This window comes from Mastigoproctus giganteus, chromosome 4 (assembly GCF_048544385.1).
Source record: "Mastigoproctus giganteus isolate SK-2022 chromosome 4, ASM4854438v1, whole genome shotgun sequence".
Taxonomy (NCBI): domain Eukaryota; kingdom Metazoa; phylum Arthropoda; class Arachnida; order Uropygi; family Thelyphonidae; genus Mastigoproctus; species Mastigoproctus giganteus.
This window is the reverse complement of record NC_143578.1, coordinates 188,785,918-188,918,651: the sequence shown is the minus strand read 5'-3', so window position 1 is coordinate 188,918,651 and position 132,734 is coordinate 188,785,918. Positions and strand designations below refer to the sequence as shown.

At 36.9% G+C, this 132,734-nt stretch overlaps 1 protein-coding gene across 1 annotated transcript; it reads left to right on the top strand.

Annotated features, from left to right (window-relative positions):
* Window positions 1–11,472: 11,472 nt before the first annotated feature.
* Window positions 11,473–101,359, top strand: Sec20 (vesicle transport protein Sec20). Its single transcript, XM_090372432.1, has 6 exons — window positions 11,473–11,747; window positions 30,369–30,461; window positions 41,226–41,317; window positions 54,142–54,246; window positions 90,611–90,732; window positions 101,172–101,359. The coding sequence occupies exons 1-6, from the start codon at window positions 11,646–11,648 to the stop codon at window positions 101,357–101,359; spliced, it is 702 nt and encodes a 233-aa protein (XP_090228558.1). The 5' UTR covers window positions 11,473–11,645.
* Window positions 101,360–132,734: the final 31,375 nt, after the last annotated feature.

Here is a 132,734-nt window from a genome sequence, read left to right as displayed (position 1 = left end):
TTATTATTATTATTATTATTGTTGTTGTTGCTCTTATATTATTTCTCCCTGATTGGGTGGTTCCACTCCGTGACGGGTTCTGCTACCAAGTACACAGGGTGGTTGTAATGTCTGGTGTTACTGTCGGTCGAGGAAATCTCTGACTATCCTACAGGTGTTCAGGATTGCGACTTTCTGGAGTTCCTTGTAGGTGTTAGATCTCTATAATCCCAGCAATAGATCTCTGGGAGATCTATTGCTGCTAGGCTGCTATGTAGAGTTTTTGGTACCATACTGGTGGTTGTCACGATGGTTCGGATGGTTGATACTTCATGCATATGCCACATCTCCTTGATCTCATGTCTCAGGTTCGTGTACTTCCTAATTTTTTCCTCATGAGTTTTATGGACATTGCTAGTATTCGGCACCGCTATGTCAATCAGGTAGGTAGCCTTTTCCATCTTATCCACAAGGGTTATGTCCAGTCTGTTGTGTGGGATGGTCTTCTTCGTTATTATGGCGCGATCCCAGTATAGCTTGTGGGTTTGGGTCTCTAGTACTGCCTGGGCAGTACTAGACATTCTGACATTCTGGGATCCTTTGCGATGTATTTTCTATGGTTTCTGGTGTTCATTACCTGGTCTTGGATGACCAGCATGAATCCTTCGGTCTTGGGGAACAGCGTCCCGCTTGTGAGCCATGCATTGATAGCAATGGTATCGATGTGATCTTGATGGAGGTCATTGTAGTGTCTGCCATGGAGTGTCATTTTTGCCCCTCTTTCTAACTTAGTTTCTTGTACCGTCTGGACGGGAGGGGGTTCCTCGCTTAGGTTGAGTGGGGTATACCATTTATCTATCTTCATTATGGCCTGGTGGAGTGGTGCTGTGTGGTTCTCGAAGTAATCCTTCAGGTTAACTATCGCTGTTTTCTGTTGTTCTATGAGGTCTCAGGCCCCTTCCTCCCTCTTTCCGAGGTATTGTTAGTCTCTCCACTGCTGACTTTGGGTAGTGTTGGCGACTTTTCGTCGTCATTGTCCTTGTCTTTCGCATGATATCTTCTAGCTCGGTATTAGTCCAATCTATGACCCCGAATGTGTATGTACTGGAGCTGCATAGCTGTTTATGGTTTTAACTGTGTTCCCCCTGTTCAATTTTGATTTCAGCAGGCTCTGAGTCTCTGATGATATTTTTCGGTCAGGCACTTCTTGATTTCCTTGTGCCCTAACAGCTCAGCCTGCATCATCCCTAGGTATTTGTAGGTCTCTCCTTCTGTCATAGCTTCGATCTCTTTACCAGTCAGCATTTATTATTATTATTATTATATTTAGACTAAGGCGCATTTAGGGCTAGAGCCTCAAGCTGCGAACAAATTTAGACTATGTATATAAAGTGCTTAGCATCATAATACACAGCCATTTCTGAATAAACAGAAAATTTTTAAGGTGGCATCGTTTTAGGTTATATCTCATATTGTGAATACCTTCACAACGAGTTGCCATGATATTGCACTACTTCGAATAAGTAACGCTTCACCTAAGGAGAAGACTAGTGTTACTTATTCTCAGATAGGTACCACCACCCAGACAGCACTGTTTCAGGGCTTTTTGGCCCTTCGTCAGTGAGTGGGTAGGTACCCAAGTGATGCAATGATGGCAAAAACAGTTATGAAGTATAACTCCACAATATGAGAGATGCCTGATGGTGTATGATGTATTTAGACTAAGGCGCATTTAGGGCTAGAGCCTCAAGCTGCGAACAAATTTAGACAATGTATATAAAGTGCTTAGCACCATAACACACAGCCATTTCTGAATAAACAGAAAATTTTTAAGCTGGCATCGTTTTAGGTTATATCTCACATTGTGAATACCTTCACAACGAGTTGCCATGATATTGCACTACTTCGAATAAGTAACGCTTCACCTAAGGAGAAGACTAGTGTTACTTATTCTCAGATAGGTACCACCACCCAGACAGCACTGTTTCAGGGCTATTTGGCCCTTCGTCAGTGAGTGGGTAGGTACCTATCTGAGAATAAGTAACACTAGTCTTCTCCTTAGGTGAAGCGTTACTTATTCGAAGTAGTGCAATATCATGGCAACTCGTTGTGAAGGTATTCACAATATGAGATATAACCTAAAACGATGCCACCTTAAAAATTTTCTGTTTATTCAGAAATGGCTGTGTATTATGATGCTAAGCACTTTATATACATAGTCTAAATTTGTTCGCAGCTTGAGGCTCTAGCCCTAAATGCGCCTTAGTCTAAATACATCATACACCATCAGGCATCTCTCATATTGTGGAGTTATACTTCATAACTGTTTTTGCCATCATTGCATCACTTGGGTACCTACCCACTCACTGACGAAGGGCCAAATAGCCCTGAAACAGTGCTGCTAGGGGAAGCTTGATGATGTCCGGAGTTTCCAAGAATAGGTAACAACAGCCTTCTCCACTGGGGAAGCGTTGCCTATTCGAGGAGTTTATGAGTTTTTGAGTGGTGTGAGTTGAAGGAGTTACTGTCCCTTTCATTCTTCTACACTGTTTCTTTTCCTCTTCCACTCCTACTATAACTTTCCCTCTACCTTTTTTGCTTTTCTAAGTCTAATAGGGACAAGTGGATATTCGAGTAGATATTCACATACATACATAAATAGCCCTGAAACAGTGCTGCTAGGGGGAGCTTGATGATGTCCGGAGTTTCCGAGAATAGGTAACAACAGCCTTCTCCACTGGGGAAGCTTTGCCTATTCGAGGAGTTTATGAGTTTTTGAGTGGTGTGAGTTGAAGGAGTTACTGTCCCTTTCATTCTTCTACACTGTTTCTTTTCCTCTTCCACTCCTACTATAACTTTCCCTCTACCTTTTTTGCTTTTCTAAGTCTAATAGGGACAAGTGGATATTCGAGTAGATATTCACATACATACATCAATACCCTGAAACAGTGCTGTCTGGGTGGTGGTACCTATCTGAGAATAAGTAACACTAGTCTTCTCCTTAGGTGAAGCGTTACTTATTCGAAGTAGTGCAATATCATGGCAACTCGTTGTGAAGGTATTCACAATATGAGATATAACCTAAAACGATGCCACCTTAAAAATTTTCTGTTTATTCAGAAATGGCTGTGTATTATGATGCTAAGCACTTTATATACATAGTCTATTATTATTATAATATTCAGGTTTATTATTATTATTATAAATTATTATTGTTATTATATTGTAAACACTATTATGGCGCCTCCGTAGCCAGGTGGGCAGGAGCAGTAGTGCATAGCACACGCTTTTTGATTAGACTGGGGTTTGAGCGCGTACCCACCAAATACGGAGGATGCGGCAGGTCAGGGAATGACTACCGCATATTCCCAGCCCAGATAATGGGTGAGGGTTGGCGTCAGGAAGGGCATCCGGCGGTAAAAATTGCATGATAAAACAATAAAAACGCTGACCCCATATAATAATGGGAAAAAGGCGAGGACAAAAAAATGTAAACATTATTCAATTGTATATATTATTATTATATTGTAAACAAATTCTCTTGATAAAAATAAACAGTGTTGTATTGTGTATTATAGGTTTTTATAAATTTATAATAATTAAGTAATAATTATTATAAATTATTATTATAATAAAACAATAATTATAAATTATTATTGTTGTTGCTCTTATATTATTTCTCCTTGATTGGGTGGTTCCACTCCGTGACGGGTACTGCTACCAAGTACACAGGATGGTTGTAATGTCTGGTGTTACTGTCGGTCGAGGAAATCTCTTACTATCCTACAGGTGTTCAGAATTGCGACTTTCTGGAGTTCCTTGTAGGGTTCTCTGGGAGACCTATTGTTGCTATGCTGGTATGTACAGTCTTTGGTACCATAGCGGTGGTTGACAACGTGATTGGGATGGTTGATATTTCCTGCACATGCCACATCTCCTTGATCTCATGTCTCAGGTTCGTGTACTCCCCATTTTTTTCCTCATGGGTTTTCTGGACATTGTTAGGAATCGGCACCGCTTTGTCAATCAGGTAGGTAGCCTTTTACATTAGCATTAGCATTAGCATTAGTAGAGGCATTTGATGCAAGAAAGCAAGCTTATGCAGCATCAGCCAAAAAAAAAAAAAAAAAAAAGTAACATAAATAAATAAAAATAACCACTTCCACTTCACCCCTCTGTTCGTTCGAAATACCTGTCCAACTGAGCCTTAAACTTATTTAAGCTATCAACTTCCACGACAAGGGATGGAAGTCTGTTCCACCCACCAACCACCCGCTGGCTAAAGACAAATTTCCGCACATCTATCCTACATCTGTCTTTCCTCAATTTGAATTTATGCCCTCTCAGGTGATTTTTCTGAGCTAGAGGAAGAATCCCATCAGCATTGAGCATGCTCAAACCATTCAAGGCTTTGTACACCTCTATCAGATCACCCCGCTGGTGCCTAGTTTCCAGACACTGTAATTTGCAAAACTTAAGCCTTTCTTCGTAAGAGAACCCCTTTGTCCCATTCACCAATCTAGTTGCCCTTCTCTGTACTCGTTCCAGCAGCTCTACATCCTTCCTGAAATGAGGCCTCCAGGCCTGTATACAGTACTCTAGGTGTGGCCTGACCATTGCCTTATACAAGGGAATAATCACCTCCTTATCCCTGCTAGAAAAATTCCTATATATCATTGACAATACACCATGAGCTACTCTTGCAGCTCGTCTGCACTGCTCAGAGAACTTCATATCTGCCTGCACAACCACCCCCAGGTCCCTTTCATTCTCTACCACTGTCAGTGTAGTACCACAGAGTTGATACGTTGCTCTGGGGTTGCTGTTTCCCATATGTAGTACTTTACATTTGTCAATGTTAAACTTCATTTGCCACCTCGAAGCCCATCTGCTCAACCTTTCCAAATCCTGTTGCAGCAGCATAGTGTCAGTAGTGTCCTTGACAACCCTGCCAACATTCGTATCGTCTGCAAACTTGGACATTAAGCCTGATATACCATGATCAATATCATTTATAAATACAGAAAACAATAAAGGCCCCAATACTGAACCCTGAGGGACTCCACTAATAACATTAGTCCACGATGAGCAGTGTCCATTGATTACCACTCTCTGTCTTCTCCCCCTCAACCACCCCTTTATCCATAGCAGCAACTTGCCTCCAATGCCACACTGCTCCAATTTGTGCAGCAGTCTTCCATGTGCAACAGTATCAAAAGCCTTTCTAAGATCCAAGTATATAATATCAAAGTTATTCCCTGCATCCAGTTCTTTTGTGACTGCATCATAGTATCCAATCAAATTGGTCAGGCAAGACTTCCCCTTAACAAAACCATGCTGTGTCCTAGCTATAACTGAAGTCTTGTCTAGATGATCCTGCAGTGCTTCTTTCACCAGTGCCTCCATTAATTTTCCGGGAACAGAAGTTAAACTCACAGGTCTATAATTACTTGTGTCAGCCTTTGATCCCCCTTTGTGAATTGGGGTCACATTTGCACATCTCCAGTCAATGGGTACCTCCCCTGAGTCCAAGGAAGCTCTCATAATTATGGCTTAGGGTTTGCTTACCTCCTTTGCTGCCTCCTTTAATGTAACTGGATAGATCCCATCCACCCCAGGTGCCTTTCTTGTGTTTATCTTCAACAATTTCTCCTCCACTTTGCTCTCAGTTATTACAAGATTCTCTAGCTTACTGCTAGAGTTGAATACACCTCTGGCATTCCCCTCGCTGAATAACTCCTCATGTGTGAATGTCGATGCAAAATATTCATTTAGTTTGTTAGCTACCCGAGCAGGGTCATCAACAGTTGACCCATCGATCTCAAGTGGACCAATCTGATTCATCCCCTTCCTTCTAGAGTTTACATAAGTAAAGAACTCTTTGCTGTTTTTCTTCGCATCCCTTGCCAAGGATCTCTCGTAATCTGCCTTCGCCTGCTTAACCTCCTTTGTAATTTGGTTACAGATCAACTTGTATCTATCATAGGCGTCCGTGTCACGTGTTAATTTGTATGTATCCCATGCATTTTTCTTCTCTGCCATATGCCTCATTAGTTCATCTGACAACCATTTAGGCCTAAACCTTGAACAATATTTCTTAGTTGGTATGTAAAGCCTAGTAGCTTCCACGATAAGTTCTTTGAATGCTTCCCATTTTGAATTTGCTGTTGGCAATATCATCAGTTGATCCCACTGTATAGAATTTAAATACTGTCTTAGTCCATTGTAGTCGCCTTTACGAAAGCAATACCCCTCGCCTTTACCCCTAATGGTAGTTACCTCTTTGAGTAACTCCCACTTCAACACACTGTGATCACTGCCACCAAGTGGTTCATTTATCTGCAGATTCTTAATGCATGAAGAATCACTACTGATAATCAAATCATCTTGTCCACACGGGTTATGTCCGGTCTGTTGTGCGGGATGGTCTTATCCGTTATTATGGTGCGATCCCAGTACAGCTTGTGGGTTCGGGTCTCTAGTACTGCCTGAGGTTCGTAGTTGTAGTATGGTACAGTTTCTTTAGTCAACTGGTATTTCATCGCTAGCTTCTGATGTATTATTCTGGCTACCTGGTCGTGTCTATGAGTGTACTCAGTCTTGGTGACCTTGCACCCTGCAGTGATGTTTTGGATCGTTTTTGAGGCCAGGTGGCATCATCGACATGTGTCATCTATTCCGGGCTCCTTTCCGATGTATTTTCTATAGTTTCTGGTGTTGATTACCTGGTCTTGGATGGCGAGCATGAATCCTTCAGTCTCGGAGAAGAGCATCCCGCTCGTGAGCCATGCATTGGAAGAAATTTTATTTTTTGTGATCTTGATGGAGATCATTGTAGTGTCTACCATGGAGTGTTTCATCTACCCATCTTCATAGCTTCGTTTGTACTTCCTGGCTGTGAGAGAACTTCTCGCTTAGGTTGAGTGGGGTATACCGCTTATCTATCTTCCTTATGACTTGGTGGAGCGCTGCTGTGTGTTTCTGGAAGTAATCCTTCAGGTTAACTATCACTGTCTTCTGTTGTTCAATGAGGTCTATCGGCCTCTTCCTCCTTCTTCCCGGGCAATTGTAAGTCTTTCCACAGCAGATTTCGCGTATTGTTGGCGGCTGTTGGTTATCATTGTCCTTGTCTTTCTCATGATATCCTCCAGCTCTGTGTTAGTCCAATCTATGATCCCGAAGGAGTATGTTAGCACTGAGACCTCATAGGTGTTTATGGTTTTAACTGTGTTCCCTCCGTTCAGCTTTGCTTTCAGCAGGCTTCTGGGTCTCTGATAGTATTTTTCGGTCAGCCAGGCCTTAATTTCTTTGTGCTGTAATTGCTAAGCCTGCATCATCCCCAAGTTAGTTGGTCTCAGCCGTAGATAACAAGGTTTTCCGCCAGAAACTGGGGTTTTTCGTCCAGCAAAACAGACAAATCGACCAAAGAACACACGTAATTAACAGGCGTAAGATACACAGCACGGAAGATGAATTTCATTATTCGGGTGGCCTAAAAATAATATAGTTAATTTTTTGGAAACAGATGTGGCTCAAGAACTTTAAAGAATATAATATTGGTGAAAAGAAAATTTAAGGAGTTGAAGTTTTAACTGTAAATAAAAGTAGTTACACAAATGAATAACTGGGTTGTACAGTTTACACCGGAATTTTGGAACGTTGTGTGTAATTAGAATAGGTTATTTCCCAGATGGTCAGCCTGTAAATTAAAAAAAAAATTACTGTAACACAGTGTTATCAATGTTTAGCTTTTGACCACGTCGCAAAATATAGTAAAGGAGAGGTGGCTCGTGGGCACTGTGGGCACTGTCCTCTAGGGCTATATTGAGAGTGCGTGCTTGATCCGATGGGGGTCCCTCGCAGAGTGCAAGGTACAGGGGGAATCCTTCGACTTGGTTCATCAACTGATCAACTTGGTTTCATCAACTGATCAACTTGGTTTCATCAACTGATGATATTGGTAGCATCATCAGTTCACCCGACCGTATAGAATTTAAATACTGTCTCAGACCACCGTAGTCACCTTTATGAAAGCAAAAACCCTTCCCTTTACCTCTCCCAAAGGGATAACTACCCTGATGGTAGTTACCTCTTTGAGTAAATCCCGCTTCAGCACACTATGATCACTGCCACCTAGTGGTTCCTTTTATCTGCAGATTCTTAATGCATGAAGAATCACTACTGATAATCAGATCAAGAGTATTACTCTCTCTCTATTGCCTCCCCGAACATGCTGATGTAGAAAACAATCATCCAATAAGTACACAAAAGCCTTGCTAGTGTGTGTGACCAACCCACAAATTCCAGTCATTATTTGGAAAATTTAAATCCCCCATTATACGACACTGAATTACTGGCCCAGTATATTTCTCTGTACAGTTGTTTATTATACACTTTAGAGTAATTAGGCCTATAACACACTCCTACTATCAATTTTGCTTTCCCATTGTTTATGTCACACGAAACTGACTCGACACTGCATTCTCCAGCCATGTCGACGGGCTGTAAATCCTTAGATTTTATGTCTTTCTTAACTAATAGCATAACCCCTCCTCCCTCTCCTGTCTATCCTTCTTGTACACATTGGTACTCCTCAAATTCCATTTTTGCATTCCTTATTAGCATTAATAGAGGCATATGATGCACAAAAGCAAGCTTATGCAGCATCAGCAAAAAAAAAAAAAAAAAAGACGCTCCTATTTCACGTCTCCGTTCGTTGCAAATACCTGTCCAGCTCAGTCTTAAATTTATTTAGGCTATCAACTTCCACAACATAGGATGGAAGTCTGTTTCACCCAACCAACTACCCGCTGGCTAAAGGCAAATTCCCGCACATCTATCCTACATCTGTCTTTCCTCAATTTGAATTTATGCTCTCTCTCAGGTGATTACTCTGATCAAGAGGAAGAATCCCATCAGCATTGAGCATACTCAAACCAATCAAGGCTTTATACACCTCATGTGTGACACTTATATCTGTGTGACACCACGTCTCTGATATCCCATCAATATCTGGCTTTGATGTTTTGACCAACAGCTCAAATTCACCAAATTTATTCACCGAAATCCTGGCATTGGTGTACCCGCAAGTATACATACACCTGTTCCTATTCTTAGCTTCCCTAACACAGTCCATGTATTTACTTGTTCCGCAATGACTCCCAGCAGTGTCTGAAATCCATTGTACCTCGTTTTCCAGGCTGCTGCTCATTCCAATCGAAGCAGTGCAAGAACTGTCCGTGTATCCCCCAAGCTAACAGTTTTCCGATCCACCTAACACTGCCTCGATAGCATCAGCAAATATTCTTGCACTCTTTCTATTTAAGTGTATTCCATCCCTGTAGAAGCAGTTTCTCCTGTTAACAAGTACAGACCAGGCTGAAAAAAATTCTATCCCTTGAGCCTCGCACAATTTTTCCAGGGCCGAATTGATCGGCAAGGCTCTCCTCATATACTTACTCCTATCGTGTTTGGGCAGAATTGCAGACACTTTCCAATTAAATCCTAACTCGCGGCTTTTCTGTCAACATTCACCTGTACTTGTTAAGTGATTCTGCCAGTCTCCTACTTTTAATATCATTAGTGCCAACGTGTACAACAATATCACCTTTTGTGCCCTTAAATGATGATATCTGCTCTACAACGTCATTAACCTTTGCCCCTGGCAGACATACCCTGGCCCTGTTCCACCTATCACAGGATAGTTAATGCGTATATTTAGAAAACCACAGGAACCGCCTGACAAACACACTATTTCCACTATGCTTTAATTTGGAATTGGTGCACCACAACAACAAAATCAGAAGCAGAAGCATAACTGCATTCATCAAGATTGAGTTGGAATTAGCATTAGCAATAGTAGTGGCATTTGATGCAAGAAAGCAAGCTTATGCAGCATCAGCCAAAAAAAAAAAAAATAAATAAATAAATAAAAAATAAATAAATAAATAAATAAGAAATAACCACTTCCACTTCACCCCTGTGTTCGTTCGAAATACCTGTCCAGCTGAGCCTTAAACTTATTTAGGCTATCAACTTCCATGACAAGGGATGGAAGTCTATTCCACCAACCAACCACCCGCTGGCTAAAGGCAAATTTTCTCACGTCTATCTTACATCCGTCTTTGCTCAATTTGAATTTATGTCCTCTCAGGTGATTATTCTGAGCAAGAGGAAGAATCCCATCAGCATTGAGCATGCTCAAACCTTTCAAGGCTTTATACACCTCTATCAGATCACCTCGCTGGTGCCTAGTCTCCAGACACTGTAATTTGCACAACTTAAGCCTTTCTTCGTAAGAGCACCCCTTTGTTCCATTCACTCATCTTGTTGCCCTTCTCTGTACTCGTTCCAGCACCTCTACACCCTTCTTGAAATGAGGCCTGCAGACCTGTATACAGTACTCTAGGTGTGGCCTGACCATTGCCTTATACAAGGGAATGATCACCTCCTTGTCCCTGCTAGAAAAATTCCTATATATCATCGACAATACACCATGAGCTACTCTTTCAGCGCGTCTGCACTGCTCAGAGAACTTCATATCTGCCTGTACAACCACCCCTAGGTCCCTTTCATTCTCTACCACTGTCAATGTAGTACCACAGAGTTGATACGTTGCTCTGATGCTGCAGTTTCCCATGTGTAGTACTTTACATTTGTCAATCTTAAACTTCATTTGCCACCTCTCAGCCCATCTGCTCAACCTTTCCAGATCCTGTTGCAGCAGCATAGTGTCAGTAGTGTCCTTGACAACCCTGCCTACCTTTGTATCGTCTGCAAACTTCGACATTAAGCTTGATATACCATCATCAATATCATTTATGAATACAGAAAACAATAATGGACCCAACACTGAGCCCTGAGGGACTCCACTAATAACATTAATCCACGACGAGCAGTGTCCATTGATTATCACTCTCTGTCTTCTCCGCCTCAGACACCCCTTTATCCGCAGCAGCAATTTGCCTCCAATGTCACACTGCTCCAATTTGTGCCGCAGTCTTCCATGTGCAACAGTATCAAAAGCCTTTCTAAGATCCAAGTATATAATATCAAAGTTATTCCCTGCATCCAGTTCCTTTGTGACTGCATCATAGTATCCAATCAAATTGGTCAGGCAAGACTTCCCCTTAACAAAACCATGCTGTGTCCGAGCTTTAACTGAAGTCTTGTCTAAATGATCCTGCAGTGCTTCTTTAACTAGTGCCTCCATTAATTTTCCTGGAACAGAAGTTAAACTCACAGGTCTATAATTACTTGTGTCAGCCTTTGATCCTCCTTTGTGAATTGGGGTCACATTTGCACAACTCCAATCTGTGGGTACCTCTCCCCTGTGTCCAAGGAAGCTCTCATAATTATGGCTAAGGGTTTGCTTACTTCCTCTGCTGCCTCCTTTAATATTAATTTGGGAAAAAATAATTCACAAACCTATTTCCTGTTTACGTCACTAGTCGTGTTGTTAAGCGGGTTGTTTGGGTAGGGTTGATGGATGTTGGTGACATCTGTATAACTTGTCATCTTGAAGTTTCCAAATTTGAATGAGATAATTGGAAAAGATTTGGGATATTAATAGTACAGAGTTTGTTATATGCATTTGTTGGTGACGTATGTGCAGTGTAGTGTACAAATATATGTAACTTTAGATCATTTGAAGTATATGATTTAAAATGAATGCTAGCCCTAGAAGAACGATAAGCACCCGAACTGCACATAAAATACTCCAACAAGAAATTGTTAAATATGATTTGCATGTGAAAGCTTATATACAGGTGAGAGAAATAATTCAAATTTTATTCCTACTGAATTTCAAGTGCTTTTAGTGACGGTTCCCTGTTGTGAAAGTCGTCGTTTAGCTTTCAGCACCGCCATCAATTCCTGAATTCAGTCATGAATAAACATTTATATTCAGCTTTATTTCCCATTAAATGTAATATAGGCACGTAAGTTGCATTGTTTATAATGCTCTTCACGCCTGGGTTTAACTAATTAACGGACTTGAATAAGTGGGTGATTTAACCCATAACGGTATTATAATTTTAATCCTTGCATTCTGAATAATGTCATGCCATTTTTATTCACTGTTTCTATAAATTAAGGGTAAGCCCACATGAAGATCGAAGAAAATAATGATAGATGAATTGAGAGGAGATAGATTAAATGGAAAGAGAGTAGGGCCCAGGATAGGGGGGTAAGAAGTAGTTGAGCGAGAGTCCTGCGACTATCCACTGTATCGAACCCGCACCATAGTAACGAAGCGAACCCGGCCGTGTCGTTTGTACCAGCAAATGGTGAAGAAAAAAAAATAATAATAAATAAAAAGTAATAATAAAATAAATAAACAATGACGTATTAATAAAAATCTGTGTTAAATTTTCTGTGCGTTGATAATAATGCAGTAGTTAGCTTAAAATTAAAATAAATCTACCAATAATAATATTTTGTTCTGTACTAATACAAAAAAAAAAAAAAACATTGGAAAAATTATATAATATAATTATTTTATTTATTTATTTTACAGATTTTTGGTACATTGCTGTGCAAAAAGAGCCCATCAACAGGTTTTGGGTTCAATTTTATTTGTTTTTCTTGAGTTTTAGAAATTCAGTAAAGTAAACATATCAACCAGAATAATATTGTATAATTTACTCAGTTTGCTCAAAATTGGGGGACTTAAACCTCTCCCCATCCCAATTTCCAGCCCTGATTTCAAATTTTAAATAGTCATTTTTTTCTTAATTACAAATTTTGCTATTTTTTTAAATTGTTTACTGTATTATTTTGTATCTTTGTACAGCATGTTCAAGAGGCAACCAGAGAGGGTAATACTCTTGATCTGGTTATCAGCAGTGATCATTCATGTATTAAGAATTTGCAGATAAAGGAACTACTAGGTGGCAGTGATTACAGTGTACTGATGTGGGATTGACTTAAAGGTATAATTACCATCAGAGGTAAAGGAAAGGGTTTTTGCTTCTGTAAAGGTGACTACAGTGGTCTCAGACGGTTTTTAAATTCTGTACAGTGGGATCAACTGACGACATTACCAACAGTAAATTCTAAGTGGGAAGCATTCAAGGAATTAATCGTGGAAGCTCTTGACTTTTCATATCTATTAAGAAATTGTTCAAGGTTTAGACCTAAACAGTTGTCAAATGAACTAATGAGACTCGTGAAAGAGAAGAAAAATGCATGAGATGCAGATAAATTATCAGCTGACCAAAAAGACTATGGCAGATATAATATAAGCTAGTCTGTAATCAAGTCACAAAGGAGATTAGGCAGCAAGGATTTCTTTACATAAACTCTAAAAGGAAGGGGAGACATCAGATTGATCCACTTGATATCAGTGGTTAGACTGTTGATGATCCCACTCAGATACCAAACAAATTGAATGAGTATTTTGCATCTACATTTACACATGGGGAATTATTAAGGAAGGAAAATGCCAGAAGTTTATCAAATTTTAATAGGGTGCTTAATGATTTTGTAATAACTGAGAGCAAAGTGGAGGAGAAATTGTTGAAGTTAAACATAAGAAAGGCACCTGGGGTGGATGGGATCTATGCAGTTATATTAAAGGAGGCGGGAAAAGCAAGTAAACAAACCCTTAGCTATAATTATGAGATTATCCTTGGACTTAGGCGAATTCCCCGCAGACTGCAGATGTGCAAACGTATTCCTAATTCACAAAGGGAGATTGAAGGGTGACACAAGTAATTACAGTACAGTTAGTTTAACTTTTGTTCCAGGTAAAATAATGGAGTCACTGGTTAAAGATGCATTGCAGGATCATCTAGACAAGACTGCAGCAATAATTCTGGCACAGCATGGGTTTGTTAAAGGGAAAGTCTTGTCTGACAAATTTGATTGAATACAATGATGTGGTCACAAAGGAACTGAATGCAAAGAATAATTTTGATATCATATACTTGAATTTTATCTTCTGTTCCTGGAAAATTAATGGAGGCACTGGTTAAAGAAGCACTGCAGGATCATCTAGACAAGACTTCAGTTATAGCTGAGACACAGCATGGTTTTGTTAAGGGGAAGTCTTGCCCGTCCAATTTGATTGGATACTATGATACAGTCACAAAAGAACTGGATGCAGGGAATAACTTTGATATTATATACTTGGATCTTAGAAAGGCTTTTGATACTGTTGCACATGGAAGACTGCTGCACAAATTGGAGCAGTGTGGCATTGGAGGCAAATTGCTGCTATGGATAAAGGGGTGGTTGAGGGGGAAAACACAGAGAGTGGTAATCAATGGACACTGCTCATCGTGGACTAATGTTATTAGTGGAGTCCCTCAGGGTTCACAATTGTGTCCATTATTCTTTTCTGTATTTATAAATGATATTGATGATTATATATCAAGCTTAATGTCCAAGTTTGCAGACGATACGAAGGTTGGCAGGGTTGTCAAGGACACTACTGACGCTATGCTGCTGCAACAGGATCTGGAAAGGTTGAGCAGATGGGCCGAGAGGTGGCAAATGGAGTTTAACATTGACAAATGTAAAGTACTACATATGGGAAACAGCAACCCCAGAGCAACGTATCAACTCTGTAGTACTACACTGACAGTGGTAGAGAATGAAAGGGACCTGGGGTTGGTTGTGCAGGCAGATATGAAGTTTTCTGAGCAGTGCAGACTGGCTGCAAGAGTAGCTCATGGTGTATTGTCGATGATATATAGGAATTTTTCTAGCAGGGATAAGGAGGTGATTATTCCCTTGTATAAGGCAATGGTCAGACGACACCTAGAGTACTGTATACAGGTCTGGTGGCCTCATTTCAAGAAGGATGTAGAGATGCTGGAACGAGTACAGAGAAGGGCAACAAGATGAGTGAATGGAACAAAGGGGTGCTCTTACGAAGAAAGGCTTAAGTTTTGCAAATGACAGTGTCTGGAGACTAGGCATCGGCGAGGTGATCTGATAGAGGTGTATAAAGCCTTGAATGGTTTGAGCATGCTCAATGCTGATGGCATTGTTCCTTTTGTTCAGAATAATCACCTGAGAGGGCATAAATTCAAATTGAGAAAAGACAGATGTAGGATAGACGTGAGGAAATAGAGTGAAATAGAGTGAAATTGCCTTTAGCCAGCGGGTGGTTGGTTGGTGGAATAGACTTCCATCCCTTGTCGTGGAAGTTGATAGCCTAAATAAGTTTAAAGCTCAGCTGGACAGGTACTTCGAATGAACAGAGGGGTGAATTGGAAGTGGTTATTTTTTATTTTTTTTATTTATTTTTTTTTTTTTTTGGCTGATGCTGCATAAGCTTGCTTTCTTGCATCAAATGCCTCTACTAATGCGAATGCTCTCAAACATGTTGCTGTCAAAAACAATCATCCATAAATCTACAAAAGTCTTGCTAATGTGCGAGTGACTAATCCACAAGTTCCAGCCAATATCTGGAAGTTAAAATCCCCCATTATAAGATATACTGATTTACTGGCCCACTCTATTTCTCTGCACAATTGCTCATTATACTCATCAGATTTATTAAGCCTATAACACACTCTCATTTTCTCTTTTCTAGTGCTTATGTCACACCACACTGACTCAGCATTGCCTCGTCCACCAATGTCAATTGGATGCACTTCCTTAGATTTTGTGTTTCTTAACTAACAGCATAACCCTCCTCATTTCCTGTCCTGTCTATCCTTTCTATACACATTGTACTCCACAAATTCGAGTTCTGTACTGCTTATATCCGTGTGAAACCATGTCTCCGAGATCCCAACAATATCTGCTTTTGATGTCTTGACCAGCACTTCAAATTCATCAAATTTATTTACTATACTCCAATGTCAGATTAACTAATGAGACTCATGGCAGATAAGAAAAATGCATAGGATGCATATGAATTATCAAGTAACAATAAAAACTAGCCTGTAATAAAATATAAAGCTTGTCTGTAATCAAGTCACAAAGGTGATTAGGCAAGTGAAGGCAGATTAAGAGAAATCTTTCGCAAACGATGCTAAGAAATCCAGCAAGGACTTCTTTACTTATATGAACTGTAGAAGGAAGGGGAATGAGTCAGATTGGTCTACTTGATATCAGTGGTTCGACTGTTGATGATCCTGCTCAGATAGCTGACAAACTTAATGAGTATTCTGCATCTACATTCACACATGAGGAATTTAGGGAAGTGAAGGACAGAAACTTATTAAACTCTAACAGGGACCTTAATAATTTTGTAATAACTTGAGAGCAAAGCAGAGAAGAAATTGTTGAAGTTAAACAGATCAAAGGTACCTGGTATGTGATCTATCCAGTTATAGTAAAAGAGGTGTCAAAGGAGGTAAGTAAACCATTAACCATAATTATGAGAGCATCCTTTTAGTCAGGAGAAGTTCCCACAGACTGGAGATGTGAAAATGTATCCCCAATTCACCAAGGTGGATCAAAAGGTGACATAATTAATTACAGACCTGTTAGTTTAACTTCAGTTCTGGGGAAAATAATGAAGTCGCTGTTTAAAGTAGCATTGCAGGATATCATCTAGACAAGACTGCAGTAATAATTCAGAAGCAGCATGAGTTTGTTAAGGGAAAGTCTTGTCTGACTAATTTGATTGGATACTATGATGTGGTTACAAAGGAATTGGATGCAAAAAAAATAATTTTGATATCAGGAAAGCTTTTGATACTGTTGTGCATAGAAGACTACTGTACAAATTGGAGCAGTATGGTATTTAGGGCAAATTGCTATAATGAATAAAAGAGTGGTTTAGTTGGGGGATGACAGAGAGTGATAATCAATGGATGCTGCCCTTAGCATTAGTTGAGGCCTATAATGCAAGAAAGCAAGCTTACACAGCATCAGCTAAAAAAAAAAAAAGCCTTCCCATTTTACCCATCCGTCCACTCCAAATGTTTGTCTAGTTCAGCCTTAAATTTAATTAAGCTATCAACTTCCATAACAACAGATGGAAGTCTGTACCAGCAATCAACTACCTGCTGGCTAAAAGCAAACTTCTGCACATCTATTCTACAACTGTCTTTCCTCAATTTGAATCTATGCCCCCTCAGGTTCTTAATCTGAGCAAGTGGAAGTATCCCATCAGAATTGAGCCTTCTCAAACCATTCAAGGCCTTATACACCTTGATCAGATCACCTTGCAGGTGCCTAGTCTCCAGATGCTGCAACTTGCAGAACTTAAGCCTTTCTTCATAAGTGCACACCCACTTTGTTCCTCTCATCAATCTTGTTGCCCTTCTCTATATTGGTTCTAGCAACTCTACATCCTTCCTAAAATGAGGCCTCCAGACCTATATACAGTACTCAAGGTGTGGCCTGACCACTGCCTTGTATAACGGGATATACCTCCTTGTCTCTGCTAGGAAAATTCCTATATATCAGGGGCGGCCAACTTAATTTATGATGCGATCTACTTTTTTTCTTCAAAACGTGCCGCAATCTACCATCTCAAGAATTTCATTGCGCATGCTTAAAAAAGTTAATCAACACATATTGAAAATTGTTGCTTATAAATTTTAAAATTAAATACAATTCAAAATTCTTATTTTAAATTCATACATATTTAAAATTTTAATTTATGCAAAGTTTGTGTCTTCGTGTCATCTGCCAAGCTTTCAAAATTGGGGATATGCCAACCGTAAAGAATCTTCTGTATTCTTCGTGTTTGTTTTTTTCAAATACAAAAAGGCCGATTCACATAGACATGTGGAACCAAAAGAGCAATTTAAAAGTTCACTGCATTTTTTTACATTTCGGTACTTCTGTCGGCAAACATGTTTCCAAATGTTGTTTTCTGATGATCTGGCTTTTAGGAAGATATCGTTTCGCAATGTAACAATTTCATTTTCAAGTAATATTTTCTCTGTTTGAAAAATCTCAGCTATTTTTTCCGCAATTTGTTTCGTATCTAAGTGGACATTAAATGGATAAGAAATATATTGAACCATGTCTTCAATTGTTTTAAAATCACTGAATCTGGTTTAAAAATCATCCACAACTTTCTCAATTTCAGAAACATTTCTCACTATTAAATTCAAAAACAGGACATTTTTGCAAATGATCTTTTGCATAATTGCAAAATGATCGGATTTTTTTTTTTTTTTTTTCTTTGAGCCCTTAGCCATTGCCAAAAATTGATATTTACATGCAGAAATACTATTAATCAGCGTGTTGAAGTGCCTTTCTAAATTTCCTTTTTTGGGTATAGCCACGGAAGCATTGCAATTCAAACATTTTTCTTTTATTATCACAAAAAAGTATTCTAGTTCCCACTGTTGATGAAAATGATACGTTTCGCTCTTTTTCGTAGTATTAATTTTAAATCAAAGGTTATTAAATTAATGTATAAGTACTGTCCAGTTATTAATATTAAGTAAGCCAAATAACAATTCGACACATACACTATACTCTCCACAATGTAACTGCGTGCATTTTCACTTTCAAAGCCTAGGGCTACGCAGCAACAAGAGTAGTCATGTGGTTCAGCGGATTTGTAATAAACGTATATAGTGGGGTGCCTAATAATAATAATATTTAGATTTTGACTAATCTGTTTTTATATATATTTAAAATTCGTCGTGATCGACCGAAATTAAAGCCGCGATCGACTTGTTGGCCATCCCTGCTATATATCATTGACAAAACTCCATGACCTCCATGACAAAACTCTGGCAGCCCATCTGCACCGCTCAGAGAACTTCATATCTTTTTCATTCTCCACCTCCTTCCCCAGAAGCCTGAGGTGGCCTAGGTGTTAGATGTCTGTAATTTAGCTCCAGCTTTATAGTAATTTTTAAGTGTTTTTAAATTATATATTTGTAAAATTTATGTACCACTATGTTCCTTATTAATTAGCTACAGCCTGGATGGATTTTATGAAATCTTCATAAAGATAAGTACTATTTATTTACATGTATGTTTTGATAATGTGTAACGTTTCTCTCTGAGCCTTTGTTTAGCGTAGCTCCAAACAATAACGCTGATTTATATTTGACTTGGAGTGCTTTCTTTGTCATATGACTGATTTGTGACCTTGGCATTGTTCCTGCTTTGGGTAAAGTCATGTAGCCCTCTAGCAATTTCATAATTAGTCACACCCACGTCCCAACTCGTTTTGTCACTTCTGACGTACCGCTACACTGTATGAGTTTTGTCTCGCTGCTCAAGCTGAATATCTTCAATTGGGCTCCTCAGAAGCACACGTGACCAACAGGGATAGCCCAAAACAGTGCAGATTTTTCAGATTGACGCCTAATAGTGCTTCGGACTTATGACGGATGTCATTCCTCAGCTTTTGACCTGCTTTATCTAGTGGAATATCTAACATCTCTATAATCTGACCAGACCCAATTATCCGCATCCAGCATGAGTGATGTAGAATTTGAGGTCATTGCTGTTAGCCCAAGAAACCTATAGGAAAAAATAAATCCAAAGAAGAAAAAATTAGTCAAGAAACACTTGTTATGATGAACCAAAGGCGAAAAATGAAGAGCAAGGTAAACACTGACAGTGAGAAAATTGAGTATACTGAGTTATGCAAAGCCATTAGAAAGAGACTCAGAGAGGACATAAGAAGATTTAACACAAGAAAAGTAGAACAAGCATTAAGGGAAAACAAAGGATTTAAATCAGCAGCCATGAGCAGTAATACAGAAAGACAAATGATACTGAAACTGAAGAATAGCGATGGTGTACTTATAAACAGCAGAGAAGGCATAATTCAAATAGCAGAAGACTACTATAGAGAATTATACAAGGAGCGAGGGAATGATGCCAGCATTGGGGAAGATGGATTGCAAATTAGCAACACATACAACATACCCGATATTCTTCCTGATGAGGTAGAACATGCATTGAAGAAAATGAAGAATCAGAAAGCCCCGGGGGAAGATGAAGTTACTGTAGAGTTGTTAAAATTGGGAGGAAGAGACATAACACAAAAACTGGCAAGGCTCTTCACAAAGTGCATTAGAAAAGGTGTGATGCCTAAGCAGTGGAATAATGCAATCATAGTTTTGCTGCATAAGAAAGGAGATAAATCAGAAATTGGAAATTATGGACCAATTAGCTTGTTATCCCACATCTACAAGTTGTTCACAAGGGTCATTACTAACAGATTAGAAAGAATACTTGATGAGAATCAACCGAAAGAGCAAGCTGGCTTTAGGACAGGATTCTCAACTATGGATCACCTACACATAATATCACAGCTAATGGAGAAAGCAAATGAATATAAAACACCATTATGCCTGGCATTTGTGGATTATGAAAAGGCATTTGACTCCATACAGCATAAGGCAATGTTTCGGGCACTGGAAAGACAAGGCATAGATACCCCACATATTATGATTTTGAAGAAAACATATGAGAGTGCCATCTCCTTTATTAGACTAGACAAAGACAGTAGGAAATTTAAAATCGAGAAAGGAGTTCGACAAGGAGACACAATATCTCCGAAGCTGTTTACTGCTGCCCTTGAGGAAGCTTTCAGAAGATTAGACTGGTCGCAGAAAGGAGTCATTGTGAATGGAGAGTACCTAAACCATTTACGATTTGCAGATGACATTGTGGTCATAAGCCATGATCCCAAAGAATTAGAGGAAAATCTTAATCAGTTATGCACAGTTAGTAACTATTTTGGACTAAAGATGAATAAGGGTAAAACAAAAGTAATGATGAACAAGTATGCCACAGAAAGGGAAATAATGATTGAAGGAGCAGTAATTGAAAAGGTGGAGTCATATACTTATCTGGGACAAGTTATTAGCTGTAATAATGATAAATGGCTGGAAGTCCAAAGAAGAATAAATTTTGTATGGATAGCACTCAGGAAATATAGTCACATACTGAAGAGCAATATCCCAGTTTGTCTGAAATGTAAAATAATGAATCAATGTATACTCCCCACCATGGAAGTGAAACTTGGGCACTCAACAAAAGAATGGAAGAGAAGCTGCAAACTACACAGCGAAGAATGGAACGAATTATATTGGGAATCAGACTGTTTGATAAGAAGAGAAACACATGGATTAGGCAGCAAACTTAAGTAAAGGATATTCTTATCAAAACTAAAGAACTAAAATGGTCTTGGGCAGGACACATAGCTCGAAGACATGATGACAGATGGACTAAGAAAATAACAGAATGGTACCCAAGAGGAGCTAAAAGAAAACTTGGAAGGCAAAGGCGGAGATGGATAGATGAAATTGATGAGTTTGTGGGTAGTAAATGGATGGCCAGTGCTCAAAACAGAAGGAACTGAAAAGTTGCTGGAGAGGCCTTCATCCTGCAGTGGATTGAAAATGGCTGATGATGATGATGACAGCACGGAAACAACAGATCCACCAATTACTTTGGAGGAACTTAACTTAGCAGCAGCAAGAATTAGGACATGTAAGTCACCTGGTCTGGACAAACTCGAGCCAGAAATTGTTAAGAAACTAATTGAATATATCCCACACTCTATCTTGGACCTCTTCAACCACTGTCTCCAAGTAGGATATTTCCCAAGTAGGAAAGTAACAAGTGTACGCTTTATCCTAAAACATCCAAACGAGTTGCCAGATAGACCAGACTCCTACCTTAGCAAACCTTTTGAGCATCTCCTACATAGCAGAATAACAACTCATTATGTCAATGCCAATCTCCAGTCACAAAACCAGTATGGCTTCAGGAAGGGATGGTCAGCTGTGGACACCCTGGATAACATCGTCACAACCGCCAAAAGCTCTACTAAGAAATATTTCCTTGCAATCTCAGTTGATTTCGCTGGGGCGTTTGACTCACTCTGGTGGCCAAGCGTTCTGGGTAGACTTCGAGCCACAAACCTGCCCCAAAACCTATATCTTTGCATCCACAGCTATCTCTCGAACTGTAGCATAACTGCCAGAGCACCATACAACCAGATCACTCGACCAATCTACAGGGGTCAGTGCTGGGGCCCCTCTTCTGGAACACCATTCCAGATGAATTCCTCTCTACCAACCTAGCAAACGTCAATACTCAGTCATATGCAGATGACTTGGTCCTTACCCTGGAAGCCGATAACAGAGCACATCTGGAAGATATAGGAAACAGAGCACTTGCTACCCTACAGAACTGGGTTAATGAGCACAACCTCCAGATCTCACCGGACAAAACCTGCTCCATACTTCTTAAAGGAACGCTGGATATCCGGAGACCTCCACAAATAAAAATACAGGGCAGAACTGTCAAGCTTGCCACCGAAATGAAGTATCTAGGCATAATCCTGAACAAGAACCTTTACCCCTCAACTAATGTATCAACGTAAAAAGATCTGTAATTACACCTCACTAATAAACAGAGTATCTTCGCGTGACTGGGGATTGAAGAAACAAACTCTTTCCATATACTACAGAGCCATTTTCATACCAATAATCACATACGCAGCAGTAATCTGGTACACGAAGGCCATAACAGCAGTCAATTACAGAAAGCTTGAAACAATACAACGAGCAATACTACTGACCATCACCAGGGCAGTGTGCACTGTCAGCACCCACACCATTCAGGTGCTGGCCGGTGTGCTACCCCTGGACCTTGAGGTCGTCAGATGTGGGTTGCTATATCACCTCTCCAAGGGCAAAGCAGTATCAGTCATGGTTACACAACAGACCCAGCTAACACAGCTAAAGCAGAGAAAAAATGCCTAGCCCACTACCTACAACAAATCTGGCATTCCAAGTGGACCAACTCCTCTAAAGAAGAGATTACGAGAAAGTTCATTCCCGACACTTCTAGGGTTGATCTGGAAATGCCGAAATGGTTCTCCCCCGGCCTCCATGCCACGTTCTTCTTAACTGGGCATGGGCCCATCAAAGGGAAATTACAAGCACTAGGCATTACTGATGACCCCCCCCCCCCCCCGAGCTACTTAATCTATGACTGCGAGCTCTATGAGGACTTAAGATGTACTCTCTTCACCAAAATCCACTATCTTCCAAAAGACCAGGAACAGCACGTCCTTGATAACGCCAAAGACTACATTGCCTTCACGCACTTTGCTCAAGAATTGTTCACCTGACGTAGGCCGCTTCCATGGATACAAACTTGAAAACTGTACAGTACCACCCACAACTCATGATGCAGCTTTGAATCACTGACAGGATCCTTGATTGAGAGAGAAGTTCCATTAACGCACAGCAGAAGATAAGGAAACTGACAAACTCAAACCCCATCAAGTGCCATTTGGTGATTCGAACTAGGTGCCTAACCTAGTTCGAATAAATCCCCTTCCTAGGCTGGGGGGGGGATACGGGTTTCTGTCTCCTCCCCTCCCCTGCCTCCCCCTTCTTCTCCTGGTGGGGCCTGGGCCTGCCCCACTGACTTTTTTGGGGTCGCCTTCTCTATTGTCCCCATACCTCTGTCTTTCCCCCCCAGTCTTCAGCCTCCCCTCCCCACTCTGCCTAAACTGTCAGCATAGATCCCCACACAATGTCAAAATTCAAAAACGTCCAAAATTAAACTGCATTAATATAAACCTCTTTCGGCCGTACTTTTCCAGTGTTTTTGACACCCCCCTTTTTTATTTTATTTATTTATTTTTTTTTTAAATTTTTTATTTATTTATTATTATTATTTTTTTTTATTATTATTTTTTTAGGTCCTATCCACTGAAATCTCAGGAAATTAGGTGGCAGGACCTGCCAGAGTGAAAATTTAAAATTACTGGGTACCTAGTCTGCCTCCACGAGGCATACGTGGACAATATTGGGCCCCAGCAGGGATCTAGCGGCTAAATGGCCAGAAGAACAACGATACACAACACTACACTTACAAAATCCATACACTTTTAAATCTGTGGCCTTTACAGTGAACTGTTACTGTTGGGTTACTGCTATACATATGCAGTTTTTGCATTTGTCAATGTTAAACTTCAGTTGCCACTTCTCAGCCCATCTGCCTAACTGTTCTATATCCTGTTGCAGTAGCATACTGTCTTTACTGTCATTAACAACCCTGCCAACCTTTGTATCATCTACAAACTTGGACATTAAGCCTGATAGACCTTCATCGATATCATTGTTAAATACACAAAACAACAGTGGGCCCAACACCGAACCCTGGATGACTCTGCTAATAACATTAGTCCACATAGAGCAGTGTCCATTTATTACAACTCAACCATCCCTTTATCTATTGCAGTAACTTGCCCTTAATGCCATACCGCTCCAATTTGTATAGCAGTCTTCCATGTGCAACAGTGTCAAAAGCTTTCCTGAAATCAAACTATATGATATCAAAATTATTTTTTACATCCATGTCTTTTGTGACCACATCGTAGCATCCAATCAAATTGGTCAGACAAGACTGCCCCTTAACAAACCCATGCTGTGTCTGAGCTATTACTGCTGTCTTGTCTAAGTGATCTTGTATCACATCCTTAACCAGTAACTCCATTATTTTCCCCTGAACAGAAGTTAAACTAACAGATGTATAATTATTTGTGTCATCCTTTGTGAATTGACTCTAAGGATGCTCTCATAATTATATCTCAAAATTAATGCTGCCTCCTTCATTATAACTGGATAGATTCCATCTGCCCCGGTACCTTTTTTATGTTTAACTTCAACAATTTCTCCTCCACTTTGCTCTCGGTTATTATAAAATCACTTATCTCCCTGTTAGAGTTTGATAAACTTCTAGCATTTCCCTCCCTGGATAAGTTATCATGTGTGAATGTAGATGCAAAATGCTAATTTAGTTTGTTAGCTACCTCAACAGGATCATCAATAGTTGAACCATCGATATCATGTGGACCAATCTGATTCATCCCCATCCTTCTAGAGTTTACATAAGTAAAGAACTCTTTGCTGTTTTTCTTTGCATCCTTTGCCAAAGATTTCTCATAATCTGCCTTCATCTGCCTAACCTCCTTTGTGACTTGATTATAGACTAGTTAATATCTGCTGATCTGCTGTAAGCTTCTGTGTTGCCTGATAATTTATATGTAGCCCATGCATTTTTTCTTTTCTGCCATGCGCCTCATTAATTCATCCAACATCCATTTAGGACTAAACCTTGAACAGTATTTCTCAGTTGGTATAAAAACCTAGAAGCCTCCAAGATTAAGTCCCTGAAGGTTTCCCATTTAGAATTCACTGTTGGTAACATCATCAGTTGATCCCACTGTATAGAAATTAAAAACTGTCTGAGACCACTGTAGTCACCTTTATGAAAGCAAAAACCCTTCCCTTTACCCTTGATGGTAGTGATATCTTTAAGTGGATAAAAGGGTAAAAGGATATAATGGATAAAAGTGTGGTTTAGTGGGAGACGACAGAGTGATAATCAGTGGACGCTGCCCATAGCATTAGTTGAGCCATATGATGTAAGAAAGCAAGCCTATACAGCATCAACCAAAAAAAAAAAAAAAAAACTTTGCATTTTTCCCATTGGGGATACAAATGTATCCCCAATTCACCAAGGGGGATCAAAAGGTGACACGAGCAATTACAGACCTGTTAGTTTAACTTCTATTCTTGGGAAAATAATGAAGTTGCTGTTTAAAGTAGCATTGCAGGATATCATCTAGAGAAGACTGCAGTAATAATTCAGACACAGCATGAGTTTGTTAAGGGAGTCTTGATTGGATACTACTGACTAATTTGATTGGATACTATGATGTGGTTACAAAGGAACTGAATGCAAAAAAATAATTTTGATATCGGGAAAGCTATTGATATTGATGTCCATAGGAGACTACTGTACAAATTAGAGCAGTATGGTATTTAGGGCAAGTTGCTACAATGGATAAAAGGGTGGGTTAGTGGGAGACAACAGAGTGATAATCAATGGACGCTTCTCTTCATGGACTAATGTTATTAGTGGAGTCCCCCAGGGTTCAGTGTTGGGCACACTGTTGTTTTGTATATTTATCAGTGATATTGATGATAGTATATCAGGCTTAATATCCAAGTATGCAGATGATACTGAGGTTGGCAGGGTTGTTAATGAGTATGCTGCTGCAATAGGATACTGAAAAGTTGAGTATTAGTATTAGCATTAGTAGAGGCATATGAAGCAAGAAAGCAAGCTTATGCAGCATCAGCCAAAAAAAAAAAAAAAAAACACTTCCACTTCACCCCTCCGTTCGTTCGAAATACCTGTCCAGCTGAGCCTTAAATTTATTTAGGCTATCAACTTCCACAAGGGATGGAAGTCTGTTCCACCAACCAACCCGCTGGCTAAATAGGCAAATTTCCGCACATCTATCCTACATCTGTCTTTCTTCAATCTGAATTTATGCCCTCTCAGGTGATTATTCTGAGCAAGAGGAAGAATCCCATCGGCATTGAGCATGCTCAAACCATTCAAGGCTTTATACACCTCTATCAGATCACCTCACCAGTGCCTAGTCTCCAGACACTGTAATTTGCAGAACTTAAGCCTTTGTTCCATTCACTAATCTTGTTGCCCTTCTCTGTACTTGTTCCAGCAGCTCTACATCCTTCTTGAAATGAGGCCTCCAGACCTGTATACTGTACTCAAGGTGTGGCCTGACAATTGCCTTATACAAGGGAATAATCACCTCCTTATCCCTGCTGGAAAAATTCCTGTATATCATTGACAAGACACCATGAGATTCTCTTGCAGCCCGTCTGAACTGCTCAGAGAACTTCATATCTGCCTGCACAATTACCCCCAGGTCCTTTTCATTCTCTACTACTGTCAGTGTAGTACCACAGAGTTGATACGCTGCCCTGGGTTTGCTGTTTCCCATATGTAGTATTTTACATTTGTCAATGTTAAACTTCATTTGCCACCTCTCAGCCCATCTGCTTAACTTTTCCAGATCCTGTTGCAGCAGCATAGTGTCAGTAGTGTCCTGAGAAGTGGCAACTGAAGTTTAGCATTGACAAATGCAAAGTACTGCATGCGGGTAGAAGTAACCCCAGAGAAACGTACCAACTGTTTGGTACTACACTTAAGGTGGTAGAAAATGAAAAAGACCTGGGAGTAATTGTGCAGTCAGATATGAAATATTCTGAGTAATCCAGACAGGCTGCCAGAGCAGGTCATCATGTTTTGTCGATATACTGGAATTTTGTTAGTAGGGAAAAAGAGGTGATTATCCCTTTGCATAAAGCAATGGTCAGGCCATGCCTTGAGTGCTGTGTACAGGTCTAGAGACCTCATTTTAGGAAGGATGTAGATTTGAAATTTTCTGAGTAATGCAGACAGGCTGCCTGAGTAGTTCATTATGTTTCTTAAATGATATATAGGAATTTTCTGAAACATGGACACCGAAACAAAGAGACATTAATAGAATACAAGCTGCAGAAATGAAATTTTTAAGATATGTTAAAGGATGTACAAAATTAGATAAAATTCCAAATGTAAATATTAGAAAGGAATTAAAGATTTTCTCAATTAATGGAAAAATTATAGAATGTAGACAAATATGAAAAGAACATGTAGAAAGAATGGAAGATAATAGATTCCCTAAATTAGCTTATACATATAGAGCAAAAGGAAAAAGAAACAGAGGAAGACCAAAGAAAAGATGGGCAGACCTCTTCAAGATCGGAACAGGCGGATCGCCTTATCCACGAAGGAAGGTAAGATAAAGAATACAGGAATTTTACTAGTAGGGAAAAGGGGGTGATTATCCCTTTGCATAAAGCAATGGTCAGGCCATGCCTTGAGTACTGCAAACAGGTCTGGTGGCCTCATTTTAGCATTTTAGGAAGGATGTAGAGTTGCTTAGGCATGTACAGAGAAGGGCAACAAGATTGGTGTGTGGAATGCAGGGAACCTCTTACCAAGAAAGGTTTAAGTTCTGCAAATTTCAGTGGCTGGAGACTAGGCACCTGCAAGGTGATCTGATTGAGGTGTGTAAGGCCTTGAATGGGTTGAGCATGCTGAAGCTTATGAACCTGAGGGGGCATAAATTCAAATTGAGGAAAGACAGTTGTAGAATAGACGAGTTGAAATTTCCCTTTAGTCAGCGGGTAGTTAATTACTGGAACAAACTTCCTTCAGTTGTTGTGGAAGTTGATAGCTTAAAGAAATTCAAGGAGGAACTGGACAAACTTTTAGAGGGAATGGATGTGTGAATTTTTTTTTTTTTTTTGCTGATGGTATATAAGCTCATATACTTGCTTTCTTGTATCACATGGCTCTACTACTGCTATTATGGCCTTAGTTGGCAATGCCCTATAAAACAGCAAATAACCAATCTATGGATACTTCTATAGGCAATATTTTCTGTATTGGCATCTTTAATTCTCCCACTCCTTCCAAACCAATATGAATACATACGAAAAGTCATCAACATGCATTCGCTATTCAGCTCCAAACTCATAACCAACTTCCCCTTTTATCCCTTTTATATCTGTTCTCTGGAACAACCCTCCTTCAAGTATTTCTCAAAAATTACACTACCAAAATGTACATGTAATGTTAACAAGTTTCATTATGTTTTCAGCCTTCAACCTGTGAATGGTACTAATTATTATAGGTCCTCTTGTGTTTGTGGCTTTGATGTGATAAAAAAAAAAGGTTATTACGTCTTTGCTAATCTAATAATAAAAATAGCAATAAATTACTTAAAGAAGCCATTGCTATTTTTAATATTAGATTAGTGTACGGTATGTTATGCTATATATTATATAGAGTGGTCAGATGATGCAAGGAAACATAGGCGCCTCCGTAGCCAGGTGGGAAGGAGCAGTAGTGCGTAGCAACCGCTTCTTGATTAGACCGGGGTTCGAGCCCATCACCACCAAATACGGAGGATGCGAAAAGGTCAGGGAATGACCACCGCATATCCCGGAGCAATATGGCCTTAGTTGCTAATGCTCCTAAAAAAACCAAATAACAAATAACAATAGGCAAGGAAACATGCTTAACAGTATCAAAAAAAAAAAAAAACCCTACCCACAGCATTTGTCCATTCTCTGATAATTTTTATTAGCCTTATATTTGTTCAAACTATTCACTTTTGTGATGCCAAATAGAAGTTCGTTCCAATGATTTCTAGTGAAAGAAAATTTTTGCATGCACTTTTCAAGTTTAAATTTATCTCTCCCTTTATGAACATTATCTGAGAAAGAGTGAAAATGCCATTAGTCATCAAATGAAGATGTTGCAGAGATATTAAAGACATGGTGTTACTCGGATATAAGGGATATAGAATTTGATATGTGGAGTACAATGTATACAGAAAGGACATTGTGTATATTGGCAAGTGACACTGCCCACCTTCCCCACAAATTGCATAGTATGCATTGTGATGCTAGATGTGTAGTGTAGTGTTGGGTTGTGTTGTGCTGTTCCTCTGGCATTTAACAGTAATGTGGAGGGACCCCTGGTGAACCCCATATTATTGTCCACTTCCAAGAGTAGGCAGTGAACAATAACAAAATGGTAAATGGTAGGCAGTAGACAAAATGGTAAAAGAATTAAAAGACCTTGGAGTTGTCTTTGACTCAAAATAAAATTTTTTTTCCCATCTGGCTTATTTGGAGAAGAAAGTGAGAAATTATGCAGGCAAGATTGCCAGGATCAGTCGAGCAGACGGAGCTCAAAAGAAAGACTCTGGCAATCATATACTGGGCAGTGTTCCTACCTGTTATAATCTGTGGAGTCATTGCATGGTTCACTTGCTTGGCCATAATAAGAAACAGTTATAAGTTAGAATCAATACAGAGGAATATACTTCTCACTGTCACCAGAGCATGTTGTACTGTAAGCACACCTGCACTGCAGGTGCCGGCTGGTGCTCTCCCACTTTACTTGAAAGTAGCCAAAACATAGACATTAAACTGAACATGGCTTAATTTTTTTTTTTTTTCCCTTGTATTAGGTGGTTCCAGCCAAACTGTGGGAACCCTGCTGTGTTTATCCATAATTATTCAAAACAGCCAGTTAAAAAAGATAGTTTCTGATCAGGAATGTATTACCCAGAGCATGGAGTCCAAATAAGATCTAAGCAGCTCCTCAGGGAACTGCCATTAGGTATACTCACTGTCACACAACAAAATTCATACAACACTGTCATTATACTGTGGCATGCTATAAACAGAGTTATGAACAGTATGGCCCACAGCACTGAACCCTTGGGGACCCCACTAATAAAATTAAGTCACTGAACATAAATAACCATTAACTGCTCTGTCTCCTGCCACTCAGCCGTTATTACATCCATAGCAGTAACTGTTCTAATTTGTGCAGCATGTCGCTAGTTAAACGTATGTTGATTGTTTTTTGAAAATTTTCTGTATTTTATAAGTGTTATGCTGTCTGGAATATGAAAGTCATTATATTGAAGTGATCCCGAAGTTCTTTGATTTACAAATTTTTTTAAAATTTATTTATTTTATTATTTTTTTTTTATTGAGCATTGTATATTATATTGTGTCACATCCTTTTAGGATATTAGGGAATGTTCAGGTCCTGCTGAAGTGCTGAGTACTCTGAATTTGCATGTGGGAGAAAATATGAAGGCTCTGAAAATGTCTATTGATGTAAGTAAATTATTTAATGCATATAATTTTAATATCTAACGCAAGGACTTTGTTCTTTAATGATGCCAAAACACTTATTCAGGTTATTCTAATATTATTCATATGGCCAATTGACTGATTATCAGTAAATTTGTGATCATCCTGTATACCTTAACTGAACTCACTAGTGTGCAAGAGACAGCTGTCTATTGGTGTTTCCCCTTAACAAGTCCTGTCTCTGTGCTTTAGGTTGACTACTTGTCAGGTTGGCTGGTGGCCTCTGTATTGAACATGTTTGTTAAATGTTGTCTTATTATATAATTGAACACACTTGCATAGAACAAGTCAGTTAATGTACACAGTGCATTACATTTCAGGTGCTTTTTTTTTTTTTCTTAAATTAATTTAATTCTTTTATTTTCTGTGATTTATAGAAGTGAAAAGTAAATATAGTTATCCCCTTACCAATTAAATACAAAGATTATAATTATACAACACTTAATAGAAGCCTATAGGTTTATGTTCCCTAAACTTAGCCATTTAGTTTAATTACGACTTTACAATATTTATTACTCTCCTCCTGTATTATTCTTTTTTTTTTTTTTTTAATCTCTTTTCGCTCTGTATACATGTATGTCTTCACATGTGATACGTTCACAAGTCTTGCATAACTATATAGCAGAGTTTCAATTTGCCAGGATCGGATTAACCTGGACACTTAGACTCCAAAGTAAAAAAAATATATATATATCCACCGGAAATCATGAAATTCAAGTAATAAATAGAATAGGTATAAACAGATGTTTTGCAAGTTGTAAATAAGCGGCAAGAAGCGAGCATTATAAGTCTTGTTTGAGAGATGAATGTACCTATTATCCCACAACCTTTGCTGTGTTCACACCGGTGCCCTCAAAAAAAACAATAGAAAGAGAATAATTATGTCTGTTATAGTGCGTTGTGTGGATTGTTGTGTTCTGTTGCACTGCAAAAAGACAAATTTTGTCTCTGGTCAGGAGTGCAGATTTTTTTTTATATAGTAAATATTTTTTTGTTTATAAATCCCAAACACGATGGGTAAAAACAAAAGAGTTGTGCTCTCAAGTGAACAAAAGCTTGAAATTATTCTAATGTTTGAAAATGATGCATCCATTAAATCTTTAATGAACCATTATAATGTTGGTGACCAGAGGCGGACTAGGTCAAAAATTCTTACCAGGGAAAACTTGTAGCTGCCTCATACTAGTGTTCATGGCCAAAATCACACCTGCCTCCATCAGTCTCTGGCCCACTGGGGTTTCCCCAGTAAATCTTACGGCCAGTCCGTCTCTGTTAGTGACCAAATCATACGCAACATCATAAAAAATAAAGGGAAGCTATTAGATTTTGTGAGGGCACATCAGATGCTGTTAAAGGCATGGCTGTCAGGAAAACAATGAAACAGTCTACATACGAGGACCCCAACAAGGCAATGGCATTGTGGTTTAGTCAACAAAGAGCAGAAGACATTCCAGTCTCTGGGACAGTTTGTGCAGCCAAGGCAAAATATTTTTTTTGACAAATTAAAATTACAGGGTGATTTTAATGCATCTTCTGGGTGCTTGACGTGGTTTAAACAGAGGCATGGCATTCGTCAAATTGCCATTCAAAGTGAAAAACTAAGTAGTGACACACTGGCCGGCCAATGGTTTTAAGAAATATTTTAAGTGCCATTTGTCAAAAAGTTGCAAAGGGGGGGGGGAAGCAATCTTCTATACTTGCATATTTTTTAGTGAATTGATTTTTACTTAATCTCTCCTATATTTTGTAAAATTCAAATATAAATTTTATATTAAAAATAAAGCATTTTAAACATATCAATAGACTTTTTAAGTTAAAACAAAACTTGTGAAAATTACTGTGCACTCCCTTTGGCGGCTGACACATGCATACATCATTACCTATAGGTATGTTTTTATACCTATGCAAGCATTGTATTGGACATGCAAGTAGTGCGTGTTAAGTTTTTTTTCGTTTATCTATCGCCATATTTTTTAGGTACATTGCTGAACATTTTTTGGTATTTTTGGTTAACCGGGATTAACCCTGATAACCCTGATTAACCGAGAAATTGATTATCCGGGATTTTATTTTTACCATCTGTCCCGGAAAATTGAGAGTCTACTGTACACACAAAGCACGCAAGGACCATCTAAAGCTAACAGTACTGCATTAAAATTAACATTTAATGCATGAATTTTGTTTTTACATACAAATCTTGCAACTTGTAATGAAAAAAGTTAATATATTAAAATTTCTGAATTTATGTTGTTCTTATTTTAATTAAATTTGGTATCGCTCAACACATTTTTAAAATGCTCAAATATAAAATTTCTTGAAAATCTGTCTACTGAGTCCCTCTATTACATGTAGACAAACAGACAGACATGATGAAGACAGTAGGTGCATATGAATATACAGTAAACCCTCACTAATCTGGTTACAGTTAATCCAGATCGAAATATCAAAATTCTGTTCACAGTTGAGTACTTTGAAAGACACATGGGATTTAGGAAGGTGGATTAGTAACTTTCACAGCTTGCTGATTGACTGCGCAGAGAAAGATGGAACATACATTACATTGTCTTGCGTGTTGTTCAATATCGTTGTTGACTCTGAGTCGGACGGATGCTATTGCTTATATCGCTTCATTTGCATATTTCTTTATACATATATATGTACATAAGTTAACATATTTTATATAATTATGGGTTCTAAAGAATTAAAAAGTGAAATAAAAAGAAAACACTTTACTTTAACTGTCATTAACTTGAAAATGGTGTTCCTGGGAAAAAAAAAATTGCTGAAAGAATTTGGTAACCCTTGAAGTATTGTTTTTCTGTCGCATTTACGCCTTTGAGATGTGGAAGAACCGCTTCTTTTCCAGTCATAAAAAAAAAAAAAAAAAAAAAAAAGACATACAGTAAACCCTCGCTAATCCGGTTACAATTAAGCTGGTCAACAGGCTGTGTCAGATAGTAAAAAACAAAAAAAAATCTATAAAAACATTTCTTTTAAAATTCAATGTGGGTAGTGATAAAAGCAGTGTATTAAATAGAGAAACATTAAAAAGGCCGAAAGAAGTGTTGCTGGAAGAAGCTGTATTTTAAGTGCTATTCAAAGCAAAGATCACATTGTGTTGGTGTGAGATGTGAGACAATTAAAAAGTCAAAAAACTATTGTCTTTTTATAGTTTTTAAATAAAGGCTCTACAGTGATTTTGTTTTATTTATTTATAATCAGCACTACTTATATCATTAAATTTTTCATTTATTTGTGTTCTAAGTTTTTTTTTTTTTTTTCCCCCTTTAGGGCTATCTATTGCTTCACTAATCTGGATTCTCGCTTAATCCAGATGACCTCTTCTCCCAATTATCCCGGATTAGTGAGGGTTTACTGTATATGTGAACATGCTTTAGTAAACTTCAAAAGCATATACAAGTTATTTTGTGACTTATTAGCCAAACTTGCAGGAGAGTGTGTTCTACAGGTCATTTGAAGCAAAAATTGCCTTATAAACTACAGGTCAATTCAATTGACATTCATTAAGTATCAAGTAACCTGGTACTTGATTATTTTTTTGTCCAATTGGTAAGTAACCTGGCTTTGCTGTAATTGTGCAGTACTTTGCTTAAAAGCTATCCAAAATGCTGCAAAGATTAACAAATATAAAGTTTAATCCTTTCTTGGTAAGAGCAATCTTTTGTTCCTCTCACCAATCTCGTTGCCCTTCTCTGTACTCGTTTCAGCAGCTCTACATCCGTTCCTAAAATGAGGCCTCCATACCTGTATGCAGTAGTCAAGGTGTGGCCTGATCATCGCCTTATACAAGGGGATAATCATCTCCTTATCCCTGCTAGAAAAATTTTTGTATATCATTGACAAGACCCCATGAGCTCCTCTTGCAGCCTGTCTGCACTGCTCAGTAAACTCCATATCTGGCTGCAAAGTAACCCCCCTAGGTCTTCTTCATTCTCCACTACCTTCAGTGTAGCACCACACAGTTGGTATGATACTCTAAGGTTACTGCTATCAATATGCAGTACTTTGCATGTCAATGTTAAACTTCAGTTGGCACCTCTCAGCCCATCTGCCCAACTTTTCTAGATCCACTTGCAGTAGCTTACTGTCATTACTACCATTGACAACCCTGCCAACCTTTGTATTGCATGCTTAGACATTAGACCTGATATACCTTCATCAATATAATTGATAAATATACAAAACAATGGGTCCAATACCGAACCGTGGGGGACTCCACTAATAACATTCAGTCCATGAAGAGCAGTGTCCATTGATTACCACTCTGTCTTCTCCCACTCAACCTTCCCTCTATCCTTAGCTGCAAATTGCCTTTAATGCCATACTGCTCCAGTTTGCACAGCATTCTTTTTATGTGCAACAGTATCAAAAGCTTTCCTGAAATCCAAGTATATGATATCAAAACTATTTTTAGCTTCCAGTTCCTTTGTGATCACATCGTAGTGTCTGATCAAATTGGTCAGACAAGACTTCACCTTAACAAACCTATGCTGTGTCTGAGCTATAACTGCAGTCTTGTCTAGATGATCCTGCGATGCTCTTTAACCAATGACTCCATTATTTTTCCCGGAACAGGAGTTAAACTAACAGGTCTGTAATTACTCGTGTCACCCTTTGATCCCCCTTTGTGAATTGGGGGGGGGGACATTCGCGGATCTCCACCATTTTGTTGATGCTACTGCAGTGCCTCTGGTGGGGAGCAGACATAGCTACTAACTGTTTCAAAAAAAAAAAATATATATACAGTGGAACTTCTCTATTACGAACTTCTATTTAACGAATTTCTCTATATTACGAATTTTTTCGCAAAACATTGCACCTTTAAACGAAATTACATGTAAAATTAACCCCATATAACGAAGTGTTACTCTCTCTATAACGAATTTTTAAAAAAATTAGTAAAAGCATTTTTGAACATTTTTAAGCATTTACTGCTAAACAGCCGCTCAAATATACTGCATCCTTCCTTCAGAAATTGCACATTAGCATCTGGAATTAAATAATCATCCTTTTAGTGAACACTTGTGGCCCGTAGGAGAGTCTTTGTTTCATTTTTGTTACAGTTATTAAACCAAATGGGTTTTCTTAAAAGTGATCGTAAACTTTACAATAAATAGGGTAGATTTGTAAATTGATGTTGGCTCAGGGGAAAACGAAATTCGCTGCGGTAAACCTTTAGCATGCTACGGTGGCAATACATAGAATGCTACCATAATCGGTTTTTAGTAACGCCTACTGAGTGTCATTCGCTTCTCACCTCAACTGTACCACGTGACCTTCATGTCAATCATTATATGATATGTCCGTTCTTGTCTAATTGGACTCCCAGTAGATGGTTTCATGAATTTTTTTTTTTTTTTTATTTCGTTCGTCATCAATCACATAGGCTATATGCTCTTGTTTTTTTTTTTTTTTTTTTGTTTTTTTTCTGAAAAGTAACATACAGCATACATTAATCATAAAATTTCTTTCGTGTATTATGAATGAAAGCAGAATAAAAGAAATTCACAAAGTCGTATATTTCTTCAAAGTGAGTGATACTGTTGACTTGGAAAGCGAACGTCATTGAGTAGGCGGTACCTGTACTAACAATTCACTATATGGCCAGAGCAGCGAAGTTTGCAGTGTATGTATCTTCAAGAGCTGCAGTCCAGTAATTTTTACAATTGTGAAAACAATGTCGAAGAGAAAGTGTTTAAGTATTAATGATAAAGCAAAGATTATGATATTGACCAGAGTTTTAAGAAAAAATATGTTGCGGAGAAATATGGCATATCTGCAAGCAGTTTATCTACGATTTTAAAAAAATCAAGAATCAATTTTAAATGCAATTGAAGGGGGAGCAGACAAGAAGCGAATTAAGATGTGTATATACGAAGATGTTGATAAAGCTGTTCTAAAATGGGTGCAAATGATACGTGAAAAGAATATCCCAATATCGGGCCTAATAATTAAGCAACAAGCTCTGAAATTTGCACAGTCCCTTGGACATACAGAATTTAATGAGAGCACTGGGTGGCTAGATAAATTTAAGAAGCACCACAGAATTGTGGAAAAGGTTATTTGTGGAGAAAGTGTTAATGTAAGCGAAGAAGATTGCAACAGTTGGAGGAACAATACCTTAAAGAAGATTTTGGAAGAATATGAGCTGAAGGATGTTTTTAATTCTGACAAAATGGGTTTATTCTTTAAATGCTTACCGAATAGAACACTTGCTTTTAAGAATGATAAATGCTTTGGCGGAAAACAAAGCAAAGAAAGAATCACTGTGCTAGTTGGAGCAAATATGACAGGAAGTGAAAAATTAAGACTTTTAGTCATCAGAATATCAAAAAACCCAAGATGTTTTAGAGGCACAACATCTTTGGAAGTTGACTACACCTTTTAATAAAAAAGCATGGCTGACAAGTGATATTTTTGAAGAATGGATATTAAAACTAGACAAGCATATAACAAAAGAAAAAAGGAAAATCGTGTTGATAACTGACAACTGTCCGGCACATTCCGCCAGTATTTCTGCCAAACTTAAAAGTGCGAAGTTGTTTTTAGCACCAAACGTAACGTCAAAACTCCAGCCAATGGACCAAGGCATTATTAAAAATTTTAAATTTCATTATCAAAAGAGAATAATAATGAAGATTGTCAGTGCGTTATCAGAAAATAGAAACTTGGAGGTTACAATTAACCTTAGAGATTGCATCTCTGAACTGGCAAAAGTTTGGACAAACGATGTCACTGAATACACTATTCAAAATTGTTTTTTGAAAGCGGGATTTGCATTGAATACAGAAGTCGAACAACGACTGGACGAACAAGATGAATTGCCCCTTTCACAACTAACTGAAAAACTTTTGGGCATTATTAGGATCATCTGGAAACATCGAAAATGAAATAACACTGGATAGTTATATTTATGTAGATCACAGCAGAACATCCAAATGAAGATGAAATACTGCCGAACAGTGTTAGATGCGACCACGATCACGAAGAAATTAACGATGACGCTGAAGACGCATCAGAACAACCCGTAGAAAAGCCAACTCGCGAAGAAATGACTAACGCTTTTAAAACGGTTCGTATGGGTCTACAGTTTTGGGAAAATGTTCCTGATAATGTACTGTGGAAATGAAAATTACAGATTTTTTTTAATGTGTGATACTTACCGGCGAAAATTGTGTAAACGTAATTTAAATAAGTATGTTTTTGAAATAAAATACATTAAAAATAAATGTAGATTCGTTTTCATTTTCTAATTAGATAACAATTTCTAATAAAAAAGATATTCTCTGTATAACGAAATTTCTCTATAACGAATTTTTTCACTGGATTTATCGAATTCGTTATAGGGAAGTTCGACTGTGTGTGTGTGTGTGTGTGTGTGTGTGTGTGTGTGTGTGTGTGTGTGTGTGTGTGTTTTTTTTTTGCATATCTTCAGTACGAGCCCCCCCCCCCCCCCCCCCCCCCCCCCGAATCCAGAAATGTGCTCATAATAATGGCTAAGGGTTTGCTTGCTTCCTTTGCTGCCTCCTTTAATTTCCCCCACTATTTTCCAAACTCACAGAACATACTTTTCTTCCTTGTTTGGCGCCTCCGTAGCCAGGTGGGAAGGAGCAGCAGTGGGTAGCACACGCTTCTTGATTAGACCGGGGTTCGAGCCCGTCACCACCAAATACAGAGGATGTGGAAAGGTCGGGAATGACCACCGCATATCCCCGAGCAATATGGCCTTAGTTGCTAATGCTCCAAATAACAAAAAAACAAAAAAAAAAAAAAAAATCTTCCTTGTTTATTCCTTCTACTTCTGTTTTCTGAAACAACCTTTCTTCCATGTATTTTATTTATAAGATAATCATTTTTTATTTTGGTGAAAATTTCTGAATATCCAGTGTGACCTTCAGATTTCATTTCTTCTGTAAATTCAGAAGATAGTGGCATTTTTGGTTTACCAAGTACTGTAGTTATAAATGTATATACAAGGCCAGCTGCTTTCCTGTGTTTTTGATTAGGGTGGTGAGTTTACCATTGCCTTAATTGAAATGATTTGGAATGTGATGTATAAAAGTGGTAATCTATTTTAATTTTTGTTACTGATGTTTTTAAGTTTAATGACAAAATAAGAGCTCACTCATTTATCCAAAATGTATTTAGAATGTAATTTTGTCAGCTCCATAAAATATTATTTTACATCACATAAAAATGTGCATGGTTATATTTAGTGATAACAATGAAAAAAGCACAAAGTGTACTGGCATCAAGATTTTGTGTAAAATACAGTTGAGGTATTTTAAATTATTCTTTAGTAAAATAATTTAATTTTATTATTTTCTAATAATATTTCTAATCTTCATGTTCTTCATAAGTATTTATTATTAATAGTATTTATTTATTTGCTGTGGAAGTGGTTTCTAATACAGTGAAACTTCCCTTTAACGGACAGCCATGGGAAACGAGAATGTGTCCGTTAGAGTGAAGTGTCTGCTAACAAGAAGTCTGAGGGAGAAAAAAAAAAGAAAGTAAGAAAAATCGTTAAACGTTTAATGTAAAATTAAATTAAATTATATACAAATTTTGCACAATATTTTTGTGCAAAATCTGTATATAATTTAATATTATGACTTTATCTTAAGAAAAATACATACAGTAATCACTTATTTTCTTCTGCACCTTCTTCCGGCTGATAATTTTGTTTTCAACATTTGTTTGGAGTGAAGAAACCATCAAAAGTCCTTCAGTATCTTCTTCAGCGGCGAAAAACATTTTTAAACAATTGATTTGTATGAGCGCTTCTTCTATTTTCATCGGTGGTTCGTCGTTAATATGTTCTTCGACAGAATGACCTCCTTCCATTTCTTCATCCTCATGAGGAACTTCTTGAAAAAAATCTATGATGATGTCGTTGATATCTAGAGCACCATCTTGTGTAGTGAGGTTTGAGTCTATATCTTTGTAGCCATGGTCACTTGTAGCAGAAGTATCGTACATTATCAATAGACGTTGAAGTTCTTGTTCTTCTTGGTGCTCCACATTGCTGTTCACAACTTCAATTTTTGCGTTTGAGAAGCCAGACTTTACAAAACAGTTCACGACAGTTTGTTTGCTAATTGCGTTTACTGAAGAGGAAATCCATTGAATCGCATATAGGATGCTCATTTTCTTTGCAAGGTCACTCGCACATGTTACATCGTTCATGTTTGCAATGAGATGTCTTAAAACACGTTTTCTGTAGTGAAGTTTAAAATTTTTTATTATTCCTTGATCCAAGGGCTGACACTCTGCAGATGTGTTTGGTGGCAGAAAAATGATTTGAATGTTGGACAATTCAATGTGCGGGTGAGATGCAGCATTATCCATGAAAAGAATAATTTTTCTCTTTTGACGAATCATGTTTTGGTTAAAGTGACTTATCCATTCGCTCATGATATCTCGTGTCATCCATGCTTTTTTATTAGACTTCCAGTCAACATCCAAAAGATTCAACTTTATGCCCTTGAAACAACGAGGATTTTGTGGGTGCGCGACAAATTTGAAGTCCAACAGTTTTCGGGAATGATTTTTGAACCTGATCATTTACGTGTTGCCAAAATTGTTTGAGCAGTTCATTTTTTTTCTTTAGGATGTCGCTTACCTGCGTCTTCCCGATTTTGAATTTTACAGCGAAATTGCGAACACTATTTTTTTGCCGATCATACGCATTAATGAGTTCGACTATCTTTTAAAGTTAAATGTTTACGAGAAGACATTGTGCACTTCACACGACACTGAACAAAACTGAAAACTGAAACTGAAAAGACGAAAGGCCGACCATATTCCCCACCTCCCTGCACACACCGAATTCATCAGAAGTTTTACACGTACCGTTAAAATTCTTGAAAACGGGTTTAGAACCGTGACGTAAACCTTGATAAAATTCAGAGAATCGGAAATAGAAAATAAACACACGATTGAGGCAATACGTGGAAGAAACGTTCCTAGAAAAAGGGCCGTGAGCTTGCCCGCTGTCCGTTATGGGGAGATCAAATTAAGTGCTAATCTAAACGAAACAGTGCAGATTGCCTGTCCGTGTCCGTTACAGAGAATGTCCGCTAGACAGAAGCTGCAAACACGTTAAAACCAATGGAGGTGAGTTGGGGAATTTGAAAATGTCCGTTGTAGAGAGATGTCCGTTAACGAGAGGTGTCCGTTAGGAGAAGTTTCACTGTATATGACTACTAACAGTTCATGTATTGCATCTGCTTTTCTGAAACTACAGTAGGTGCATGTTAAGTATTACAACCAAAATGCAATGGTTGTAATACTTAAGCAATGGGAGGTATCAACCCTGCATGTAAAGTACCCATTTGTTGGGAAGTTAATGAAGAACATCCCTCTTTTATTACATTCTACGTGGGAATTAAGTATAGCAATGAAGAAATTTCTCCCTAACTGGTCTAGCATCACAAGCTAGTGCAGTTGCTTGTAGCTGAGGGCTGTGCAGAGTAAGTGTGATCTTGGAATGGGTTGTGATCACATTTAGCACATAATTGCTAATTATTACAGTTACTAGCCTGAAATGGATTTTTCTTTTTGGGTCTTAAAATGTGGTAACCCTGCTTCCCAGGGGTCCACAGGCTGCAATTTCAGAAATTTAGATTTATGTAATATTTGTAACATTTTAAAGGAACTAACTTACATAATTAAATTTCAGCAGATTTTTTTTTTTTTTTTTAGGAACTTGAAAGTATGGCTCATGAACAAGATAGTGAAAAGGGTAAACATGACCTTTTGAAGGAAGTGGAAACATATAGGAAACAGTTAACAAAGTAAGTTAAATTGTGGAATGGATAATTCATATCTGCCAACTTTTCTGTCAGAAAATTTTTAGTTTTTAACACATTCACTGCCGATCACGCACCAGCGCGTGATGTCGCAGCCATATTGAAGAGCTGATCATGCTCAGGCGCGGGATGTGGCATCATTACCCAGTAGCTAATCACGTGCAGGCACGGGATTCATTAGACTTTTGTATGAAGTTGTCAACTTCAGTTGGCATTGTGTTTCTGCTGTGTATATTTGTTTCGGCGTCAAGTAAAGGGTGTAAACTATATGTAGTTGTATGTGGTGTTTAACATTTTGTTACATGACGTGCAGAAAAGCCTTGTAATATGAGTTGTGCAGATGACAGTTTAGCAGGCCAGTCGTGCCCAAAAAGAAGAAAAGTGCAATATAAAAAATCCCTTACAGATGAAGAAATTGCAAAAATGTTGGAGGATTTATCTGACATATATCCCAGTGACATCAGTTACGATGATGACGAAGATTTTATCCCTCCAAAGGACGCTTCGGATTCGGAAAGTGTAGATGAAGAAGATATTGTGGAAGAGGCTACACTTCCACTGCAGGATTCCGGTAAGTTGGAAAACGGCATGTGGGAAAATGACATAACATCAGATTTCACAAAATCTGAGTGTTTGCTCAACCTGAACTGGAACATGTGCTCAAACCACAGGAAGAAAGAAAAGGTGGAAAGATATTGAGGAAGCAATGCAAATGTTGCTATTCCGAAGAGAAATGTAAGGAAACAATCTATATCTGCTGTGTTTGTGAAGGATCACCCGGCTGTTGCTTAGATTGTGCGAACATTATACATAAGTAACATTCTTACACATAGTATTTGTAATCTGTATTGGTTCGGTATGAAATAAAACATATTTCTTAATGTTACCATGTGTTTTGTTTTATTATTTACATACTATATTATTATGTTTTTGTGTCATGCGCCAGCGTGTGATGCAGCATTTAAAGCCAAATTTGACCTGCAGTGCCTATCACGTGCTGGCGGCATGAATCTCAAAATCTTTTGGAAACTGCTTATACGACACTTATATTGATATGGTATACCTAACAATCCCTTATTACCAATTTTCAAGCTTTTTCGTTATGTAAACACAGTCGGCTTCTGGCGACAGTCTCCTCCTTCTGTGCCGCGCTATTGATGATAGCATGCTGACCCATGACCGGCAGCGAACGTGTTATAAGCAAGTTTACTTTTATCCAATTTTTTTTTTTTTTTTTTATGCTTTAGTATTAGTTTTGATGTTAATATTGGCAATATGAAGCAAAGAAGCAAAGCTTATTCAGCAGTTGTGGGGGAGAGCTATTTCATTTTCCCATTCCTTCCAGTAATTTGCCCCAAACATTCTTGAATTTAGACTATTCAACAACAACATTAGAAAGTTTATTCTAACATTCAATTGTACTCAGGCTTCTACATATTATTCTGCAGCCATCTTTTATTTATTTCATTTTATTTTTTTCATTTAAATTTATGCCTTGTGTATGTTATCTGAGAAAGAGTAAATATTATAATTTTATTAATCAGTTTAAAGCCTTATATTAGATCTCTGCCCTCCCTAAAATGAAGCGCCCCAACCTGTTTGTAATATTCCAGATGGCATCATCATCATCATCAGCCATTTTCAATCCGCTGCAGGATGAAGGCCTCTCCAGCAACTTTCCAGTTCCTTCTGTTTTGTGCAATGGCCATCCATTTACTACCCACAAACTCGTGAATTTCATCTGTCCATCTCCGTTGTTATCTTCCAGGTTTTATTCTAGCTCCTCTTGGGTACCATTCCATTATTCTCTTAGTCCATCTGCCATCATGTCTTCGAGCTATGTGTCCTGCCCCAGACCATTTTAGTTCTTTAGTTTTGATAAGAATGTCCTTTACTTGAGTTTTGCTGCCTAATCCATATGTTTCTCTTCTTATCTAACAGTCTGATTCCCAATATAATCTGTTCCATTCTTCGCTGTGTTGTTCTCAGCTTCTCTTCCATTCTTTTGGTGAGTGCCCAAGTTTCACTTTCATAAGTCATGGTGGGAAGTATACATCGGTTCATTATTTTACGTTTCAGACAAATCGGGATATTGCTCCTCAGTATATGAATATATTTTCTGAATGCTATCCATCCAAAATTTATTCTTCTCTTGACTTCCAGCCAAGGAGTCTCCATAGCCAGGTGGGAAGGAGCAGCAGTGCGTAGTACACGCTTCTTGATTAGACCAGGGTCCGAGCCCGTCACCACCAAATATGGAGGATGCGGAAAGGTCAGAGAATGATCACCGCATATCCTGGAGCAATATGGCCTTAGTTGCTAATGCTCCTAAAAACCAAATAACAACAATAACTTCCAGCCATGATAAATGGCTGGAAGTTAAGAGAAGAATAAATTACTACTCCTGCAATCATTATATCACTTTCTATGGCATACTTGTTCATCATTACATTTGTTTTAGCCATATTCATCTTTAGTCCAAAATTCTTACTAACTCTGCATAATTGATTAAGATTTTCCTCTAATTCTTTGGGATTGTGGCTTATGACCACAATTTCATCTGCAAATTGTAAATGGTTTAGGTACTCTCTATTCACATTGACTCCGTTTTGTGACTAGTCTAATCTTCTGAAAGCTTCCTCAAGGGCAGCAGTAAATAACTTCGGAGATATTGTCTCCTTGTCGAACCCCTTTCTCAATTTTAAATTTGCTACTGTCTTTGTCTAGTCTTATAAAGGAGGTAGCATTCTCATATATTTTTTTCAAAATCATAATATATGGAGCATCTATGCCTTTGTACAATGGAATAATCACCACTTTGTCCACGGTCCCAGGTGCCAAGCAACTTCTCTGCAGTTTGTATAGTGCTATTTCTGCAATTGAATAGGCTCTAGTTTATTTCTCTTGTCTACCTCTCTTCAGATAATTCCAAGTAGTTCTTTACTTAATTCCCAAATAAGAACTCAGGAAGAAAATTCACCTTTCTTTTTATTAGTACAGTAAACCCCCGCTATTCGCGGGGGTTACGTTCCTGAGAAATGCCGCGAATACTGAGTTATGAATCCCATAGTAATAAAGGGGTTCCGTTCCAAAGTATATAAGAAAAACTAGTCTAAAATTTTGTCTATATGTGTATTATATGTACCTTCATAATATGACTATGTACATAGACAGTACATAGTGAAATGCAAGCATATGGCATCGAAATGAAAATAAGAAACAATTTAATATTAAATGTAATATTTATTAGAAATTTCAAACAAATCTTTCAAACCAGAGTCTTTGCTAGCTAAAAAAACCTATCCCGCCAGTGCTATCACCAGTTTCGCTAAAGCGTTGATAAGGAGTTTTGCGTTTTCACGAATGATGAGTGAATTTAACGGAATTTTATTTTGAGTTCGGTCTTCTATCCACAGATTTAAATTTTTTCCATTTTTTTCTAATTTAACATCACGAGTTACAGAACAAATTTTTGAAGCAATTAGCGCGTTTTCATCCGCCGTAGTGTTAACTACGGCGGAAAAAATCCGCCGTAGTTAACACTACGGCGGATTTTTTCTTCCGATTTTTTGATTGATCGTACCGTTGACTCATTGATTTTATAATGTTTTGCCACAGAGGAGACACTTTCACCATTAGAAATTTTATCTAATAACTCAATTTTATTCGCTAATGTCATCACCTTCTTTGATATTTTCACATTTCTCTTGTTATTCGTAGTCATGTTTTTGTAGGGGTTAGAAAGAACTTGTCCACAATAAAGTCGACACCATAAAGAACTTGTCCACAATAATATTGATGGGTCAACTGTTGATGATCCTGCTCAGGTAGCTAACAAACTAAATGAATATTTTGCATTGACATTCACACATGAGGAGTTATTCAGCAAGGGGAATGCCAGAGGTGTATTCAACTCTAACAGTAATCTACAGAATCTTGAAATAACTGGGAGTAAAGTGGAGGAGAAACTGTTGAAGATAAACACAAGAAAGGCACCCGGGGTGGATGGGATCTATCCAGTTATATTAAAGGAGGCAGCAAAGGAAGTAAGCAAACCCTTAGCCATAATTATGAGAGCTTCCTTGGACTCAGGGGAGGTACCCATAGACTGGAAATGTGCAAATGTGACCCCAATTCACAAAGGAGGATCAACGGCTGACACAAGTAATTATAGACCTGTGAGCTTAACTTCTGTTCCAGGAAAATTAATGGAGGCACTGGTTAAAGAAGCACTGCAGGATCATTTAGACAAGACTTCAGTTATAGCTCAGACACAGCATGGTTTTGTTAAGGGGAAGTCTTGCCTGACCAACTTGATTGGATACTATGATGCAGTCACAAAAGAACTGGATGCAGGGAATAACTTTGATATTATATACTTGGATCTTAGAAAGGCTTTTGATACTGTTGCACATGGAAGACTGCTACACAAATTGGAGCAGTGTGACATTGGAGGCAAATTGCTGCTATGGATAAAGGGGTGGTTGAGGGGGAGAAGACAGAGAGTGGTAATCAATGGACACTGCTCATTGTGGACTAATGTTATTAGTGGAGTCCCTCAGGGCTCAGTGTTGGGTCCATTATTGTTTTCTGTATTTATAAATGATATTGATGATGGTATATCAAGCTTAATGTCCAAGTTTGCAGACGATACAAAGGTTGGCAGGGTTGTCAAGGACACTACTGACACTATGCTGCTGCAACAGGATCTGGAAAGGTTGAGCAGATGGGCTGAGAGGTGGCAAATGAAGTTTAACATTAATAAATGTAAAGTACTACACATGGGAAACAGCAACCCCAGAGCAACGTATCAACTCTGTGGTACTACACTGACAGTAGTAGAGAATGAAAGGGACTTGGGGGTGGTTGTGCAGGCAGATATGAAGTTCTCTGAGCAGTGCAGACGGGCTGCAAGAGTAGCTCATGGAGTATTGTCAATGATATACAGGAATTTTTCCAGCAGGGAGAAGGGGGTGATTATTCCATTGTATAAGGCAATGGTCAGGCCACACCTAGAGTACTGTATACAGGTCTGGAGGCCTCATTTCAAGAAGGATGTAGAGGTGCTGGAACGAGTACAGAGAAGGGCAACAAGATGAGTGAATGGAACAAAGGGGTGCTCTTACGAAGAAAGGCTTAAGTTTTGCAAATTACAGTGTCTGGAGACTAGGCACCAGCGAGGTGAACTGATAGAGGTGTATAAAGCCTTGAAAGGTTTGAGCATGCTCAATGCTGATGGGATTCTTCCTCTAGCTCAGAAAAATCACCTGAGAGGGCATAAATTCAAATTGAGGAAAGACAGATGTAGGATAGACGTGTGGAAATTTGCCTTTAGCCAGCGGGTGGTTGGTTGGTGGAACAGACTTCCATCCCTTGTGGTGGAGGTTGATAGCCTAAATAAGTTTAAGGCTCAGCTGGACAGGTATTTTGAACGAACAGAGGGGTGAAGTGGAAGTGGGGGGTTTTTTTTTTTTTTTTTTTTGGCTGATGCTGCATAAGCTTGCTTTCTTGCATCAAATGCCTCTACTAATGCTAAAAAGTCACTTTCTTCCGTTAACACACTCGAAAAAGTCTGTTTTACACTGCAAAACGGTAGATTTATCACTTTTGTAAGCATATCAATTTATAAATTGATAAATTTATTCAATTTATAAGCATATAAATTAAAAGCAAACGACGAAATTTTTCCATAACAAGCGCATAACACATATTGAACAAGGATTAGCGAGAAACATCCACGCTCGCGATTTTGTCACCCCCCACCCCACTGAGTGCTGTTTTGACCTGGAAAGATCATTTTAGCCACGCCCATGTTTTTTTATGGCGGAAAATATTCACGGCGCTTTAAAATTCACATTTTTTAGGTTTCATTTTATATTAAATCGGCGATCGCGAATACGCGAAACCGCGAATAGCAGGGGTTTACTGTATATATTTTTAGCAGTACTAATCCTAGTAATTTTAAGGATTAGTAATGGATTAGTAATCCATTGCTAATCCTTAAATATATTTTTAACATTACTAAACCTTTAAACTGCTTTGCCACCTAGCAGCATTGCTTCTGTCTCTTTGTGGTGTGGCTGGTAACCTGGAAGGTAAAGAAAACCCCCAAAGACTAAAATGAACTAAAATAGGCTCTTTCGCTGCTCAAGCTCATCAGCTCAAATCATGATTGTGGAACTTATCTGAAAAGAATGAGAAAAAACATAGAGTAAGAAGAATACCCAGCCTTTCTCATTATATGCTCACTGTTAAATCAGCCAGTAAGCTGATTTGACATTTCTCAATTTCTCATTAGGAAATGCATAGAAGATGCCACTAGTCCATCCAAGATGAGTGGACCAACAGCATATTTCAGATTGCAATCTAGAAATCTTGTAGGATTAACAAAACAAAGACACTCAGTGTCATTACTTAGATTTTCAACTTTTGGTGTAATTCTCATCAATGTCAAAGCAGAATGGACTTAATGAATGTGACTGAAGAAGAAGAAGAAGAAGAAATAGTAGCAGAATTAAACGACCAGAATGTCATACAAGCAAAGAGAATGATGGTGAATTAGTTCCCACACATACAACATCATACTTACCTTTAATACAATAAATCTCTGGACTAATGTTAAAGCAGGTTACCTGAACTGTTTTGTGTATATATATATATATATATATGTATATATATATCCATTCATCCCTAATCCTATAAGGTGCTACAAGTGCCAATAGTTGGGCCACTCACAAACCATCTATCAAAGAGTTTCAATATGCCAGAAATGTGGGTTGAAAAGGTCATACAAACTGACTGTGATGCACAATCTCCTAGGTTCAAATTGTAAAGGGGATCATCCAGATTATTTTAATGATTGTAAACTATGGAAAAAAGGAAAAAAGATACAAAAATATAGAGGTGAATGCAAAGTAATATATCAAGATGCAAGAAAGCAAATCCCCCAGAACAAGCCAAGAAGTACTTATGCAGCAACCACAAAAAAGTATCAATTAGTTGCAATTCAAACACATATCAGTCCTGATAAATGTTTCACTAGTCTCTGTTGATTGCACCATAGCAGATCAATAAGCTTCCCATGCTTGATCAAACAAGCGATACTTCAGTTATAAGTTTGTCAATCACCACTTTGTCTACTCATGGGAGTACTAAACAGAAAAGATCAGGTCCTGGGAGAAAGAAACAAAGTCATACAACAGATATGGATGTCAATGAAAATGGCAACCAAGATGAACCAGTCTTAAATGTTCATGCTGAAATAAAAATGGATACCAGACACTCAATCTTTCCCAAAAAAGATAAATCAAAACTGACTAGCATAAGTCAGTTTTTGAATTCCAAATAACAGACACACCTCCTTTAACTCCAAAGCCAAGTAATGCAATCAGTGGAATTATACAAGCATATATAGCAACACCAATGATACACAACTTGATTAACTGTTACAGTCCTGTAGGAGTTTGTTTGCAAGAAATAAATTTAACTCCTCAACTATCCTACTCTATTAAACATTATACTCTGTATCATAAAAAGATAGATGTACTACAACTGCTGCACATGGTGGTGATAGTGTCTCCATCTCAAGAGTCCATAATCTATACTTTTGCAGATTTCTTTAGAAGCTGTTGCTGTCTACATCGCAATTGGAATCATGCTGACCTTAGTTTCCATATATGGTATCTATCACTAAACTGTTCACATAACTTAACACGTTCTCTGCCGGTCATGAGTCAGCATGCTATCGTCAATAGCACGGCATAGGAGGAGGAGACTGTCGCCAGAAGCCGACTGTGTTTCCCTAACAAAAAAGCTTGAAAATTGGTAATAAGGGATTGTTAGGTATACCATATCAATATTCAAGTGTCGTATAAGCAGTTTCCAAAAGATTTTGAGATTCATGCACCAGCGTGTGATAGGCACTGGAGTTCAAATTGGGCTTTAAATGCCGCATCACGTACTGGCGCGTGACACAAAAACATAATAATATAATATGTAAATAATAAAACAAAAAAAACATGGTAACATTAAGAAATATGTTTTATTTCATACCAAACCAATACAGATTACAAATACTATGTGTAAGAATGTTACTTATGTATAATGTTCGCACAATCTAAGCAATAGCCGGGTGATCCTTCACAAACACTGCAGATATAGATTGTATCCTTACGTTTCCCTTCGGAATAGCAATGTTTGCATTGCTTCTTCAATATCTTTCCACCTTTTCTTTCTTTCCGCGGTTTGAGCACATGTTCCAGTTCAGGTGCATCATGCACAGTATGAGGGAGATCAGATGGCTGTTTCAATAAAGATCTGATCACTGATAAATGGAAGTCATAAAGTTGCATCTTGTTATATGAATATTTATTATAGATATGTTGTGCATTGATCATTATTAGTTGCAAAATATGCATAAATATTTTTGAAGGCCACCTAATGGTTTTCCTTTTGCAAGGATAATAGGCAAGCATTTGATCTTGCTTGTCAGTGCCTGACATAAACCTATTATACTCAATTATAGGCAATGGTTTTGATTTCAGTTTGCCTCGTTTGTTCTGCATTTCCACCATATCATTTTGGTATTCTGTAGATATGTAACTGACATCTCTTCTGTCCTTCCACTTAGCAATCTTAACACCACGGGCATACCTTGATAAAGTTTCCCCTTTCTTCAGCTTTTTTTCTTGAACCTCTTTCGGAAATGTTTTCCTGATACTTCTGATTGTCCCAGTACAATGGGTTTGTCTGTCAGCGAGACACTTAGCGAGTTCATAGCTATTGTAATAATTGTCCATAAATATGCTATGCCCAACATCTAACATCCCATCAAGTAAGTTCATGACGACTTTTTGTGCATGTCCTTTTCCACCAGAATCATCCAACATATCGGTATATACTTGAAATTTGATAACCAAGCCAGTAGGCGTTGTGATCATATATAACTTGATGCCGTACTTATGGCGTTTGTTTTGAATGTACTGTCGAAAAACAAGCCTTCCACGCCACAATATCATAGACTCATCTAAGCTAATCTCACGTCCTGGATAATATATTTCCGACATTCGTGCATTGAACAGATTCACCATTTTTCGAATTTTATATAGGCGATCCCGTGGATATACCTCTTTCTTTTCTGGATTTTTTGCAAAATGCAAGGCCTGCAGTAATAATAAGAAACGATTCCTGCTCATGTTATCTGCTAACACATGTAATCTGAACAGCATATCTGTTTTCCAATAATCTTGTGTGTGGTTCAGTCGAATGGTTCCCATATGTAAAATCAATCCAAAAAATACCAGCATTTCATCTCTTGTGGTGTCCTTCCATGCATTTATTCGAGAATGTTCTTTATTTTCTCGGGGAAGAAGTATTTCACGAGAATAACCATTTGTTTGTGTAATTATTTCATCCAAGATATTATCGGTCAATAAATGACGAAAGTAATCTATAAGGTTTATCACCTGACGCGGGTTGCAGCAAAGACTCGGATTTTGTGAAACGAAACTGTTTCATCGATGTTACATCATTTTCCCACATGACATTTTCCAACCCACCGGAATTTTGCTGTGGAAGTGTAGCCTCTTCCACAATATCTTCTTCATCTACACTTTCCAAATCCGAAGCGTCCTTTGGAGGGATAAAATCTTAGTCATCGATGTAACTGACGTCACTGGGATATACGTCAGATAACTCCTCGAACATTTTGGCAATTTCTTCATCTGTCAGGGATTTTTTATATTGCACTTTTCTTTTTGGGCGCGATGGGCCTGCTAAACTATCATCTTGCACAACTCATATTACAAGGCTTTTCTGCATGTCACGTAACAAAATGTTCAACACCACATAGAACTACATGGTGGGAAGGAGCAGCAGTGCGTAGCACGCGCTTCTTGATTAGACCGGGGTTCGAGCACGTCACCACCAAATACGGAGGATGCGGAAAGGTCAGGGAATGACCACCGCATATCCCGGAGCAATATGGCCTTAGTTGCTAATGCTCCTAAAACCAAATAACAAACAAACAATAGAACTACATACAGTTTACACTCTTTACTTGACGCCGAAACAAATATACACAGCAGAAACACAATGCCAACTGAAGTTGACAACTTTATACAAAAGTATAACGAATCCCGCGCGTGATTGGCTACTGGGTAATGATGCCACATCCCGCACCTGCGCATGATCGGCTCTTCAATACTGCTGCGACATCACGCGTTGGTGCGTGGTCAGCAGTGAATGTGTTAATAGAACTCAATGATCTAGTTATGACAACTACCTTCTGCTTGTTAGGGGATTTCGGTGGGCACCATTCATTATGGGGATCTCTTCAAATGGATAAATTAGGGTAACTGATAGAATCACTAGTAGATAAACACAATCTGACTTTACTAAATTAACCTCTGTACAGAATCAGCTTCAGCAATTAACCTATCAGTCTGAATTCACACCTCTATTTCTAAGCACCAAGTTGATCAGTATTAGAAAATCCTCTTAACAGTGACTGTTATCCAAAAATCTGTAAAGTGCAAATAACAGCTACATTACAACCAGTAACTCAAAGTGGAAATATTCCAAGGCACATTGGCTAAATACAATTTAAATTTACTTGGATGATGCAATTATTCAATATCACCTCATAAAAAAGAACAAAGTCTTAATTTATTTCAGATATCCTACCATTACCTACCCAATACATAGACATCAGTTAAATTTGGAGGAAGATCAGAGAATAATAATATTATTATATTTAGCCATATGTTGCGAGAGAGAGAGAGAGAGAGAGAGAGAGAGAGAGAGAGAGAGAGAGAGAGAGAAAGAGAGAGAGAGAGAGAGAGAGAGAGAGAGAGAGAGAGAGAGAGAGAGAGAGAGAGAGAGAGAGACTAAGAGTCAGAAGTAGAAGAGAAGAATGATGATATCCAGCTCAGAACCCTGGGTGTGCCATATCCTCCCTGAAGAGTTAGTGGATGTCCTTGCAGCAGCATTGCTAAATTATATGCAACATCACAATATAGTACTTCCTTATAGCAGGCTAAAGTAAAGCAGAAAAAATAAAATGAATTTTAAAATCAATAATTCCGTTACAGCCAACCATTCACAATACCTGAACTACAACTAGCATAAAAAAGATCAACCAGCAGCACTGTAGGTCAAGATGGAATATCTTTTTCTTTTTTTTTTTTTTATGTAAACCCCAAGCATGAGAGGTATTAGAACCTATAGTACTTAGTACCATGCTTGGGTTGGAGGTTGAGAAGACGAAAGAAGACATTTGTTGATATTAGACTTGAACTTCTGTAGACTGTAATTTTCAGGAAATATGTATAAAGGAAGGTTGTTCCAGAAAATGGCAGTTGAATGAATAAACAAGGAAGATGAAAAGTTGGTTCTGTGATTTTGAAGTTGGAATTATAGAAGCCAATTCAGAAGAACAGTGCCTGTGGAAATATCTGTAGAAGAGGCATGCAGCAGAAACAGTACTTCTATGAGACAGCGAGTGGAGAGACTCTGTTGGAGATGAGTCATTAATTAACCTAACTGCCCTCTTCTGAAGGGAATCTAAAAGCCTGAGAGAGGTTTTGGGGGCACCGCCCCAGATGTGGAAACAATACGCCATGGTAGGGCGGATTTGCGATTTATACATAGTGAGCAGCTGTTTGGGAAAGTAACACTGAGAGCGAAATAGAAAAAACCAAGTTTTTTAGATTCAGAGGAAGCAATATTTGTAATGTGCTTGTGCCAAGAGAGATTAGAAGTCAGGGTAATTCCCAAAAGAGATATATCATTTTGCCTAGAAATCGGAGTGTTCCCAAAGATAAGCATAGGAGCAGAAGAATCCTTTTTGCGAGATAAAAGACCAGACTGAGTTTTAGAAGGGTTGAAATCAACTAAGTTGTCTTTGCCCCACTGGAGAATTACCTAAAGATCCGCATTTAATGAAATGGTAGCAGATTTTTGAGAAGTTGAAGCTGATTGAACAGGGCAAGGTTTCTCAAAATGGAAGGTGGAATGCAATGTGCTATCATCGGCAAAACTATGGATAGGATTTCCAGTCAATGGAAGAAGGTCATTAATATACAAGAGGAAAAGAGTGGGGGAAAGAACTGAACCTTGGGGGACACCGGCATTAGTGGAGAAGTCAGAAGACAGAGAGACATCTACCATCACCCTCAGTGAGCGATCAGAGAGAAAACTGGATTAGCCAGGCAAGATTTCCCCTTAACAAATCCATCCTGTGTCTGAAGTATAATTGCAATCTTGTCTAGATGATTCTGCATTACTTCTTTAACCAGTGACTCTATTATCTTCCCTGGAACAGTAGTTAAACAAACGGGTCTGTAATTACTTGTCATCCTTTGATTCCGCTTTGTGAACTGGGGATACATTTGCACTCTCCAGTCCAGGAAGACTTCCCCTGAGTCCGTGGATGCTCTCCTAATTATGACTAAAGGTTTGCTTATTTCCTTTGCTGCGTTATTTAATAAAATGAGGTAGCTGACAAACAATGAGTATTTTGCATCTACATTCACACATGAGGAAGACCGGTGGAGAAAGTCCCCCCCCCCCCATCAACTAAACGTTTAGATCTTAATGCCGTTCAGATTCTTAATTTAATTGTACCATAATATCAGAAAGTAATATTGAACTGATTTTAAAATTTAACTTATTTTTATTAAAAACTATAGTTGAAAAAATTCAGAAGTTTATAAATATGAAATATAGAGTATTTTAGAGGATAACTGTTCAAAAATGTTTTCTTCTAGTTAACTGTTATTCCAAAATAGTAATTCTCCTTTTCTCAATAGTAATCAAATTGCTTTGAGGAAGGCAAATCTGTCATGTCAAATGGCAATAGATAAACACAATAAAGAACAGTTATTTGAAAATTCTACATCCAAAGTACGTCAAAGGTAAGTAAACATTATCAGAAATTGGTTATAATTTCTATGAAATTTCATATTACAGCATTCCCTTCTCATCCCCTCCACCTCCTTAATTGCATGCATGTTTTTTGTAGATTATCTGTTAACAGTGTGTAAAAATTTTAAATTTCTTTTATTTTTTCTTATTAGTCACAGTACAATACACCATCTACTTTTGCATTCACTTATTTTTCTAAATCTGTTGAATAAAATAACATAATATATTTATTTACATACTACAAATCTATTGAACAGGGACAAAGAAAATCCCAACTATCAATGTAGATAAAGAGAAATGATATAAGACTAGTAATAGTGCAAATGCAGTGAAAACATGTATTAAAATACTTTATTCATAGTTACAAACATGTTTAAATCCTTTCTACTGTCCAGTATGAGTAATGTTTTGAGTTAGTATTATAATGGCTAAATGATTCAAGAAAGTGTGCTTTATCTGCATCTGGGAGGAAAAAATTCTATTGCTCATACCATCCCTCTTGACAATAAAGTGGCTATCCAATTCTGCTTTGAACTTTACTAAGCTTGCTACATCAGCCATTGTAGCAATTCTTTCCAGTGATCTGTGACACACTGCATGAACATAAACTTGAGATACAGCCTTCTGTTATTTCCCAAAATTTGCATTTGTATTCTGGTTCTTTCTTCTTCTTCTTCTTCTTGTGAAAATGTTCCTTGTTCATTTTACTTATTCCTTTCAGGGCCTTCTATGTAGCTATCAGCTCTCCCCCCCCCCCATGTGTTCTGTTGCTAAGCTCAATCTGGTTGGCTTTCTGAAAGCTCTGCATCTTAAAGTGTGGCCTCTTGACCTGCAGTCTAACCATCTTATACAAAAAAAGAGAGAATTACATCCTTTCCCCAACTTTTGACCTTCAAAAGTTGGGGAAAGGATGTAATTCTACATTATCATAGACAGAAATGTGCATTTCTAGCCATTTGTTTACAATGCATGGAAAATTTCATATTTGATGGAATCATAACCCCTGTCTTTTGTTTTCATGAACCACTTAGCTCCAGTCCCCTAGCCTATAAGTAACTCCTGGAATTCTGTTTTCAGTTTATGATTGGTGTTGTAGTGAGGTTCAACATTCCTTACATTTTGAGGGTACATCTTTAGAATAGACTCCAACTTGGTAATGGTTTCACCTCCAATTAAGTGCTTGGCCCATGGTCATTCCAAGTCTTGCATCATTGCATGGCTTCCATTTTTATTTTCCTTGGTTAGATGACTATTTTATTCCTTATTCTAATACTTGCTCAGATCCTTGGCCTGCAAAAAACTTGTGGCTAGGCCTGCACCACAACTGAAGAATAATAGTAAGTTGAGGTGCCCAGAGAGTGCAGTGCAGTGCAGAAAGCAAGAGTCGAACAAATTAAATGAAAGCCAGAAGAGTGTGTGTGTGTGTGTGTGTGTGTGTGTGTGTGTGTGTGTGTGTGTGTGTGTGTGTGTGTGTGTGTTATTTGGTTTTTAGGAGCATTAGCAACTAAGGCCATTTTGCTCCGGGGATATGCGGTGGTCATTCCCTGACCTTTCCGCATCCTCTGTATTTGGTGGTCACGGACTCGAACCCCGGTGTGTGTGAGAGAGAAAAAGAACACAAACCATAAATGTTAGTTAAGTTCACACTAACCCTAGTTTTAATCTTTTATATTCCTTATTATTAAGCATCAGTATTTAAATTACATTACACACCATTGCATCCTCCCCCCCTGGTGTGTGAGAAAGAGATGAATGAGTGAGTGAAAAAAAAAAAAAAATATATATATATATACAGTAAATCCCCGCCATTCGCGGTTTCGCGTATTCCCAGTCGCTGATTTAACATAAAATGAAACCTAAAAAAATGTGAATTTTAAAGTGCCATGAACATTTTCAGCCATAAAAAAACATGGATGTGGCAAAATTATCTTTACTGGTCAAAGCAGCGCTCAGTGAGTGGGGGGGAGAGGGGTGACAAAATCGCGAGTATGGATGTTTCTCGCTAATCCTTGTTCGGTATGTGTTATGCACTTGTCATGGAAGGTTTTGTCGTTTGCTTTTAATTTATATGCTTATAAATTGAATAAATTTATCAATTTATAAATTGATATGCTTACAAAAGTGATAAATTTAATTTTGCAGTGTAAAACAGACTTTTTTGAATGTGTTAATGGAAGAAAGTGACTTTATTGTGGACGAGTTCTTTCTAACCCGTACAAAAATATGGCTACGAATAACAAGGGAATTGTGAAAAAATCAAAGAAGGTGATGACATTAGCAAATAAAATTGAGTTATTATAGATAAAATTTCTAATGGTGAAAATGTCTCCTCAGCGGAAAAACATTATAAAATCAATGAGTCAGCGGTACGATCAATCAAGAAATCAGAAGCAAAAATCCGCCGTAGTGTCCGTGAAAACGTGCTAATTGCTTCAAAAATTTGCTCAGTAACTCGTGATGTTAAATTAGAAAATATGGAAAAGGCTTTAAATCTGTGGATAGAAGACCGAACTCAAAATAAAATTCCGTTAAGTTCACTCATCATTCGTGAAAAGGCAAAACTCCTTTATCAACACTTTAGCGAAATTGGTGATAGCACTGGCAGGATAAGTTTTTTAGCTAGCAAAGGCGCTGGTTTGAAATTTCTAATAAATATTACATTTAATATTAAATTGTTTCTTATTTTCATTTCGATGCCATATGCTTGCATTTCACTATGTACTGTCTATGTACATAATCATATTATGAAAGGCGCCTCCGTAGCCAGGTGGGAAAGAGCAGCAGCGCGTAGCACACGCTTCTTGATTAGACCGGGGTTCGAGCCCGTCACCACCAAATACGGAGGATGCGGAAAGGTCAGGGAATGACCACCGCATATCCCGGAGCAATATGGCCTTAGTTGCTAATGCTCCTAAAAACCAAATAACAAACAACAAACAAACATATTATGAAGGTACATATAATATATACATAGACAAAATTTTAGACTAGTTTTTCTAATATATTTCATACTTTGGAACGGAACCCCTTTAATTACTATGGGAGCCATAACTCAGTATTCGCGGCATTTTTCAGGAACGTAACTCCCGCGAATAGCGGGGTTTTTTTTGTTTTGGTTTTTAGGAGCATTAGCAACTAAGGCCATATTGCTCTGGGAATATGCGGTGGTCATTCCCTTGACCTTTCCGCATCCTCTGTATTTGGTGGTGACGGGCTCGAACCCCGGTCTAATCAAGAAGCATGTGCTATGCACTGCTGCTCCTTCCCACCTGGCTACGGAGGCGCCGCGAATAGCGGGGGTTTACTGTGTGTGTGTGTATATATATATAAACTAACAGGGGAAAAAAAAAATTATTATAAACTATAAAAAAAAGTATAAAAATAGAATTCAAGTAGAATGAGAATGCAGATTATGAATGAAATAAATGTGTCTTCCCCCCACCTGGTGGGTTCTGCACTGCCAGCTAACATATCCTACAGCCAGAGCGGATGAGCAGTTTGATCTTCCTACTGGATTCAACAAGACATGAACCTGACAACTATCACCGATGAAGACATACTGCGGCTTTGCTGCCAACATGCCATTTGACAAACTGAACTGGGTACTCTAACCCGGTTCCCTTTAAAACCATCCCCAGGCAGGGGAGGGAGGAGACAGGTCTCTGTCTCCTCTCCTCCCTGCCTCCTCCATACTTCCCCTGGTGGGGCTCGTCCCGACTGACCTCTTTGGGGATGCCTACCTATCATCCCCATCCTTCTACTTGCTTCCCCCCAATATCCAGTCCCCCCCTCTAATTAAACTGACTGAGTACGCCCCTAACAATGCCGCCGAATTCTAATCGGTGTCAAAAAATTCAGCCGGTTTCTTTTAAACCTCTCGGCCTTTCCAAATTCTAGTGTTCATCCCCCACCCCCTTTTTTTTTTTTTTTAGGCCTTGCCACTGAAATCCTTGGAAAATAGGTGGCGGGGACCTGCCAGAGTACTTAAATAATCTACTGGGTGTCTGACTTGTCTCCTCGTGGCAAAGTGTGGGCAACAGTGGGTCCCAATAGGGGCCCAACGGCTAAATGGTCAGAGAAACAACAGAACATAACACTACACAACAAACCACTCCCCCACACACTTTTTAAATCTCTGGCCTCCCCAGAGTTCTGTGTCACTTACAAAGAATACAATGCGGAGATGGGGGGAAACCCCCGGTGCCCTCAGACAACTGACACACTTTACTTGCTCAGATCATTCCATTGAAACTGTTCTCCAACTTCATTTTCTGCTTACACTAAAGCTACCATCATGTAAACTACCAAATTGAGTGCAGTATTTATGCTGCAGAATTAGGAGCAGTACACATTGTACTGAACTGCCTTTTCTGACATCTGATATTTTATCAGATGTCAGAAAAGAATGACAGATACTGATTGCTACAAGCTTGTAGCAATTCTACAAGTACTATTAGGAAAAATCTTGTGTGTGTGTGTGTGTGTGTGTGTGTGTGTGTGTGTGTGTGTGTGTGTGTGTGTGTGTGTGTGTGTGTGTGTGTGTGTGTGTGTGTGTTCATCTAAATCTCTAACAAATACATCAGATAGTAATTAACCTCCCAAAAAAAAAAAAAAAAAAAAAAATTAAAAAAAAGGAAAGAAGGTAGATTTACCATTTTATTGAATTTCAGAATATGCAAGAATAAATGGAAATGAAGAAGACCAAGAAGGAAAAACCAAAAAAAAAAATCCCAAACACTAATTCCATACTCCAATAATTCAAAGAGGCTGCCAAACTTACAGGGAACCAAGCAAGAACAAATTACATCATAAACAAAAAAAAAATTGGAACGTAGCTTTCAGGCTTAATAAAAATTGAGTAGAGAAGAGATCCTGGCTAGCGAAGAATAGGCTATATGTGTCATACATTCTTTGCTTCTTCAAGCAGAACAACCCAAAAGGTGTTTAATTTGTGACACAGGTCAAACAGGTACATACAGACTTTGCATAGCGACCAACTATCTGGATTTATAACCAAGATTCAGTTTTTATTTGACCTCTTCTCCTGTTCACCATTCTAACAGTTTTTCAGTCCTTTTTTGCAAAAAGAATAAAATAAAAAATAAAATATTAACTGTGGCTTTGATATTAATTCAGTTTTATATTTTTTTAAATTTGTGCCTTATTTCATTCTTCATCTCTAATCATTATTCATCTAAATTCCATATCATAAAATACATGGAATGCATGAAACAATGTTACATAATTTTAATAATATTTGTTTTTTCAAGTCTTTCAAAACCCAGAAGATATACGCTATTCACCTAAAAAAAAAAAAAAAACATTATACTGCATATACACTCCACTACAGCCCTGGTTACAAGTACATATCAAACAGCAAATAAATATCCCAAAATATATGGTCTCTCTCTCTCTTACACACACACACACACACACACACACATTTAGTCTTCACGTGTGTGCCTGTGGTAGCAGTATATGAATTCCCTCCAATCCCATATGCAGTTCTTGAGGAAGTAGACAGAAATGAAAATATAACAGTGGCATATAGATACGATATCGTGTACTAGCAAATTTTTTTTTTGTTTGACCTTTCAATTTTGTTGAAACAATGTTTGAGTGTAGATATTTATCAGCAATCTTTTTGAATTAGACAAGGTATTCACAAGTTGTAGGACCTAATTCAGACTCTGAATATCATTGTAGATGTAGAGGGTGGTCCTCTATAAGTAAGGAAAGATTAGCATTAGCAGAGGCATATGATGCAAGAAAGCAAGCTTATACAGTATCAGCCAGAAAAAAAAAAAAAAAAAAACTTCCCATTTCACCCATCCATTCGCTCCAAACGTTTGTCCACTTCTTCCTTGAATTTATTAAGCTATCAACTTCCACAGCGACAGATGAGAGGTTGTTCCAGCAATCAAGTACTCACTGGCTAAAGGCAAATTTCTGCACATCTGTTCTACAACTGTCTTTCCTCAATTTGAGTTCATGCCCTCTCAGATTTGTAATTTGAGCAAAAGGAAGCATCCCATCAGCATTGAGCCTGCTCCAACCACTCAAGGCCTCATACACCTCAATCAGATCACCTCGCAGGTGCCTAGTCTCCAGATGCTGCAATTTGCAGAACTTACGCCTTTCTTGGTAATTGCACCCCTTTGTTCCCTTCACCAGTTTTGTTGCTCTTCTGTGTACTTGTTCTAACAACTCTACATCCTTCCTAAAATGAGGCCTCCTGACCTGTACGCGGTACTCAAGGTGTGGTGTGTGATCATTGCCTTATACAAGGGAATAATCACTTCCTTATCCCTTCTAGCAAAATTCCTGTATATCATTGATGAGACCCTATGAGCTATTCTTGCAGCCTGTCTGCACTGCTCATAAAACTTCATATCTGAATTACCACAATTACCCCAGGTCTTTTTCATTCTCCACTACCCTGAGTGTAGTACTACACAGTTGGTACATTTCTCTGGTGTTCCTGCTACCCATATGCAATACTTTGCATTTGTCAATGTTAAACTTCAGTTGCCACTTCTCAGCCCATTTTCCCAACTTTTCTAGATTCTGTTGCAGTTGCATACTGTCATTAACAACCCTGCCAACCTTTGTATCATCTGCAAACTACAACATTAAGCCTGATATACCTTCATTAATATCATTGATAAATATACAAAACATTAATGGGCCCAACACTGAACCCCTGGGAGGCTCCACTGCTCTTCTGGCATTGCTCTTCATGGACATTAGTCCACAAAGAGCAGTGTCCATTGATTACCACTCTACCACCTTTTTATCTGTTGTAGCAACTTGCCCTTAATGCCATACTGCTCCAATTTGTACAGTAGTCTGTACAAATTGGAGCAGCATCTCCAATTTGTACCCCACTTTACGATATTAATTATTCCATTCCAGAGGCACCATCATATCGGGAAAATATAATGTGAACCCACTAACACATTGTTTTTTGGTAATTCATTCCACAACCTCAGAAGTTGCAAATTTTCGCTATATAACCCTCTAAAAGGTCGTTTTTATAGTGTAAATTGCATTAGTTACCAATTCAAATAATTAAAATGCACTACACTTTCATCGTTATCATACGTTCTCAACCATCCTTTTATCCGTTGTAGCAACTTGCCCTTAATGCCATACTGCTCCAATTTGTACAGTAGTCTTCCATTCATAAATACTGCATTTCAAACTACGTGCGTAGCTATGCAATGCAGTGTACCCCACTTTACGATATTAATTATTCCATTCCAGAGGCACCATCGTATCGGGAAAATATCGTAATGTGAACCCAATAACATTGTTTTTTGGTAATTCGTTCCACGACCTCGGAAGTTGAAATTTTCGCTATATAACTCTCTAAAAGGTCATTTTTATAGTGAAATTTGCATTATTTACCAATTCAAATAATTAAAATGCTCTACACTTTCATCGTTATCGTATGTTCTGTTATAAGAACCAATTTTGAACGTCTTTGTGATATTTGTCTAAAGCATATTTCTGGAGGTCACAACCATAAAACAATAAAAGCAATTTGCACTTTCCTGTTTACTGGGCTTTTTCTGTTACTGCAAGCAATTATAAACTCTTTGTTATTGCATTTGCAAAAATACCGATAGCTGAATTGTGTGGTTTTTTTTACGTTATTATGGCGAAATGTGTTTCCCCTTTACTGAAATCTTCAATTAGATAAAAAACATAAATAAATTTTCAGAATCTTCTTTTCATTCCTTTTTTTTTTAAGCTTCATAAACTTGTTACTCCATGCAAATCGTGTTATTTGCAATTTGTGCATTCCGTTAAAAAATTCTTATGCATGCTATTGAAATTTATAAAGAAAAGAGAAGATTATCTTGGAAACAAACACCTCTTGAAACATTTCTGAAGAAGACAACTCCTTGTGCTGTTAACAAACCAACAAGTGCCGAGCCAATAACGAGTGATCAATGAGTATGCATTTAGTCGATGATGATGAGATGAAGAATAAACTTTCTTAACATTTGCAAGTCATAAATAATTTCTTTATTATTAATAATGATCGTTATTAAGCCTTGACTAAAGCATATATTTTCTTTCTTTATTATTATAATTTGCTTGATTTTACAGGCTACATTTTCATTTCTTTGGATAAATCAACCATTGTTTAAACATAAACTAATTAGCTAACTAATTTCATTGTTGAAAACGAAACCTCATTTTTTAACATTATGTCTATGGGAAATAAATTCCCGCTTTACAAGCGTGCATGGCGCCTCCGTAGCCAGGTGGGCAGGAGCAGCAGTGCGTAGCACACGCTTCTTGATTAGACTGTTGTTCAAGCCAGTGACCACCAAATACGGAGGATGCGGAAAGTCAGGGAATGACCACCGCATATCCCCGGAGCAATATGGCCTTAGTTGCTAATGCTCCTAAAAACCAAATTACAAACAAACAAGCGTGTGTGCTAGGAACAAATTAACTTGCAAAGTTGGGAACTACCTGCAATTGCAATCTTTTGGGCATAGAGTGACACACAGCAAGGCATATTTCCTTAAAAAAAAGTTCTAACTAATGATTTTTGAAGTTCCTACATACTGTGTTCTTCAAGAATCCCCAAAAAAAAGTAATCACAGGGTGTTAAATGCTGGAAGCATGACGGATATTCTACAGAACTCCTACTGTCTCCATCAGTCTAGGAACTATTTGCCTAAGAATTCGTGGACAGTTTTTGCATAGTGAGTTGTTGCTGCATTCTCCATTAATGGAATAATTTTGTATTTTGGCAGTCTCAGGTGGCTTTCTTCTCTAGTGATTCCCTCAAAGAAAAAATGTCTAAGAACACCTCCTGTCCAGCCTAGACGGTCAAGCCAGCAGTTTAAATGCTTCTTAAAAATAAGGGAGACTTTTTAAAAGTAATAAAAACAGTTATGGTGATTAAAATTCCATTTAGTTTAAATGTGGCTTCATGAGTCCACAAAACATTTTAATGCTATCTGGGTTTGTAATGCTCATGGCCAAAATCTTTTTGGCAAATTCCATCTTCTATCTAGGTCACCGTCATTCAAACTTTGGAGAAACATAAGATGATAAACCTTGTATTTAAGTTCCTTATTATTCTATTTAACTTTTTTAAGTTCTAAACTTTGCATTCTTTAATTTTTTGAGACTTTTTATTGTGCCCTTAATTACAAGTACACAGTATGCTTTATGGTCTTTTGGGTGTTTTATGTCCAAAAAAACTTAAATGCTTCATTTTATAGTTTCAGTCCTCTCCTTCATTGTAAGGCTCATTGTACTTTTCCTATGTTCAAATTAGTATTAGTATTAATAGTGGCAAATGATGTAAGAAAGCAAGGCAAGCTTATACAGCATCAGCCAAAAATAAATAAATAAATAAAGTCCATTTCACCTATCCATCCCCTCCAATAGTTTGTTTAATTTACTCCCACAGCAATAGATGGTGGTTTTTTCCAGCAGTCAACCACCCATAAGCAGAAAGCAAACTTCCGTACATGCATTTTGCAATTGTCCTTCCTCGGTTTGAATTTGTGCCCACTCATGTGTATAGTTTGAGCAAGAGGAAGAATCCCATCAGCATTGAGCTTGCTCAATCCATTCAAATCCTTAAAACACCTCACTCAGACCACCTCACAGGTGCCTAGTCTCCAGACGCCTGCAATTTGCATAACTGAAGCCTTTCGTGGTAAAAGCACCCTTTTGTTCCACTCACCAATCTCATTCCCTTCTCTGTACTCGTTCCAGCATCTCTACATCTTTCCTAAAATGATGCCTCCAGACCTGTGTGCAGCACTCAAGGTGCGGCCTGACCCTTCTAGCAAAATTCCTGTATATCATTGACAAAACCCCATGAGCTGGCCTGTAGCCTTTTTGCACTGCTCAGTGAACTTCATATCTGACTTCACAATTACCCCCCAGGTCCTTTTCATTTTCCACTACTCTGAGTGTAGTACAGGATACGGGCTTTCAACTTTTTCTACATTTCCATCTATTGATCTGAGTTGCTTGTGGTGCTAAATTCCAAGTCATCCATAAACAAGACCCCATCTTTGTCCCAAAACACTGTCACCATGACTTTACTGACAGAAGGCTGTCTTTTAAACTTCTTGCATGGTGAATTTTGATGGTGCCACTCCATTGACTGTCTCTTCATTTCAGGGTCATAATGATGGATCCAAGTTTCGTCACCTGTGACTATGTATGAAAGAAATTTTCAGGATCCACCTGAAAAACGTTGCAAACATTGTAGCCTAATTCCTTTATGATGGTTATCACAGCAGTTTTCCCTATACCTACAGCATCACACAATTTGCATTTCTAATGTGGCAGTCCTCTTTGATCAGCACGTCAATCTGGCCCTTATTGTCTGTTTTCACTGACGATACTGGTCGGCCACTTCGGGGCTTGTCAACAGTGTCATTTTCCCCACTCTTAAAGTGTCTTACCCAATGTCTAACTGTACTTGCATCTACAGTATTGTCACCATAAACATTTTTGAGGTGCATATGGATTTCGATAGGCATCACTTCTTCCTTGGCAAGAAATTCAGTCACCACTTTTTGCTTGATATGTATATCTATTACATCCACCATTTTTGAACTATCCGTGTGCTGCACTCACGAGACGATCACAGTTCCACTCAGTGACATACAAAAGGATCTACGGCTCCACATTTGAAAGCAAAAAATTAGAAGGCATTACTTTCGTATCGGTCGTCATACTTTGCCAACCTTTGTGACATCTGCAGACATAGGCAATCAGCCTGTCTTAATTAAGACATAGACATTTAGAACCCCATGGGACTAAACCAATAATATTAGTCCACGAGAGCAGTGTCCATTGATAAGCACTCTGTCTTCCACTCGGCCATCCCTTTAACCATAGCAGTAACTTTCACTCAATGCCACACTGCTCCAATTTGTACAGCAGTCTTTTATAGTATATAACAGGGCTATGATGCTCAATACTTTCTACATTGATATCAATATTTGTAGAGAAATAAGAGAAATTTACATCAGTATGAAACATAGAACTCTTCTATATGATACTCTCCAGAAATTAAAACGAATAAAAGAATAACCCCCAAATGATTACAGTACAAAATCAATTGAAAACAATTAAAAATTCAAAAAACAATTAAAAAAAAATTATAATTAAAAAAGTTTAACTTATATTTTGAAAAACAATTTTCCTTCCTGCTTTTCGACCATATGTCGTGATCAGAGGAATGGAAATTACAGAGTATGTGAGCTTGAATCTTAGAGAGATTATTTGTTTTTGTGGATGCATGCAAAAGACCACGAATCGGAGATTAGATATGGATGGCGAATGTGAATGGAATTTTGCATGTAATTTAATTTCAATGGTTTCTGCAATTGTCTTGTATAATTCAGTTGGACACTAAGTATTTTGGCCTCGTTAAATAAAAATGTATGGTTTTCGTTAACAGCATGAAAGGCTAATTCTGATGCTGCTGAATGAGAAGCACTTACTGAGGACTCGTCCTTATACTCGAATATTGAGCAAAAATCGTGTAGATTTTTGGTAAGATGAGTTGCAATCACTGCAAGTAATGTTGTATACCAAGTCATTTATTTGTATCATGAAAGAGGAAAGGACTGAGCAATTGTTCAGTGTAGCATGTAATTTCCATATTTGTCTGGCCACAGTCTTTAAAAAATCTGTTGTTGGTTGGTGTAGGTTTTTGTATCCTATCCTTATCTTGTACTCTAATTCGGTTTATTGCAGCAGGGGTTACCCCCTGTTTAAGAATCTGCTGGTTAATATCTGTATTTCTGAGTCTAAAGCGGATTCCGTCGTTGAATATTTATAGGCATTGAGAAACTGATTAAAGATAATAGATCTGTAGGCGAATGGGTGATAGCTGTTATAAAGTAGAATTCCGGTGTTTGTTGGTTTACAATAGATGTTAAATTGGATTTTATTCACCTCCTGAGTAAGCGTGAAATTTAGAAAATTTAATGACTTAATATCTGTATTTTCCCTTTCCAATGTAAAATTGAGTCTAGGATGAATATTATTAAACAAATGTAAAATATTTTGAATAGTGCTACTATCAATAATAATCAGAACATCATCTATATACCTCCCGTAGTATGTGATACGGGGTAGAAAAGGTGTCAAATGTGTACATTCAATCATTGAGAGAGAGACCTCCGATATTAAGCCACTTAGACTCAAACTTAGACAAAATATACAAACAAAAAAAATTTGTTTGTATATTTTATCTCGAAAGGTGATATAATTGGCTTCAACAAAAGTTGAAGTGAAAAATTTCCTTATTAGGAAGCTTCGTATAATTAATCGGTATAGAGTTATATTTAACATATCCCAAAGAATATCAAATGTGTATTTAATGTTTACATTCGTATATAATGAAGTAACATCCAGTGAGAATAAATTCTCATTATCGTTAGTTCTTAAAGGTTATTAAATAATGTATCGTAGTTTTTTATCCCAGATAGTATCACTAAATTGTATTGACCAAGTACATATGAGTTTGTTGCCAATCCCCCCACATGCGTACAATTTGCTAACACACCATTAGAATGCTTTAGCTAATGCTCAAACACCCCCTCGCCCAATGCGCAATGTACTGACATATCAACAAGTTACAAATCTTTCCTCGTATATGCTATCTCAGTACCAAATTTCACTTTTATCCAAAGGATTAAATTATAATTTACTGCCTCACAAGCTACTGGAAAAAACAGTTCATACGTGTCATAATAGATATTGAGTTTGATCTTCGTAATGTTCCACATAAAGATTTTTTTATTCAACAAGTTAACCAAGTGGTGAATAACATAAAAGACACGGGCTTCCTAAATTGAATAGACATGAACGTTCAGCTTTACGTGAACTTTGGGATTACAAAGGCATTATTATTCAGAGAGCAGATAAAGGAGATACGGTTCTAATACTCAATAAAACTGATTATATAAATGTTAGATTCACGTATATCAGATACCTCCACTTATCTTGAAGTAGACCGGTACTATTTACCAATTCGGTTAACCAGTACAACAAAACGTTAACACTGTATCGAAAAAATTACTACATTGCCATGTCTCAGTTAAAGGAATTGAAGGCCAGAACATATAACATTCCTACACTTTTCTGTCAGGTAAAACTGCATAAGACTGGATTTCCTATTTGACCCATTGTTTCTTACAGAAACTCGGCATTTTCATCCTTTGCCACACATGTATATAGTATTATGAAACACTTTAGACAGGTGATACAATTTGGGATAAAGAACTATGATACATTATTTAATAAGGACCATAGACTGATAATTTATTCTCAATGAATATTAATTCATTATATACAAATGTAACTTTGAATACACATCAGATATTCTTTGGGATATGTTACGTAATCACTCTATACCAATTAATTATACGAAGCTTCCTATTAAGGAAATTTTTCACTTAATTAAACTTTCAGTTGAAGCCAACTATATCACCTTTCGAGACAAAGTATACAAACAAATTTTTGGTTTGCCAATGGGATTGAATCTAAGCGGCTTAATATCGGAGATCTGTCTCTCAACGATTGAGTGTATACATTTGATGCCTTTTCTACCGCGCATCACATATTATGGGAGGTATATAGACTCTGTTCTGGTTGTTACTGATAGTAGCACTATTCTAGACATTTTGCATTTGTTTAATAACATTCATCTTAGACTCAATTTTATATTGGAAAGGGAAAATACATATACTAAGTCATTAAATTTTCTGAATTTTACGCTTACTCGGGACGCGAATAAAATCCAGTTTAACATCTATTGTAAAACAAACACTGGTATGCTTCTGCATTATAACAGCTATCACCTGTTCACCTACAAAAGATCTATTATCTTTAATCAGTTTCTGAATGCCTGTAAATATTCAATGACGGAATCTGCTTTAGACTAAGAAATACAGATATTGTCCAGCAGATTCTTAAACAGGGGTTACCCCCTTGCTAAAATAATCTGAACTAGGGTATAAGCTAAGGATAAGGATTCAAAAAACTACACCAACCAGCAATAGTAACATCAAAAAATACTTTATTTCTGTCCCATACATTGAACAGTGTCACAAACAACAGATTTTTTAAAGATACTGAATTTAAGATTGTGGCCAAACCAATATGGAAATTACAGTATCATACGGAAGTGTTTTATGTATCATATTGAGGTAAATTTCTCATATTCCCTACAAGCAGGCTTTTATGTGCAATAGTATCAGAAGCTTTTCTGAAATCCAAGTATATGATATAAAATTTTTTTAATCCAGTTCCTTTGTCACTGCATCATAGTATCCTAACAATTGATCAGACAAGATCTCCCCATTAACAAATGCATGCTGTGAGTGATATGTAACTGTCCTGCATTACTTCTGTAACCAATGACTTCATTATTTTCCCTGCAATTGAAGTTAAGCAAACAGGTAGGTAATTACTCATGTTACCCTTAGACCCCCCACACCTTTGTGAATTGGAGATACATTTGCACATCTCTGAATCTAAAGATGCTCTCATAATTGTGGCCAAGGGTTTGCTTACCTTGTTTGCTGCCTCCCTTAATATAATTGGACAGAGCTCATCTACGCTAGGTGCATTTTTTTATGTTTAACATCAACAATTTCTCTTTGGTTTCCTCTCAGTTATCACAATCTTTAAGCTCCGTTTGTCAGTTTGATAAACTTCTGGCACCCCCTGCCCTTCCCTAAAGAATTCCTCATGTATGAATGTAGATGCAAAATACCTATTCAGCCTGTTAGCAACCTGAGCAGGATCAGCAGCAGTTAAACTATCACTTGAAGAAGAAAATAATACAGTATATATCCAGTAATTAGAATTTTAATGACATAGTTGGACTGGCCCACTATAGGCGAAATCAATTTAGCCAAATACCCTGACAAAGCATATGTAGGGCTTCCTATAAATCATACAATAGGTCTGAGTGGGACTTCTGTCTTATGAGTTTTTGGAAGTCCATAAAACTATTGTATCATTTATAGGAAGTCCCTATAAATGATACAATAGTTTGTATGTCATGCTTTGTCAGGGTATTTGGCTAAATTGATTTTGCCTATAGTGGGCCAATCCAACTATGTCATAAAAGACAGTAAAGAATTTGTGAGTTTTGTGAAAGATTTGATTGTAAATGAAAATGAGAGCATGATTTCTTTTGATGTGGTGTCACTATTCACATGCATTCCAATTAAACATGGAATATATTGTGTTAGAAAAGCTTTGAGTAATGATGTCTCTTTGGGTAATAGATCACTTTTAAATGTAGAGGATATTTGTTCTGGTGTGGAACTTTGTCTGGCCAGCACCACTATGGTGTTCCAAGGTGTTATGTACAAACAGGTTCATGGTACAGCCATGGGATCTCGCATTAGCGCCATTGTGGCCAATTTGGCCATGGAGGAGTTAGAAGATAGGGTTTTTAGTGGATGTCAGTTTCCCATAAAGAAATGGAAAAGGTATGTTGATGATACCTTCACCGTGGTCCAGAAGTGGGGAGAGGATGATGCACTCCATTGGCTTAATAGCTTCTCCCAATTTATACAATTTACCTCAGAGGCGGAGACAGGAGGTACCCTTCCATTCTTGGATGTACTGGTCTCTAGGATAGGCCCTAGGCTTAAAACTTCAGTGTTTAAAAAACCTATGTGCAGAGACCAGTACACCCATTATAGTTCAGCACAAGCTGGGCAGCATAAGAATGGTGTGGTGAAAGCTCTACTAGATAGTGCAGGGTCACACTGCACTACCTCTGAGGACAAAGAATGTGAAAATAGACAGGTCACAGCATATCTTAGAAAATGCGGATACCCCCAGAGGATCATAGACAGATTTAGTAGAGGAATAGAGTCCAATCGTCAGGAACCGTTTGTTCCTGTGGCTACCGCATACATTCCTTACTATCTGGGCTTTACTGAGCGTCTTGCTAGAGTTTTGTGGGGTTATAAAACACACTGTGTGCAGCTTCCCGGGCGGAGGTTGCATACAGTGTTGTCTCAGGTAAAAGACCCAATAGCAAAGGACCTGAGTAGCGGAGTAGTATACAGGATAAAATGCCCGGATTGTGGGGAATGTTATGTGGGCGAGACAAAAACGACAGCTCAGAGATCGTCTGGGGAACATACAAATGCTATAAAAACTGCTGATTACAATAAGTCTGCTGTGGCCAAACATTTTTGGGAGAAGCAGCATCAGATCTCCCCAGAGGATGCGGTTATTGTGGATCGAGCGCATGGGTTCTGGAACTGTAAATGGCTCGAGAGCCTACAAATCTGTTCATTCGACAACAATATTATGAATAGGGACAGAGGTATGCATATGCATCCTCTGTTTGAAACTATCATCCTAAGTACGGATGAATTTGTTTGACACGTTCCCGAGCTGTTTCCGCTTCCAGTTCAGACCATGGGCCGACTGAACCACGTGTATAAGTACCGTGAGCCTGTTATATAAGGACGTGCTGCAGGAAGTTTTGTTACTGCTGAGGAAGGAAGCCGATACTTCCGAAAGCTCCAGATTTTTATCGCTTTTAATCCGGTTTATTTTAGTGTATTTTATCACAAGGATTTCATCATAGTTTTTTTACAATGTACATAATTTTATTTAATATAATAGCAGTTTTTGTAAATATTTATTTTATTTGTAAATATTTTAGTTATAGTAAAATACTTATATTTTCATGGTTGGTGTATGAGTCTATTTATTGCTAAAATATGAATTTGCCCAACCTCAGAGGCCTTTTTCAGAAGATATACTGTTGTTTTTAGCCTGAAAAAAAAAAAATAAAAGAAAAAAAAAAAAAAAAAATATATATATATATATATATATATATAATAATAAATCTCAGTTGGTACTCATGTTATAAGCTACTAAATAATTTACTAAATCAATTGTATTCATAACTATTGCAGTTATGAGATCCTTGAGGTTGTCAGAGACCTTCTCTCAGATATGCCAGACAAGCTGTACTTGCTACTGGGAGTCTAAAACGCTGATGGAACTGATATTCGGGTGACACTCAAGTCAAGTGGACCCAATTTCGGCAAAGTCCAGATGGTCTGTGACAGCCAAATCCTCTGCTTGCACCTTCACGATGCTGGGACTGTTAGTAATCCTGGGTATAACCTCCATACACAAGTACATGGTAGGTGACCACCCAGGTGTGAACCAACGTAAGCAGGGGTCGAGGTGTGGTGTCCACACCACATGGAGGAATGCCACCCCACTATGTTACCAGGCAGTACTAGGTGGTAGATGACTCTCATCAACCGGTGAAATACCACTTTGCTTATTGGAGGCTTGAAGTGGTGGTGGAACCCATGTTTAGTCTCTACAGCTTAGTTCCAGTCAACCCTTCCCTATCTCTTCCATCATGCAGTATATTGATGACTTTTGAGGTTATGATGAACATCGTGGCGAGATCCAATATTCCTTACATTTCGAGGGTACAGCTCTAAAACGGTGTTTGCAGGCCATCCGCTAGTTAGTACACCGGACTGAACCTATTGGTACCCTTCCACTCTAGGAAGCTTCCAGATCAGCTAGTGTATAATCTTGCTACCTCTACTCTGCCGCCGACCGGGCTAGCCGAGTGGGTAAAGTACCTGCCCGGCAACCCAAAGGTCGCGGGTTCGATTCCCGCCTCGGGCTTGGATCAAAGTACTGCAAAAACCTTGGGAGGTGCAATATGGCCACAGAAGCCGATGCGCCAAGAACTACCAAATCAAAAAAAAAAAAAAAAAAAAAAAATCTACTCTGCCAGATAGTGACTGGAGGGAGCCTGAGTAGTGTGTATGCAGGGAGCATTGTCGAGGCTATGTTATGTCAAGGATCTGGGTATATTCTTACCATGTGTATGCCATATCAAAAAATTTCATTACTTCATACAGCATGTCCCACTCACTTTTTCTTACTATTGAATACACAATGAATTGTCAAACTAATAGAACAAGCTTATCTGCGAAAAGATCTAAACTCGCAAACACTTCCTAATTCATTTCACAAATATACGTGGTCTCTCTAATCTCAACGATGTCCATTTCCACTTGCAGTCTGCCAAACCCTATGTACTTTTTCTGACAGAATCTCAGTTATTGGTTGATTCAACTACTGCTCATCTCAGATGCCCAAATTATTCACTGTATGATTCCTTTCGCTTCAAAGGTGGTACTTGTGCATATGTCTGTTCTGATATTCCCTGTCAGAGACTTGGCAATTTGGAATCTCCTCTCTTTGATCTTCTCTGGCTTAAAATCTCTCTACCTCATTGTGTCAAATTCATCTGTTGTCTCTACCGTTCTCCTAACTCCACTAATCACTTGGAGCTCTTTGACTCCCTCTCTTTGCAACTTGACTTTCTCTAGTTCAACTTTCCTAACAGTGAGGTAATTTTCCTTGGTGATTTTAATGTTCACAACTCCAGCTGGCTTCCGTTTTCTAGTCACACTGACCCAGCTGGTCGAAATGCTTAGGCTTTTGCAATTACTAATGACCTTGCACAGATTGTTCATTTACCTACAAGAATACCGAACAATCCTAATCATACAGCCAATACGCTTGATCTTTTTCTCACAAACAACCCTTCTAAGTACACGGTCGAAGTGAGAGGTCCTTTATGCACTTCAGATCACAACTTGGTGATTGTCTCTTCTCCAATGGAACCTTTATCTCATGGCTATTCCCAACCTCGTGTTGTTTGGCATTACAAGAATGCAAAATGGGATGACCTGCGAGACTTCTTTTCTTTGGTCGGATTACTGTTTCAAAACTTCTGATGTCAATGTTAGCTCAGATCGTGTCAGGGAAATTATTCTTGCAGGAATGGAATCCTTTATCCCACACTGCACTTTAAAATCTCGTCCTTTAAATAAATCTTGGTTTTCCAATAAATGTGCCAAGGCTGTTCAAGAGAAGATTGTTGTATATCGTAATTGGCTTGTTTCTAATTCTCCAGTTTCATTTTCTGCTTACACCAAAGCTCGCAACAATTGTAAAGCAGTTATTAATCAGTTGAAACTAGAGTTTGAATAGGCTTAGAGTAGAAAACTTGCTTCTTGCCCTAAAGGTAGCCGAGCATTCTGGTCTCTTGCCAAAGCTATTAGCCGCAACTTTTGCCCATCTTTGTCCATCCTCTGTTAAAACCAGATGGTTCTGTTGTCACTTCAGCCAAGGATAAAGCTGACCTGCTTGCATCCCATTTTTCTTCCAACTCATGTATTAGTGATCTTGGTAAAACACCTCCCACCATTCCCAACACGCTCCATTCAATGCCTCCTGTGGCCTTCCGTCAAAAGGATGTCAGAAGGATTTTGACGAATCTTGATGCTAAGAAAGCTCCAGGTCCCGATGGTATTTCTCCACTTGTTCTCGAAACCTGTGCTCCTGAACTTACTCCTATTTTTTGCCGCATTTTTTCACTTTCTTATTCCAAAAGTGTTTTTCCTTCTGCTTGGAAATTTGCTCATATCCAGCCAGTTCCTAAAAAGGGTGACAAATCCTTTCCATCCAATTATCGTCCCATTGCAATTACTTCTACTCTTTCTAAAGTAATGGAGAAATCAATTAACCACCAACTCTTAAACTACCTAGAACCCTTCCATCTGATCAATGATCGCCAGTATGGATTCCGTCAGTGTCAATCCCCTGGTGATATTCTGGCTTATGTTACCCATTTATGGACTAATTCAATGGAAAGGTTCGGTGAAACACAAGTAGTTGCTCTTGACATCTCAAAGGCTCTCAATCGTGTTTGGCATAAAGGTCTTCTAAACAAGCTTCCATCTTATGGTTTGCCAAATGTTTTTAGTAATTGGTTATCCAGTGTTCTCTCTGATCACTCACTGAGGGTGATGGTAGATGGCTCTCTATCTTCTAACTTCTCCACTAATGCCGGTATCCCCCAAGGTTCAGTTCTTTCTCCCACTCTTTTCCTCTTGTATTTTAATGACCTTCTTTCATTGACTGGAAATCCTATCCATAGTTTTGCCGATGATAGCACATTGCATTCCACTTTCCATTTTGAGAAACCTTGTCCTGCTCAATCAGCTTCCACTTCTCAAAAATCTGCTACCAATTCCTTAAATGCTGATCTTCAGGTAATTCTCCAGTGGAGCAAAGACAACTTAGTTGATTTCAACCCTTCTACAACTCAGTCTTGTCTTATATCTCGCAAAAAGGATTCTTCTGTTCCTATGCTTATCTTTAGTGACACTCCGATTTCTAGGCAAAATGATATATCTCTTTTGGGGATTACCCTGACTTCTAATCTCTCTTGGCACAAGCACATTACAAATATTGCTTCCTCTGCATCTAAAAAACTCGGTTTTCTCTTTCGCTCTCAGCATTACTTTTCTTCCAAACAGCTGCTCACTCTGTATAAATCGCAAATCCGCCCAGCCATGGAATATTGTTCCCACATATGTGGTGATGCCCCCAAAACATCTCTCAGGCTTCTTGATCCCATTCAGAAGAGGGCAGTTAGGTTAATTAATGGTTCATCTCTAACAGAGTCTCTCCACTCGCTGTCTCATAGACGTACTGTTTCTGCTGCATGCCTCTTCTACAGATACTTCCATGGGTACTGTTCTTCCGAATTGGCTTCTATAATTCCCGCTGTCTCTTTCAAAACAGTCCGAACACGTGCCGCCACCAGCCAACATCCATTTACTGTCCAACTTCAAACTCTCAGAACCAACTTTTCATCTTCCTCGTTTTTTCATTCAACTGCCTTTTCTGGAACAACTTTCCTTCATACGTATTTCCTGAAAATTACAGTCTACAGAAGTTCAAGTCCAATGTCAACAAATATCTTCTTTCGTCTTCTTAATCTCCAACCCAAGCATGGTACTAAGTACTATAGGTTCTAATACCTCTCATGTTTGGGGTTTACATAAAAAAAAAAAAAAAATGAATATAATTATTTACAAGGTGCGATCAAAAATTGTGGGGACTGAACTGATACTTAGGAAACGAAGATTACTGTCTATTTAGATGGCTATCCTTGTGAAGTAGTTCCTTCACAGTGTATGCACTGCTTGCAATTCTGGAAGAATTCCTTATAGACTTTTAAAATTACTAATAGTTGCTTGAAGCAGTCTGAATAATTTCCTCAGTTATTGTAAATCCTTGTCCTTTCAGCTTAGGAAATGGGGAGGAATCAGAGAGAGCTAAACCCAGTCAGTATGGCCGATGGTGGGACCATCTGACGGAGTTATGGAGGTGCCGAGTGTACAAGGGCATTGTCATGACAATATGCAAGTGCCAGTTCTCTGAAGCCCACTTTTCCAGCTGTTTTATTATGACAGCATTTCAGAGTTATTTCTGCAACTCATTGTTTTGAATGGCAGTAAATGTCACATTTACATAAGCACGATGCAGCAGAGTTATGGCTAAATTTGAAGGCTTATTACACCTGCACAGAAGAATAATTTAGTATTAAAGAGAACATTCTCAAAAACCATTCAAAGAAAATTTGTTTTGTGAATAGCAAATTCAAAAATACAGAGTATATGGTGTGTTGTTTGTAGTGCAAAAATATTTTAATTTTATAATTGGTATAACATTATTGATAAAGGGAAAAAAATTAACATGAAGCATTCATGTGTAGCCATGTGGTAAAATTCTAAATATTGCAAATGTGAACATGCCGATGTGACCATTTATATTATGAATGGGTGTTATTTAGAGTCTCAATAGTTAAATAATTTAACTATTTTAACTATTAAGACACCTAAATATGTTGATTTATAGTTAAGGCAAGCATAGATTTTTAACCAGGGAGGGAGAATAACAAATTTAGTTTGACCATATATGTTATAAATTTATGAAATTGAAATAGCTTTTGAAATAGAACAATGAATTATTCATTGATGCATTTGTTTGACGCAATTTAACAGCTAAGAATCATCAAATAGATAGACTCTCTAAGTCTATCTATTTGATGTTTCATAGCTGCTAAAATGTGTCAAACAAATGCATCAATGAATAATCCATTGTTCTATTTCAAAAGCATACAATCCCCATTATGTGAACATTTCAACCTATATGAAGTAACCCTAATAAAGTAATTCCAACAAAAAATGCACATAGCCTTTTTAAAAAGATGCATACATTCACAAATTATTCCAAAATTCGTGCAAATAAAAATTCAAGCAAACTATAGAAATTTTAGAAGATAGTTCAAAAGAGCTGCTATGTCCATAGTAAAACATGCACTAAAACAAATGACCCATGCAAAGAAAAACCTTCTGCACTATATTCACAGAGTCAAAAATCAGCTAAAATCACTTGTGAATGAGGACTTATGTAATGTCTTCTTCTGCCATCTACACAATAGAATCAAATTTCGTAGTGAAATACTTACAGCAAGACATGAGGGAAAAATGGATCTCCCTTTTAAAATCACGGAGACCACAGTCTGTAGGTATGTACCAAACTGGTTCCACGAATGGTGAATTCATAACCAATTTTTCCAACTATAACGTAACAAAAATGAACACAGCCTTCTCCATAAAGACCTCAATTAAATGTGACCCCAAAAAAGGTCTCATACAAGAAATATGTAATAAGAATTCAAACAAAATATGAGTTCAAACAAGTTTACATAGACACAGCAATAGGAAAAAACTAATTAAGCAAATAAATAATGTAATAAATAAAATATATATATATATATCTGATTCTTAACCTTTCAAAGGAGGAGTTTCAGTGCATCAAAAAATTAACCACGAATAAAAACGTCATTCAAAAGGTTGATATGTGCAACTTAATAAACAAATCCAATTATGACAACAAACTGACAAACCTTCTACAAAATACAAATATGTACCAGAAACTAGAAAAAAATTTTATTCCCACCATCATATAAAAAATCAAAAAAAATTTAAAAGATTACGCTCCGAAGAAAAGATTACAAGCAATTTTCACACAGACATCTTAGCCCATACAGTATGTTCACCCTACGTTTTTGGTATCATTAAGTTACATAAACCTGACAAACCATTAAGGCCCATAATAAGTTTCAAAAATACATCAACAGCAAACTTGGCAAAATTTATAGTTTACTTACTAAAACTTTTAATGAATTATTCCAAGTATCGCATAAGGAATACGGAACACCTATTTTCGTCAGTCAACAACTTAAATTAGAACCCAATGACAAATTATATTCCTTTAATATAAAACCACTGTATACAAATGTGCATCCTCCAAAAGCAGTGAAGGCTACTCAGGATTTGTTATGCAATGATCCCACACTAAAAAAACAGAACAAAATTAGAAATCACTGACATAACAAACGGTTATCAACAAACAGCAAACTTTTTCTGTTCTCACTCATCCCGTGATCTAAGTCTCTCATCCATTCTTCGTAGATTTGTGATGTCATCCATGCCTTTTGGTTTGTTCGATACATAGTCAGTAATTCCTTCCAACCCCTAAAGCATCGAGGCTTCTGGGCTTTCCCAATGATTAAAAGAGGAAGCTTCTCTGTGCCAGTTGTTTGCTGGTAGGAGAACGGTTATCTCTTGTCTGTCCTTTTTTCCACCACTATGTTTCTCATCTTTAAATGTAAGTGTTTTATCTGTTAGCAATTTAAAATAAAAATAAAAAAGAGTCTAGTTTCATCAGCATTTAAGACGTCATTGTGGTCATATGCCAGCAAAACATTTTTTAAATGATTTTCCTTCCATTCATTTGTAGCGTCACTGTCCATGACTCCATTTTCGTCACACTGTTTTGAAAGACCGGCCACGACGAGTCTTAAGTTTCTGGAACCATCCATCTGAACATTTAAATTCTTCAATATCCATTCAATGCACAAATGATTCAGCCTTAGCTTTTAAAAGGTTACCATCTACGGGAACTGTTTTTGCACGCATCATCATTAGCCATTCCAAAATTACCTTTTCAAGATCCAGATACTTTGTCTTTCGTGCTCGAATTCTACCCGGTGCAGCAGCAACAACAGATTTTGCTAAAATTTTTTGCGATCTTTCAGAATAGTGAACAGAGTACTCTTAGGAATGAGAAACTGTTTGGCGATATCAGTCTTAGAATGCACACCATTATCTACAGCTTGCAAAATCCAAATTTTCTGCGATTGGCAATGCTATCCGATCTCTTGGCACCATACCAATAAATATACACTGTAACTGACTTCTAGCCGATGCTCTTTTTATTACTGCACTGTGAGAAAAAGAGAGTGGGAAATCTTAAAACAATTATTTTCACAGTCAGAAAACTTCATGTCTGACTGCACAATTACCCCCAGGTCCTTTTCATTCTCCATTACCCTGAGTGTATTAACACCCAGTTGATATGTTATTCTGGGGTTACTGCTACCTATATGCAGTCGTTTACATTTGCCAATGTTAAACTTCACTTGCCACCTCAGCCCATCTGCTCTCAACTTTTCCAGATCCTGTTGCAGTAGCGTATTATCATGACCAACCCTATCAATTTGTATGGATCGTCTGAAAACTTACACATTAACCCTGATATACCTTCATCAATATCATTGATAAATACTGAAAACAACAATGGGCCCAACACCGAATTCAGGTGGACTGCATTAATAACGTTAGTCCACAAAGAGCAGGGTCTATTGATAACCACTCTGTCTTCTCACACTTAAACATCCCTTTATCTATTGTAGCAACTTGTCCTTAATGCCATACTGCTCCAGTTTGTACAGTAGTCTTCCGTGTGCAACAGTATCAAAAGTTTTCCTAAACTCCAAGTGTATGATATCAAAATTATTTTTTGTATCCAGTTCTTTTTTGGCCACATCATAATATCCAATCAAATTTGTCCAGATGATCCTGCATTGCATTCTTAACCAGTGACTCAATTATGTTCCCTGGAACAGAAGTTATAGACTAACAGGTCTGTAATTACTCTTGTCACCCTTTGTGAATTGGGGACACATCTGCACATCTCTGGTCCATGGGGATCTACCCAGAGTCCAAGGAAGCTTTCATAATTATGGCTAAGGGTTTGCTTACTTCCTTTGCTGCTTCCCTTAATATAACTGGATAGATTCCATCCACCCCAGATACCTTTCTTATGTTCAATTTCAACAATTTCACCTCCATTTTACTCTCAGTTATTACAGAATCGTTTAGCTCCTTGTCAGAGTTTGATAAGCTTCTGGCCTCCACTTCCTTACACATCTCCTCATGTGTAGATGCAAAATAATCATTCAGTTTGTCAGCTATCTCAGCAGGTTCATCAACAATCGAACCATCAATGTCAAGTGGACCATCTAATTCATTCCCTTCTTTCTAGAGTTTACATAAGTAAAGGTGCCTCTGTAGCCAGGTGGGCAGGAGCAGCAGTGCGTAGCACACGCTTCTTGATTAGACCAGGGTTTGAGCCCGTGACCACCAAATATGGAGGATGCGGAAAGGTCAGGGAATAACCACCACATATCCCCCAGAACAATATGGCCTTAGTTGCTAATGCTCCTAAAAACCAAAAAATAACAATAACAAAAGTAAAGACGTCTTTACCCTTTTTCTTTGCATTGTCTGCCAAAGATTTCTCACATCTGCCTTTGCTTGCCTAATGTCCTTTGTGATTACAGACTATTTTATATCTATCCTAGGCATCTGTGTCTCATAATTTATATGCATCCCATGCATTTTTCTTCTCTGCCAGAGTCTCATTAGGTCATCTGACACCCATTTAGGACTAAACCTTTAACAGTAGTTCTTAGTTGGTATAAAAAGCCTAGTAGTTTCCAAGATTAATTCCTTGAATGCTTCCCATTTAGAATTTTCTGTTGGTAATGTCATTAGTTGGTCCCACTGTATAAAATTATCATACAGTGGGACCAACTGTATAATAAAAACTGTCTGGTCCCACTGTAGTCACCTTAACGAAAGCAAAAACCCTTCCCTTTACCCCTGATAGTAGTTACATCTTTAAGTAAATCCCACATCAATACACTGTGATCACTGCCAGCTAGTGGTTCCTTTATCTGCAGAATCTTAATGCATGAAGAATCACTGCTGATAATCAGATCAAGAGTATTACTCCCTCTGGTTGCTTCTTGAACATCCTGCTGTAGAAAACAATCATCCAATAAATCCACAAAAGTCTTGCCAGTGTGTGTGAGTGACCAACCTACAAGTTCCAGTATATATCTGGGAAGTTAAAATCCCCCATTATAAGACAATCTGATTTTCTGGCCCACCCTATTTCCCTGTATGGTTGTTCATTGTACTCATCAGAGTCATTAGGCCTATAACACACTCCTACTCTCAACTTGGTTTTCCCAGTGCTTATGTCACACCAAACTGACTCAACACTGCACTGTCCACACATGTGGACAGTGCAGTGCATGCACGGCACTGCACTGCACTGTGTGGTACCAACTGTGTGGTACTACACTTAAGGTGGTAGAAAATGAAAAAGACCTGGGAGTAATTGTGCAGTCAGATATGAAGTTCTCTGAGCAATGTAGACAGGCTGCCAGGGCAGGTCATAGGGTTTTGTCAATGATATATAGGAATTTTGCTAACAGGGAAAAGGAGGTGATTATCCCTCTGTATAAGGCAATGGTCAGGCCACGCCTTGAGTACTGCGTACAGATCTGGAGGCCTCATTTTAGGAAGGATGTAGATTTACTTGAGCGTGTACAGAGAAGGGCAACAAGATTGGTGAGGAGAATGAAGGGCTCCTCTTACCAAGAGAGGCTTAAGTTCTGCAAATTGCAATGGCTGGAGACTAGGCACCTGCGCGGTGATCTGATTGAGGTTTATAAGGCCTTGAATGGGTTGAGCACGCTGAATTCTGATGGGATCCTTCCACTTGTTCAGATTACGAACCTAAGGGGGCATAAATTCGAATTAAGAAAAGACAGATGTAGAATAGATGTGCAGAAATTTGCCTTTAGCCAGGGGGTGGTTAATTGCTGGAACAAACTTCCATCTGTCGTTGTGGAAGTTGATAGGTTGAATAAATTTAAGGAGGAACTGGACAGGCATTTGGAGGGAATGGTGTGATTTTTTTTTTTTTTTTTTTTTTGGCTGATGCTGCATAAGCTCATACATTTGCTTTCTTGCATCACATGCCACTACTACTACTACTATGTCAACTCGATTCACTTCCTTAGATTTTGTGTTTCTTAACTAACAACATCACCACTCCTCCCCTTTTATCCTGTCTATCCTTTCTGTACACATTGTACTCCCCAAATTCCAATTCTGCATTCCTTATCTCTGTGTGACATCATGTCTCTGACCAACAACATCAGTCTTTGATGTCTTCACGAGCACCTCAAATTCATCAAATTTATTTACTATATCTTAGCATTGGTTTACATGCAAATATACATGCATCTATTCCTACTCTTAGTTACCCTAACACAACCCATGTATTTACTTGTTCCATGACTCCCAGCAGCCCTTGAAATCCCCAGTACCTTGCATTCCAGGCTGCTTCTCATTCCAATAAAAGCAGTGTAAAAATCACTTTCACCTCTGCCTGTGGCTACCGTTAATTTTTTTTTATTAGTCTCTGAATCCCCACCCCCAAGCTAGCAGTTTTCTGCCCATGTAACACTTCTGTGATAGCATCAGCAAATATTCTTGCATCCTTTCTATTTAAGTGTATCCCATCGCTGTTGAAACAATCTTTCCTGTTAACAGGTACAATTACTCCTACATGTATTAAATTTAGAGGTTACATAAATAATAATATATAGATAATTTGAATCTAAACCACAATGCATAAATAATTTGAATCTAAATAATAGTAGAGTAAGAAAGATTTTTAAATTACTGCAAAGCACTCATTGATCATTGTTGACTCAAAAGAGAACGAAGAACGTAAGTTTAGAAATTAAAGTAGGAATAAGGCATAAAGCATATTTACCATGTCCAAGCCGATGAATGATGTATAGCACAAACTGTAGTCAAAAAGGAAATGGTATTGTATATAATGTTTGGCCCTCTAGTGAGAATTACCATGTGGCGACCCCTGTGTTGGATGCAGTAAAGTATGTGTAGAAATGCCTAAAAATAACCAATTAGTTGTTATTAATTTAATGCAAAAAGATACATGCCATAGCAAGGTGGGATGAAAATCTAGTGGAGTAGGAGTAATAGTGCCTAAACTCCACGAAGACAAAACTATAGTAGCATGTTTAGAAGTAGTTTCTACCACATTGCCCAAATCATTTTGCAGAAATAAGAACGAAGAATATAGGACAGCTTTAAGTAGGACCGTGAGCTCAGGGTCCTACTATAGGAATGGGCTTGTGATCTCAGGCTTTCCCAAGCCACAACTTATATCTTGGATCAGACTTTAAGCTGTCCTATACCCTTTGTTCTTATTTTTCCAAAATTATTAGGGCAATCTGAGGGAGAAACTGTAGGAGAAACAGTAGAGAAACATTTCTGTAGGAGAAACTACTTCTAAACATCTACTATAGTTTTGCCTTCGTGGAGTTCAGGTACTATTACTCCCACTCCATTAGCCTTTTATCCCACTTTGTTATCGGCATGTTTCTTTTTCCGTTAACTTAATAATAACTAATTGGCAATTTTTAGGCATTTCTACACACATTTTACTGCATCCAACACACAGGGGTTGCCACGTGGTAATTCTCACTAGAGGGCCATACATTATATACAAAACCATTTCCTTTTTGACTGCAGTTTGTGCTACACATCGTTTGTCGGCTTGGACATGGTAAATATGCTTTATGCCTTATTCCTACTTTAATTTCTAAACTTGCATTCTTCGTTCTCTTTTGGGTCAACGATGATCAATGAGTGCTTTGAAGTAATTTTAAAAATCTTTCTTACTGTATTATGATTTAGATTCAAATTATATTATTGTCTATTTTGAGTCTATTCAACCTCAAAATTAATTTCACCTCAGCACATACTTTTCAACACAGAAACAGACAACCCCTTATCGCTGTTTTACTTTCAATTTGGGTAGTTGACCCCAGATGAAGTCACCTAGATCTGTGGGTAAGCAACAATAAGTTTTGTATATTATCCTATGCATTTTCTATAGATCTGTCGAGGTATATATCTTAACATGATTATCTTACATACATATTATATTATATTATATTCCAAAAGCAGTTTAAAAGTATCTTCAAATAATAAAGAAAAAATAGATTGGATAGAAAAAATTATTTCTGAGTTGGTAGCTCACCACTTTTTAGACATAGGACATTACCCATCCTTTGAAAACACCATAATATTAGACAAACAATATGCAAAATTTAAGTTAGAAACTAGTGATACTCTAGCAATAAGATCAACAAACAAGTCAGTAAACATACACAGACCAATAATAATGTCTGAAGAGTGAGATCTAAAACAAATATCCTACAAGTTCAAATTTAATAACAAAACATAACAACATTCCCCCCATCCCCAAGACCTCTACTAATGAGGATGGGTGGGTAGTCACGCACCCGGATTTCCCAGTGGAAACTTTCATATCCTTTCCTCCAAAAATACCTCTAAGCTGTTCTACATTTTCAAATTCCCAAACTATTGGTGAACTACAAAGGGTGGGAATTTTTCTTCTATCCTCCTCTTCCATTCACCTACTTAACCCCCCCCCTGCACTTTAGAAATACTGCAATGGAAGTGTCGAGGCTGTAAATACGGCCTTCAACACGTGCTTGCTTCCTCTTTGAAGATGGTATAAACGAAAAGTCCTCAATTAAGCTTTGGGTATTTATCTCCCTTTATACTTCTAGTTATTTGCCACGTGTGGATTTAGAGTAAAAGTTTGCTTTCATTCCTTTGTCCTGTTACAAGGTTCATCTATCTTTAGGCAGGTCTCTCAATACTATTTCCATCTATTTCAATTACATCTGATCCGGATGCATTTATCTCAGGTAAGAGAATTTCTAAAATATGATATTGCTATAATATTTCTGAAAAACTTATACAGTAAAACTTCGATCATCTGTCGGGATACGGGACTGAGACCATGATGGATAATAGAATATGTGCATTAAAAACAATATACATACAATAGACCTGGTCATTTAACTTGTTTATTGTATTACATAATACATAACCTTATGAAATTTAATTACACTTTAATTATTATTTATTTTTTACCATGTCATCAAAAAATCATAGTACAGATATCTACATACATACCTATTTTTAATATTTCAACTTACTATTTTGACTTAATATTTTGTCTAGTAATGTCATAAAAAATTTAAAAGAAAACAATATTACATAATTAAATTTATTTTCTAAAAAAGTCAGTTAGTTTCTTTTGTTTCATTATCCCTCAAGCTTTTTGGGAGGCAATGGTACGAAATTTACGCAAAAGTAACACTTGCATAGCATCTGCTTCTTCTTGTACCTCAACCACTCAGTGCACTTTGACAACGTAGTTTCAGCTTCACAGTGGCTAATTATGTTTGTTGTTCCATCAGCAGTAGCTGTTTCTTCTTCTTCTTCTTCAGTTTCAGAATCATCCAAAATTGTCATCACTCTTTGCAAAATTTCATTGTTGTCTAAAATTTCACATCCAACATCCATTTTGTCCGTATCCAGCCAATCATTTACTTCCTCCATTGAAATATTTTTAAAACCAGGGGCATTCAAACATAACTGCAAAATTTCAGTTTCTTTTGGAATGGTTTCTGTATCACTTGAATATATTTCTGGTCACAACTTATTCGTTTCATACTCTCAATCACCCCTTAATCCATTGGTTGAATGAGAGATGTCGTGTTTGCTGGCAGAAAATGGCACTGATATTTTGCCATCGCTTTTTAAATCACATATGTGTATGGGATGAGTAGGCACATTGTCCATCAGTAGCATTGCATATTGTGGTAAACCTTTTGATGCCAAATGTGATCTTACACATGGTACAAATATTTTATGAAACCAATCATAAAATATATCTTTACTCATCCACATGTTGTTTTGTGAGAAATATTTAATTGGCAAAGCATTTAAATTAATATTTTTAAATGATCTAGGCTTTTTTGGTTTTCCTATAACAACCAAAGGCAATTTATGACTGCTGCTGGCATTAGCACGTACCATTATAGTGATGCGATCTTTTTGCATCTTATATCCTGGCGCCATACATTCAGCCATCGAGGCCAGTGTCTTTTGAGGTAGTGCCTTCCAGTTAAGGCCAGTCTGATCAAAGTTGTATATTTGGTCTTTAACCAAACTTCGATCAGCTATTTCCTTCTGTAGTTTTTCACAATAAACAGAAATTGCTGCACTATCTGCACTTAGCTTCTCACTTTGTATCGACAACTATCAAATACCATGGCAAAACTTAAATTGTCCAACCATCCAATGCTAGCCTTGAATGTAAGATCTCTGCCTAGTTTTTTATTGATTTCAATTATTATAGGTCTGGACAATGGAATTCTTTGGCTACGTTTTTGAACAAACCATTGAAATATTGCAGTATCCAGTTGTTCATTTTTAGCAAGCTTCATTGTTTTAAGACTTCTAACATTGCCATCAGTGGTTTCCATTTTCAACGTATGGTTTTCAGTTTTGTCTGAATCATTCTTTATATCATTTACTGTTGTTCTTCATATTCCATAAACTGATGCTATACTTGTAGCACTTTCACCTTTTCTTAGATGATTAATTATTTCAATTTTTTGTGATAATCCCAACATTACTCTTTTTACATTTCTCTGTCAATTCAATGGGTTTACTAAATAAAAATTATTAAAATATGAACCAAGAGGTTAAAGTACAGCCATATACAGTGAGTTGTAAATAAAGACTGAGTGACACATGGCACCACTATCACAATGCGTTATGGCATAGTGGGGTTAAGTGACGGTTAACAGAGACTAATGGTAAATAGGATGATGGACAATCAAAGTTCTACTGTATATTCTATTTAATATTCTATTTTTATAGTTTGGTTTAAATTCAAACCCTTGATTTTAAATTCAGAATGAGGACACAGATCCTCCATAAGAGAAAAACACAATAAGTTATCATTTCTCCAATTTTATGAATATTAACGGGTCTCAATTATGCAAGTTGTCTGTCCAACATGCTATTATTGGTTCCATTTTATTTGAAATCAATATCGATCTAGAGCATTTTGACAATTAATGACACATGATATCTTAGCTTATTGTAGACAAAAATTATTCTAAAGATTAATGAACATGGTTTATTCTGAAGCATAATTTTTATGCAGGATAGTACTACATCCCATGTTTTCAATAATGCCCTTCATTCACTCTTCATGGAAGAGTGAATTATCATTTGCCATTTTCCACAACCCTGGCCTAAGATTGTCTGATCTAACTCCAGTAGACTTTTGGTTGTGGGAATCTGAAACTGTTTTCAGATATTTCCCTTCAACTCTCTCAGCTTTGAAAGACAATCTGTTGGGAAGTAATGGAACAGGACCAGGGTATGTCTGCCAGGGGCAAAGGTTGATGACGTTGTAGAGCAGATATCATCTTTTAAGGGCACAAAAGGTGATATAGTTGTACACGTTGGCACTAACGATATCAAGAGTAGGAGACCGGCAGAATTGCTTAACAAGTACAGGTCACTGTTGAAAAAAAGCCTTGAAATAGGGTTGAATTTGAAAGTGTCTGCAATTCTGCCCAGGCACGATAGGAGGGAGTATATGATGAGAGCCTTGTCGATCAATTTGGCCCTGGAAAGATTGTGCAAGGCTCAAGGGGTAGAATTTTTTTCAGCCTGGACTGTACTTGTTAACAGGAGAGATTGCTTCTACAGGGATGGGATACACTTAAATAGAAAGGGTGCAAGAATATTTGCTGATGCTATCGAGGCAGTGTTAGGTGGGTCGAAAAACTGCTAGCTAGGGGGGGAGACAAAGAAGAATAGATTAACAGTAGCCACTGTCAGAGGTGAAAGTGATTCTTGCACTGCTTCTATTGGAATGAGCAGAAGCCTGAAAAACAAGATGCAGGATATTTCAGAGACTGCCGGGAGTCATTGCAGTACAAGTAAACACATGGGTTGTGTTAGGGTAGCTAAGAATAGAAATAGGTGCATGTATACTTGCGTGTACACCAATGCTAGGAGTTTAGTAAATAAATTTGATGAATTTGAGGTATTGTTCAAAACATCAAAGGCAGATATTGTTGGGATATCAGAGACGTGGTGTCACACAGACATAAGGAATGCAGAACTGGAATTTGGGGAGTACAACGTCTACAGAAAGGATAGACTGGATAGGAAGGGAGGAGGGGTTATGCTATTAGTTAAGAAATACATAAAATCCAAGGAAGTGAAGCCAGTCGACATCGCTGGGCAGTGCAGTGTTGAGTCAGTTTGGTGTGACATAAGCATTGGGAGATCAAAATTGAGAGTAGGAGTGTGCTATAGGCCTAATAACTCTGACGAGTATAATAAGAAACTGTACAGGGAAATAGAGTGGGCCAGTAAATCAGAGAGTCTTATAATGGGAGATTTTAATTTCCCAGATATTAACTGGAATTTGGGGGCTGGTCACTCGCACACTAGCAGGGCTTTTGTGGATTTATTGGATGATTGTTTTCTACATCAGCATGTTCGGGAGGCAACTAGAGGGAGTAATACTCTTGATTTGATTATCAGCAGTGATTCTTCATGCATTAAGAATCTGCAGATAAATGAACCACTAGGTGGCAGTGATCACAGTGTGCTGAAGTGGGATTTACTCAAAGAGGTAACTACCATTAGGGGCAAAGAGAAGGGTTATTGCTTTCGTAAAGGCGACTATGATGGACTGAGACAGTATTTAAATTCTATACAGTGGGACCAACTGATGTTACCAACAGCAAATGGAAAATGGGAAGCATTCAAAGAACTTATCTTGGAAGCTACTAGGCTTTACATACCAACTAAGAAATATTGTTCAAGGATTACGTCTAAATGGATGTCAGATGAATTGATCAGGCATATGGCAGAGAAGAAACATGCATGGGATACATACAAATTAACACATGACACAGAAGCCTATGATAGATACAAGTTGATCTGTAACCAAGTTACAAAGGAGGTTAGGCAGGCGAAGACAGATTACGAGAAATCTTTGGCAAGGGATGCAAAGAAAAACAGCAAAGAGTTCTTTACTTATGTAAACTCTAGAAGGAAGGGGATGAATCAGATTGGTCCACTTGATATCGATGGGTCAACTGTTGATGATCCTGCTCAGGTAGCTAACAAACTAAATGAATATTTTGCATCCACATTCATACACGAGGAGTTATTTAGCGAGCGAGGGGAAAGCCAGAGGTGTATTCAACTCTAGCAGTAAGCTAGAGAATCTTGTAATAACTGAGAGTAAAGTGGAGGAGAAATTGTTGAAGATAAACACAAGGAAGGCACCCGGGGTGGATGGGATCTATCCGGTTATATTAAAGGAGGCAGCAAAGGAAGTAAGCAAACCCTTAGCCATAATTATGAGAGCTTCCTTGGACTCAGGGGAGAGGTACCCACAGACTGGAGATGTGCAAATGTGACCCCAATTCACAAAGGAGGATCAAAGGCTGACACAAGTAATTATAGACCTGTGAGTTTAACTTCTGTTCCATGAAAATTAATGGAGGCACTAGTTAAAGCACTGTAGGATCATTTAGACAAGACTTCAGTTATAGCTCGGACACAGCATGGTTTTGTTAAGGGGAAATCTTGCCTGACCAATTTGATTGGATACTATGATGCAGTCACAGAGGAACTGGATGCAGGGAATAACTTTGATATTATATACTTGGATCTTAGAAAGGCTTTTGATACTGTTGCACATGGAAGACTGCTGCACAAATTGGAGCAGTGTGACACTGGAGGCAAATTGCTGCTGTGGATAAAGGGGTGGCTGAGGGGGAGAAGACAGAGAGTGGTAATCAATGGACACTGCTCGTCGTGGACTAATGTTATTAGTAGAGTCCCTCAGGGCTGGATCCATTATTGTTTTCTGTATTTATAAATGATATTGATGATGGCATATCAAGCTTAATGTCGAAGTTTGCAGACGATACAAAGGTAGGCAGGGTTGTCAAGGACACTACTGACACTATAATGCTGCAACAGGATCTGGAAATGTTGAGCAGATGGGTCGAGAGGTGGCAAATGAAGTTTAACATTGACAAATGTAAAGTACTACACATGGGAAACAGCAACCCCAGAGCAACGTATCAACTCTGTGGTACTACACTGACAGTGGTAGAGAATGAAAGGGACCTGGGGGTGGTTGTGCAGGCAGATATGAAGTTCTCTGAGCAGTGCAGACGGGCTGCAAGAGTAGCTCATGGTGTCTTGTCAATGATATATAGGAATTTTTCTAGCAGGGACAAGGAGGTGATCATTCCCTTGTATAAGGCAATGGTCAGGCCACACCTAGAGTACTGTATACAGGCCTGGAGGCCTCATTTCAAGAAGGATGTAGAGGTGCTGGAACGAGTACAGAGAAGGGCAACAAGATGAGTGAATGGAACAAAGGGGTGCTCTTACGAAGAAAGGCTTAAGTTTTGCAAATTACAGTGTCTGGAGACTAGGCACCAGCGAGGTGATCTGATAGAGGTGTATAAAGCCTTGAATGGTTTGAGCATGTTCAATGCTGATGGGATTCTTCCTCTCGCTCAGAATAATCACCTGAGAGGGCATAAATTCAAATTGAGGAAAGACAGATGTAGGATAGACGTGCGGAAATTTGCCTTTAGCCAGCGAGTGGTTGGTTAGTGGAACAGGCTTCCATCCCTTGTCGTGGAAGTTGATAGCCTAAATAAGTTTAAGGCTCAGCTGGACAGGTATTTTGAATGAGCAGAGGGGTGAAGTGGAAGAGGGTTTTTTTTTTTTTTTTTGGCTGATGCTGCATAAGCTTGCTTTCTTGCATCAAATGCCTATGCTAATGCTAACATTTTCTTCACTCTATTCTTTTCATCAATAAAGATTGGTGAAATTTTACTTTTGCGTGTGTGTGCTTTTTTTTTTTTTTTTTAATTAATCACACTTTGCACAACCTTCTAATAGTCAGGTTTTGAACTCTTGTTTTTTTTATTATTATTAAAAAAAGTTCATCTGATTACAATGAAAAAAGATTTTTATACAAGTTTGAGTTATTAATTTTTTATAGTGGAAACGGACTAACTACCCTTTACTTGCTTAACATAAAAGGAATGATAAGTTCAGTGACTTCATATTTTGGTTTAATCCAAGTGTTATTCTGTGTCCTGGCATCCACATTATTTAAAAGTTGTGGTGTTAGCAGAGCAATTTAATGTTTTTTGTAATAAAAGTAATATTATTTTTATAATATTCACATTTTTGTCACTACTTTATTAAAATATAGGATACGAGATGATAAAGAGGGTCTAGCAAGACAGTCATCTGCAATTTCAGATAATTTAGTTACAATTAGGAACATGCTATCTGATCAGGTTAAGCAAAGTGAGGACACTTTACAGACTTTGGGTAAGTTAATTTATACTTTTCGTATTTTACTGTATAAAAAATTGTCTGTTTCCCTTATTTTGTATTGAGGAAGTAGTAAGACCACATGAATACTGTTATTATTTATCGTAAAAGATTGCAAACATTTTATTCTTTTTAAAACTTCTCATGAAATACAATATTCTGTTATAAGATATTTAGGGATATTTTAAATAAATTGCACATAAAATAAACAGATTGTTTTATTCACAACTGATTTAATGCATTCATTATTTCTAAGTAATTTTTATTTACTAGTAATTCTTTCATCCATGACAGCAAAAAATAATAAATTGTTAAACTGGGGACAGTCTTTTCCATGTATTTGATGGCCAGCAAAGTTTCAGTACTAAAGATAGAACCATCTTTCTTAACCACTGATCTATATTCTTATTTCTTTCATAGAAATAAGAAAATAATTATTTATGTTAACCATAGAAAAGTACTGTTTATAAAATTGACAGAGACCTTGTTTTATATTTCATTTCATCTGCTGGTTACTATTTAAACAATTCACACATCTGATTTCTCGTCATAATGGATCTGCATTTTTACTGACCTATGATCAGTTGTTAGAACAGCCATGAAATTTATGAAACAATAGCATTAATAGAGGTTTAAATTCTTGTATATTGATATTGCATGTAGTTTTAAATTTTTTACAGATTTCCTAGAAATGTGGGGGATGGACCCAGAAACTTCCTCCACATAACTGTAGACAGTTTATAATAATGTTTAAACTAAACCTAATTTTTAAACACATTTGTGTATAAAGTGTTTATACTCGGTGGAATTTAAAAATTCCACCGAGCCCACTGCCACAGGAACTCACTACCCCACATTCATTCTGAAACTCATTGTCACGAGCCCATGAATTTTGCAGATTGTTATGTTTTGTGTGAAATGAATAATTATTATTAGTGGAGAAACAATGGCCCTCTTCAGGGCCACAAAATATCGATAAAAGGAATTAGATTGTTCTATTTAACTCTTAGCAACTCTTCCACATTTATCTGTATTGTAGTTTAAAAAAAAAAAATTATCATTGAAAAACTTGTGAATAATTTTTAAATAAATTTAATTAATTAATTAATTTTTTTTTTTTCAATATTTATGATTGAATTCCTTTTCTAATTATTATATTACATTACATGATTATCCATTTTATTTTTTGATATGAATTGTTAAAAACGTTTTATATGAAATTAATTTACACTTATGTTTATTTTCAATATGGTTATAACCCCCCCCCCCCCAAATCCACTTTACTAGTTAATAATTTTCACATGGACTGCAAATAGAAAGAAGAAGATGCACAATATATTTTTTATCCTCTACTGGGGCTGGAAACACTGGTGTCTTCTCTTATTCTGACAACTCAAGTCGGTAGTGTCAAGGACACTACCGACACTATGCTGCTGCAACAGGATCTGGAAAGGTTGAGCAGATGGGCTGAGAGGTGGCAAATGAAGTTTAACATTGACAAATGTAAAGTACTACACATGGGAAACAGCAACCCCAGAGCAACGTATCAACTCTGTGGTACTACACTGACAGTGGTAGAGAATGAAATGGACTTGGGGGTGGTTGTGCAGGCAGATATGAAGTTCTCTGAGCAGTGCAGACGGGCTGCAAGAGTAGCTCATGGAGTATTGTCAATGATATACAGGAATTTTTCCAGCAGGGATAAGGAGGTGATTATTCCATTGTATAAGGCGATGGTCAGGCCACACCTAGAGTACTGTATACAGGTCTGGAGGCCTCATTTCAAGAAGGATGTAGAGCTGCTGGAACGAGTACAGAGAAGGGCAACAAGATTAGTGAATGGAACAAAGGGGTGCTCTTACGAAGAAAGGCTTAAGTTTTGCAAATTACAGTGTCTGGAGACTAGGCACCAGCGAGGTGATCTGATAGAGGTGTATAAAGCCTTGAATGGTTTAAGCATGCTCAATGCTGATGGGATTCTTCCTCTAGCTCAGAAAAATCACCTGAGAGGGCATAAATTCAAATTGAGGAAAGACAGATGTAGGATAGACGTGCGGAAATTTGCCTTTAGCCAGCGAGTGGTTGGTTGGTGGAACAGACTTCCATCCCTTGTGGTGGAGGTTGACAGCCTAAATAAGTTTAAGGCTCAGCTGGACAGGTATTTTGAACGAACAGAGGGGTGAAGTGGAAGTGGGTTTTTTTTTTTTTTTTTTTTTTTGGCTGATGCTGCATAAGCTTGCTTTCTTGCATCAAATGCCTCTGCTAATGCTAACTCTCAAGAATATTTTTATGCTTGATTAGGGTGGCACCACATAATACTAGTACACAAAAAAATAATATTTATTACGAAAGCAGGGGTTGTAAGTGTGTGTGTATATACACACATGCGCATTAGTAGTGAAAAATAAAAGCAGCATCAGCCAAAAAATAAAATAAAAAAAATAAAATCTTCCCATTTTATCCATCCATTCCATCCAATTGGCTAGTTCTTCCTTGAATTTGTTGAAGCATCAAATTCCACAACAACAGATGGATGTTTGTTCCTGCAATCAATGACCCGCTAGCTAAAGGCAAACTTATGTACATCTATTCTGCAACTGTCGTTCCTCAATTTGAATTTGTGTCCCCCCTCATGTGCATAGTCTGAGCAAGAGGAAGAATCCCATCAGTTGAGCTTTCTCAATCCATTCATATCCTTAAATGCCTCAATCAGACCAAAGAAGCTTTTCTTGGTAAGAGCACCCTTTTGCTCCACTCGCCAATCTCTTTGCCCTTCTCTGTACTTGTTCCAGCAGCTCTACATTCCTAAAATGTCACCCCCAATATCAGTACTCAAGATGTGGCCTGACCCATTGCCTTATACAATGGGATAATCACCTCCTTATCCCTGCTAGCAAAATTCCTGTATATTATTGACAAAACCCCCCATGAGCTGTCCTGGTAGCATGTCTGCACTGCTCACAGAACTTCATATCTGACTGTACAATTATCCCCACGTCTTTTACATTTTCCACTACCCCGAGTGTAGTAACACATAGTTTGTAACTACACTCAGGGTAGTGGAAACACTCTGCACTCTGGGGTACTATACTCTAGGGTTACTGCTACCCATATACAGTACTTTGCATTTATCAATGTTAAACTTCAATTGCCATTTCTCAGCCCATCTGCTTTCTAGATCCTGTTGCAATAGCATACCATCATTACTGCCATTAACCACCAGCCAACCTTCGTATCATATACAAACTTGGACATTAAGCATAATATACCTTCATCAGTATCATTAATAAATATAGAAAACAACAATGGCCACAGCACTAAACCCTGGGGACTACACCAATAACATTAGTCCATGAAGAGCAGTGTCCATTGACTCTGTGTTCTCCCACTCAGCCATCCTTTTATCCATAACAGTAACTTGCCCTTAATGTTGCAATGTTCCAGTTTGAACAGCAGTCTTTTCTATGCACCATATTAAATGTTTTCCTGAAATCCAAGTATATGATATCAGAACTATTTGTTTGCATTCAGTTCCTTTGTGACCACATCATAGTATCCAATCAGATTGGTCAGACAAAATGTCCCCTTAACAAACCTGTGCTGTGTCTGAAGTATAATTGCAGCCTTGTATAGATGATCCTGCATTATTTCTGTAACCAGTGCCTCAATTATTTTCCCTGGAACAGAAGTGAAACTAAGAGGTCTGTAATTACTCGTGACACCCTCTGTTCCTCCTTTGTGAATTGAGGGTATGTTTGCACATCTCCAGTCTGCGGGGACCTCCCCTGAATCCAAGGATGCTGTGCTCATAATTATGGCTAATGGTTTGTTTACTTCCTTTGTTACATCCCTTAATATAATTGGATAGATCCCAGGTGTCTTTCTCATGTTTAACTTCAATTTCTCTTCCACTTTTCTCTCAGTTATTACAAAATCATTTAGCTCCCCAGTAGAGTTTTATAAACTTCTCTTATCCACTTCCCTAAAGAATTCCATGTGTGAATGTAGATGCAAAATACTCATTCAGTTTGTCATCAGTATTAAGTGGACCAATTTGTTTCATCCCCTTCCTTCTAGTGTCTGCTTAAGTAAGGAAGTCTGCTATTTTTCTTCAACGACTTCTTGTAGTCTGCTTTTGCTTGCCTTGACTACCTTTGACTTGATTACAGACTAGTTTATATCTACCATAGGCTTTTGTGTCACCTGATAATTTATATGCATCCCATGCATTTTTCTTCTCTGCTGAGTCTCATTAGTTCATCTTACATCCATTTTGGTCTATACCTCCAAAGGGTATTTCTTAGTTGGTACAAAAAGCCTAGTAGCTTCTATGATTAATTCCTTGAATGCTTCCCATTTAGAATTTACTGATGGTAACATCATCAGTTGGTTCCAATGTACAGAATCTAAAAAAAACTCTCTTAGACCACTGTAGTTACATTTAAGTAAATCCCACATCAATACATTGTGTTCACTGCCACCTAGTTGTTTCATATTATTATGCAATAAACTCTTTAAAATCTGGTACCCTTGGGATTGAGAGTTACCAGATTATAAAATTTTTCTGATTTAGAGAGGTAGATCTAATGGTGGAGCAGTTTTCTAGAAACACATAGCAGTGAATATTACACATTAACAACCAAACTTATTTAAATCTATAAATTTATGATGACTGAAAACTATTGGTTACAAATGTAAATAGTAGTTCAGTTTGTTAAATTTAAACTTCTTTTTTCCTCATTAAGCATTCTGCTTGTTAGGTTTAGAATAGATCATATCTCCGTCTTATTGTTGAAGTATTCTTATTGGTCTTCCTCAATTTCATTTGCTTGTGGGTTGCCAGCTGTTTAATATACTCTGTTACATTGAAATTGCAGCACCCTGAAGGAACAGAAATACAGAGAGTAATGATAGCGGAGTTAAGGAACACATGATAAAAGTTATAGATGCTAGTGTGTGTGTGTGTGTGTGTGTGTGCGTGTAGACATCTAATGACACAAAATGATGCTTGCAGTGGACAGATCAATGTACTATAAATCCACCACAGTTGTGGATACATTGAGCAAGCTTCGTGGGATTGAATCATAGTGGTGTCGAATAGCCTCCTGGTCCTACAGAACATCTGGGATGTGTGCTGACTCTGTAGATGGCATCCCTCATGGCCCACGCATGCTCAATCGAGGAGAAATCTGAGGACCTGGCTGGCCAAGACGGTACATCCATGTCATGGAGACACTCTGAGGAAACTCATAGTGAACATAATGACAACTGATTATCAAAACTGATTGTTTCTCAAAACACATGCAGTATGGTGTTCAACAGTGACTCTAAGTGGGTGCCCATTAGTATGATCATTGGGCCAGAAACAGAAATGGGATTCACTGCCGAAGATCACTTGATGCAACAGAAATGGGATTCATTGCTGAAGATCACTTGATGCTATCCATCAGGTGATCCCAGTTTGTATCCCAGTTGGCCCATGCATGGCACCACTTCCAGACGCTGTTAACTGTGGCAGTGATCTGGGCTTATCGACATAATGGCAAGTATGCCCAACAGCCCTCTTTGCCGTGCACTGGTTTAATTGGTGACAGCAAGCTGATGTCATAATTTGTTGGATGATAGTCAGAATGGCTACAGGTGCATTGTAAACCTGTTGCTGGATAAGATTATTCTCCCATTTTGTAATCCTCCTGTCATGCCCACTATCCATTCGATTAGCAGTTATACCTTTCTATGGCCACTGCAGCAATATATGTGATGCATTCCATTATGTGATGAAGTGACCATCCAGCCTCTCCAAAGTCGATAATCTGCCTTCTGTCAAAGTTGCTGATGTTAGTGTCAAACTTGCCATCTTGTCATTCTCTACAATCTCCTTGCACTCTGAAGTTGGTTCTTGCAAGGCGGAAGCCTGTTAAATGCATCACACATTGCTTTTAAACTCTATGATCTCAATGTTAATTTTTATATTAGTCCAGGCTTCTGCCCAATTGATCCCATATTTTACTCATTTATATATCTCGGTGCAACTCATCTACCTGCTGATTTTCAAGCACTTCCAGTCATTACTTCTGGGTGCTGCAATTGTAGTGTCAGAGTGTACTTATGTACACTTGTTATTCTCCATCCTATCTATATATTCTTCCCATCCTTTTTTCTGGATTACTTATTAATAGATTTTTTCTATGTTGCTTTCTAGTTTCTTCAGTTTTAGCTTTATCTCTTAATGTTTTATTATTTTTCCTTAATGTTTTCATTCATGTAGTTTCATTTATTTGTTTTATTTCTGCTGTTTTATCTCTTGCCAGCTGCATACATTATTATAGGTTTTACCATACTTTTATATACATCATTACCCTGCATAGCACTGATAGTTGTACCGAAACTGTTCTATGTTATGTTAAACTGTGCTGATTGAGGTATAATTATAATGGGTTTTAACTGAATGCGTACCAGAGAAATAGTCTATAAACAAATTATAATAAATCTATAAACAATTTGTGCTTGATAGCCAATTAAAAGGAATTGTAATAAAATATATTGCCTAAAAATTAAGGTAACATCATGAAAAATGAGAAAGAAAGCTTTATTGTTTATTTTGGTATTTCAATAATGAAGTCTGAAGTCTCTTCTTTTTCTCGCCATATCTTGATGCTACGTTCAACATTCGGATCTTCATTTCATAATTGCCTCGCAGGCCATGTCAACCCCCCCCCCCCCCCCCGAAAAACTTTCTCCAATTCTTCTGTTGAAAATTCTTTTGGTGCCACTTCAGAATTGTTTTCCTCTTCTTCATATGCAGTTTGCTCATCAATTTCAAGGAGAGTTGCATCATCTAAGTCATTTGCATGTGAGTCACTGCAGTCACATACATTGACAGTGTCCAAAGTAGGCGCCTCCGTAGCCAGGTGGGAAGGAGCAGCAGTGCGTAGCACACGCTTCTTGATTAGACCGGGGTTCGAGCCCGTCACCACCAAATACGGAGGATGCAGAAAGGTCAGGGAATGATCACCGCATATTACCGGAGCAATATGGCCTTAGTTGCTAATGCTCCTAAAAACCAAACAACAACAACAGTGTCCAAAGTTTAGAATCCCAAATCTTTGCCAATATTCACAATGTCGTTGGCAGTTGTCTGAACTTGCGAATCAAAACCAGTGAAATCATTTGCCAAATGGGACAAAACATGCTGCCAAACAGAATGCATGTTGTTGGCAGTGATTTCTAGCCATGATGCAGATATATTTTCGATCATATTTAAAGAGGTAAAAAATAAATTGTAAAATGAAAAGCTATCACGTCAGGATGGAATTAAGAATACTGAACTCTGTTGCACATTGCCACTGATTGCATGAGGGGAGCTATTGGCACATGTGCATATGAGACAACAGAGTTGGCACCACAGCATATATGTATGTGTACCTAGGCTATTGAATTTAATTAAGTTTAAGTTGAAAATTTACTGTACATAAATTTTATGTACAGTAAATTTTCAACTTAAACTTAATTTAAAACAGTGTTATAGTGAAACTGGTGCTGTTTAAAGCCGTGCTAAGCAAGGCATTGCTGTATTTTAACTTTAGCTTCCTGATTAATACTTGGATTGTCTTAATTTATATTATTTAACTCTTGTGACATATGCTTCTGCTTCTTGAGTTATTCCTAAACTATTGCTCCGAGATAGTTAAACTAATTCTAATTTTTACTTTAGCAGTTCTTTTACTGTTGTTAACCTCTTTGAGTTTCTGTGTGGCTACTTAGTAGTGGCAAATGATGCAAGGGAGCAAGCTTATACAGAACCCCCCCCCAATGTCTAGATGATGCATTGCAGGATCATCTAGACAAGACTGCAGCAATAATTCAAACACAGCATGGGTTTGTTAAGGGAAAGTCTTGTCTGACAAATTTGATTGGTTATTATGATGTGGTCACAAAGGAACTGGATGCAAAAAATAATTTTGATATCATATACTTGGATTTCAGGAAAGCTTTTGACACTGTTGCGCATGGAAGACTATTGTACAAATTGGAGCAGAATGGTATTAAGGGTAAGTTGCTACAATGGATAAAAGGATGGTTAAGTGGGAGAAGACAGAGGGTGGTAATCAATGGGTGCTGCTCTTCGTGGACTAATGTTATTAGTGGAGTCCCACAGGGTTCGGTGTTGGGTCCACTGTTGTTTTGTGTATTTATCAATGATATTGATGAAGGTATATCAGGCTTAATGTCGAAGTTTGCAGATGACACAAAGGTTGGAAGGGTTGTTAATGACAGTAATGGCAGTGTTCTACTGCAACAGGATCTAGATAATTTGGGCAGATGGGCTAAGAAGTGGCAACTGAAGTTCAACCTTGACAAATGCAAAGTACTGCATATGGGTAGAAGTAACCCCAGAGAAACGTACCAACTGTGTGGTACTACGCTTAAGGTGGTAGAAAATGAAAAAGACCTGGGAGTAATTGTGCAGTCAGATATGAAGTTTTCTGAGCAGTGCAGACAGGCTGCTAGGGCGGGTCATGGGGTTTTGTCAATGATATATAGGAATTTTGCTAGCAGGGAAAAGGAGGTGATTGTCCCTCTGTATAAGGCAATGGTCAGGCCACGCCTTGAGTACTGCGTACAGGTCTGGAGGCCTCATTTTAGGAAGGATGTAGATTTGCTTGAGCGTGTACAGAGAAGAGCAACACCATTGGTGAGGGGAATGAAGGGATTCTCTTACCAAGAGAGGCTTAAGTTCTGCAAATTGCAGTGGCTGGAGACTAGGCACCTGCGCGGTGATCTGATTGAGGTCTATAAGGCCTTGAATGGGTTGAGCACGCTGAATTCTGATGGGATCCTTCCACTTGTTCAGATTACGAACCTACGGGGACATAAGTTCAAATTAAGAAAGGACAGATGTAGAATAGATGTGCGGAAATTTGCCTTTAGCCAGCGGGTGGTTAATTGCTGGAACAAACTTCCATCTGTCGTTGTAGAAGTTGATAGGTTAAATAAATTTAAGGAGGAACTGGACAGGCATTTGGAGGGAATGGTGTGTTTTTTTTTTTTTTTTTTTTTTGGCTGATGCTGCATAAGCTCCTACACTTGCTTTCTTGCATCATGTGCCACTACTACTACTACTACTACTACTTTGACAACACCAGGTGAAAGTTTGTTCCAATGTTCAATTACTCTCTAGCTGAGAGGAAATTTTCAAACATCTATCCTGCAATCATCCTTTTTCAGTTTAAATATGTGTCTCAATAAGTATTTTGCCTAAGGAAGCTACAAATCCTTCAATAAGGTCACCTCACGAGCTTCCAGGTACTGCAATTTGCAGAGCTGAAGTCTCTCTTTGTGATCTGTGGTAATCCCAGAACTTTGTATCAGACTATACAGTTACCCAGATCTTTCCTCCCCTCTCCATTCTCCATCAACTTGACCATAGAACCACACATTTGGAATATCATCAGCAGTTATGCCATTCATATCAGTGGGCCAATGTGATTCATCCCTTTCCTTCTAGTGTTAGTATAAACAAAGATTTCTTTGCATTCTTAGCCAAAGACTTTCTCATAATCTGCCTTAGCTTGCCTTAACCCCCTTTAGTGACTTGATTGCGGATTAGTTTATATTTACTCTAAGTGTCTGTATCCCCTTATAATTTATGAACATCCTATACATTTTTCTTCTCTGCTACTATTTTCATCATTTCACATATCTATTTCCATAAAGTCCAAAAAATCCGTTTTGGACTTTATGGAAGTAGATACCTACATGAGGAAGTATCACATGGGTAGTTCATTTGTTTTGATCGGTTCAGCAAAAAAACTTGGGGCTTCCTTGCACCATACGACTAATATTAATCATACACTTGCCAACTGACTTCACAGACCGTGCCTTCTTTGAAGTTGGAGATATACTCTTCTTTCACTACAAACTTTGTTTTGATCCAGGACTCATCTCCAGTGGTTTCTGATTGTAATTTGTCTCTCTTCAAGGACAATAACAAATACAGTACCAATAGTCACATCAGTTATTGGTGTTGATGGGCATCCTGAAATAGGGTCATATTCTGTGCTGGTTCTTCAATCTTTGAACAATTTAAGTCATCTAAATACTGCAAATTCCCCATGGGTTTTTGAAAAAATTTAATGTTTCTGTTAGCACTTCATTCAGTAAGATGGAATTTCACATTGGCTTGCTTTCATACATAATAATTTGTTTATGGGTATTTCCTTGTTTTAATTTGCGGTTTCTCAAGAAATTGTGGAGCTGCAGACAAAAAATTATGTTAGGAGTAACTTATAGGTTTGTGTGTATATAATTTTCATTAATAATCATTGTACATTATGCCTTACAAAATTAGGCAAAAAGTTAAAAATTAACTGAAAGCATTTTTGTTATTAATTATTTATTGACTACTATTATTGTTTTCATTTATTTTATTTCAGTGAGTTCTTCGGGTACAGTTGGTGACACACATGAGGAGTTCAAAAACATGGGCAGTGTAATACAGCAGTCTCGTAAACTTTTGACAAAATTTAATCGTAGGGAGTTAACAAATAAAGTTCTTATTTTCTTAGCTATTGCTTTTTTTTTTGCTTGTGTTCTATATGTTATGAAAAAAAGACTTTTCTAGTAATAAATTGATGTGTTGATTCTTACAAATAATGTATACATTTATCTTAATGTATCACCTGTTATGAATATTCAGAACAACTAAATCTAGTCTTAAGGTTTTAACTGATTTTTGGCAGTTTAGGTTATTCAGAAAATGATATTGCAGTGATGTTATTTTCAGTTAATTCCATCAGTATTAAAATAAGCATGATTTTTTTTTTTTTTTTTTACCTAAAAAGCATAATAGCTAATTATAATGTTACATATCAAAATATAATTTGGGCTCAGTATAAATTTCATCTAATGATGCAGCTTATTTGGTAGTTAGAAGAATTAAACTGTGCAATCTGTGTTATCAGAGACTTGCTTAAAAGTGAGAATAATACCACTATATCATTAAAATATGCATATTTGAAATTGTTTCTTTATTTTACTCTGAATGTGTTTGTTCCCCCCCATATGAGGAAATATGTTGTTTGAATTATATAATAGACCCTACCCCTCATTTAAGTGGCCTCCATAGCCGAGTGGTCAGGAGAAGGAGTGCAGTAGCACACGCTCTTTGAGTAGACCAGGGTTCAAGCCCCTGACTACTAAATACAGTCGATCTGCCAACCTGCACTCGATCAGTGTAGCAGATTATGGTCCATTTTCCTCAACATGAATTATTGAGGAGGCTTCCATCCTGCAGTGGATTGATAATGGCTGCAGTTTACCTCACCCCTCCTTTATAAAATGTTTTGAGAACCTTTCGAGTGATTTAGCGCCCAGATTTGTATTAATTTATTGGTTTACTTGGTATACATTTGTAAAGCTGAACAGTCATATTGTGCAAAAATGCATATGTATTTATTATGCATGCATATACAAGTACAGTAGAACCCAGATAAGAAGTTTTTTAAGGGTCTGGAGGTTTAGAACTTCTTATGTGGGAAAACTTCTTAGAAGGGAAAATGACCTAAGGGTATGAAATATTAATTACACAAATAAAAATGAAAAGATACACATACATAAGTTAAAGATAATTTCTAAGTACTATTTCAGAATTTATAAATATTTTTCTCTGCCTATGGGAAACATTTTTAAACTGAGGATTGCTTCGGTCATTAAACTCATTACCAAGTTGGAAGAATGAGCTCCTTTGGAGTTTAAACATACCTTAAAAGGTCACAATTACAGTAATCTACTAAGTAATTCAGAACTGTTCACAACCATCAGAACTTAACGAGGTCTACATATCCAATTATGGATATTGATGAAAACAATTGCAATATGTCACTTCCATTATATCAAAATGTTTCTACTAAAAATGTTTTAGTGCAGAAAGCCTCAGACTACAGAAAATTCACTAATCGAACAAGTTAGTATCATTTTAGTTTGTAGTAAACCACCGAAGTAAATGAGATGGCATCAATTTTGTTGTATCTCATATTTTGAATGCATTCACAACAAGCTGCCCTGATATTGGACTACCTCGAATAAGTAAAGCTCCGACAATGGATTTTTGAATAGGCAACACTCGCCAATGGATTCTCGGCAGATACCATCACCCTACAACCCCTTGGTGGTGGTAAATGCTGAGAATAAGTAATATTTGTCTTCTCCATTGGCGAAGCGTTGATTATTGGAGGTAGTGCAATATCAGGGCAACTCGTTGTGAAGGCATTCACAATATGAGACATAGGTACAGTGGGGCTTCAACTTACGATGACATCCGATATTCTCAGAAAACGATATACCTTCCATATGATTTCTTATTTTAAGGACCAATGATATTTGCAGGTACCGATGGCTTTCCGATATAGCTGGAACAATATCTGCTGGGTGGAAATTTTCAGACACGAGGCGACGGGAACATCACTTGTACGATTGTTCTCAACAAATTAGCTTTTTTTTTTTTGTTCAACAACGTTATTTGTTCAGCATGTGGCACATGGAACATCACTTGTACAAGATTGTTTCAGATCTAACACGATCTGAAACTTAAAGCTCCATCAACCAGTGGCAGTGCTGTGCATTTTGAAAACTTTAAAGCCAGCAGAGACTGGTTTGAGCACTTCAAAAAAGGGCAAATATCAAAAGTGTTCAAAGGCATGAGGCAGCATTCAGTGCTGATTTAAAAAAAAAAAAAAAAAATTTTCTCACATGCTAATTTAATTGCAGTACAGTGACTTGTTCCGTAGTTCCGAGATCAACATTTAAAAAAATTATCAAGTATATTGCTTGTAATATTTGCGTTATATGCATTTATCTGAAGTCTAGTCATCACTCAGTACCGTATTAGACATTGTGCAAAACGGACAGTTTACTTGAACATTGTATCATAATTAATGCAACCAACGCAGTTACATTTCCGAAGAGTTAATAATGGCCGATAAGAATGAAAAAGCAACAGCGTCTGGGCACAGTACGAAGACTCTAAATGTAAGAAAAAGACTGCATTTGAAAATCAAATTAGATGTTTTGAAGCAAATCGATTCCGGACAAAGACAAGTGGATGTGTGCCATAATTTAGGACTTGCAAGTTTAACTGTAAGAACAATTATAAAAAAAAATAAAGAACTGGCTATTAGGATTGAAATGGAAAGACTTTAACTAATTTTATTGAAGATAATATCCAATGCAGAATTCAGTTAAGTTAAATATTATTAAAAAGAGAGAGAGAGATTAGCCAATATGATGATCTGAAGAAAACTCACCTAAAAAAAAAAAAGATGTGGAACCATTTAAAACTAGTAAGGGCTGGTTGAATAGATTTAAAATCCAGGGAGAAGCCACAATTGCAGGAGGAGCCGAAACTTTCAAAAAAGAACTTGTTAAAATTATTGAAGAGGGGTATTATGTGTTATACTTCTCAACAAGTTTTTAACATAAATGAAGCAGGACTTTTTTGGAAACCAGTGCCTAAAAGAAGTTTCATATTGAAAGAAGAAAAAAACATGCCAGATTTCAAAGTGGCGAAGGATTGGTTGACTTTATTGTTGGGTGGTAACGCTGCGGGGGATTTAAAATGAATGCCCTTTTATTTTATTTGGAAGAGGGCCAAAGTTCAAACCAAAATCGACACATTTTTAATGATTAAATTCATCAATTAAATTAAATCAATTTAGATCAATTAAATTCACAATTTTAATTGGAATTTTAAGTTTAATTTTGATACGTAAGTAGTTACCACATAATTATATACATATGTAATGCAGAATATTTTATATGTACAAATATTTGAATATTAAATATTTTGACCAACATTTGTGCATCTTTTCACTACCGTTTATTATTGATTACGAAATATCCTATGGCACCGACCGAACTCACAAATTCATATGTTACCTTATGGGAATGCAGTGCTCGCTTAGCGCTGATTCACTTAGTGCTCTGTTTTTACGAAACGAATTATCAACGTTAAGCAGGGGTCACCTGTATCTCTTTTGGGGATTACCCTGACTTCTAATCTCTCTTCACAAAAGCACATTACAAATTTTTCTTCCAAACAGCTTTTCACTCTGTACAAATTGCAAATCCGCCCTACCGTGGAATATTGTTTCCACATCTGGGGTGGTGCCCTCAAAAATCTCTCTTAGGCGTCTAGATTCCATTCAGAAGAGGGTGGTTAGGTTAAATAATGACTCCTCTCTAACAGAGTCTCTCCACTCGCTGTCTCATAGATGTACTGTTTCTGCTGCATTCCTTTTCTACAGATACTTCCATGGGCACTGTTCTTCTGAATCACCTATAATTCCTGCTCTCTCTTTCAAAACAGTCCGAACACGTGCCACCACCAGCCAACATCCATTTACTGTCCAACTTCAAACTCACAGAACCAACTTTTCACCTTCCTCATTTATTCATTCAACAGCCGTTTTCTGGAACAACCTTCCTTCATACATATTTCCTGAAAATTACAGTCTACAGAAGTTCAAGTCTAATGTCAACAAATATCCTCTTTTGTCTTCTCAATCTCCAACCCAAGCACGGTACTAAGTACTATAGGTTCTAATACTGCTCGTGTTTGGGGTTTTCATAAAAAAAAAAAAAAAAAAACTCTCCTGTTGGGTGCCAATGCCTCTCGAGATTTTAAGCTTAAGTTAGAGTGATACTTGTGTATCACTCTAACATCCCCAGAGTATTTAAACAATAAAAGGTTGAAAGAGGCATGCTGGGAGTGTTTTGGCCCAGTAACAAGAATGCCTGGGTTACAGGATATGTCTTCAATGAATGGGAGCTTTGAGTTTTCTGTTCTTCAGTGAAGTTATCTTGAGAAAATAAGCTTCCTGTGAAGGGCACTGCTCCTGCTGGATAATGCGGCAGGCCATGATCCAACCCTGCTCAATCTCTTGAGCCACAATTTGAATTTGTTCAAGTCAAATTTTTGCCACCCAACACCATTCCTCTTCTTCAACCAATGTACCAGCAAGTAATTGCAAACTTCAAGAAAATCTACACCACAAAAATGTTTGCAAGTTGCTTTGCAGCGATCTCTGGTGAAAATGCTGTCAGCTTCAAAGATTTTTGGTGGTCGAAGTTCAACATGCTGGACTGTGTGAGGCTGATCGTAAGTTCTCGGAATGATATTTCCTCCAGGTACTTAAATTCAGCCTGAAAAATATTTGGCCTTTAATTATCCATAACATTGATGGATTTGAATATGATGGTGCTTTGACAAATGATATTGTCACTCTTGGTAAATCAATGGGTCTAGAGGTTGGCGAAGAGGATGTGGAGGACCTTAATGATGCTCATGGGCATGAGCTAAAAACTGAGAAGCTACAAGAGTTGAAGAAAATTACAGAGTGACACTGGAGAGGAAGAGGAAGGAAAAAAGACCCAAACAGTGTCAACCGAAGAGTTGAAGACCGTCATTTCTTGTTGGGTGTGTTTAAGAGAAGTGGTAAAAAGCACTGAACTCATGATGGGCAAAATGGAAGACGAAGTCATTTCTTACTTCAGGAAGCTACAAAAAAAGTCATCAAAAACAGTCCACTTTGGACAGTTTCTTTGCAAGTAGCAGAGCAGCAAAAGACAAAAGACTGAAAAGACCTGATGCTTCATATTGTCCGACCACCACTATGCCACCATTGATTTCATCAGCTATGCACTTCAAGTCTAAGGTAAATGTTAATTTATTGTTTGTTTTTTATTTTAAGATGTTTTATGGCTATTAAATAATCTTTATAATACACTCATTTTTAATGTAAAAATGAAGTATAACATGTAAGAAATACCTATTTTATGTGTTGTTGAGGAACGAATTACAGGAAATCAGTGTATTATTGGTTTCAACTTACAATATTTTCAACATACAATGGGTTTTGTGGAATGAATTACCATCGGATGTTGGGGCCCCACTGTATATCAAAACGATGCCATTTCACCTACTTTAGTTATTTACTACGAACTAAATGATGCTTGGCACTAACTTGTTCGATTACCAAATGTTTATATTGTTTAATATTAAAAATATATTTCTATATTTAAAAAAGGTATTAAGTTGGAAAACGTCATTATAATAATACGCTGTGTATTCTTTATCACGAACTTTTTATCTAAGAAAACTTTTTACCCAGGAAAATAATACATTACAACATACAGAGTTGAAATTCTCTTCTTATGTGAAAATTTCTTATCCAGGTTCTACTGCATAAGCCTTAGGCTTCCTTGCACCATACAGCCAATACCAATACTGTATTTTGTATAACAGTGCAGTTATTTACGAGCACCTGTAATTATCTGTGACCTGAAAATTTTGGATAGCTAATTTAATTTAAAATATAAGAATAGTTTAAAATAAACTGGAAACTAAATTCAATAAACACTAACCTCTGTGACAGTGCTTTCTGTGAGCTCTGTCTATGTGTTCTGCAAAATGCTCTGCCAAAAATGAGTACTTTTGATACACACCTTAAAATAAGAAGAAAACAGGTAATATGTACTAATTCTTGTGATCATAGAATTAATTTGAATTATTTTTTTAACTGAAGGTGAATCAATGAAAGACTTTATTTAAAAAAGTTGTATATTAGTACATATATTGTGCTCTGCCTTTTTATAATATATATATATATATATATATATAGATGATGAGTGTGAGGTAAAGTATAGTCTAAGGAACCAGCAGTCAAAACCATAGGAAAAAATGCATATAAGTACCTGTAAATAAAATAATATGAATTATGTTATGTAAAAAGTACTTAGCACAATGATTTCAGCGTTTTCTTCAGGAGTCAGCTGCCAAAACCAAGGCAAATGCATCAAAAATTAAGGCCTCTGTTTCAAACACTAGATATACTCAGTATGCAGTAATTACAGATTTAAATAAAGAAAAGCGTACATGAGTGCTGATGTATATTTCACAGCTGACCTTACAGAGGTGGAGATAAAAAAGTAAAAACAGGAGTAAAAGTATAAGGAAATAACACCTAAGTAATTAAAATTTTTTGAAGATAGAATGATATATTTGAAATATATATATATATGTATATTATAGGTTCCTATAAAATCTTGTGCAGTGTGAAACAATGTTATACGGGACTAAGAACCAGCACGGGGGGGGGGGGTTACATTCAAAAAGCTAATAAAAATGCACCTTGTTTTTTTTTATAACTATTGGAAACTTCATTTTATTAAAAATAGTACTGAACAAACGTCTTACAAACTGTGATACATATATGTCAGATAATGTAGTTCATTTAATTTTCTTCCTCTTCATCACTGCTAAGCACAATCAAACGAGAACGTTTTCTCTATTTCAGAATATCTTCACCTTTTGTACTTTCTTCTGCAGCATCTAGATTTTGTGCATCTTTTGCTCTCTTTAAAAAAATTAGTAATCTGAGTTTATTTGATTTTGATTGATGGATCTTTGTAAATTTCATGGTATGGAGTTAAGCATTTTTTGAAGCTCCCTCTTGAACTTTGTGGTCCTTTCAGTTGAAGGATCGGCATTCAAAAAATAAGATTTTAACGCTCGGCTAAGTTTATGCCTTCCCATATGCTTTTTAGTGTAAAATTTGGAACTTCAGAATTTTCATCTGTGCTATCATCCTCTGAATTGATTTGGTTTACCTGCGATACCATTTCCACCAAATCCACTTTGTGTGATACCTTTCCCCTTTTTTAAGAAGATCCAAAATTTGTATCTTTTGATTCTAGAGAAATAGTTTCTTTTGAGCGGTGCTTTTTTACTTTCCTTAGGCATAATTTAGGGCTTGAATTTAATTCATGACAAAGAAATTATTCCAATGCAATTCTTCTAGTGCTAATATGTTAATTTAATAATGGAACTAATTAAAAATCACTTTCAGCTTGTGTAAATATCTAAAACAATAGTGCATGCAAGGCAGTCAAGGTGTGTTTATTTTAATTGCAGTCTCCAGGGGTTTCTCCTATATGCTGCTGTAGCATCTGAAAAGGCAAAAGCTAAGGCCAGCATGTGTAATGTATGTAGGTGTGCAAGTATATGTTATGTTGAATGCTAGCACCTACTGACTTCACAGACAGGGGACACCTGGTCCCCTGAATCCAAATCTTGGCCATGAGGAGGTGTGCCAGGGACTACTCTTTAGCTGAAACTCCTACTGGGGTTATCAGGCAAATCAGGGAGCCCCAAGGTGTTTAGAGAAAGGAAGTGGAGATAAAAATGAAAAGTATGGGGAGGAAGGGAAGTGAAAGTTGGATAGAAGATAAGGGAAAGAAGAAATAGACATCCTCTCCTGAAATAGAAGAGAAAAGTTTACAAAAGTTTATAGAAAAAAATGTGGTGGACTATATTTTATTTACGTTTAAAATCTAATCTTATGATTCTTAGGCATATTTAATTAGAGCTGCAGAGCTAGCAACCAAACAACATCATTATACCAAATATTTGAATCCTCAATTTGAATTTATGTCCCCTCAGGTGAGTAATCTGGGCAAGAGGAAAAATTCCCATCAGTATTGAGCTTGCTCAAACCATTAAAGGCCTTATACACCTCAATTAGATCATCTTGCAGGTGCCTAGTCTCCAGAAGCTGCAATTTGCAGAATTTAAGCCTTTCCTGGTAAGAAAAATCCTTCCTAAAATGAGGCCTCCAGACCTGTATGTAGTACTCATGGTCAGGCCACACCGTGAGTACTACCTGTATGTAGTACTCACGGTGTGGCCTGACCATTGCTTTTTACAAGGAGACAATCACCTCCTTATCCCTGCAAGCAAAATTCCTGTAAGTCATTGACAAGACACCATGTGTTACTCTTGCAGCTTGTCTGCACTACTCAGAAAACTTCATATCTGACTGCACTATTACCCCCAGGTTCTTTTCATTCTCCACCTCCCTGAGTGTAGTACCACACAGTTGGTACATTTCTCTTGGGTTAATGCTACCCATATGCAGTACTTTGCATTTGTCAATATTAAACTTCAGTTGCCACTTCTCAGCCCATCTGCCTAACATTTCTAGATTCTGTTGCAGTAGCATACTACCTTTGCTATCATTAACCATCCCACCAACCTTCGTATCATCTGCAAACTTAGACACTACCCCTGATATACCTTCATCAATATTGATAAATACAGAAAGCAACAATGGGCCCAACACCGAACTCTGGGGAACTGCACTAACAACATTAGTCCACAAAGAGCAGTGCCCATTGATTACCACTCTGCTGTCTCCCACTCAACCATCCCTTTATCCATTACAGCAACTTGCCCTTAATGCCATACTGCATTAAGGGCAAGTTGCTTCCCCTTAACAAACCCATGCTGTGTATGCACTATTACTGTAGTCTTGTCTAGGTGATCCTGTATCACCTCTTTAACCAGTGACTCTATTATTTTCCCTGTAGCAAAAGTTAAACTAACGGGTCTATAATTATTTAGTCACCCTTTGAGCCCCCTTCGTGAATTGGGGATACATTTGCACATCCCCAGTCCATGGGGACCTCCCCTGAATCTAAGGATGCTCTCATAATTATGGCTATGGGTTTACTTACTTCCCTTGCAGTCTCCTTCAATATGACTGGATGGATTCCATCTGCTCCAGTTGCCTTTTTTATGTTTAATTTCAACAATTTCTCCTCCACTTTGCTCTCAGTTATTACAAAATCACTTAGCTTCCTGTTAGAATTTAGTAAACTTCTGTCCTCCCCTTCCTTACAAAATTCCTCATGTGTGAATGTAGATGCAGAATACTCATTCAGTTTGTCAGCTATCTGAGCAGGATCATCAACAGTCGAACCACCAACATCAAGTGGACCAATCTAATTCATCTCCTTCTTTCTAGAGTTTACATAAGTAAAGAAGTCTTTGTTGTTTTTCTTTGCATCCTTTGCCAAGCATTTCTCGTAATCAGCCTTTGCTTGCCTAACCTCCTTTGTGACTTGATTACAGACTAGCTTATATCTGCCATAGACTTCTGTATCACCTGCTAATTTATATTTCTTCTCTGCCACGAGCCTTATGAGTTCATCTGACATCCATTTAGGCCTAAATCTTGAACAGTATTTCTGGTGAAGGTAAAGAAAGCCAACATAAGAACGACAAGAAACATCAAATAACTTACATACTCACAGTGTGGCCTGACCATTGCTTTATACAAGGGGACAATCACCTCCTTATCCCTGCTAGCAAAGTTCCTGTAAGTCACAGAAAATTAATTTCCCGATACGGCACTCTAGCACTGCTCGTTCGGTAAACAGACGATAGGTGTTAGCGGTCTGGAGCAAAGTTGAGAATGATATACTGATTGACAGGTAGGTGTGGCAAACGATGTGCTGATTGCTGTGCAAACACAACTCATGATAACATTGGTTTAGTAGCCCTCAGAAGCACTAATGGTAACTTGCCCTAATCGCACATGCCCTAATGAATGCTTTCCATAATGGTGAAAAAAGGTCAGGTTACCTCCACTTGAATCCCATGGGAGCTTGAACCCCTTCCGAAGTGGAGGGGGTATCCTAACCTTTTTTATTTAGAATCAGTCATATTTAGAAATACATTCATATTTTTATATGAATTTTTATTTTTATTTTTATTTTCTTGTTCAATAATATGCCCTAATGGTGAAAAAAAGATCAAGTTACCTCCACTTGAATCCCACGGGAGCTTGAACCCCTCCCGAAATGGAGGGGGTAACCTAACCTTTTTTCTTTAGAATCATGGGTGGACTAGTGCATAAATTGTTTATTAACAAAATATTAATTTTTTTTTTTTTGCTGTCCTTTTATTTTTAAAGACATTCGTGCGGATACACACGTATCATAAAGTCAATCAACACCTCAATATCTATTCACTATATATATATATATATATATATATATATATATATATACACAAAGAATTTTTCTTTCTTTTCCTATTATTTTCTCCTAACGTTTAAGGTTAGGTCACGAAATATAAGGAAACCTTCTCTATTATTTCCTAACCTACCATTTAAGGTCAGGTTACAAAAAATAAAGAAACCTTTTCCTTTTTTCATAACCAAGCCTAAACCAACAATATAGTAAAAACACTCATGAACTCCAAAAATCTGCTTTTAATAATGATAAAAAAAACATGAACATAAAAATGAACAGAACGAAACTTTTATTAATTTAGTCTTCATCAAACAATCAACCAACGTTTTATTTTCCTTACAAATTTCTTCCATCTTTAAAAGATTCATTGCTACTCTTACATGTTTACCGTTTATCACAAAACTATTATGCACTGTTCTTTACTCATAAATACACATTATAATGCCAACCAAAGGCTACACAGTAGCTTGACATCTGTCGCGCCAACCACAAATCATTTCATCGTTTGCCACACCTACCTGTCAATCAATATATATCCCTCTCAGTTTTAGCTCCAGACTGATAACATCTACCGTCTGTTTACGAAGCGAGCAGCACTAGAGTCCAGTGTCAGGAAACAAATTTTCTGCATGAGTTATCCGACGCTTCTTGTCGTTCTCATGTTGGCTTTCTTTACTTTAGCCGTATTTCTTAGTTGGTATGAAAAGCCTAATAGCTTCCAAGATTAATTCCCCGAAGACCTCCCATTTATAAATCATCATCATCATCATCATCAGTTGATCCCATTGTATAGAATTTAGAAATTGCCTGAGACCACTGTAGTCACCTTTACGAAAACAAAAACCCTTCCCTTTACCCTTGATGGTAGTTATCTATCTATTCTGTACACATTATACTCTCCAGATTCCAATTCTGCATTCCTGATCTCTGTGTGGCACCATGTCTCTGATATGGGATTTACTTAAAGATATAACTACCATCAAGGGTAAAGGGAAGGATGTATTTACTCTACTCCTCGCATTGGTGTACATGCATCAATGCTAGGAGCATACATGCACCTGTTCATACTCTTAGTTACCCTAACACAACCCATGTATTTACTTGTTTTTTTTTTGTTTTTTTTATGAAAACCCCAACGAAAGGTATCAAAACCTATAGTACTTAGTACCGTGCATGGGTTGAAGGAGAAGTATGGAGGGGGGGGATGCCGGAAACTTTGCTCTAGAGACTAAACATGAGTTTCGCCACTTCAAGCCTCCAATAAGCAAAGTGTTACATGATGACTCCCAACATTCCTTGAAATCCTCAGTATCTCGCTTTCCAGGCTACTGCTCATTCCAATAGAAGCAGTGCAAGAATTACTTTCACCTCTGCCTGTGGTTACCATTGATCTATTAGTCTGTAAATCCTCCCACGCTAGCAGTTTTCCAACCCACCTAACACTGCTCCAATATTCTTGCACCCTCTCTGTTTAAGTGTATCCCATCCCTGTAGAAACAATCTCTCCTGTTAACAAGCACGGACCATGCTGAAAAAAATTCTACTTCATGAGTCTTGCACGGTCTCTCCATGGCCGAATTGATTGACAAGGCTCTCATCGTATACTCTCTCCTATTGTGTATGGGCAGAATTGCAGACACTTTCAAATTTAAACCTAACTCACAACTTTTTTTCAACATTGACCTGTATTTGTTAAGTAAGTCTACATATCTTCTACCCTTAATGTCATTAGGGCCAACATATACAATAGTATCACCCTTTGTATCTACTCTACATCATCAACTTTTCCCCATGGCAGACATACCATGGTCCTATTTTACCTATCCTTTTTGCACAATATATTTCCCGTCTCACTGACAATAACTAACTCCTGTTGTACCAGCATTCTGCCCTGAAGGTTGCCTGATGCACAAGAGTGAGCTCTGTCATTGAGTTGGGCAGCTGAGAGTTTGATGGGCCCCTCATTTCAATTACTTCGAGGTCATCTACCCTAAAATATGTATCCATTTGGAATGAAAACACACTAATCCCAAATTTTCCATAGGGTAGCATCTTTAAAGAATATACCACAAACAGGTATTTTATAGTCTAGGTACAACCAGTTTTATTCTATTAACTTCACATATGCCATCTTAAAAGGCGCCTCCGTAGCCAAGTGGGAAGGAGCAGCAGTGCGTAGCACAAGCTTCTTGATTAGACCGGGGTTCGAGCCCGTCGCCACCAAATACGGAGGATGCGGAAAGGTCAGGGAATGACCACCGCATATCCCGGAGCAATATGGCCTTAGTTGCTAATGCTCCTAAAAACCAAATAACAAACAAGCCATCTTAAAATGCATTTTTCAAGTTATGCACACATTTATTTGACCCTTATCCACTGTTACATGCATATGAATGAAACCCACTTGCCACTATGTTATATTCTTTCTCACTAGGATCATTTCAGTTTATTGGTATGAGAGTGCCTGTACATTTTCATTTGTTATTGGTATGAGAGTGCCTGTACATTTTATTTCATCTGTTGTACATTTTCATTTGTTATATATTTTAAACATTATTCTTGCTGCCCTTACTGTAAACCATGAGTGTAAAAAAAAGATAGATGGTGTTTCAAAGCAAAAAGGAAAGCATTAAATATTGAAATAAAAATGGAATTTTTCAAAAAATTTTAACAAGGACTAAAAGTGATGTGGATTGCCTGCTCATGGGTAACTCCTCCCAAAGCATTTGGAGTGAATAATGTTATTTCAGGGGAACAGAATGCTATAGCAAGTAAGTGCTCAATGAACTACACTATAGTGTGGGAAACAACTGTAATGAAAATAGCAAAAAAATAAAATAAATATATATATATATGGTTGTGGAAGAACAAACACAATAGGCATTGTTAGTGAAATGGTGCAGACTGAAAAAGAAGTGCTGATGGCTCTGAAAAATGGGCTATTTTTGATTGCTATAGATGACAGAAATCAAAGCAATTCCAAGCTCTATCCCACTGTGACAATAATTCATAATAATAAATAAATAAATAAATAAAAAAAACACCTGAAAGCAGCTTGCTCTCATTGCCAGCATTAGAAGACTAGTTTATAGTTTTAATGACTGCACAAGAATGGACATCTGAATAACCTGAAAGCATGTGGGATTCCTTTAAACTTAAGTGTTGGTAATGTGCCTGTTAAAGCAGGCCTAAAAACTGGAGTGGCAAGGTTATTAAAAGAGGAAATATGAGCACTTGGTGGTAATAGGCTCTCCTTCTCGTCTTATTAATTTTTTACATGATATGACACTTCATGAATTGCTTCTGCTTCAAGACCTATCTGCATAGAGAGGAACAGATGTTTTTCTACTAAAACCCCATCGATAAAAAAAGACTGCTTACAAATTGTCTAAATAAGTCAGACCCGAAAGAAATATAGGATGGAGGAGATGAAATATGTCTGAAATAATACAATGGGTTATTAATTTGTAAAGCAGTTTGCTCAACATGTCAGGTTTTATAAGTTTATAAGACAATCAGAATTACCATATTCACTCTCAAGTTTAGTATTTATCCAGTGCCTGTTGATTTTGTCCTTCCATAACTGTATGTTTTGCTATTTTACTATCCGGGACCATATTTCTGAATAACATGCCTGCATGATCAGCACAACACAGATGAAATTATGTTCTATGACAAAAGATGCAACTAAACATTCTATACACTGCATGCTGTTGTTATGCTTATTTGTTTGAACCTGTGATTACATTGCATTTCCCACCACTTTAAATTGAAAAATCACATTTACAGGTGCTACATAAGGTAAATATTATTATTATTATTATTTATTTTTTTTTTTTTTCAGGTATTAAAAAAATACAGAAAATTGTGTGTATATATTTTCTGAAATTTTATGTTGGGTTTCTTTGGCATCTTACTGAATGACATTGTTAATTAGCTTCACACTATACAGGTACTATGAAATGACGGCACACATAACAAAAAAGAATGTTATTATCCCACATTTCTGTTTTGCAATGTAATTTACCACAGCACGTCTGATAGCTAATTTATTCATGAAAATAAGCAGAAATTCAATTTTTTTTATCTTATTTTCGTTTTTAATTCAAATTTTAGCCTAACTCTTCCCAAGTTTTATTCATTTTAGTTTTATTTTATTTTTTTTTATTCCTTCATACTTTTATTCGTTTTTTTGCAAAATGAAAAAGACAGAGTAAAAGAGTTTAAAAAGATGGAGAAATTCTTTGCCACCAATTGCATTACAGCGGTATCAGACAGTAAAAAAACAGATTTTCCATCATAATTCCTAAGAGTTGATAACTGTACTTACCTAGCAGCAGTATATTTCTAATTGATTAAGTGATTGTATATATCACTACATTAGAGATACTACAAATTTATTTATTTATATACAGACTTCTCATCCACAGGGCACACATGCCCTAAATAACATTGAGGACGCTGAGAGTTACAGAATTAATACAAAACATAATGTTATTTTATGTTTGATACAAAACATAATGTCATTAATCAAAATAACTTAATGTTATTTTGATTAATGAATCATCTGATAAAAAGGCTTATTACACATACAATCCAATAAAGCTAGTGTTAAAGAGAAGGGTTTTAATTTCTGTAAGTGAAAATTAAGATGGCCATTGGCATTATTTTAGTTCTACTTTGTGAGGAATATTGGTAAATCTGAAAAGTAAAAATGCCAAATATGAGTGTTTTGAAATAATTCCAAAATGCACTCAGCTTTTATACTTTAAGTTGTTTGAGGTCTGGATGAAAGTGGATGACTAAAAAGCTGATAAAAAGAAAATCAAATGGAATGAAATATAAATTGCCAGAATACAACTGATAATATGACTATAAATTAGTCTGTAATAAAGTCGTTCAAGTCGTTAGGCATGCTCAAGGCCAACATTAATAGAATGAGCTAAGAAGACAAAGAACATTATTATAAATTCTTTGAATATATGAACAGCCTTTTGGAGTGTTCATATATTCTTTGAATATATGAACACTCCAAAGGGCTGAATCATCAACCAAGGATCACTTGAGTAACATCACTGACTATTAAGAAAAAAACTGATGAGCTCAATATTTTTGATCATAATTACACGTGAGCATGTTTTCACTTGACAATTACTGTCAGTACAGAATTCAGCAACTGAAAATAGCAGTTTCATTATTAATGAAAATAGGCTTGAAGAGAATGAGCCTGTATGATCGGCTGCACCCTTTGCTTATCATGAACATCCACAATTGTGTGATTCTTTATAGTTCTGTTGGTAGGAGGTGGTTTGACCTATTTGACACCATTCTTTGTAAACCTTAGCCTTGGTGGGCAATGGGTGACAATACATGCCATTTCTGATATGAGCTCCCATCATGCCCTTTTGAAACTATGATATCTTTATGTCCAGAGGTGCTCTTAGGGTAGTGGTTGCCCTTGTGCAACAGAAAAATGGCTGCCCCCTCACAATGAATGTTATTAATAAAATATTAATTATGTAACTACTTGGTCACAAAGCGCATCATCACAGATGTGTAAAGTTCCCATCCATATATTATTATTTCGACAACTGTCAAAAATTATTAGTTTAGATTAATTCAAATTTCAAATATTAGTGAAAATTAATAGATGTTTGGTTTAATTTTATAAATTTTTATTTGTCAATTGAAATGGGGGATAAACAATTTAAGCTGACAGAAGATGATTATAGGAACAAACTTCGAAGCAGGCAGTGTGAAACTTAATGAAGGTAATTGTAATCATATAGAATTATTGTACACTTACCTAATAATAATTAAAAATAAATTAGTTTTTGAAAGGATGAATTCACAATATTTACAGTATGTATGAAAGAATAATGTAAATAATCTTTTTTGAATGAATCATTTATTTGTTTCTAATACAAGGCTTAGCATTATACAGAGTTGTACCCAAAATACATTTAAATACAGTGTAAAATGCAAAAGTAAAATAAAAACATCAAAATATATTAAAAAAAAAAAAACCTTACAAATATTGTATAATAGAAATGTATTAATAATGCAGAACCAGTCCAATTCCAGGTTCACATAAAATGTACTTTGCAAGCTTTTTCTGCTGCAAACTTTTTTATTAATGTTTTTTCATTTAATTGACTGCACAAGTCATGTTCAATTGAAATGATTACCAAACTACTTAGATATTCATTACTTATTGTTAATCTTAAATAATTTTTTATTAGTTTTAATTTAGAAAATGTTCTTTCCCTGGTGGCAGTGCTGACATGTAATGTCAAATATAAGCAAAGAGCAATAAGCATGTTGGAAAACATTAACACCAAAAGGTTTTCCGCAATATATTGTAAAACATCTCGGGCAGTATACTCATTTTTCGTATTAATTCTGTAGAATTTTAATTTCATCAATTAATTCCAAACTGTCAATATCAGATTCTTCAAGCCGATTATTGGTTAATTTAATATGTAAATCTCTGCAGTTTTGTATTTATTCATCTCCAGCATATTTGTTAAGTGGCTGATGATCGAATAAACATTTTAAAAATATTAGGGTTTTCTTTTAGCAACTAAAACTTTTCTTTTAATGAAGATAATGTCATATCCAAAATTACAAAATAGAAATTGCATTTAAAATTAGTTTGAGGATCAGTTAGTTTGATTAGTTTGAGGATAAGTTCATGTTCATATTGAACATGTTTTTTTTTTTTTTTTTTTTTCTGCATTAGAAAGCTGGTCACCATCCATAACCTCAGATAATCTTTTTACTTTAGAAATAAATTAAAATGCAGCATCATTTATTTCTTCAAAATATTTTTTTCAAATTTTCAAGTAATTGTAAGGCAGTGTTAATACTAAGTTTGGGATCTTGAAGCATTTTGCTAATGATATTTATCCTTGAAAAGATGGCCATGTCCGACAAAGAAATATGAACAATTTCATTTTACCCGCTAATGACTGCCTGGACACATTCAACAGCATCTTTGGATTTATTTTCACTCATTTCAAGCAATGCATCATAAATTTCACCATTTTGATATTTTAGAGGTTTGATTTGCTTCAGTTCTGCTTTCCCATCTGGTGTCAGATAATTGTTTTAAAGTAAGATGAGGAATATTTTCAACAAGAACTGTCCAGTGTTGAATTGACACAGAAAAAAATACATACAGTCTGTCCCCGACATACATAAGAGATGCGTTCCAGGACTTCTTACGTAAGTAACTCAGGAATGACTAATAAAATATTGCTATTATATCCCTGATATTTCAAAATTACAAAAACTACATAATGTCCTCAGAAGAATGAATAAAAATAGTTATATGCCATAATAATTAAAAACTTTATGTGGGGACAGGTGAATTAACTGGAGTGGCATGTAAGAAAAGAAAACAAAAGGAAGAAAAAATGCATATTATTGTACTGTAAAAACTGATATGTATTTCGTACACCATGTAGGCTTTATAACGGCTACTAAGGGAATTAAAACCAGTGTACATATTTAAGAAAATTAGTCTAAACCACACACTGAATCATTGTATACACTTCATGTGTGATGAACTGGAGGAAACTTAAAACAAGCTTGAAGAATTAATAAGACACATTAATCACGGGGTGTTGTAGGCTGAGTAGAGATCAGGGAGGTAGTATGTGATATTAATTCTTTGATCTTCATCTGTTTCATATGCTTCTTTTTTTTTTTTTTTTTCCTTCATAAATTTCGCGATAAGCAATCTTGAACTTCTCTTTCTATTTTCAAGAAAAACTCAGTGTTTTCATCCATTCCATCAAACAGTAACCTTCCTGAATTTTATGAAACACTTCTGCCATTTCCTTTAATTTGAACTGCTTCTTGGGTTGCTCCGGTTCCTCAACGGATTCGACTCTCCCTTGATCCTCAACATTCAACTGGTCTAGGGGTTCTGTTGTTAAATCTTCACCTTGTTTATCCACAAGCTCATCTACATCTTCGTTCTCCAGGACCAGCTGCAACTCCTGGGCTAAGTTTACAATTTCTTTGGTAACAGAAGACATCAGCTCATCTTTGTTGTCAAGCTCGGAATTTTTTAGATTTTTCCAAACTCCGCTCGTACAAGTTGTTGTCAAATCATTCTGGGCTCTTGAAATGTTTCGTATTCCATCAAGGATGCTAAAGGGATAGAGTATGATTCTCCAAAGAAATAGCTGACGGGACACAGTCCACGTGGCTTAAACATTGTGGGGGTTTCTCTGAAGTGCTTAAACGTAGTTAACTTGTCTCAAACATGTGGAATATTTCTTCAGAATTTTTAAAGCAGAAAATGAAATTTATTTATCTAGATTCTACCGCAGGTTATTATACAACGTAGTTTGTATAGGAACGAAAATAAAAACTTATACTTATTGTTCCTTCATTCGACTTCACTCTTAAATATTATACAGAAAGTATCTTTACAATTTTACCAAAAAAATTTATGTAAGTCGGGAACTAACAGTATAACTCTTGAACAACATTAAAATATTGAACTGCCTCGTTTACAATTAAGTTAGGAACAGGGCACAAAAAACCATGGGGACTGACCTCAAGTATTCCTCCCACTCCCAAGCCATTGTGTCCTCTTAAATTCTTACTATCTAGCAATAAGTCAAATAACATTTTTAAAACAGTTGTTGAAAGTGCATTACCTGTAGAATCATTAATTGTTACGGAAAAAAAATATTCATAAACAGTGATGTTGCTTTTTGTTGAGACAAATCTTATCACAACTGTCATCTGCCGTTTGTGGCCTATAATCTGGTGTACAATCCAGAATTATCGAAAAATATTTAAACTCTCTTGTCCTATCCTGTATTGTAGATTTAATGCTATTAGATATCAACGCTATTCATTTGTTTTGAATTCTGTCATCTAGATAATGTGTAATTTTTGATTTATCATTTTGCGATTTCTCTACTCTGCAAATGTTCAAACATTACATTATCATATTTGGCAATCATTTCTGCAGCTTTTCCTGGAAATCTCTTTGAGCCCTCATACCCCTAGACCACACTCTGAATGCTAAAAATTACCTATCCATTTTGGCTGATCAGCCTGTTGCCATAGCTGTGTCCCAGCAGCATAATGCACTCTGCCATGTTGCTAGAGTATTGTTTGAGAGTGACTTCCAGGTACTATCTTGGCTACCGAATTTGCTGGATGTGAATCCCATAGAACATCACTGGGATTACATAGATTGACAGATCCAGTGTTTAGATCCTCCATTGTGGACTATCGCAGATCTATGGGATGCAACCCTGACTATATGGTACGGCATACCTCCTGCAATGTTCAGAAGCCTTATAGAGTCCATGCCTCATGTTGCAGCATTACTGATGGAAAGATGACATACCCACTATTAGGTAGGTGGTCATAATGTTTTGCCTGGCAAGTGTATATATAATTATGAAGTTTATTAGAGACTCATGGCTACCTTTATTCAAAAGTCTTTATTTTCACGCAAAATATTAAAGAATGTGTTGTTAGTAAATGCGTTGTTTACAAAAAAATTTGGTGCTCTCTTAAATTCCTTTCTTCAGAACTACATAAAATAAACAAAATAGCCATAGAGCAAATTCAGATGAAAAAAAGTAAGTCTCCGTACAAACATGCAGACAGGAGGGATTCACAAAAGGCACTGCATAATAACATCAAGCAAAACAAAGTAAATATTTAAGTTAAAACATATTCAATATGACAGAAGAGATAATATTACTAACAAAAAAACAGAATAAATAATACAGTAAAACTTCATTAAAAAAACATGACATTTCCAAAAATCCTGCTCTTCTCATTTGCCACGTAAATGAAAACGCAGAAATATTTTTGAAAAAACTACTCTGAAGTCATGTATCTTAGAGTGCTGTTGCTTCAGGAGTATTATAAATTAATTCATTATATATGACTACAGTTAACTGCCATAGCTGAGGAGTAGGGGGTTCCCCGATATGAATCAAACTCTGTCGTACTGGTCACCCCTAACCACACTTAAGAGCTACTGTTATTCAAACTAGACATCGTGTGACTTGGAAATTTAATATATTGCCCACCTTGGGAAACTCGTGTAGCTGCCAAAATGGCCACGGAAAAATTTCCACAGCATCATATTACGGTGGTGGGGGGACTTGCTTTAAAACTTGGGATAGTATGATAGCAAATGTCAGATATTATTGTTAAAAAACACTAAGAAACAGCATGGAGGTTTTAGTTATCAACAAATCATCTAAGTATGTAGTCTGAGTTTGATAAACATTGGCAAACTAGTTGCTTCAGTAAACTGTAGCAGAGTTTCTAATGGTTATATTGATATTCTTCAATCAATATATGAAAAGCGACTCCATCAATACAGGTCAACAATGATAAAGTTGAGATCAACATAGAAAAAGGCATCTGACAAGGGGAGGCAATCTTCCCAAAACTATTTTCTGTCTAGAAGAAATTTTTTGCAAGCTAAATTGTGATAATAAAGGATTCAAGATAAATGAAGATTACTTGAATCACTTACAATTTGCAAATGATATCATTCTCTTTGCTAATGATCCAGAAATAGAGCAAAACATTGAAGAACTGCAGCATGAAAGCAAGAAGTTCAGTTTGAAGATGAATATCAAGAAAACACAGGTCATGTTCAACATATTTATCAGACCCAAGAAAATCATGGCCAATGGACAAGAACTGGAAAGGTACATATGTTTACCTTGGACAAGAAATTTCAATAGAAAAATTATGATTGAAATTGAACAGCACATAAAATTGGGATGGCAAGCATTTGGAAAGCTTAAAATAGTCTTCAAGGCAAACTTGCCACTATGTCTCAAAGAAAAAGTTTTTCATTAATGTAGCCTACATGTTCTAACGTATGGTTGTGAAACGTGGACACTGAATGCCAAGGCTATAACAAGAACTGGGAATGCCAAATTTTGAACATAATCAAAAGAGACCAAAAAACGTGCATGGATTTGCCAACAAACCAAGGTCTGTGACATAATTGAAAGAACAAAGTACATAAAATGGAAATAGACAGGTCACATATAAAGAACTAACCAATTGGACCAAATGAATTTTTAAATGGATACCATGACTCTAAATGCTCAAGAAAAAGACTAAAGAGGAGGTAGATAAATGAAATTTTCTGGTGCACAATGGCAACAGAGCACAAGACTGCAGTTGCTGGAAACTTGTTGAGGAGACCTTCACCCTGCAGTGGATTGACAATGGCTGAAAATGATGATATTGTTATAAATTGAATGGGTATTGTGATCAAACCTTGTATGAAGGTTGGATCAAAAAGATTGGTAAGTGATCTTATTATTCTTAAATAGATAGTGTTACCTAAAAGTGTATTAGCAGGACTAACAACAATTTTTCAGCTGGTGCACACCAAATTTTAACATGTTAATAGTCTAGGGAAAGCTTTGGGTGAACCTGTTTTTCTCATTTGCTACATTTACTGAAAATACAAAATTTGAACAGTTTATAGGCGAATCGCCTATAAACTTGTTCAAATATAACAAAAAAAGCAATTTTAAAGTGATTTCAAAAAGTTTTTTAAGGGAAATGTTTTGCTTGAATCGGTTCCCTATTGACATCCTGAAGCGATCAAGGACATCAGCAAAATCAGCACCATCATTTGATCTTATTGGCAACTGACCATCAAGAAATTGCTGAGAAATCTCTTTTATTTGATTCAGTTCAGGCCAATTTGACAGGATTTTGATGTGAGGTAAGCAAGTGAGTGCAGAGTTCTTTCCACACATTCTCACTTAAAATTAAACTACAGCATAGAGTGTTCATTTCATCCAAGTTGTTCAAGCAAGCTGTGTCATGTCCTGCATTTTTAACTAAATATTATGGCAGGTGATATCTTAGGTGTATGGATATAACCTAGAGACCAAGATTCATAGCTCCCATCAGAAAACAGCATCACGAAAGCCAAAAAAGTATGGCAGTCATCACCTGTTATCGGGTTTTAGGAGCATCGGTGACTAACTAAGGCCATGTTGCTCCATGTATATTGTCTGTAAATTACATGTGTTCTAAGGGCCTGACGTAGCCCAGTGGTTAGGAGCGAGAGTGCATAGCACGCGTTCCTTGAGTTGACCGGGGTTCAAACCCGTGACTACTAAATACGATAAATATTTGTATTGACGATTTATTGTAAACTCTACTGACTTGGTTGTCGTGCCGGAGTATAAACAGAAAATTTAATTTAATTTAATTTTTAATTTAATCTTCTGTTTGCAGGAGAAAAAACCATGTACCCCTCGCCTGAGACCGACTAACTAAGCATTTTGAAAAAGACCCATAAAACTTCCATCATCAATGGGATTAGAACTCAGGTCTTTTCCACCCGTTGTGGGAAGGATGGCGATCCTACCAACTGTTCAATCATCACCTGTTAAAGGTCATGAATATTGCAGAATTTTTTGATAAAGGGATGGTGTCACCAGAATTGTTACCACTGTCAATGCAGCATACCACCAAGAAGTTTTAAAATGTTGAGACATTTATTTGAAGCTTAAATAACCTGAAAAATGTGAAATGGCTCAATTCCATGACAGTGCAGTGTGTCACTCACCATCTGGTAATCTTTGACCAACAAAAACATTCCTGTCATTGCATTCCATCTGATTTGGCACCATGCAACTTTGGCTATTTACAAAATTAAAGCAAATAAGAAAGGAAAACTATTTGAGTTGATCCAAGAAATCCAGTCAAACATGGCAGACCATCTAAGAGTATTCACAAAAGAAGACTCAGAAAAGTCCTGAATAGTGGTAGGCTTGATGGAACAAGTGCCTGTCACTTGTTCAGAAGGAAGAATATTGAGAAGAAACATTGCAGGATTAAGAATACTGAAGAATTCATTTATCATTGAATAAGATTCATTTTTTGCATCATTCACTTTCTGTATACAGTAAACCCTCAATTTAACTGACTAGTAGGGGAGAAGGGGGTGTCTATTAATGCAGAAAGTCCATTAAATCGATTGTAACCTGGGGGGGGCATTTTTTTATTGTTCTTAATGTAAAAAAAAAGCTTTAATACAATATACAGTACTGTACAATATAAAATTATGTTGCAATTTGGCCTTTGATTTACTGATATATTTTTTTATGCTGTAAATTTCACAAACACTTGCTACTGAAACATCTTGTTCTAATTTCTGTGCCACATTTAAGTTCTCACACTTTCTTTTAACTCCTCTATCACTTCATGCCATTTTAAATTGTTAAGGATTGCAAAATTATTTAATAAATAAAGTCACAATTCAGAAATCACAGAAACACTCTGTATACAACCAGACCGCACGATTTGGTCTCAGTCTGCTTGAGGCAGACTGAGACCAAAACAAAGCAAATTGGTATTCATGACTCGAGACACAGTTTAGTGTCTCGAGCACGTTCAGCTTGCAAGTCACTGCCTGCTCTTATCTGTAATCTGGGAAAACAGCTATTTGAACACGTTTTCAGAAAGAATAAAAAACAATTTCCTGATTTGATTATAAAAATAAAAGTAGGTAATTATCAAAACAATAATGGAAATAAGTAATTATTATTAATTTTTAATTAATAATAACGCTGAAGTTTTGTATAACCTAAAAAAAAATAATATGGTTGAGATTAATATGTACATTACTGTATTATTATTTGTCCAGTCCATTAAATCTGAAATCCATTATATCAGGGTCTTAAATTGAGGGTTTACTGTATTTTTGATCTAACTGTACAATTTCCTGTTTTTTTTTAAGGTTAAAAGAAAATTATACTCCAGGAAAGCTTCCCACTAGAAAGAGAGATAATATAATCACCAAAGTGGCAACGTTGCTTCATTGTTCCATCAGAATAGCATAATCATCCTATGGTCACTGATGATCTGTGAATTGTACAGCAGCCATTAATCAAAAACCTAATACATAGTAAGGTCACCTCTGGCCTGTATGTTACAGTAATCCCCATCCCACATATTTTCTGCAAACTTCAAGTCAGTTGGCCAGAATTTGCCTCAATTCTTCTTTTAAACCATCAGGAGTGGTTTAGAAGAAAGTCATTTTGGTTGCAGCCTAATCTAGCACTCCATTTGAGGTAGGCTCTGAGCCTAAACATTTTAGTTTTTCAGTATCATTGTTCACACACCAGTCCTGTATGATATAGTGTTGTCATGCTGACACTGTGCCTAATACACTTAAACAGGAAACACTCTCTGGCAACCTCTACATCCAAACATTGTGTGGTGAAACTAGTCACTCTATAGCACTTTTCGCCACTATTCTAAAGCCTGTGAATGTTGAGAACAATGCTACTCCAAATGCTATTTCACATTGGTGACCATGATACTGGGTTTATATGCAGCTCCCTACAGATGGTTTTACATGTTGATTAGTGTTTTGGCTTCCTTGGACCCACTCTGTGAATCTCATAATTACACGTGGCTGCCATTTTCCACAGACAGGTGTGGTCATGAATTACTCTTGATATTTTTTGTGTATGTGTGTGTGTATTAGCTACATTCTTCCATCTCTGATTAACATCTTCCACAATGAATTCTGAGAAGGTCAAATGAATTTCAGTTGCATGCACAGAAAGAACGGTTACTGATGCAGCACCCAACCTTCACTATGTTGAATATGAAACAGGACACTGAACGCAACCAAATCTAGCACTCCATTTGAGGTAGGCTCTGGGCCTAAACAGTTGTTTTTCAGCATCGTTGTAACTCATTGCAGGTGTTTTCATTATTTTATCCACCTCTATATATATGCACACACACACACACGCGCACGCGCACATTTTGCTATATTCCTTGTATATTATAAAGCATTCATGCACAGAATTTATAAGCTTGTGAGGAGTGGTTGCAAAAAGTGGCCCGTATGATATAAGTAAATTAAGATACAAAAAAAAAAAACTGATTTTAATATTTCTGCATTGCTATAGGAAGCAGATTCTAAGCATTGTAGTGGAGTGGCTTGCTTCATTACATGATGTGTGGGGGGAACACACACACACAACTTGAGTTTATTTTTTGCTTAATTTACTGCTCTGTATTATGAATTTTCCTAATGTCATCTTGTTACTGCTGCTTAGCAATTAGGTACAATACATTCACTTATCGTATCTGTTTAATAATTATTTATATCAGTTGGCATATGCTATGTAACTCTAGTGCATGTATCACACAATACAAAGCTGCAAATAAAGGTTAGTCTCCCCAGAAGCAAAAAGCATATTGCTATTTAAAATTAAATATCAATTTGCTGTGTATGTTGCCAGGAGGCTGTAATCTGCAGCTTTGTATTGCAATATGTGCACTATATATATGTTTACAGTGGTCTTCACATGTAGCATACAGCAGCTGACATAAATAATTAATATACTGATTTAATAAAGTTAAAAATTAAACTCAGACTGTGTGTGTGTGTGTGTGTCATAAGGTCTGAAAATTTCATTTGCCAGTAGTAAGAGAGCATTCCTCCCCAACTTAAGAAACCTGATACCATTTCATACTGTTGAATGGTATCGAGTTTGAGTTGGAAATAATTGCCCTCCACAAAGAAATCTGATATCCACCTGTGTGTAAATTTTCTTGAGTAGTTCCAGTAATATCCTGTTCTTGTAACAAGGAAAAGGTTTCATAACCAGTAGAGAAGATTGTTTGTTTGTTGCTGCTTATTTTGACAGTTATTCTTTTAGGGAAATGATTGGAAGAGTCCAAAAATGGCTATGTATTAATAAAACACTTAAGTTCTGCAAAAAATAAACTACTGTAACTATCAACATAATTTATTTTGAAAATAGTCGTAATAAAACTTTAATTTCAAATGGAGTTGCATGCAATCCAACATTGCCATGGATATCAAATTTTTTCAGCATTGCTATAGGAAGCATATTCTAAGCATTGTAGTGGAGTAGCTTGCTACGTTACATGAAGTAGTGAATTTTAGTATGTGAATATAGCCTGCCACATTTCCAAAGGAGTGCTGCCATTTTTAGCAATATGTTCACAAAAATTGTATGCAGTTGGGCACACCTTTTCTAAGGTACATCAAAAATGAAACAAGGATTGTTATTTTATTTATTTATTTTTTACTGGCTAAACTTCAATTCCAAAACAGTTAATGATGCATATTGAAAGGAAACTGAATAAGTGAAGAATATGAAAATTGGCATTAATTTCACACTGACTGATAGATATATATTTTATTTTTATTTTAAGTTCTCCTTCAACATGGGGGTTGACTCCCAAAGTAGACATTCATCCCAAAGTGTTTAGTAAAGTTAAGATTGGACCAAGCAGGCCAATGAACTTTTTCGTGCCTACATCTTCAAATGAATCACTATGGGCTGTGCATAATGACATTGTGCACTGTCATGCTGAAACAGGAAAGAACCCTCCACACACTGCTTACCACAGTGTAGGGAGAGCATAGAATTGTCCAGAATATTAGAATACCACATTCACTGTTCCTAGAAAGTTAGATAGAGAAAAATTGTGTAGTTACAAAAGAGATATGTAGGCTATTTCTCAACATAATTGCCACACCATTCAAATTTTCACCTGTTTGAATAAGATTTTCAAAATTGTTTCAGCACTATGTCATGACAGTGATAACATTATCACACTGCTGATGTAATGTCATTATTGTTAAGGAATTGTTTTCCTGCAGGATGTGACTTAAAGTTAGGAAAAACAGATGGAAATCTGAAGATGCTAAATCTGACTTATTTATGGAATTCTGTGAAGTCTTCATCCAGTGTGTTCCAATCATATTCTCTGAAATGCAATGTGTGGTCATGCATTTTCATATAACTCCATGAAGTTTGTTATTTTCTTCTGGCATTTCTTACTGCCTATAGAGTTAGACAATATGTTTGGATATTAACAGTACAGCAATGTTCTGCAACATTGATTGAAGAGAATCTTTTTAATGCTGCACAAGACTGTGCCCATTACAAGTCTGCAGGCATTTGAAATTTTTGTTCACTGGAGATCTAGGATGCTTCCAGGTCATGAATTATTGCTTTGATTCAGAAGAGAAGTGTACTATATCTCTAACATTTAGTCCAGAAAGTTTTCCCTTTGAGGCATAACACTGAAGGTTTTCCAAAGAACGCTCCTGTTTGCAAATGTTATCTGCCACCATTTTTTGAAATCTGCCTGTTTGGCACTACAGAAAATCAGCTGCTGATGGATGATATCCCAAAATGTACCATTAGAAAATATCAAACATTTTGCTGTCTTTTACAAGTATACAATGATTCTCTTAAATAATGCATTCAGCTTTAGCAACATTCACAGCAGTGACTGATGTTTACAGGCTGTTCTTCATACTGCAAGTTGCCTCTACCTACCTAAATAACCTGCAAAATATATTCACCACCTGTAGATATATTTTGCAGACATTGTTACTTCACCATATACAGTGATAATTCAAGGAACAGCTAAAATTCAAGGAAGAACTAGACAAACTATTGGAAGGAATGAATAGGTGAAATGGGAAAGGTGGTGGTTTTTTTTTTTTCTGCCTGATGCTGTGTATGCTTGCTTTCTTGCATCATTTACCACTGCCAATGCTAATAAGTTATGGATTTCTATTGGCTTCTTTCCTTTAGACCATGAGAAACTCATGACTCCACACACTTCTTCATCAAAAATACCCCAATAATGTGAGTTATTGGCTATCTCTAATACATCACTGCACATTTACATCTGAATGGAAGTCATCACATCACATCAGTTTAATCTAATTTATCACAGAGAATTCTATAAATGTTTTAAGTTACACACTTACTAGATCTGGTTTTTAAATCAGAGAACTTACTTTCTGATATTTCCCTCATATTAAATGATAATAAATATTTTTATAATATCAGCAGCATTTGAAAAGCTGAAGCATATCATTAATCCAGTGATTGCTTTAAAATGTCATTTGATTCAAATATGAAGTTGATATAAAAATATGTACGGTAACTTTTACACATTTCTCTGAATAGGCTCGTTTTTTTTTAAAATTAAACCTGACATATTTGTTTTTCATTACTTTTTATGTTATTGATAAAACAAGTCACGTTTCTGAAAACAAATTGCCCCTCTTCATTAGAGATTTTTAGTCTTATCAAAATGTAAACAATTCCATACTGCATTTATTTAATCTGTATATATACATTTCTTCACATAATCTTATTTTTACTAGTTTATAGCAGTTAATTTATTTTTGGTAATATATTCAATAGGCAAATAATCATTGCTGGTTATATTCTCTGATTTTAAAATCAGTTACTGGAATATGATTACATTCAAGATGCCCAGATTAGATTGCATAAGGTTATAACAGAAATGGAAATACAATTTCCATTTTTTAATTCAATAAATTGTCTTTTATTAAACTTAAGTTATAATTATGTGTACATTAGAATACTATGAAAGATCAGTTTGCAATGTTAAAATAATTATTAAGAAGCCTTTGTCAGCCATGTGAACACTATATCACTACCTAAAGTTGGATACATATGATATTTGTACATATTAGAATTGGTGTTTTATATCTAAAAGTTTAAACATACTGTGTCCTTTAGGCAAGTCTTTATCAAGACTTTCTAAAATCTAGCAAAACCATTGTTTCATTAGAAATTATAAATTCTTGAAATTAATTGTAGTTTTTATTATTGTGAAAAGATAAATTTGATTCAGATTAATGATTGAAATATGATCCTTTCTTTCTGTGATAATTGATTTTATCTTATTTTTTCTCTGTTAATTTTATATCCTCTATATCAGCAGTTCTCAAACTTTCTGAGCCCACACCTCCCTTGACCTATAAAAATTTCCCGGCACCTCCCTTGAAGTAAAACATCTATAATTGTTCAATTTCTTATTTTTAATATGTTAATACAATAATTATTAATATGTGTTGATGTATTCTCTTCGTCAAAAATACCCCCCAAATATTTTCTGTAACGATTTACATTAATAATACAAATCAAATAGTAGTAGATATCTAATAGAAAAAAAAATCATTCTTAATACATTTTTAATATTTGCCATGGAAATCTTGCATTAACTGTTACATTGTCTGCAATGCCCCTGGTAAATTAGGTGCTTACCCAGGGCATTGCAATGCACAGTTTGAGAACCGCTGCTCTGTATAGTACTTATCCTTTAATTGTTCAAGAATAATACTTTTTTCCTACCAGTTTTCAGATTTCAACGTGAATGTAGTGAGGGAGTTTGTATTTATTATTTTAAAATATTTGAAAAATTTTACGATTTTTTTTTTTTTTTTTCATTTATCATACATAATAATGATTCTAACACCTAATTAAAAGCAAATGGTATACCAGCATGGGTACATTGTATTCTGCAGAGGGCATATGCTTAAGTTAAACATTTCAACATAGGCTGATTAGCTGAAAGTATGTTTAGATCATGGCCTCTATGATTAATTACCATACTTTTATATAGGTATAGGTCTTGCGATCATAAAGTAATCCCAAAAAAAAAAAAACCCTAATGTAGCCTTCAAACTTCTGAAAGTAAAGTATTCTGTGTTTATGTGCCATTTGTTTAAAACTGAATCAATTCTCATCATTGCTGTGTGATAAAATAACATCCTTTATTGGGAAAATGTTTTATCCATGTATTTATTTTTTTGCTAGCTCTTAAGTGGTTCCAGTTTAATTACAGTTATATTAATATTTCATCAAAACATGAATTCGTACCATATAAATTTATATTTGTTGAAATGGTACCATGAAAGATGGCAGAAGGTGTAAACTTAATATTAATTTTTATTAATTACAGTTGTTGAACGTAGAAGGTACAGAAAAGTACACATGTCATATCAGCATGAAAGCACCTTAAAGTTCATAGGAGGGAGATTGATAAATGTAAATTACTATTAGATGAAGGAATATTGTATTAACAAATATTTATATACTGTGATGTACATACATAATATATATTTTATATCCATATAATAGAAATGAGAAAACTTCTGTTATCCCTTTTCTGCTCAATTTACTCAAATATTTATACATTAGGAAATGAATTTTGCTATATGATGACTTGTTTTTGTAATTTAAAGTGCTTGTTATTAAAGTATTCAATATTAGAAAGAAAAAGGCACATGTTAAAGGATCACCTCAAATATATTTTAAAGGATCACATGTTAAAGGATCACCTCAAATGTACTTATTAATGAATGGATTCTTAAAGACTCACAGAATACTTGCAATTTGGTTATTTATTTTCATGGAACAGAATAGAGTGTAATTAGTATTGTTGTTTACATCAGTGCAACTCAAACTCATTTCTTTATTAGTCTAGGTGAAAAAAATATTGATAATATCCAATTACTGGATTGAAGTGATTTTTAATGTATTGGATTACCTGTTAACTTAAATATTGTAATCTGGAAACTTAACATGATTATCATATTAACTTCCTTGCTGTTGTAACAGACTCTGCAGGCACTAAAAAATAAAAGATATAAAAATGTATAGATGATAAGACTAAAAGTTCAAAAGAACTGATAAATGTCTAAAAGTGACAGATAGCATATTCTCATCATCAACAGTTAGCAAGTGCTTTATAGCCAATGACTCAGTGAAATGATTGTGACATCAATGAAGTGTCCATTCAAACTGAGCAGTACTTTCCTGGTCTGTGATCATAGTGTTAGAACCTAGCTGATTACCTCCAATTTTGTTGTATTGTTACACTCTTCATAATCAAATGTATAACTAATGTCATTCTTATTGTACTGCATGCCCAAGAAATGAAGCCTTCTGAACACCTTTGTTCTGGTTGCTGTTTAGCAGTCCTTGTAGTTCTTCCTTTTACAAATAGTTTCTACCTGTAGCCAGTTTATGCTTATGCAATGAGTCATTCAATTCCTTTTTAAGTAATATAGTTAACACCATAATCTGGCACTATATGTAATGTATTACATCATTCTTTGTTAAATATTAAGTAGAGTGGTCTGCATTGGGAAATATATTGCAGTTTTCCACAAGTGAGCTTACATATGGGGGTGGGGACTTTAAGCATTCTATAAAGAAACAAGCTAGGTAACTAAAACTATACATTAATTCACTATT

Coding starts and splice junctions, on each gene's coding strand:
- Sec20 (XM_090372432.1), top strand. CDS start 11,646: ATGAATGCTAGCCCTAGAAGAACGATAAGCACCCGAACTGCACATAAA. Junction 11,748..30,368: donor ATGTGAAAGCTTATATACAG/GTGAGAGAAATA, acceptor ACATCCTTTTAG/GATATTAGGGAATGTTCAGG. Junction 41,318..54,141: donor TATAGGAAACAGTTAACAAA/GTAAGTTAAATT, acceptor TTTTCTCAATAG/TAATCAAATTGCTTTGAGGA.